Consider the following 144179-nt stretch of genomic DNA (forward strand, 5'->3'; position numbering starts at 1 on the left):
AAACCACTTTAAGTGTAGCAGTTGAACGTAAATAAATAAAAGTAAATAGTCCAGAGCTGCTATTGTTATTACTTTAGTTGAATTGGGATTGTGAAAGTGTTGTATACATGCCTTAAAAAAATCAGCTTTGAGATACAATTTGCATATAAGAAAATAATAATAAGTTCTGGAATCTTGCAAGCCTGCTACTCCCAGTGGAGATTCTATACCTTTATCAGGGAGTAGTGGATAGGGGCGGTGGTTGCACAACATTGTGAATTGAATTGTATAACTAAAAATGGTAAAAATGGTAAATTTTATGTTATCTTTATTTTGTCACAATTTTAAAGAAGAATAGTTTGCTTTTGTTTGTACCCATCCTGGGCAAATTGTGCCCCACTACCAGATGACTTGTTTGAAGTTTGATTGATGCTGTCATAATTTTATAGCCAGTCATAACAACTTCGGGGCCCTGTCAAGAGGGACCCATCATCACAGATCTCAAAGATTTAATGATCGCCTATTAGGAGCAGTGTTCTAGACAGTCAGCTGCTGACAGATAGAGGGCGCTTCCTGCAGATGATTCCTAGATAATCTGTAGAAGGCTGTGTGGTTCTGTTTTCCTCTTAGAATTTTCCCACAAGGCTCCCTTCCATGCAAGTGGGAAGTAAAGGCTTCCTTTAAGTGGCAGCTGGAAGACTGGGGTGTTCACTGTCTTACATCCTGGGTTGACACCCAGGGCATGGGGAGCCTTGACTCGGCACCAAGAGTTTCTGGCCCTTTGTCCTCTGTGACCCTGAAGGCCTTGTGACATTTGAGTGTCCCATCCCAGCAGCTGATCTCAGCGGCTTCTTTTTCCGTGCAGTGCCAGATGCGCTTTGGAGGGAGAAAGGAGATTGCCTCGGATTCCGACAGTAGCTAATATGTTGCTTCTAAAACCATTTAGTGTTAAGACCAAAAAGGTGGCCAGAGATGAACAGCTTCTATAACTGCCTCCTTAGCCAAGTGGTGCAGTGAGTAAATCTGGGTGATGTGCAGACCACCCATTAAGTGACTATTGTTGGAAGCATTTCCAGCTTCCCCTAATTCTCTGTCTAGTAATATAGTCTGAGGAAATTACTTGAAATATCTTTCTGCCTAAAGTTATTTTCAGGGTAATTTATAATGATGAATACTCAGAAATGTATATGCCCAACAATTGGGAGATGGTTAGAAAATGGAGTGCATCAGTAGGATGGAAAGTTATATAGCTATTAAATTGATGCCCATGTAGAATTTGTTTGAAGCAGGAAAATGCATCTGTAGTAAAAGTCCTAAAAATTGCTCTTGACCTTCATGACCCAGGAAAGGCCATCATAATTGCATAAGCTTATAATTTTGACTGGGAGGAGATGCAGATGTTCTGGCAAAGGTAGGAAACACACAGGCAGTTGCTGGGAATGCTTTTGTGAAGTCATTTGAGCTGATGTCATGCTGTGCGGCCCTGGAGAGGCTGGAGGAACATTCCTGGGCGGGGAGGGGAGGGGAGGGGAGGGGAGGAGAGGAGAGGGGGAACATCCTGGAGACTGACTATGTTCCCCACCCTCTTGCTGCACCCACTCCACAGGGCCAGTTCCCTTCTCTGTACTTTGAGGCCCTTGTTCTTTTGTGACACTTAACCAGTCATGAGCAAAGCCTGTAGCACTTCATTTTATTTTATTTTATTTTGGTATCATTAATCTACATGAAGAACATTATGTTTACTAGGCTCCCTGCTTCACCAAGTCCCCCCCGGCAAACCCCATTACAGTCACTGTCCATCAGCGTAGTAAGATGCTGCAGAATCCCTACTCATCTTCTCTGTGTTGTACAGCCCTCCCTGTGCCCGCCCCCGACTACACATGCTAATTGTAATGTCCCCTTCCTTTTTCCCCTCCCCTTATCCCTCACTTCCCAACCATCATCCCCAGTCCCTTTCCCTTTGGTAACTGTTAGTCCATTCTTGGGTTCTGTGATTCTGCTGCTGTTTTGTTCCTTCAGTTTTTCTTTGTTCTTATACTCCACGTATGAGTGAAATCATTTGGTACTTGAAATCATTTTGACTGGGAGGAGATGCAGATGTTCTGGCAAAGGTAGGAGACACACAGGCAGTTGCTGGGAATGCTTGTGAAGTCATTTGAGCTGATGTCTCTCTCCACCTGTCATATTTCACTGAGCATAATACCCTCTAGCTCCATCCATGTTGTTGCAAATGGTAGGATTTGTCTTCTTATGGCTGAATAATATTCCATTGTGTATATGTACCGCATCATCTTTATCCATTCATCTACTGATGGACACTTAGGTTGCTTCCATTTCTTGGCTATTGTGACTAGTGCTGCAATAAACATAGGGGTGCATCTGTCTTTTTCAAACTGTGCTGCTGCATTCTTAGGGTAAGTTCCTAGAAGTGGAATTCCTGGGTTGAATGGTATTTCTATTTTAAGCATTTTGAGGAACCTCCATACTGCTTTCCACAGTGGAGACCTGGGTATTTTATGCCCTATTTGATTAATTGGCTGACCACAGGCCTGACTTTCTTAGCGTTTGTTAGTGATTCATATCCAGCAGCTCCTGTGGCCCAGGGGATTTGTTAGGCCCTTTGTGTTCATTATTCTGTTTTTGATTCCTGAAATGACTATGAGTAGTGAATGAGAGTTCCCTCATTTTACAGATGAAGAGAAGGCTCAAGAAAAGGCAATAACTTCCTCAATGTTCCAGGGCTAATACGTGGCAGAGCTGGGATTTCTACTCAGGTCTCCATGGTTGTGATGCAGAATCTCTTACTCCTATTCATAATGGCATATTATTTCCAGAAAGATGGTTCCCTGAAAGATCTTTGTCTCCCAATTTGAATTAATGTGTAAATTATGCAGCAAATATCAAGTAAGTTATGATCACTCAGAGCAGAGGTCAGCAAACTATGTCCTGCTACCATTTTTCTAATGAAATTTTATTGGAACACAGCCACAAGCATTCATCTACTTAGTGTCTGTGCTGCTTCCAGGCAGAATTGTGACTGAGATGATCCGGTCCATAAAGTAAAAAATGATTACTTACTTCATTTTATTTACTCTTTGGCTCTTAATGAAAAAGATTGCCATCCCCTGTCTTAGCGAACAAAGGATAGGGGATCCCACTTAATCATAGTGTCCCACCATATTCAGTTGTCTGTTGTCTATGTGCTCCACTAGATGAGAAGCTTTGGGAATGCAGGGCACTGTGTCTGATTTTCTTCCTCTTGATGCCCAGCCCCTAGCATAGTAACTGGAAATAGTTAAGTTCTCCAATAAAAATATGTTCAGTGAATACATTTTGTTTGGAAGGAAGGGCATTATTCAATGTGCACAGGACTGTATTTCTTTTTTATTTATTTATTTTATTTTTTATTAAGGTATTATGGATACACATTCTTATGAAGGTATCACATGAAAAAACAATGTGGTTACTACATTTACCCATATTATCAAGTCCCCACCCATACCCCAGTGCAGTCACTGTCCATCAGTATAGTAAGATGCCACAGATTCACTATGTGCCTTCTCTGTGCTACACTGTTTTGCCCACGATCCCCCACACCATGTGTACTAAACATAATACCCCTCAATCCCCTTCTCCCTCTCTCCCCACCTGCCCTCCCACACTCCTCCCCTTTGGTAACCACTAGTTCATTCTTGGAGTCGAGTCTTTGAGTCTGCTGCCATTTTGTTCCTTCAGTTTTGCTTCATTGTTATACTCCACAAATAAGGGAAATCATTTGGCAGTTGTGTTTCTCCGCTTGGCTTATTTCACGGACCATAATATCCTCCAGCTCCATCCATGTTGTTGCAAATGGTAGGATTTGTTTCTTTCTTATGGCTGAATAGTATTCCATTGTGTATATGTACCACTTCTTCTTTATCCATTCATCTACTGATGGACACTTAGGTTGCTTCCATATCTTGGCTATTGTAAAAAGTGCTGCAGTGAACATAGGGGTACATATGTCTTTTTGAATCTGATAAGTTATATTCTTTGGGTAAATTCCAAGGAGAGGGATTCCCGGGTCAAATGGTATTTCTATTTTGAGTTTTTTGAGGAACCTCCATACTGCTTTCCACAATGGTTGAACTAGCTTACATTCCACCAGCAGTGAAGGAGGGTTCGCCTTTCTCCACATCCTCGCCAGCATTTGTTGTTTTTAGTAGTTTTTTTGATGCTGGCCATCCTTACTGGTGTGAGGTGATATCTCATTGTGGTTTTAATTTGCATTTCCCTGAGGATTAGTGATGTGGAGCATCTTTTCATGTGTCTGCTGGCCATCTGAATTTCTCCTTTGGAGAACTGTCTCTTCATATTCTCTGCCCATTTTTCAATCGGGTTATTTGCTTTTTGGGTGTTGAGGTGTGAGTTCTTTATTTATTTTGGATGTTAACCCCTTGTCAGATATGTCATTTACAAATATATTCTCCCATACTGTAGGATGCCTTTTTGTTCTGTTGATGATCACAGGACAGTATTTCCTGATTCCTGAGGTGTCTTATTACCAGCATTACTTGAGCATGCTACAGAGGAAGTGATTCATTCTTGAGGAAAAGTGCAAAGGTTAAATTTTTTTAATTGAAGTATCGCTAATATACAATCTTATGTTGATTTCAAATGCACAACACAGTGGTTCAGCCATTATCCATATTATTAAATCCTTACTTCCTCTAGTGCGGTTACATATCTAAATGTAGAAAGATGTTGCAGAAGCAAAGATTAATTTTAAAATTAATCAAAAATGAATTGAAAGTGGCTGAGAGCTCTGCCTAGGTTTGGCTTGGAATTGGTGCATTTTGTAGCCATTGGAAGCCCTAATAGTCTATATAGGTTGTAGTGTGGAAAAATGAGTCATTTTGCATTTGCTGGAGGGAGAAGGAAGACTAATAAAGCTACTGGCTGTCTTAGTCTCTCTGGGTGGCTATAGCAAAGTACCAGACTAAGAAGCTGGTTTCCACACCGGCTGTTTCATTTTGCATTCCTACCAGCAGTGCAGAAGAGCTCCAATTTCTCCACATCCTTGCCAACATGTGTTAATATTATTATTATTTTGGATAATAACCATTCAAATGGGTGTGAAGTGGTTTTGATCGATTCTTTCTTGCAGTTGCAGATTTCTCTCAAAAAGTAATTCAAGAGCGCCCCACCCAGGTCAGCTGGACTGTGCCCTCCCATCAGTGTCCCACCTGTAGTTCTGAGTCTGTCTTTCAGCAAACACACATGTCGCACTCACTACCTGTTTTGTTTCCTTGACTGTCTCTCTCTCTGTGGCCGAGGACTGCATCGATTCTCACGTGTCCTTGTAGCTTCACTATATTGAAAGATGCCTTGCCACCAAAAGTCTAAATTCAAAATGATGACTTGAGGACCCAGACTTCAGGAGGTGCTGCTGGTTTTCCCAGGAAGCCAAACCCCACCCTCTGCTGTCTGTACAGCTTCACAGTCAGTTGAAAGCAGGTGTTCTTAATGTATATACACCTCCAACTGAAATTAGAGAAACCAACCTCCACGATCCTCCGTGGGGCTTTTTGAAAACGGTTGATTGCATTTAACTCAAAGCAGAATTTATATTTGGTTCATTGAGTCACTTTGGGTACAACTTCATTTCTGTAGAAAGTTAATTTTGGAGGAAGCTGCATGTGACAGGAGCACCCTGGGCCCATCCTTTGGTTTGTGAGGGGAAGTCCACTTCCTCACCCATCTCTGTAGGGTTTCAGTTCCGCCTTTGTAGTTCTCTGTTGTATTCATGAACTTGCAAATCAGCTAGTTCTGGTTAGAGAGATCTTGGAAGGTATGTTTGTGGAAAGTGCAAAGAAAATGCTGGGTTCTGTCCAGGCTGGTGATATACATGTCTAACAGCTGGTAGGCCACTGCTTGCCTTGGGGAGGGAGCCAGCAGCCAGAGTGCCAGCCCCTTGGGCAGGCTGTTAAGCTGTGAGTCACTAGATTCTGGGGACATCTGCAGGGTTCTGGGGAGGGTTCTTGACAGCTGGAGTGGCTGTGGACTGGAGCCAGAGGCTTTTTATTAAGGAGCACAGAACTGTCCCTGCATGTTAGGGTCTGGATGCCTCTAACATGGATGAACCTTGAAAACGTTATGCTAAGTGAAAGCAGCCAGATATAAAAGGTCACTACTGTGTGATTCCCTTCATGAAGTGCCCAGAATAGATCCTAGAGACAGAAAGTAGACTAGAGGTTACTAGGGGCTTGGGGAGGGGAGAATGGGGGCGTTTTTGTTACATCTGGAGGTGGATGTGGTGACAGTTGCCCAACATTGGGAATGTACTTCGTGTACATTGTACTGTGTACACTTAAAAATGGTTAAAGTGGTAAATTTTTAAAACTTTAAAATTTTTTAAAATTTTGGTATCATTAATCTACAATTACATGAAGGACATTATGTTTACTAGGCTCCCCCCTTCACCAAGTCCCCCCCACATCCCCGTTCACAGTGACTGTCCATCTGTGTAGTAAGATGCTGTAAAATCACTACTTGTCTTCTCTGTGTTGTACAGCCCTCCCCGTGCCCCCCCCCACACTATACATGTTAATCATAAGGCCCTCTTTCTTTTTTTCCCACCCTTATCCCCCCCTTCCCACCCGTCCTCCCCAGTCCCTTTCCCTTTGGTAACTGTTAGTCCATTCTTGGGTTCTGTGCTTCTGCTGCTGTTTTGTTCTAAAGTGGTAAATTTTATTATGTGTATTTTACCACAATTTAAAATAGAGAAAAAAAAAAGTGTACATACTTTGTACAAGTCTTCGTGATGTATGGTTCATATTTACACCCGAGTTCTGTGTTCTTGTCCAGGAGGCAGTCTTGTTGCTGGTTGGGGGCTGGCACAGGTTCCAGCTACAGCGCCTATTGGAAACTGCTTTGCTAAGCCGTTCATGCCCTGTAGTCAGGCTCATCCAGATTGGAATGCAGCTGGGCTTTGGGAGTGACCGTGCCCACCCAGGTCTCAGGCTGGAATATGGAAGCATGTGGTTTTCTGTCTGCTCCTGGAATGGCTGGTACCATGTCGGGCTGATTCTGTTCATTTCCGACTTCAAGGCACTCCCCTTTTCTTCTTTGGCTTAGTAGAATCCTGCTTTTGCTTGGGGTTGTGGGATGCTCTTCTCGAGGTACTGGATCATGAGTGGTTAAACTAGTCTTGACATTCTTTCTCTGCTCCCTGTGGTTTTTCAGGATTACTTAGCCTTGTGGAGAAAAGGGGTGATAATGCTGGCTTTATCTTGTCCTCTTTCTTTCTGCTCCGACTGTGAATGTGATGCCAGAGTGGGTGATGGTCCTCTGAGACAGTGAGGTGCAGGTGAGTATTGGGGTTCTACCCATGACAGAGCATTTGAACTAGCTTTCTACTTCCAGACTAAGTAGATGAGAGGAATAAACCTTTGTTTTTTAGGAGTGTAGCTCCTTGTGTTTGGGTTTTCTGTTTCTTGTTGAGCAGAGCTTTTCTTGTTTATTTTTTGGGATGCATCTGCCTCTTCAGTGCATGCAGGCATTGCTCAGTGCCTGGCATGTTATCGGTCCTCTATAAATGCTTGTGAATGATTGAAAAATACACCCTATCTTCCTGCATTAGGGTTCTTCTGGTTGCAAGTGACAGCAAGCCATTTAGACTTCAGCAAAAAGGGGCACATGTTGACTCAAGTAAGAAAACTAGGGGTTGAGTTGGATCGAGGGGCTCAGCATCCCCCACATCTCTCTCAGCCCCCCTTCTGTCTGGGTTGGCATCTTTCCCAGGTAGGCTCACTCTACATGATTATGATTATTGGAGCTCCTATTTCTAAAATAGTGGTCAGAAAACTTCTTCCTTAAGGATCAGATAGGATTTTAGGCTTTGTGGGGTAGCATCTCCGTAGTAACTTCCCAGCTCTACCTTCTTAACAGAAAAGCAGCCAAAGACAGTATGTAAACAGATGGCTGTGACTGTGTTCCAAAAAAACTTTATTAACAAAACAGGTGGTGGGCCAAATGTGGCCCTCTGTTCATTGCTTGCTGACTTCCATTCTTGAAGGAGACAAGGCCTGTGTCCTAGTGGTTCAGGTAGAGGTTGCACGGAAGACCAAGTCGTCCTGGGCTGGGACTAGGATGAGGCCAGTGAGGTACTCACTTCAGCCTCAAAATTGATGGGAGCACCAAAAACTCAGCTTTCAAGATGAATAATATTTTCATGCAGTATTAAAAAAATCAAAATTAAAACATAAAAGTCATGATGCACAAAATATCAAACAAGGGCCAGGATGAGGGTGGGTATGAGGGAGGCCAGGCATGGCGCACACCCTGCTGTGGCCAGGTCATTGCCCAGCCTGAGTTGCCTGCCTGCCCATCCCCGTGGGAAGGAGAGATTGATAGTGCTGAAGGCAGTTTCCCAAGGAGCATGGTTCCCCTTTGGTTCCCGAAGACGGGCGGGATGCTGCTTGCCTACTGGGGTCCTTGGCACTAAGCACTTTCCATGTAAGCTCTATTTTCCTGTTTTTCCCTTTATACCAGACAGCATTTTACAGATGAGGAAAATGAAGGGCAAAATAAGTTACCCAAGGTCACACAATGCCGAAACTGATCTTTGAGCCCGAGTTTTTGTCCTCTTTGGCCTCCAATGTATGAATTCTTGCATTATTGACCTCGATTAAAGTTGAGCCTGTTAGGAACCTTACCAAAGGCCCTGTGCTGTCTATCGGTCGCCCTCTATTAACAAGTGACTCCCGGTAGCTCGCTTCAACACTCCCTTCCTGGATCTTGTTCTTGTTGGCAGATGCCTTTCAGGAGTCCAGAGAAGAAGAAGCCCTTGCCCACTTTTGGAATTAGCCTCTTGTTTCAAAGCAGTGAGAGATTGGTATGTATTTCCAAATTAAAGTATGGACACTGCAAGTGTTAAGTGGCAGGTGAGCTGCACTTTAAATTGGCCACATTAATTCTGGCAGTGGAAGCGGAGCCCCCCTGGGATCATCCTTATCATCGTCAGCATCGCTCTGGCAAGCTTTAGAAGGATTCTGTAGCAGTAGGCAACTTGCAAAATTGAAAGGTGAAAACACACCTCTAAGTGTTTCATGTGTGTTCAAGGTCAGAGGGAGGTCACTGCAGTCCTCAGGAAAGGCAGGATGCAGGTGGGAGTCACTTGATTTGGGTTGTGATGGAGTTACAAATGGATTTACACACTGGTTGATGTGTTTCAGAACAAGGTATTGAATAACCCAGGTCCCCTGCCCTGGTTTCTGAGAGAGGCTTCCAGTGGAACCAAGGCAGTAACACTCTTGTACGGTGTGTGCTGATCTTATGGGTTTGGGGAGGGGATTAGTGTGTCATTTGGGGACTGACAGAGATGGCAGTCCTGTGTAAACTGCCCTGTTGGTGCTGTTTCCAGTCCCTCTTGAGATGTTTATTTGAAATGATCCTAGAGGTTGGCTTGACCTGCAGGTGTGTATGCTCATATGCATATACATTTAGATGCTGTTAACAGAAATGGGAAAAGAGGAAATGACACAAATGCTCTCGTATAAGAAAGTAATTATTAAACACATGGTGGTTGGTCGTCATGGGCTGGGCCTTGTGCTCAGTATTTTACCTCCTGTTCTCCATGGACCTCCAAACCCAGGTGTTTCTTTACTTGGGGGCTTATTTTAAGGAGGAGGAATTGAAGCTTAGCATGGTTGAGTGACCTGCCCAGGGTCATTCCTTGCCTGACCTCCCCCACCTGTCATCCTGTCTGCTAGATGGGATGCTTGTTAGGGACGTGTCCTTCTTGTCCCTCCTTGGCAGCCCACACCCTTGCCCAGATCGTGGCTCCTAGGAAGAATGCAGTCTCTGCTGATATAACTGAACTGAAATATCAGCATGAGCTTTTGTTGAGCTGGTGTTTGGTTTGTGGAGATGTGTGTATTTGTATCCTTCTGGAAGGAAGACCAAAGATCTTTTCATATTTTCAGAGGGGTCTATGAGCCTGTTTAGCTCCTGGATTAGAGTCCCCATCTGGCCGCAGAGACTCAGCATATTCTCTCTTGGGGTAGTAAGCAGTTGTGAACATGATAATTTCAAAGGAAGCAGAGCCTTCCTTCCCTTGTGTGTGGGAGGGCAGCGTGAGGTAGCAGTTTGCAGTCAGCTGTCTCCAGCCTCTTCTGCTGGGCCACTTGCTGACTGTGCATCACTGCACGAGTCACTTCACTTGTCTAGGCCTCGGACTTTGCCTTTGAGATGGAGACAGCCTTGGGGGTTGTGAGAACTGGGGTCAGGTGTAAAGTGTTCAGTGCAATGGCTGGTATGTAGTTAATGCTCAATAAATAGTAGTGGCTGTTGCTTTTGGTGTTATTATTATGAAAAATAACATGAAAAATAGCATGAAAAAGTGTTGATGAGCCAATGTTAAGTAAAGAAAATTGATCACAAAATTAGATATGCACAAGAATTATGACTAAGAAATGTGTGTGAATCAACAGGTGGGATGTGAGAAGATAGAATGACTGTTCTGTGGATAAAGACAAACTTACTTAGCTTTCCCTAAAGCCTTAAGTCTCTTCCTATTCTCAGATCTATGGCAGTCTCTCCTGGGGAGCTAGGAATGAGAACAATTAGTTATATACAGATGTTCAAAGCAGTATATAGTGAAAACTGGCAATATATCATGTTCCCAGCAGTAGAGAAATAAATTATATTTAACTGGAAAACCATCAAAAATCATGTTTTCAAAGGTCTTTGAATATTACAGGAAAAATGTTTATGATCTAGATAAGAAATAAACCAGGATACAAAACTATATATATATGTATGTGTATATATATATATATATATATGTACATCACACACACACACTCACTATGATGGCATATGAAATTCTGATGACTGTCTAACAAACCACACGCTTCGAGGCCTAAAGCCACGTGAACTAATTTTCTCACAGTTAGGGAGGGCAGAAGTCCACAGTCAGTCACGCTAGGCTAAAGTTACGACAATGATGGCAGGGCTGCTTCTTTCTGGAAGCCCTAGAGCAGAATCTCTTCTTGCCTCCTCTGACTTCTGGTGGCTTCTGGGATTCCTTGGCTGTGGCCCCATCATCCCCCTCTTGGCCTCCTCGGCCGTGTTGCCTTGTCCTCTTATACCTCAGATCCCCCTCTGCCTCCCTCTTTTAAAGACTGGAGATTACAGTGGGTCCACAGTGACTACCCAGCATAACCTCCCTTTCTCAAGACCCTCAATTTAATCACCTCCACAAAGTCCCTTTTGCCATGTAAGTTAACATTGACAGGTTCCAGGGATTAGGATGTGATTATATTTGGGGGCCATGATTCAGCCTATTGCAGATGTCAGTTTTGTATAAAACAGAAAAGTACAGGAGAAAAGACTGGAAGGAATACTTGACAATGTATTTTCATTTTCTAGGGACAGTGGTCATCCCTAGATGGTAGATTGGGGGGTCATTGTTATGTTTGGCATACTCTCTGGTGTCTTCCTTTTCTGTGTTAAGGAAGTAACTCTTAAAATCCTCAAAACTAAAGAAAAAAAAAATCCTCAAAACTGCCCAGAGACCATTACCCCAGTGCGTTGTCCGTCTCTGTTGGTGAGCCACAGCCTGTCCACTGTCTCCGCAGAGCCGGTGTTCTGGTTCTACGTGAAGGAGGTCCTCAACAAGCACGAATTGCAGCGCTTCTGCTCCCTGCGCCACATCACCTCCGACGTGGGCCGTGGCTGGGCCTGGCTGTGCTGCGCCCTCAACAAACAATCGCTGGAGCGCTACCTGCACATGCTCCTGGCCGACCGCGGCAGGCTCAGGTACCCGATGTGGGGCTGGGAGGGCGTGTAGCCAAGGGGTTAGAGTCGTGCAACTTGCAGTCAGCCTGCCTAGGTTTGCATCCTAGTCCCTCCCTGTGGGGCAAGTGGGTTCCCCTTCAAGAGCCCCAGTCGTTCAGCTGTGCTATGAGGCATTTGCTGGGAGGGTAACTGGAACTGCCTGTAAAGGGTTCAGCATGGCTCCTGTGTGTAGCGAGCATGCTTGACGCTGTTACTGGTAAAGCCACAGGTGTGCAGAAGTTGGCTGTCTTAGGACACAGTGAGCTTTTAGTTTGGGCTTCTTTCAGATTCAGAGCTTCTTTCTCTTTAGATGTGGGGTATTTAGGACTCGGTTTCATATTTGGTCTTTCCATGTGTGCTGGGTTCTTTACAACTTCTGGATTTTTGAAGTTACTCCATCCCAAACTGACTGAAAAAAATATAGAAGTTTTATGTTGGGGAGAGAAGTCATTTGTCATTTCAGAAGAATGAATTCTATTATGTTTTCTTTTTTTCTTGCTCATAAACAAAAAGTTCACTCTGTCACTTAGTATAGGGCAGGCCACGCTGCCATAACAAACATCACGAAACTCCCAGTGGCTGAGATAGCCACATGCATTTCCTCTCCCTGCTGCAAGTCTGTCATGGCTGTGTAGGGGTTTCTCATCTCAGGGACCCAGGCTGACTGGAGGCTCAGTTTCTGTAAATGCTTTCACAATTGCCAAGGCAGGAATAGGGAATGTGGTTGAACAAAGCGCTGACTTTTTAAGCTTTTGCCTGCAGGGTTACTTCACTTTCACTCACATTTAATTGGCAGCAAGTCACATGGCCAAAGGCACGCTCAGCTTTGGGGAGTATGGCTGCCCCCAGCGATGTGGCTGAAGCACTGAATATGCATCAACCATAGTGCGGCCGGCCACATTCCCGTCAGAAATGCCTGACTATTCTCTTTTTTCCTGTATTCATGATGTTTATGATATCTCTGTCTTTGTCTCTGTCTCTGTTATTTTCCTTCTGAGAATGGTGGACAAGACATGTCATTTTGTGTCACCAGAGGGACAGTACTCGACCCTGTCCTGGTCCCTTGAGTAACTTCCGCATCAGCAGTGCCCAGATCCTCAACTTTGAAATTTCATATAATTAAGTAATCTGGTGCTTCATTAGTGCCATGGTGCATTCCTGTGATGTCATATGTTGCTGTGTGTTTCCTGCTCAAGTTTCCTCTTGTGTTTCTTCTGCTGCTTGTGGTCATCCAGGAATGATACCAGTCACTCATTAGGCATTCTGGAAGGGCACACTAAGGCTCTTACAAATACCCTCGAAGTTCTCCCGCGGATGTTGCCTGTGGCTCCTCGTCCAGTTGTGTGCCCAGATTGTGGGTCTGAAATGGGATGGATGGGGGCCAGGATGACTGGCACTGGCTGTACTTGTGTGCTGCTTGGGGTCTGAGGCGGGAGGCTGTGAATGTCTGTGTGTAAGCATTAACCAGCTTTAGTTATGGAGAACATTCTCACGTTTCTTAACAATAAATTTTCTTGAAGCTCTTCCCAGCAGATCATTTGCAAGTAGTTCAAAGTTGTACACTCACTCTCAAGGCAGCCTTTAACTATGAACAATTGAAGTGAATCCAGCTGTTAAGGATCACACTTGATCTTACCTGAATCACTAGCTACTTACCCAACTCAGTGTGGGAAAACCAGATTAATTGACATGCATGAAAACTGGCTCAGATTTTTAAAGAATTACAATTTTGGAAATCAGAGGTATGGTTGCAAAGTGTAGTTTGGGCTTCCACTGATATTCTGCTGGGTGACTATTGAAAGTGACGCATCTCTGTTCTCTTTTTGTTAGTTGTATTCAGTCACCAGAGCAGCTAACGTGTCCAGTTGCTGCTGAGTTGCAGGTCACTCATCCCTGACGGTGCTTTAGTGAAACTGAGCTTTCACTCCATTAACTTAGAGTTCTCGGGCCTGGCAGGGAAGGAAGTCAGGGGTTGAGGGTATTTGCTTGATATTACTTAGCAGGGGGTTGGAAAGAGAGCTGGGGAATTGCACTGGGAGACCTGCTTTGAGCCCCGGCTGTACCATTTATTGCCAGATGACCTTGGACAGACCCTGTAGGCCTCTCTGAGCACCCCCACCCACCTCACACATACACACTGCCATTTGGATTTGTGGGGTTCTTTTTAGCTTCACAGGCCTTGTGAGGGATGACTTGGACTTTTGGGTCTGCAGCCCAAGCAGATGTTACATACTGGTGCCCTGGCTGATGGAGCCATGGAACTCTAATTTCGTTCTGAAATTGTCTCTCCTTGTGTTAGCCCAGTGAGGGGTCTTTCCATCTCATGGAGACACTGCTTGAGTGCAAGTCACCCCTCTGTTTGTCCCCTTCTCCTTTGCTGCTTCAGAACTATCATGTTTACATCTCATGCCTATTTCAGCACTCTGAAGCTCGGGGGACCCTAGAGATCTCAGGGGACCAGTGAGGAAGTCGTAGGATATGTGTTCAACCCTTTGTTTATAAAGGAAGCTTCAGTCCAGCAGCCACCTCATATACCCACTCTGGGATGACCAGGCATGCATTTTCCAGGGAGCCATCTAATGGGATTGTCTGGCTAATGGATGCAGAGAACCACTATTCAGAGCTTTTTCCCTTTCTCTTTCAATTTGCAGCACTTTTTAGGAAGACTGGTCTTTTGTGATGGATGAAGAAAGATCTAGCATGCTTCCTACCATGGCAGCTGGTAAGCCTGGCCAAGGCAAGGGGTGATGGGCCCTGTGAGGCTTGGTGAGCAGAGGCTGCCTGGGAGTGAATTTATAACTCCAAGGGATGCTGTGGTTTTCCCCATCCCTGACCAACTTCATGAGTCACTTGCCACTGTCCTTCCTTTAGCGTACTGAGCATTGAGTCCATTTCTCTAGAATTGATAGTCTGGCAGGGAGAGCATGGGATCGAGGGGGTTTGGGCTGTGGCTTTGCAAGTGTAATATAAAGATCTGGGGAATTGGAGGTGGGAGACCTGCCTTTGAAGCCTGGCTCTATCCCTTACTGGCTGGTGCAGACCCATCACCTTTGTTACCTTTACTTTCCTCCTGTGCACGGGGAAGGTGGGGATCCGGTAGCATAGCAGTCCCTGTAATGGGGCCGTGTGATATGGAGTCATGTACGTAATTTGCCAATGTGGAGACCCTGGACTGATGTCAGCTGGTGAATTGTTAAATTGCCTTATCAAAGGATGAACCCGACACAAGTGGGTAACCTGCTTCTTTTTTCCAAATCCTTTGTTGCCTCCTCTTTTTTTGTTCTCCTGAAAGTTTTTGCCAAGTCCCAAACATTGAAAGTTATGTTAGTTTTGTCCACTGAAGAGGAAAAGTCAGGGGGTGACCATGATTCCTTCTGTGGGCTATGGGATACCAGTTCAAGTTTTTATGTAAAGTAATAATAATGATAGTAATAATGATATTGGCACACAGTTTTTGATTGCCTCTGAGCCGAGTGTTTTTTGTGGGTGATGATCCTTAATAGTTACCCTGTGAAAGAGATATCGTTGTCTCCATTTCACAGGTAAGGAAACGAAAGCTCAGGGAGGTTATGAATGGCTTGACCAAGGCCTCATAGCTAGTAAGTGGCAGTGCTGGGATTCACCCCAGGCAGTCTGACTCCCAAACTTACGACTTATCCTCCCCTTGGTTGACTTATTTGCATTTGTCTTCCTGACAGAAAGGGAGAGAATTTGGAAAGATTCAACATCTGTGGTGGCTGGTGTCTTCTGACCCCGATTTTGCAGGAGGTCTTTATTAACATTTAAGATCAGCGTGTACTGTACCAACTGCAGCTTGTTTATCGTGTTGGGGTCACAACTGGGTTTTCAACAGCAGACACTCCAGACTTTCCTCTTTTCCTGGCAGGTTTGAACTCTATACTCTTTGCGATTAACATTGACAACAAGGACTTAAATGGTCAGAGTAAGTTTGCTCCTACTGTCTCAGACCTCCTGAAAGAGTCAACGCAGAATGTGACCTCCTTGCTGAAGGAATCCACGCAAGGAGTGAGCAGCCTTTTTAGGGAGATCACGGCCTCCTCTGCAGTCTCTAGCCTCATCAGACCTGAGCAGGAGACCGACCCTCTGCCTGTTGTGTCCAAGCATGTGACTGCCGGTAAGTGAGAAGGGGTGTGTGAGGCAGAGCAGAGGGGGTTGGGTGAAAAGATGACAGACTGGGGCGAGGTGGGCACGACTCGCATCTGAAAGTGCCGAGGGGAATGAAATCTGATGCACCTGTCTGTCCAGGTCATGTTTGTGTTTATTCGTCTTGCCTTTAATTTGTTTGGAAGGGACCTGAGAGCCTTCCAGAAATGTGGTGATGATAAGGTAGGAGAGCAAACAGCTCAAATGAACAAAGTAAAGGTCGGGGTGGGGTAGTCACATGAAGCCAGGTGAGGCTGCTCTTCATTTATTCCCATCCATTCTTCTGTTGTTCATTTATTGCATGCTGAGTAAGACAATTACTAGCATTTAGCCTACAGTTTCCTTTGGGATGGGTGGGGGTAGACATTTAATGACAAATTATACAAATAATTTGTTATCCTTCTGGCAAATGGGATGGAAGCCAAACGTAGGGAGCTATGGGAAATGCATGCTGTTAAGGGATGACATTTCAATGGAGGCTACAGGGAAGGGAGCAGTTGAGCAGCTTTGACTCTAGGCCACCAGGAGGCAAGAGAAAGTTGATTCCACTAAGATTAATTTTGAGAGAAGTTTATAATACCCATGAGCCTTCGGAGACACCCAGAATGTTCTTGCAGCAAAATTGGAAATTTGGGGTTAAGTTCTTAGTCCTAGTATTCTCAAGTCCCTTGAGCAAGGCAGTAATCATGGTCATCTCTCTGGAATTATTGATGGTGAAAATGCAGAATCTCATGCAGTGTTTGGTATATACTGGCTTTATCTGTCTTGCCTTCTTCTCCAGCAGAGACCCCATGAGAACGACCTAAGACTGAGGACTGTTGTGGACTTTGCATGGCAGAAACCCTGAAACTTGTATACCCAAAGATGTGTTCTTTCCATCCATTCTGGGGACTCTGCTTTGTTTGGGAACATTGCCTCAGGGTGTGATACTTGGGGAGCATCACCACATCACACCTTGGTTTAGATGGAATGGAGTCTTTTGAATCAGCTCACAGTATCTCACACCCATATTTGATGATTAACATGGGTGAATAAACTGGCTCATCTAAGTTCTGGTTACCACAGCAATCTTGATTTCAGTTTTAGTTAGCCTTTGCTGTGTAACAAAGAGCTCCAGAAGGTAGTGGCTTAAAACAACTGCAATTCAATATTTTTTAATGAGTTGGCAGGATGGTTCTTCTGTTGGTTTCACTTGGCTCCCTTCTGGGGCTGCATTGAGCTGGTGGCCAAGCTGGAAGGTCTGTGATGGCCCCACTCAAGTCTCTGGAATTAGTGTTCACTGTTGGCTGGGGTGGCTGTATATGGCCTCTCATCCTCAATAAACTAGGCTAGCTTCCTTCCATGGTAGTTGCAGGGTAGCATTCCAAGAGGGCACAACACGTCTCGATGCCTAGGCTGTAGAACTGTCACGCTGCATTATGTCTGCCACGTTCTGTTGGTAAAAGCAGAACACTAAGCCAGCTCACATTCAAGGGGGTAGAGAAATAGACAGCATCTGTGAGGGAGGAGCAGGAAGGTCCCATTGTCAGGGGCATTGGGTAGAAATAGGAGGAATTGTAGCCATTGAACAATTGATTTCCACCCTCAAACTGGTTTTCTTGGTCTCATCTGCCAGCCATGAGAGTATTTTCAAAGTGAACAATGAAAATCATTTCTGTAATGGTAGCATCCTTTGAATCAAAGTTTTAGAAGTATTGCTTAGAAGGAACAATTTTAATGTATTTTATTTAAATCGTATTTGTGTAAATCAGAACATCCATTTTGTTCCACCTCAAAGATTACAAAAAAATATGAATTTACCTTAAATTAATTTTTTCAGTAGAATAACAGAGGACTTTCCACAATCTAGAGACAAAAATGGTTTGATCCTGTCTTTATCTTGCCTACTTTTTCTTATGTCTTATCCTTTCTTTTGCCAGATGCCAGATGTAAAAAGGAGCGGACGAAGAAAAAGAAGGTGACCAACATCTCATCTGATGACGAGGAAGATGAGCAGAACTCTGGGGAGGTTTTCAAAGATTCCTGGGGCAGGGGAGAGCTCGGAGGAGAACTCTGACCGCTCCTCGGTCAATGTCATGTCAGCCTTTGAAAGCCCCTTTGGGCCAAATTCCAACGGAAGTCAGAGCAGCAACTCATGGAAAATTGATTCTGTGTCTCTGAACGGGGAGTTTGGGTACCAGAAGCTCGATGTGAAAAGCGTCGATGACGAGGACGTGGACGAAAACGAGGACGATGTGTACAGGCACATGTCGGGCAGGAAGTGTGCGGGCCACTCGGAGTCCCCTGAGGAGTACGTTGCACTGGCACTTTTAGCAGAGGGGGTGGTACATTCATTAACTCATTGCTCTCTCTTTCTGCACTATTGGGTGAAATAAGGCCGCAAGTTTTTTTGTGCTTAGGGCACCATTCATTTTTCAGATCTCCATTTAGGAGGAAGGAGTGTGCACTTGCTCTTCTCCTGATCTGGGGAAGGGTAGTGTATTTGAAGGCACTTCCCCCAAAGTTGGTGTCAAGAAGCATGCCTTGAAATTCTTGCTTTATACATACATCGTTTGTTTCCGTTGTTTGGGTTTTCCTCACATCTCTAACTTTCCACTACCCAGGGGAGCTCAGGAGAAAGGCAGGGTTATACTAGAGAATAGTTGTGGGCTGGTAACTTCTCTGTTTATCTATAAGGGTGTGAACCGCGCTCATTCACTGTGCCTGCTGCTTTAGCACTGGGCATGCAGTAGGTTTATACCTGCGGGAGGGGCTGGATGCACAGGAAGGCACAAAGCAGGAAAGGATAGTTAAGAGCTTGGATCTTGGAATCAAGACAAGCTGGGTTCTCATTTACTTGCTACGTGGCTTAGGCTGGCCAAAGTGGGCTAAGTTACTCCACCTGCTGAGCTTCAGGCCTCATCAGAGACCTGGGAGGGAAACAGCACCTGCTTTGTGGAGTTGTCAAGTTGACGGGCTACTTCCTGTGTCTGGGGCCTTTGGCACTGGGCCTGGTATGTTGAGGAAGGTGACACAGGTCAGCTGCTGTTATGCTGCTCTTGTGAGATTTCCTGTGCTTGGTTTTATCTTCATGCCAGATAAGCTAGTTACCTCTTCATATAGGCTTTACAGTGAACAGTGCCACCCTAATCATGGCCGACTTCCAGAGTGTGAAGTGAAGATGCTGAGACCCCCTGGTCTCGTCAAGGGGGACAGCATGTCTCCAGCCCTCAGCTTTTCATCTTCATGTTTTAGTATGATTTTTTTTCCTTCTCATGAGACTATGCCTGCTTTTGTTTTTCATTTTTACTTATGTCCTCATTCACATGGATACCTACATTATTGATCATCCGTGATATGCCAGGCGTGGCAAGCTACTTGCTAACTTTATCGTAATTATTAGAGCTGCCCTGGGAGGTTAGTGGGAGTCACTTCCACTTGATGGATGAAAGGACAGGATTCTGTAGAGAGCTCAGATTGGTTAGAGCAATTCCAAAAGCTGGGATTAAGGGTAAATTATGTTGTGCTCCAAAGCTTATACTGTCAAATATTTTCCATGATTTTACATAATTGTGAATATCGATTAGTTGACATTCAGTCAGTTCAGTATGTCATGATTTCCTAAAGGTTCCCCCGTTGTTGAGTGTTTAAATTGTTGGCTTTTTTGTTTTGATTTTTGCTTTTTTATTTTCAGCCATTTGGAAATGAGTCGTTTCATGCACAAGTTTTTTTCCTACTCCTGAAGTGTTTGTTAGGGCAGTGTCCCAAAGCATTGCTTGAGCTCATGGGGTATGAATGTTTTATACCTGAGATCCAGGTCTTGTCACCTGCTGTGTTAGTCAGGTTCTCAGGGAAACAGATCCAGTAGGATATGTGTGTATGTCTGCACAGGTGCAGTACGTCCCCTTATACATGGTTTCAGTTACCCACAGTCATTGACAGTCCCGAAGAAGATGATCGTCTTCTTGACGTTTTTTCAGGTCAGTAGTAGCCTAACACTACGTCATAGTGCCTATGTCACTTCATTTCATCACATAGGCATCTTATTATCTCACATTATCATCAGAACAGTGAGTACAGTACAATAAGATGTTTTGAGAAAAGGAGAGACCACAGTCAAATTTTATTATACTACATTGTTATAACTTTGCTATTTTATTACTAAAATTAGTGATTTTTTTACCGTGCCTGATTTATAAATTAAACTTTGTCATAGCCATATATGTCTAGGAAAAAAATATGGCTTGGATAGTGTTCCATTCTCTGCTGTTTTAGGCATCCAGTGGGAATCTTGGAATGATCCCTCTGGAAAAGCATGGAACTGCTGTATACATGTATGTACCTGCCTCCCTCCCTCCCTACTTCTCTCTATCTAGAGATACTTATTTTAAGGAATTGGCTCATGTGATTGTTGAAGCTTGACAAATCAAAATCTGCAGGTTAGGCTGGCAGGCTGGAGCCTAGGGAGGAGTTGTAGTTTGAGTCCAAGAGCAGTCCGATGGCAGGGTTTCTTCTCCTCTGAGGGATCTCGGGCTTTTTCTATCGAGACCTTCAACTGCTTGGGTGAAGCCCACCCAAAATATGGAGGGTGATCTGCTTTACTCACAATCTACTGATTTAAAATGTTAATCCCATCTAAAAAATACCTTCACAGAAATATCTAGAATAACTTTTAATCAAATACCTGGGTACTGTGGCCTGGCCAACTTGACACATAAAATTAACCATCACTGTTACATTTTGCTCTTAATCTGGTGACAGCTATTAAACCTTAGGAACACTTCCATCTATAGCAGGCCCTCCAAAATAGACTGTAGAGATTGTTGGAGGTAAATTCTCTCCAACAAGTTTCATACCTTTGTGGTCTGAACCACAGATGATGCTTATCTGGAAATTGTTTAATCCCGCCTTTCAAATTTAAATGATAATCTTGCTGGATAAAGTAATCTTGGTTCCAGACCCTTCTGCTTCATTGCATTAAATGCATCATGCCACTCCTTTCTTGCCTGTAAGGTTTCTGCTGAGAAGTCTGATGTTAGCCTGTTGGGCTTTCCTTTGTATGTGATCTTATTTCTCTCTCTGGCTGCTTTTAATAGTCTGTCCTTATCCTTGATGTTTGCCATTTTAATTACTATGTGTCTTTGTGTTGTCTTCCTTGGGTCCCTTGTGTTGGGAGATCTGTGGATCCCCATGTCCTGAGAGACTATCTCCTTCCCCAGATTGGGGAAGTTTTCAGCAACTACCTCCTCAAAGACACTTTCTATCCCTTTCTCTCTTCTTCTTTTGGTACCCCTATCATGCAAATATTGGTCCATTTGTTTTGGTCACACAGTTCTCTCAATGTTCTTTCATTCTTAGAGATTCTTTTTTCTCTCTGTGCCTCAGATTTTTTGTATTCTCTTCTCTAGTTTCTTTTTCATTTATTGTCTCCTCCACCGTATCCAATCTGCTTTTAATACCTTTCATTGTGCTCTTCAAAGATTGGATATCCGACCAGAATTAATTCCTGAGTTCTTGAATATCTTTCCGTACCTCCATTAGCATGTTAACGTTTTTTATTTTGAACTCCCTTTCAGGAAGATTTATGAGGTCTGTGTTCTCTTTCTCAGGGGTTATATTAATTTTACTCTGAACCAGGTTCCTTTGGCGTTTCTTATTTGTATATGGCGCCCTCTAGTGTCCAGAAGCTCTACTCTCTGGAGCTGCTCAGCCCCTGAAGCCATGTCAGTGGTTGCAGGGGAGCGGTATTGGTGCCTGGAGGGAGGAAAGAGCTGTTTCCTTCTTCATGGCTGCTGTGCCTGTCCCCACTGCCTGAACCAGTGGGCCGACCACCCAGGTGTAAGTCTCTATGCTTTGCATTTGTAGTTGCTGTAGATAGAGCTTCCCTCTGGCTGGCCTAACGCCAGGGTAGGGTTTGCCGGTTTGCGACCCAGATGGGGCTGGCCGGGAGAAAGGCTCAGTAGGCTGCCTATCACAGAGGGCGTCCTTGGAGCTGTGTAGCCAGCCAGGGAGCTGGAGTACGTGGAAATTGTGAAAGCTCCCAGCCTTCTGGCCAGAGTGCACCTGGACAATTTTGTCTACCTGTCCTTTCTCCTGAGCAGTAAGCTCTGTGCAATCCTTGCCCCTTTAGCAGCCTTCCTCTTAGGGCTTCCTTGTTAGGAAGTCTCTCAGACTGCCCACCTTTCTTTGGTCCCAGAGCAGCTAGATATGGATCCCTGCTTTCCACAAGCGGCTGGAATCTCAGTCTCTCCAGGAATTCTGCCTGTCTTAGTTTTCCAATTCCCTAGTTACGAGAGTCTCATGAAAGCACCATGAAATGTAGGTTTGTGCTCCCAGCGCAGATCTCCGCAGCTAGGAATTCAGCAGTCCCAGGCCTTCCACTCCCTCCCTGCTCCGTTTCTCTTCCTCCGGCCGTGAGCTGGGGTTGGGGAGGGGCTCGGGTCCCGCCGGGCCTCAGCTTTGGTACGTCACCCTGTTCTGTGATGTCTGCTGTTTTCTCCAGGTGTGTGCATGCTGGCGCAGTCCTTTCCTGTTGCTTTGTCAGGATCAGTTGTATTAATTATGTTTTCGTATTATATGCGGTTTTAGGAGAAGCCTCTGTCTCACCTCTCACGCCGCCATCTTTAATCCTGACACTACACTTCTATTCCCGGCCCATGTCTCCTTCTGTTTTCAGCTCTGTCACGGCCTGGTTAGTTCCCAAGAGGCAACTTGTGGGAGGCCGGCAGATGCTCGTGGTGATCTGAGCCCTCAGGGGCTGTCCCCCCTGTCACACAGCTGTCTTCTTTCATCTTAGGCCACTGGATGGGCCCACCTGCCTCTCCGAGATACACACCTGGGCTCTGCTGCAGGTGCCCCATGGCGACATTGATGTCCTCTTTCCGGTCAGCGCAGTGGGCTCCTAGGCCCTGCAGGTGGGTGTTTCCTGCTTACTCTTTTCCTCCCATATGAGCTTTGGCTCCAAGAGCCTCAGGAGTGTCTGGGTTACCTGTGCAGGTAGGAGTGGGAGCAGGGAAGCTGGTTGAGATTAGAGATGACAGAGGATCTGGCTTCTCTTCCTGCTGAACCTGGGTGTTGTTAGATGCTCTTGTGAGTGAGTCACCCAGGAGGCCCAATCCTATTTTTTTTTCTCTCCAGTGATTTGTTGAACGTGGTCATTCATGTACAAGATGACCGCAAATGGTGACCATTGTTTTTCCTTCTTAGGAGAAGGGAGGTCACAGAACCCGTAGCTGTGACAGTCTTGGCACTCTCTGCAGCATAGGGCCTGGGGATCAGGGCTTAGCTTGCTTGAAACCTGCCTTTGGATGGGTAAGCATTTCTGTCCCATTCCATGGGATTGAGTATGCTTTGTGTGGTTCCTTACTGTTTTCTTTAGCTAGAGAAGGTCACAGGGGCAGCGAGGTTTGGGGTGGGGAGTGGTGGTGGGGATGTGGATGAGCCCAGCTCGCCCACAAGGGTGCGTGCGAGTGTAGCCTGTATGGTGAATGTCACTGTGGAGTGGGCCGTCGCACTGCACAGCACACTGTCACACAGCACCACCGGCTGAGTGAGGCCTTGGTGCTGACACCTCTTTATGTGGGCACCCTGCTCATCTTCCCAGGGCCAGTTTTAGGAAGCCGTCAGTGATGGGGGCCCACCAACTGCTCAGGAAGATGTTGACATTGTGAACCGGATGATGGACTATTGTTCTTGCTGCTGTGTGGGGAACAGAAACCCACTCAACCCAGCTCAAGCGGAGGGGCAGGGCGGGGACAAGGAGAGGCAGCAGTCTGCGGTGGGGGTCAGGTCAGACCCCCTCTGGCAGTTGCAGGAGCTGGGCTGGGAGACCTCTCAGAGCAGTGAGTATTCCTGGTGGAACCTGAGGCTGATGGGAAGGGTGGCTGAGTGGCGTTATCTAATAGGCTCGTCTCTTTTGGAAGGTGCAGTCGGTGGTGAGAGTGACAGCCAACACTCATCAAACCCTCGAAGTAGGTCTAAGGCTGTAAGGTGGCCCGCGTGCACGCACCCACCCTGACCACAGCCCATGGGGCAGTGGTGGTTATCACTGTGTCCCCTTCCTCCCAGATGTGTGGTCACTGTTCCCCAGGTTAATGTGGGAAGAGATGAGGCACAGTGCAACATGACAGGGTATCTTGTGGGCGCCCGTGGGCTTGGGAGCTGGGAACTTGGAGTGGAGGGGCTCCTCACCTGGCCAGGTCACTCTGAGACCCCACACTCCCTCACGAGGCTGCCTGTACTCGGCTGAGGTGCAGACCTTCGCCGCAGCCACGGCCTTCCATAGCAGCCAGCAGGTGCTGGGTTCCGGCTGACTCTCCCAGAGGCGCCATCTGGTGGGCCCTGCTCGGGTCTGCAGGCCCCTCCTTCCACTCAGGTGGCGGCCTTGGTGCAGACGGCCCAGGACGGGGATGGTTATCTCGTCCCTTCAGTGGCAGTGTGCAAGCCGCGGGATGTCTGAGAAGGGGGCGGGGCTGCAGACAGCACGTGGTCCTGAGGTGTGTTTAGGGCCCCTGACATTCCCAGAGTTTATTCACGGCTTCCAGCTGAATCACCTAGTGTCAACCCCCGACCGAGGGTGTTTTTTTGTTGGCCTGTTCTGTTTCAAGTGGCTCCTTCATTTCTTAACTGGGTTCTTCCAAACTAGTAGTCCCTGGAGGCTGCTGGCTGGCTGCTCCTGGGACATGGCTATTTGTGGTTCACATTGGGGTTAGCCTTACCGAACCCAGCACTGTCTCTCCCTCGCTGGGCTCTCCACTGTCACCAGGGAAAGTGGCCTCTGGCGGGCCTCCAGAGTCATCGCAGGAAGGCGCCCCCGGCAGATTCCCAGGGTCCCATCTGTCTGTCAGCCTCACACACCCAGAAGCCCTATCTTGTCACTGCTGATGGGACTCTCAGTCCCAGCTTATCTTGGTTGTGTGCACCAGAGGTGGTGTGTGTGAGCTGGTCTGCCAGCTTTTCAATTTGCTACAGTAACAAAGCTGCCAGGTGTTTTGGAAGCCTGTGTCAGCCTGAGGGGCAAACCCGCCTGGGTGGGAACATCAGATGGGAAGGCACCGTGTTCTAGGGCCACACGAAGACACTGGAATCCGAGTGAGGGGAATCCGTTACCTGACTGGAGTGCCGTGTTGGGTTGATTCCCTTCTGGCCTGGTGCTCTGTCTCCAGGGGAGGCACGTGTGCCAGGTGGCGCTGGGCTGGCCTGCCTGCCCTGGGCCCTGCCAGCACTCCGCTCCCAGACGCCTTTTGTTTCACTCCATTTCTGACCAGGGTCCCTTTGGCTGACGCCCTCCTGCTTGAGCAGCAGTAGCCTGTTCTCCCCCATCCTGGCCTGGGAGCCATTGGGTGTCTGTACTGATGACTTTGCACACAGAGGACTCGTCCCTTAGGAGGCGCTCCCATCATCTTGGAAGACGTTGGTGCCTCTACTACCACTATCTGTGTGGGTTTTTGGAGAAAGACCGAGAGAGGAGGATAAAGAGGGAGGGGAGCACCTGGTGGGGAAGGATGGGTGGCTTGGGTAGCTAGGTCTTGGCAGGGAGAACGCAGCAGAGAAGGGGTGTCTGAATCTTAGAGGAGGGGGCTCTGCAGTTTAGTGGTCTGTACTTCAGAGCTACATTTTTAGGGCTCGGGGGCCTCACAGAAGGGAGACCCCATTCCAGCATCACACGAGACCTGACAGGCAGGTTGGAGGAAGGGAAACATCAGTTCCTCTGTGCCTGCATTTACTCACAATGAAGCCACACATGTTTACTAGCATCGTTGTGAAGCTGCAAGGGAGGGCAGTCCCCCAAAGTTTCTCTCAGCTGAGAATAACAGGAGGAGGTGAACAAGCACCCGTTTCTACCTACTGCATGTGTGACTGTTCCTGCTTGCCTCTTGGTGGAGGGGCCTGTGCTTAGTGTTGGGTTAGTAAATGCACAGTCAGTTTCTGAAAGCTAGCTTTGGTTCGTCTGTGACCTTGACCCCCTTCTCCTCCAGGCGGGTCTATCATTCGGGGGCTTCTCCTCATCCTGTGGTGGGTCTCTGCAGATTCCCAGGGTCCCATCTGTCTGTCAGCTGGCTGAGGCCGAGGAGCCGCTGCTACAGTGCTGCTCTCATCTGAAGTGGCTGATTGCTCCCCCAGGGTAGTTTTACTGTTTGGACTCTTAGATGCTGTGGTGGTTGCAGGGCGTGCATTGTGTTCCTGCCCCACTGATGTGGCTCACGGGCCACTAGGGCGCACAGTTTACTCCATCCGTGGGCGATCTTGTTGTGCACTAGCACCATGCCAGCTCTGGGGACCCAAAGGCGAATCCCTCCTGGAGTTTTGCATGGGGAAGAACCATCAATAGTTCTCTCTGCTTCAACCCTGTAGCTACCCTGTCCCTTCTTCTTTTAGCAAACAGAGTGGTTTTTTAAGAACTTGAATCAGAGTGCATCATTACCCTTCGTAAACTGTTCCACCCCACTTGGGATAAAACCCGGAACCCTCACTGTGGCCACCCCTGCTCCCGACCACCCCGCAGCCTCACCTCTTCTCATTTCCCTTTGCTTGGTGTCTCCGGCCACACTAGCCTGCATGCAGCTTCTGGAACCGAGTCTGCAGCCCCCTGTCCTGCATCTTCCCCCTCTGCCCATCCTTCAGGTCGTGGCCCAAGGGTCGCTGTCTTACAGAGGCTTCTCTGGCTCCTGGCAGGCAGGCCAGGCCTTGTTGGTCATAAACCTTGTGTATTTCCAGTTTTCCACTGCTCTGACCTTAGTTTGTAATTGTATATTTGTATAATTACTTGCTAATGCCTTTCCCCACTGCTAGTCTTGGAGGTCCATGAAGACAGGACCATGTCTGTTTTGATTCCAGTGTGACCCCGATCCTGGCCAGTGTCAGGCCCACAGTGGTGGCTCAGGAAGCGTTTGCTGGGTGGGTGAGTGGGTGAGGGGACTGATGCAGTAGGTGGGGGTGGGGACATGCAGTGAGTGGACATCTGGCAGATGGAAAAGAGATGTCCAGTTGGAGACACACTGTGGACAAATGAGTGGAGGTGGGAACTCCAGGGACATGTCGATAGAAAAGCACATATCTCAGATCAGCTGAATGAGACTATGGGCTCAGCTCTGCCATGGGGCAGAGCGGGGTTCAAATCCTCACATATTGGCACTGTGGTCTTGGACAAGTCACTTAAACGCATGAGGGCCTACTGCCCATCTGTTAGTTTAAGATAACAGTCGCACCCACCTCAGAGGGGGCCCTGAGGATGAGTGAGGTGGTCTGTCTTTGCGACTGCTCTGTGGCCCCAGTGCCTCAGGCCTGCTTCAGCTTCCTGGGCCATGGTTGTGCATTATCAAGGGAGGCCCACTTGGGCCAAGTGGGTGTAGTGTCTGTGGTGCTGGAGGGTGGTGGCCTCTATGCAGCCATGGGTTTCCGTTGTGTGTGTTGCGTCCCCGTCTTTGCTTCAGGAAGCAGAATCAGGCAGCCTTGTGTGAGTTAGATTAGAGAGGGTGAGACGGAACTGGGGGCACCTCTGCAGCAGACCCCGAGAAGGTACTGAGCCTTCAACTAGGGCAGCCGTGGAAACGGCTTGGGAGCCAGGGTGGGAGATAATTGGGTGGAACTGGGAGGTTATGGATACCACGTAGCTCTGTGATGGCCAGCGGGGTGGTGTGGGCACTCTTCTGACGTCGCAGCTCGGGAGTGGTTACAGGAATGGTTTTGTAGGTGAGGGTCAGTTGGGAGGCCCCAGAGGGTACCCCAGGGGAGCTTTCTACCAGACAGAGATGTGGGAGTAGGACTGAGGCTGAGGCCCTCGGCTGCGGTGAGGGCTTGAGAGGCGTCAGCCGCACAGAGGCTAGCACTGGAGCCAAGCCCTGGGTTTGCCAAGGTGCAGAGGCCATGGGGCTGTGCCTCGGGGGCCTTCGTACTGGAATCAGAGAAAAAGAGGGTGGAGCGGGAGCGAAGAGTATGTTAGGAGGCCAGGAGAGGAGCTCCAGGAGGAGGGCTTGCTTGGCCTGTCGTCTGCCACCCCGGGGAGAGTCCTTTGGAACTATTTAAAAGAGGCAGGAGTGAGTGGATGGAATAGCTTAATGGAGGCAGCCGGGCAGAAGAAAAGGTGAGAAACCTTTCTTCCTAGGGTTCCCTCAGTTCAGCCTTGTAGGAGCTGGGGAGCCTTGGGCAGGACGAAACCAGGTGTTAAACGGGAGGGTGGGGGAGGCCGTGAGGGCTGAGGGCCGCGAGGCGCGTCTTTCGGCTCTGCGTCCCCTGTCCGCGGTGCAGGCCTCGTTCTGTACTGGGCATCGGCGAGCCAGAAGCTTCTCCAGTGAGCCTGTGTCCCGGGGGACACTGGCCTTCATGTCACCGTCCAGACCAAGGGGCATGAAGTTGCACTTTTTCCTGGAAAGAGATGTGAACAGCAGCTAATACATTTGTGGAAGTCTTCAGTGCCTTTTGCCTGTTGTTTCTGGAGATTATTTATGGCCTCACTTATCTTTTCTCACTTATGAATCCTTTCTCAGTTAATGGCACGTAATGCAGGGCAAGTGGCTTTTAGAAAGCAGCAGACCCTCAGTTTGGACGTGAGCCTACTGTCAGCGGCTAGACCATGCCTGCCCCGTTGTGCCCATATCAAGCCACTACAGCAGTAGTTTGTCTAACAGCTGACTTACTATTTCCTGACTCTCAGGTTTGTGCTAAATATGAACTTCATGCAGGAATTCAGGTGGATCGAGATAAAAAAAAAGGTTAAGTGGGGTTATGGGCCCTCCTCTCAGTGACTGATGCCAAATCTGAGATTATGGTTGAAAAAATGCAACAGGCAGCAGATTAAAACCCAGTGTGCAGATGTAGAAACATTTGTAAATCAGTTGCTTTAGCCGATAAGCCAATGTCTGTACTGTGTCTTTGTCTCATGGAGAAAAATGAGATGAAAACAGAAACTTGACTTTTTCTCTGCGATTCCTCTCTGTGCAGAGATGCCCCCCTCGGAAGCCTGGAGAACGGGACAGAGCCGGAGGACCACATTCTCCCAGAGACAGACTCTCGGTGTATGTTAGTATTCAGAAACCAAGTTGCCAGAAACCAAGAATTGAATTGTCCTATTCACAGTTCTGCGTTTTATTCTCTCTTAAGGCTAGGGGGGCACCTGCTGAGATTAAAAGTCAAGGCTTTCCTTCACGTTCGTGTTTGGGGTAGTCTTATATCACATAATGTACAAAGTTGCCAAGGATCTCAGAGCTTGAGAAACAGTGTTGGTCACACTTGACTTACCTACCACTTTACTTTTTACACTTTTGGGCCATCTCTGGGTATCTCCTTTATAATTATTTGCTTGATTTTAATATGTGATAATATTGAACAATTTTAATATTGTGCACTATGTAAGCCGCTTAGATACCATATATTTGTGAAGTGCTTAGTCTGGCATACAGCAGCAAACACTCTGTGGGTTGTTTCTTTTTTCAAATAAAAGTATCTCAAAGGGAAACCAAGTTGCCCCAAGTCATTGTGTATTAGGTGGCAGGGCTGAGACGGACACTCAGGTCTCCCTGATGCCACCACGATCCCTGTTGCTCTTATAAATTTCTCCTCCTTTCTCTTTATGGTTTTAATTTGGTGTCCCAGGGATATGTCACGTTTGCATTTTTAATGAGCCCTAGGGTGGGAGTCACTGCTTACCTTACAGTCCTTTTTGCTGTTTACTTTTGAACATTTGGAAAATGCAACAGTAAATGAAAAAATATTATTCTCAAGCCCCAAGCTCCATTGACGGTCTGGCCCTTTTCTTCCTAGTTGTGTGTGTGTGTAGGAACCATAATATGACCCTACTATTTTCATGAAAGATGTTAAGTATTATTTTTCCATGTTGGAATTTCTTTGTAAACATACAGTCAATCTTCATTGTTTGCAAGTCACCATGAAGACCGAATCATCACTCTTAGGAGAAATACAGGGTTAGTCCCTGTGAACATCTGGTCACATTTTGGTCAACTGATTAACGCCTAACTTTGTTTTTGTCCATTCCTGTTTAAAGACATCTTATTTAACACGTTTTGTTGATTCACTGACATTGAACTCATGGCCCACAGCACTATAACTTAGGCTTTGAGTAAAGGTTACCTAACATACACATTTTCCACATAATGAATATCACAGTCTTCTTGTGCTTAGGAACAGCAGACAGCACCTGACACTATGCTGGGGGGCCATGTCCAAGAGCAGAATCACTAACAGAAAGCACAAGGATGGCACTAAGTAGCCCACCCAAAGGACACGTTCGTTCCCCGTGTGATCGTTAAAGGAGGCAGAACTCATCTTGTTTGATGTCAGGTGGGAGCATGAGCTTCGGTGACTCAGGTTTTTTGCCACCCAGCATATGTTCATGAACGACCAGGGAAGTGCCGTGAGACTTGATCTTGGGTTACAAATAAACCTTATTGAGTAGGTGAATATGCAAATATGGTATCTGCAAATAATGAGGACTGACTGTAACTTCAAAGGGCGGCCTCTGTTCCGTGTAGCAGTGCACCTGAGTAAACTTAGCACCTGCAACTTTTTGAATGGTGAGGTTGTATTTTAAGTTGCTGAGTGTAACTTCCTTCTGCCTGCCTTTTCCCAGTGTGGAAGCCAGTCCTCCAGACCAAGGAAGCCCTCTGAGCAGCCTGTTAACTTCTTCCTCGGTGCCAGAGTCGATGACAATTAGTAAGTACTTGCTGAGCCATCTCTGCCAACACCGGGGTGACTCTTGGGCCTGCACATCATGCCGGTGCCTTTGCGCTTGCTCCCACATGACTGTGAACTTTCCAGAGAGAGGTCGTGTGTGTGCACATCTGGTCATGACCTTGAAGTGTGGTGCTTGGTTGTAAGCTTCCTGAGCTGTGGTTAATGTGTGGTGCTTGGGCCCATGCCTGCACTAAAGGACACACTGCAGAGGTGGAGTGGCCTTGAGATAGACGGGGAGCTTGTGTGGTTCAAGGTTTTGGGGTTTGCCTCCTGTAAGGCTGTTGGCTACAGAATAACTGTTCTATGTGGGTTTCCTTAGTAGCTCTGGAGGAACCATTTTTCTAAGTCAGGGTTTGTTTCTCAAAGATGACTGAAGGTTGCTAAGGATCAGGTTCAAGCTGTTTGCAACCTCACCACTCAGGAAAAGTATTAGAGATATGGCAATTAAGATCAGGTTTGAGTGACTTTATATAAGCAAGAATAAACCTACTGTGGCCTAACGAGATAGAAACTCATCTCTCTGTTCAGAGGTAGACAGGCTGGGGCTGGTACGTGGCTCTGTGATCCTCAGAGACCAGGACTCCTCCTCCCTTGCCTCTTAGTCCAAAGTGGCTATTTCAGCTGCAGCCATCCCATTCTCATCCTAGGTATCAGGAAGGGGGAGGGGGAAAGAGGAGAGACTTCCTCCATTTCCGTAGGTAGGATTCAGGGATCTGAATTTGCATGGAGAAAGAAATTATAACTTTTTTCTCTAGCCTCTGACTGAACTTTAGCATTATCTTCAATTATAAAAGTAACAGCAAACCCTAGAAACCATAGTGGTGTTAGCAGGGGGCCTGTCACTGACGGAAGTCACAGGCACCTGTCACAGACATGAAAAGAATCTCAGAGTCATTTCTGCTCGAAGATAGAGTGGCTTTTTAATGTGATGATAAAGAATCCCATATATTACTACATCACTTTTGTTTTTTTCATTTTGATAATTCTGTTTCAGTATAATCAATTTCCTTTGTAATCTCCTATGTTTTATTTTCTGTGTTTTAAAATACTTTTCCAAGAAGGGGCCCCTGGGCTTCACCAGGCTGCAGAATGGATCCATGGCATAGAAGAGGTGAATTTGGGGACTGCCCTCAGTCCCCAACGCTGTAAGGACCCTTCCTAGAGGGTGCACACAGCATCCAACTTATGTGGCCAATACCAGTCCTGCGGCCTCCCCTGACTGCTAAGGAGGCAGTGTACCCCCACAACCCCTTAAAAATTGGGGTTTTCATTGCTAAGGAAGGAAGAGTAGAGTTTGGGAGACAACCAGTGTCCTGTGATTCAAGGATGAATGAGGAAACGAGTGGGCACTGTGAGGCTGGCAGGGTGGGAATGACGGGCCTCGCTTTGTACAGCGGGAGTGTGTGGCCCAGCACGGTGCTTCCCAGCTGTGAATCCAGCTGTGCGGATATTTATAGGTCACCCGCTTTGGGGGACTCATGGGCTCAGAGAACCCTGAGGGTGCTGGTTTTCAAATTTCAGTTATCTATCACTGTACTATTACTATAATTTTAAAAAATGGTGCACTTAAAAAAATCTGAATTCCTTTATTTAGAAAGGGAACTTTATATGGCTACTGTAAATGGACAGCTACTTTTAGTGGACATAAATAGCAGGTAACTGTGCGATAAAGACAATGGAAAGGAAACAGTGTTTTTCAGTCGGCCTGGATGTTGCCGCCCATCACAGCTTCTGACTGAGACCTGCTCCCATTGTTAGAGAAGAGAGAGAGGGCAAGGGAGAAGCCTTGGGAGGGCTGAGGGTGTTCTGGCGCTAAACTCCCAGTGTTTCCTGGGGGGAAACAGGATTGGAGAGGCGTTGAGGAACGAGGTCCCGAGTCCCTGCTGGACGCCTTGCCCCTTGGCCTCTGCCGAGCCTTCTCTCTGTGCGGGCCACACCTTCATGCAGGGTGATGAGATTTGCTCTTAGGTGTATTGACCCTTAAGAACACCGGTGCAAATTTTGTCTTATTTACATTTATTTGATGAAGAACAATGACCCCGAGCCTGTGGCCATGAATACCATGCTTTGCAGGCCCCTCCTGTGTCCACGGGCGCCCTTGTGTGGTTTGGGTATCTTCGTTTCCCCCTCTGGCAGGTAGCTGGCATTGTGCGTCCATGCGGGTTTCCTGTGCCCCAGGATGGGGTCCCCATCTCAGGTAAACCTGGTTTGCTTTGTCAGCTGCCGTGGGGGTCTGCAGGGATCATGGCCCGGCCGTGTCCCTCCACTGTTTCCTGACACTGGGGAAGGTGCTGGCTCTGCTTGGGCATTTTCACTAAGGACATCCCTCTGAACAGCCTCGAGTGATGCTCATGGCAGAGATTTGCACTGGTTTTCTTGGCTGTACTCATGCACTTTCCCAGAAAATGTAAATCCAGTTTTATGACTTGGTGTCTTTGGCAAGCAGGGGTGTATCCAGAGTTTATGCCTGGAACCTCTGAGGAAATGGGTCACTATGTGCACGTGGTGACCCTGGCTGCTTTGCAGTAACGTGGTTTGTTGGGGGTGGTTGTGTGCAGGGTGGGGGTGGCTGTAAATTTCAGGGAGACTTTGGGACAGCACTGTGGTCCACCCTGTTTGTGTTCTAGGTGAGAGATCAGGATTCGTAGACGCTTTGAATGGAGGGTAGTTTTGACTTGTGCCTCCCCTCATCCTGTACCATCTCCTGCATCATCACAGAAAAATGAGAAGAGCAAGTCTGTCTGGGTATCCAGGGTGCATTCGTTTGCTGGGACCATGGAACAAAATACCACAGACTGGGTTACTTAAGCAACAGACACTTAGTTCTCACCATTGTGGGGGCTGGAAGTTCAAGGTCAAGGTGCTGGCAGGGCTGGTTTCTGATGAGGCCTCCCTCCTGGGCTGCAGACGATCTTTCTCTCTGCTCACACATCCCTGTTCTTAAATGGGCACCAGTCCTATTGGATTAGCGCCCCACCCTTAGGACCTCCTTTAACCTCAGTTACCTCCTTAAAGGCCCTGTCTTCAAATGTAGTCATATTGGGGGTCAGGGCTTCAACATGAACTTGGAGGACACACACACTTCAGTTCATAACATGGGGCATCTCAGGCATGGCGTCCCAACGCCTACCCAGCTTCTGATTGAGAATTGCGTCTCAGCACGTGAAGCACACCAAGGGAGATGCTGTACCCTCAGAAACCCTGGAGGAGTCCAACAAGAGACTCCCGAGTCTGTGCTCCCCAGGGCTCCCTGACGGCTTCCTGGCTCATTTCACACCTGGTACAGGAGGCTGCCCTGGCACTGTAGTCGAGCTAGAGCGGTGCACTAAATCCCTGGTGTTTGGGGTAACTGACAAGTCCTCTGGCAAGCAGCTTTCCCCTCTGGGAGAGTCTGTGACATGGCAAAGGGATTTGTCCTGGCCTTTTGGGCATATGTGCTTGTCCTTATCTAGTGCCCAAGAGAAGGTGGTGCAGCCAGACCCATGTTACTGCCCTCTCTTTCCACAAGGCCCTTTGGTGCTAGAGAAAACACAAAGCCTGTGATGAAAAATGGATTTGTTTAGTGAAGTAGTAAAGACAGTTTCCAGCAGCCCAAACACCCATACTTCTGTCTCTGCAGGTAGGTTTGTAATTTGTGTTTGGGTGTGCAGAGCTGTCTGTGGCCGTCACTGCATCATGCCTGTTGCTTTGGGGGGCAGTCTGCTCGCCCAGCCTGGAGGGCACGCTTGGAAACCGTTCCAGCTGGTGGCCTCAAGCCTCTGTGGGCCTGTTTCCTGCTCTGAGCATGCGGATGTGATGAACCCCATCTCGTATGGTGGGTGTGGAGATGAACTGTGAGGCGCTTGGCAAAGTATTCAGATCAGAGTGAAGAGTCGATACATAGTAGCTATTATCAACGTGCCTATTTGTGTTCTGCTCCTGTAACTGTATTTCGTAGTCATCCTTTTCTTCATCTCCCAGGCCTCCTGTGGAATGACGGTGTACTCTCCCATCGCTCGGGTTATTATAATTTACTAGATTTTTTTTCTTTCTGTAGAGAGTGAGGGGGGCACCAGAAAGGTTTTTTGTTATCTTGTTTTATGTTCCTGCAGTGAGTTTCTTCATTCTTTGTGAGCAACAAATGAGAAGTGCTGGGCCTGCCGGGAGCGCATTCTGAGAATATTGGCCACGATTACTGTTTACAGTTCCTTTGTGGTAACATTCCTCATTGTGGAGCTGGGGGCCGAGGTTGGGCCCGTCCCTACGGGCTTGTTGGGAGCAGCCATTTTGGTGCTGAGTCGGTGTGTGCCAGGAGTCTGACCCCTACAGCTTCTTTGCATGCCACAGCATTAACGAATGCATTTTCCTATGTTAAGAGCTGGAAGATGGCCCTTGTGGCCGGGTGGCTGTGCCCTCCCGGGAGGTTGTGGGCCCGCTCCATGCTGTTTGATGTGCCCCTGTCCCGGCCTGTGAGGTGCTTGCCCATAGCCTCTGCTTTCTGGGCTCTTTTGCCCTCTCTTGGGTGATCTGCCTGATGTGCAGAGGAAATGCGCACAGGTGGGATGGGACCAGTGCAGTGGCTCTTTGCTGCTCCTGGGGCTGTGTGGCTTGGGGAGGAGGCCCAAAGGGGTGCTGACAGCACCCTCATCTTCATGGGGGTCCCCCGGACTCTCTTGTCTGCCCTTTCATTTCCTTGGTCGTGAGAGCTGCTGGAAAAGAGTTCTCCACTTCGTGCGCCCCTCTGTTCTGCCACCTACAATCCTAGGGGCGGCTGAGTCTTCTGTCCCCACTGAGCTCACCCGGCCAGGTGGGGTGGGGGCCTCTGCCTTTTTCAGCTCTTCTCTGTGGGCTCTTACCACTAGTTCCTGACAAGCCCTGAAATGAAACTTCTGGAACTCAACTGGTGTATTTAGAAACAGCAGGTCTGAGGAGGTAGCACTGGATTTATTGCTGGGGAGAAACCCCCCATCTCACCTCCATCCTTTTTCTGTAGTCAGTGTGTTTACATTATCACTACAGTTTTGGCAATAACAATGGGTAAAAATATAACCAAGGAAAAGTAACAATTTGCTTTGCAGAGCTTACTATATGCCAAGTATTATGCCTAAGCTTTTAAATTTACATTTTTTCTATTTAATCCCCCAGTAACTTTTGAAGTACAGGTAATATTATTCTCCTTTTTGGTTTAAGAAAACAGAGGTTTAGTGGGGTTAGGTAATTGTCTAAGGTCTCTCAGAGAGGATATCATTCAATAAATATTTATTGAGCACCTACTATGTGCCTGTATGGTGCCTAGGTAGAGTAAGTGGCGAGGCTGGTGATGGACCTGGGTTTTCTGACTCCAAAGCCTTCACAATTCCTCGTGCTTCTAGATTAGCAGGGCATGCAGCGTTGTGCTAATAATGGTCGGCATCCAGGTTTGAGAGCCTTAAACTTATTACTATCTTTTTAATAAAGCGAGCAGTTCCTGAGTGAGGATACTGGGTGTTCAGGATGAGCATTCCAAACTTGTTTAATTATTTTCTGGGGCACTTTTGGTCTGACAGCTATGGTCTGGGTGTGTGTGTCCCCTCCCAAAATTCATATGTTGAATTCCTAATGCCGATGTGGTGGCATTAGCAGGTGGGGCTTCGGGAGGTGCTTAGCCTTGAGGCTACAAGTCCTTCTCAGACTGGCTTGGAATCAGTACAGAATAGCTGTCCACCTTGTCATCATTTGCTCTTTAAGCTGGTTTACTCCAAACACCAAGTTTTATAATGAATACAGTTTCATTTTCTAGTTTCATTTAACTATTGGAATTCTTTGAAACTGAATTTGTGGCAACAATGTTTCCACAAAGTTTTGGATTAAGTAGTCCTTTGGGTCCCAGTGTGGGGTCCAAGAGGGTCCAGATGGGAGTTGGGCTGCAAGAGAACTGATGTGGGCCTTTGTGGTGGGGGCCGACCCAGGCCCAGAGCTGTGAGGCCTTTTGGAATAGCCAGTGTGTCTGCCTTCGGCCGGGACTCTTCCCATCCGTGTAATCACCAAGCTTTAATGTCAAGCAAAGTAACTAAGGTTGAAGACCGGTAGACAAGTGTGGTTCATGGGGATGGCATAAGAGGGGCTCCTGGTGGTCAGCAATAATTATGACAGTGATTAGTACTCATTAAATGGTAAGGCAACAGGCACCGTGCTCGATGCCTCCCTGGAGTCCTCCCTGCTTTGCATTGACCTGCAAGGTGCAGGCACCACTGGCCCATTGCACAGATGGGAAAATCACTGAGTGCAGTGCTCAAGGCCATGCAGCCAAACTCCTGGGGCTGTGGCCCCATGTCCACCTCTGGCCTCTCTCCTCTTTTTCCTGGTGTTGATGTGGTTGGGAAGAAGGGGGTTTGCCTTTTACAGGCTCGCCTGGCAACTTGACTCTGGCCTCCCTGCTGCTGAGATGTGACTTTGGGGGAGGAGCTGTTGGGTACCGGTGGCGCAGGGCCCACCTCTCCTTGCTGCTGTGAACATGGCCTGTCTGGCTCTACTTTGCTTGCCTCTTGAGGCCGTGTGATTGGGAAGGGTGGGCGCCAGCTACGGGTCTGCTGTGGACGTCGTAGGCTGCAGGGCGTTGGCTCAGCCTCCTCAGCAGACTTAATAGTGTCACCTTTCAGTTCAGCCAGGAAGGTCGAGCTCGGAAGAGGCAGGAGCGTGTCTTGCAAGCCAGGAACGTGCGGGCAGAAGAGCCATAGCAGGGCATTGGTGGCAGGGTTTGCGGTCGCCGATCAGGGAAAGTGTTTGGTGAGTGTTTACATGTTGCCAGGGGGTGATGCCACGTTGTGGGGTACCACGTTGTGAGGCCCACAGTGTGCTTGGAGGACATGGGTGCTGCCCTGTGCTATTTGATAGTCACGGACGCTATCCCACATGTCTTACCCTAGAAAGGACTTCGGTGGTCAGCCTCTGTAGCCCCCTCATTTGTACGGGACGCTGCTCTCAGAACTGCAGGAACTGTGGCTGTGTGGTGCATGGTCACCCATGAGAGAGCAGCAGAGAGAGGGGTGGCATTTACAGTTCTCTGGGGAGTTCTTTTCTGTTCTTTTTTAAAAAAAAATAAACACTCGATTGAGGTTTGGTTGACATACAAAAAGCTGCACTTATTTAATGTGTGTGACCTGATGGGTTTGGAGCTAAGTACCCCCATGAAGCTGTCACCACAGTCCATACTGAACACACCCATCACCTCTAAAATTTCCTCCCAAACTATTTATTGATGGGTGCTTTATAAGAACATGTAACATTCGGTCTACACTTGCAGCAAATTTTGGGGGAGTGCTTTTCTTGATGAAGAAAAAAGTACACTTTCATTCTTTTTATTCTCTTCTCCCCCATTCTTTCTTTCACTATTTGCCAGATCCTTTCTACTACTCAAAACTCTTGGTGCCCCGTGCTTACCTTGTGAGACACTGTGCTGACCCTGGCCTGTACACTGGTGACCCAGAAGCCAGAACCCTGCCTGAGGAGTTGCCAGGCCAGTGGAGAGGACCCAGCAGGGGTGTCAGCAGGCACATGGACCTGCCCCTGGAAGTCTCAGCAAGTGCCAGGCAGGGCGAAGCATGTGTTTGGGGGCCTGGTTTAAGGTGGTTGTCAGGAGGCCTCAGGTGACATCCCGCGTTGAGGCCTGTGGGATGAGGGGACAGGGTGGTTTGGTGGCTGTGGCAGTGTGGCTGGGTGGAGGGGAGAGGGGACAGCCAGGCAGGAGGATGGTGGAGCAGGCAGTCCATTTGGATTTTATCCTAAGAGTGGTGGGAAGCCCGCAGAGGGTCTTAAGCAGGAGGGATGTGACTTACCTGCATCGTCTTGCAAGGACAGGGTGGGCTTCTCAGTCCCCCTGCCCTGATGGCCATTCCTCATGTCAGAGGTTCTCAAAGTCCCCCCTGTGCCCCTGAGGGTGGGGACGTCTGAGCTGACGTGGCATCCACACCCTCAGGCTGCCAACAGTGTCCAGCTGGTGCCCTGAGCACAGTGCACTGTCCCCGTGATTCAGTGACGTGCTGAGTGCCACCGGCCCCAGCAGAGCGAGGGAGGCCTCACGGGGGCGGCCTGGAGCCACCGTCCTGGGCTCCGGCCCCGGCTCCAGTACTTCCTTGCTGGGCTTCTCTCGTTCTTTTTCATTCCCCTCCCCCCCCAGACTCTCTGGGGCTGGGTCCTCAGGGCTGTTCTGAGGGCTGAATGTACCAGCAGGTGAAGGTACAAGATACGGTACCGAGCCAGGCATCACAGCGGGTGCGTAGGGGCTTCCATGGTGGTGAGCATTAGCATTGCCACGCTTGGTTCCTGGTCAGGTCGATGCCGGGGAGGCTGAGGGCCAGGCCGAGGACAGTGAGAGAATCCACGCAGAGGTGCAGTGTCCTCATGTGTTTGGGTGTCAGGCGGTGGCGTCACTCTGAAGCCACCTCTCTCTGATGTCATTTCTGGAGACCCTCTTTGTGGTTGCGTTCTGAGCCCATTCAGTAGCTCCAGGGGCTCAAGCTCTACCCCCTAGTCCTGGTTATTTCCAGGTGATCACCGCCAGTCTTCAGGTATAACATCCATCCTTAAAGTTCGTACCTATTTCTAGAGCAATTCTGGATTTTCCTTCAAGGCGTGCCTGGAGAAGATGAATAATGTGGGTATCTCCTCCTTTATTTTGCTTCTGTGAACCGGCTTTATCTATATTGCCATTTAATCCTCCCACCATCCTTGCAGAATGGGACTCTTGGCCCTTAGAGTTGACAGAACTGTTCCAGAGAGGCTGTGGAAGGCCAAGGGCTCGGACGTGCTGGGCCAGGCCGTCCTCCCCTTCCCCCTCCCCATGGTCCTTGGAGACCCCCAGCATCTGGGATGCCCCACCGTCAGCTGGAAGCACTCAGGTCTGTTGAATGCCCACCTTTGGAGGACTTCCTTCCGACGGCCCATTGAAAGGGCCTGCCCCTCACGCTCGTCATGTCACCCGCCGGGACCTCTCACATCCGTGGACTTCAGGGCTCTGAAGCCCCCACCGCCGGGATAGACTGCGTTTACCTTCTGTACCTGCCCTGGGCTGTAAGCACCTTGAGGACAGGCACTCTTCCTGCCTGCTCACCGCCGCATCCCGGTGCCTGAACTCCCGCCTGCCACAGACTCGTTTCTCAAGAAACCCTAGTTGAAGGAATGAAGGAATGAAAGTGAACTAACGGTTATTCTAGTTCTGACAAATGTGAGAAATTAAAAAAGTGTTCTGGGGGGGTAGGAGAAAAGGGAGGGCTGTACAACACAGAGAAGGCAAGTAGTGATTCTACAACATTTTGCTATGCTGATGGACAGTGACTGTAAAGGGGTTTATAGGGGAGACCTGGTACAGGGGAGAGCCTAGTAAACATAATATTCGTCATGTAAGTGTAGATTAGTGATAGCAAAAAAAAAAAAAAAAAAAAAAAAAGGGCAGTTCCTGTGTGGTAACCTCCAACGAGTTCTACACAAGGGTATAAAGGGCATATAAAAGTGTAGGCAAAGGGTCTGTTTGTGTTTATACAGAGGATCAAAGCCTAATTGGGCTACCCCGAAAATGAACTAAGATACGATATGAAAAAGAACTTCCAACATCTGCACTCTCTGGAAGACTCATGCCAGAAGATGATCATCAAAAACCCCAACAAAGATCCACGCACTGCTACAGCTGTAGATGCACTCATCCCACCAGTTCCTGGACTTGCCATGGGAATGAGGAAGGAGATATCTAAGCTGGCCTGTGCATACAGTAAAACAACAAAATTGGACTGGATCTATACTGTTGGAACTCAACCAAGAATTTGGAGAAGTGCAAATTGTAGCGCTCCAAAGTCTTACAACTACAAACTATTTATTGTTAAAAGAACATATGGCATGTGAACAGTCCCCAGGAATGGGTTGTTTTAATTTGTCTGATTTCTCTCAGACTATTCAAGTTCAGTTGGACAATATCCACCATATCATAGATAAGTTTTCACAAATGCCTAAGGTGCCTAACTGGTTTTCTTGGTTTCACTGCAGATGGCTAGTAATTACAGATATGCTTTGGTTATGTAACTATACTCCTATTATGTTAATGTGTGTGTGCAATTTAAGTAGTAGCTTAAAACCTATACATGCTGAAGTTACTCTACAAGAAGATATATCAAAGAAATAATCAATCTTCCCATGTTTTCTTCCGCCTGCTACTTCTATAGCTTTTCTTCTTCCTTCCTAATTACAACCCTTAAATAGAATTCGTGCCTCATATCAAATTTACCGAGTATCATAATTCTTCCAAGTGGTAAAGATACCTCAAGACAAATGCTGGGCATAGAAGCCACAGGGCATAAATATGCAAAGAAGTAAAAAGCTAACTTTTTCAAACAATAAGGCTTCTCTCTCACTTACCAACTTCACATTTCCCTGTATGGCCCCGGAAGATGACTGGTTAGCCAGAGACGGGTAAGATTCCTCAAGGGAGGAACAACCTAAGACAGGCACAGTCGCAGGGGGGCCATCAGGTGAGAAATTGGGGATCAACAGAGGTGAGGCTTAGAACCTCACCCCCCCGTTCTGAGAGAAATCTTCTGCATACGTGGATGTTTTATTGCCCTGGTCTAGCTTGGATTAACACATAGTCTACAGGCACACACCTGATCATCTACATGTGCTCTCTTACAACACTAAACTATGTTTTCTACCTTTATCTTGTATCTACCTACCACTTCAGCATTTTATTAAAAATAATAATAATAAAGAGAGAAATGTGGTATCCACATATAAATCAAGTATAAAAATCAAATGAGTATTCATATTTGAACTGACTGTTTATAGTTCATAATGCATGAGCAAAACCGAAAGTTTCTGTGATGACTGCCCTTGTACTGTTCACCATGTAACTTAGTCACTATGTAAGAATTTGTTCTCTATGTAAGAACTTGTTCGTTATGCTTCAGAAGATTGGAGACTGACGAAAATTAGGCTTGGGGTGGATTAATGATTGTGCATTGAGCATTGACTCCCCTATACAGAATTTTATTGTCGTTAACAACCATTTGATCAATAAATATGAGAGATGCCCTCACAAAAAAAAAAAAAAAAAAAAAAAAAAAAGGGACAGACTTCCAATGGTAAAATAAATTAGTAACCGGGATGTAATGTATAGCATAAGGAATATAGTCAAGATATTGTAACAGCTTGGTAGGGTGATAGCTGGAACCTAGAATTATGTATATAAATGTTCTACCACTGTGTTGTACACTTGAAACTCATGTAATGTAATACTGTGTGTCAACTACCCTTCAATAAAAAATAATTATTAATAAAAAAAAAAAAAAAAGTGTTCTGTAGAGCCACACTGAAAGCGGGTTCCCAAGGGTGGGCACACAACTGTTAATGAGCATTGCCTCTCTGGCTTGGCCCACAGCTTAAGCCTGGTGCCAGGAGTGGCACGGCGAGTGCGTGGACCCTCACTCTCCCCACCCATCATGGAGGGGGCAGCTGAGGGTGGTAGACGGGGCACTGGATGGGGCATCAGGAAAATTGGTTCTGATTTGTGGATAAAATGAATGTTCCTGTAGCCAGGATTCTCACCTGGCCCTGGTTGGCCAGCTCACTGCACACGTGTGGGCAATACATTACTATTGGCCCTATATAAAGAGTTCTGCCCAGTGGTCTGGGCGACACGGTGGCACAGCTGCAGGAGAGCAGAGGCTGGAGTGGTGACAGTGCCGAGGACAGAGGCCCAGAGGACGGCTGTGTGGGAGACTGTGAGGGCAGAGAGGCCCAGAGGCAGAGACTGGCTTGCTGCATGCAGACTTGCACTGAGTGGGCGAGATTTTAGTGATTGACCTGCTGCCGTGGAAATAAAGTTGAGTATAACCCTTTCACCTCAAGAATGCTCTAGTGTCATTTCTTTGGTCACAGTGAATCCATAGTGAACTTGCCTGGGCTGAAACCCATTGGCAAGACATGATTCCAGCTCTGATGGAGGTGGTCCTCTGACGTCTGTGTGCCTCAGTTTCCCCAACTGAAAAGCAAGGAGGCTGTCCTCAAGGGTTTGTTGTGCTTCGAGAAAGGAGTCATGATACTCACTTTGTTTGGCAACCATTAAAGAGCTAAGTTGTCTGGTGAGCATTTTGCAATATATGTAAATGTCGAACCACTATGCTGTACACATAAAGTACTGTATATCAAATGTCCTTCAGTTAAAAATACATTAATGAAAAGAGCCAAGTTGGGGAAGTCTGGGTGTTTCTAGTATCTTGCCTGGTTGATCTCATTAGTGTTCTGTCAAAGGCAGGTGTCTTCGTTTCCCCCTTGCTGACTGGCTCTTTGCAAATGTGTGGGCTGTGGAGTTGACCCTGAATGACCTTTGGCTAGGTGAGCTAGCAGCCATAAGCATCCTGACCATGATATTTGGCCCACAACTTTTTCTACCTTAGGCCAGGTGTTGGCCTATGTAGGAAGCGTGGCTGGTTGGAAAGAGGCAGGATGGCATTTGTGTGAACGCCCAGACTCCTGTGGGCTGCCGGGAAAAGATGCTGTCTTACAGAGTTTGTAAAGGTGAATCAACTTCCTTTGTGAAAAGCAAGTGTCACCTTCAGGTTTGATAGTGGCCAGCAGCCCTTTACTGTCACCACCAAGTTTCTCTCATCAGTGCTGCTAGGAGATTAGAAGTATAAATCCTGTCTGTACTTTATGCATCCTTTATTTCTTGAGTACCCTGGTGTGGATGGCCACGCATGGATTGAGTTGAGAGGGCAGCCTTTTGGGGTGGAAAGAACACTGGGGTTTGGCCCGTGACCTTGGGCAAGTGCCTTACCTTCTCTGAACTCAGCTTCCCAGTCCATGAAATGAGGTGAAATGTTACCTGCCTGCAGGATTCTCATGGTGTAACTGAAGGGCTTAGCACAGAGCCTAGGTGAATTGTGCCTGAGCTTTACTAGAGGCTCATAGACTCACAGCTTCAGAAGCCTCTTGCAATTCTGTGCAAAATTGTATTTGTGCTCATATGTGGATTCCTGGCTCTGCTGTCTGCTTTGCTCGTGAATTCCCCTCTGGACCCCCATTTCCTTATTTCTAAGAAGAGGCAATAACAGCCACCATTGAGAGGCCTGATCAGTAAGGGGTGGTGGGGTGGGGGCTTATGTTTCCCTTCCATTCCCCCTTTGCAACCTTCTCTGGATCCTAAATATTAACTTTAAAAATCACTGTTGAAGTTTTTGTTTTGTATATTAATGCCTTTATATGGGAAAAACTCAAGAGATACTGTTGAGACACAGTGAAGAGTTTCCCTTTCTCATCTCAGCCACTAGCTTCTCCCCCACAGGACTCCACCCTTTGGCGTTCACCCTCTGGAATAGCACAGCTTCCAGACTGAATAGGGGGCTGGACAAGCAGAGCACCTGCACTTGGACCCGGCCGCGCCCACACCCTCTGACAGGTCCGTCAGGTTGCATTTCAGCCACGCTAAGCCACTCCTGGTCTCTGTATACACCGGTTTCACCGTGCTGTCCCTGCCAGCCCTTCTGCCTAGAATGTCCTTCCCTCTCCCCCACCTGCCTGGGTAGCACTTAATCACCCTAGATGTCACCTCTTCCAGACAGAGACACAGATGAAAACGGTAGTGTTGTTACCCATAACGCTGACTGGAAAACAGAGCTTTAAATCCGTGGGCCAGCAGGCTTACAACAATAATGTCTCTGAGTTCGGTAGTCACGGGGACCCCACAGGGCCAGTTCCTGAGCGTAATCATGGCCCTGAGAGAGAACCCTCGGGGAGCAGTACAAGCCTGCTCAGTTCCCGCTGGTCTCCCAGGTGGGGCGGTCACCCTTCCCTCCTGGGAGCAGCGAGTGAGGGGCAGAGGGTGTGGGGTGAGGAATCAGGGCGGGTGCAACCTGTTCCACGTGGAAATGGGAAGTTGGGGCCTTGGTGGTCTCCCTCCAGCATAGACCACCTCACTTGGAAAAGGACATTTAAATTTCAGGCTGTTTTTACATCTGTGACCATGGGTAGGTGACTTTGAGGCTCTGTTTTCTCTTCTATAAAATGGATTAATAATCCCTTCATGAAAGATTTGCTGGGGAAAATTGATGTAACAAAGCGTGTGAAGAATGGCCCCTGACCCTGGTGCCTAGCAGGGTTAATCTGTGACCCTTCCCATTGCCAGCTGTCCATGTTTTCATGCCACCCTTCTCCCTGATCTTTCTCAAAACCATATCTCCTCCTTTTCTCCCTGCAGCCTGGAATCCGGAAGCATGGTGTTGAATGGGATGTGTATCTCGTGGGCTCGTTGGGCTCAGTTAAGGAAGGGCCAGTGGGTTAGTGCCTCCCGTGTGGGGTTGTGGGAGGCATAGGCTGAGTAGGGGGTTGAGAATGCGCTGGCCTCGGCATCTTCTGACATCTTCCCCTCCCCACACTTGCACCCTGTCCCGCTGAGTTTTCTGAATTACTTAGCTGAGAATTCAGAACTTTGTGGACAGGAGGAGGCCCCGGGAACAGGAGCGGATGCGGCCTGTCTGTGGCAGCTTTCCCTTGCCTCTGGGTTCCTTCTGCAGCATCCTGCTGGCCTGGGCTCCCAGCGCAGCGCGAGTCCACCAGCCTTGAGAAGAAAGCCCGTTCTGATGGTGCCACTGTGTCCTGCTCCCGGGCTCACACTACCCTGCTGCGCACCTGTGACCCGGAGCGCTCTCCAGCCAGCTGGGCTTTCCTGGGGGAGGAAGCAGCGTGCCACGTGAGCCTGTGTCTCCAGGGTGCTGGCATGCCTGGGCCCTGCATTTGCTCCCCATGAACAGATGCCCTCATGCCTGGTTTGTCTGATCCAGGCTTTGAGCTGAGGACCCTGGACACACATGATCTCTCTGGGGTGCACGATGCCCAGTGACCGCCAGTGTGAACAGTCGATCTCCTCGGAGTGAATGGAAATGCAAATGCCATGTGCTGTGCTTGCCAGGCATGTGCTGAGCCCGTCATGGTTCTTCCCCTCATCTGATCTCCACGACAGCTCCATGAGGTGGACCTGTGAAGCTGAGGCTCAGTGATTAAGGGGCATGCGTGTCACACACAGAGTGCTGGACAGGAACGTGTGGGACCTCATGGCCTGGTTCCTAAGCCTGGTGCTCTGTTGATGCTGGCTGTTCATTATTCATTCAGGCATTCATTCACCAAATACTGAGGACCTACAGTGCCAGGCACTGTGGTGGGCTCTGGGCAGGGTGTCTCAGCCTCAGCACCACAACCTTTGGGCTGGCTTATTCTCTGTTGGGGGCTGTCCTGTGTACCGTAGGACGTTTAGCAGCACCCCTGGCCTCCGCCCACTAGATGCCGGAAGCCCACTCCACCCCAGTTTTGACAACCAGAAACATCTCCAGCCATTGCCATGTGTTCCGTGGGGGGCAAAATCTCCTTTGTGTGAACACCACTGCTCTGGGGATGTAGCAGGAAACACAGAGCTCTGTCCTCTGAAGTAGAATGACGTGGAACGAGAGCACAGATGGACAGTGGCAGAGGGGCTGCTGCACCTGCTGTCTGCAGAGGCCCATCTGACGAGGGGACTTTGGGTGGAAGCCTGAAGCAGTGTGGAAGGGAGCCATGAGGGTGTTAGAAGAGGAGTGTTCTCAGCAGAGGGGACAGCCAGCACCAAGGCCTTGGGGTTGGAGGGTGCTGGGTGTGGCTTAAGCAGGAGAGGTCAGGGGTGGGGCAGGTGGGAGTGGCTTTAGCTTTTACTCCCAGTGAGAAGGGAAAGAAGCGGAGACTTTGGGCAGACTAGTGACACAATCTGATCTTCCAAGTCTTAGAAGGGCCACTCTGGCTACCAGGTGGGGAGATGACTGGCGGACAAGGAGAGCAGCTGGTAGATGCCTGTCCCAGTCCAGGCAGCAGGTGCAGCCGCTTGGTGGAGGCGCTGGGGTGCTGCTGAAGGGGTTGACCTGGGCTATTTTGAAATTAAACGATGAGTGCAGGACGTGCCAAGGTAAACAGACCTGGCCCCAGCCCGCCTCTTCTCTCGGCCAGCACTGTTCCTCCCGGGACGGAGAGCAGACTTCTGAATCTTTAAGCTGCTACTTCAGCAGCTCTGTGCTCTTCTTAAACCACCATTTCTTGAATCAGCACTTTTTAAATTAAGATATCATTGAAACACAGTCTTATGAAGGTTTCACATGAGCAATGTTATGGTTGCTACATTTCCCCTGTATTATCAGTTCCCCACCACATACCCCATTACAGTCTCTGTGCATCAGCATAGTAAGATCCTACAGAGTCACTGCTCGTCTTCTTTGTGCTATACCGCCTGCCCCGTGCCCCTCCTACGTTATGTGTGCTCATCGTAATGCCCCTTAATCCCCTACTCCCCACTCCCCAACCGTTTTCCCTTTGATAACTGTTAGTCCATTCTTGGGTTCTTGGGTTCTGTGAGTCTGCTGCTGTTTTGTTCCTTCAGTTTTTCCTTTGTACTTATACTCCACAGATGAGTGAAATCATTTGGTACTTGTCTTTCTCTGCCTGGCTTATTTCACTGAGCATAATACCCTCTAGCTCCATCCATGTTGTTGCAAATGGTAGGATTTGTTTTCTTCTTATGGCTGAATAATATTCCATTGTGTATATGTGCCCCCTCTTTTCTATCCATTCATCTACTGACGGACACTTAGGTTGCTTCCATGTCTTGGCTATTGTGAATAGTGCTGCGATAAACATAGGGGTGCATCTGTCTTTTTGAAACTGGGCTGCTGCATTCTTAGGGCAAATTCCTAGAAGTGGAATTCCTGGGTCAAATGGTATTTCTATTTTTAGTTTTTGAGGAACCCCCATACTGCTTTCCACAATGGTTGAACTAGTTTGCATTCCCACCAGCAGGTAGGAGGGTTCCCCTTTCTCTGCGTCCTCGCCAGCATGTGTTGTTGCTTGCCTTTTGGATGTTGGTCATCCTAACTGGTGTGAGGTGGTATCTCACTGTGGTTTTAATTTGCATTTCCCTGATGACTAGCGATGTGGAGCATCTTTTCATGTGCCTTTGGGCCACCTGAATTTCTTCTTTGGAGAAGTGTCTGTTCAGATCCTCCGCCCATTTTCTAATTGGGTTATTTGCTTTTTGGGTGTTGAGGTGTGTGAGCTCTTTATATATTTTGAATGTTAACCCCTTAGGATCACACTTTTTAATAATTATCAATTAGCTTCCTGCCCGAATGGGCAGGGCCTGTGTTTCCTGACTGGAGCACTGTGCTAGGCTGAAGGAACCCTGTTTTGTTCTTCCTCAAGGCTCTCTGCTATTCATTCTCATTTCAACCCAGATGTCCTAAAAAGCTGTTTGCCACCTTTGGCTTTTTCAGAACCTGTAGTTTCCTTCTGATGGTGTTCTTCCCTCTAATAATCACCGTTTATTGACCCCTAATTAATTTAAATCATTTTATATGGGCAACTTTAGATAATTACAGCTATCCCTTCGCAATAATGAGAAAGGGAAGTGTCTTCTTAATGTGTCCTTGTTTCCCTTTATCATCTCCATTGTGTTCTTATAGTCATTAATTTATTCATTCATTCCTAGAGGCCTGTGTGATTAGGGCCCTTCTAAAATTCACTGATAAAAAGATGAACTATACTGGAAACAAATGGCCTCTTCTCACTTCAGTTTCCTGGAATTAGAAACCTCCATCGAAGGCTCTCATTCCCAATGAGGCAGTAGAGAACCCAAGTTTATTTTCTTGAAACTGTGGCTACTCCTTGTCCCAGACCATCTGACAGTGAAATAAATGCCTTGTTTGAAAATCAAGATGTAGTTTGATGCTTGTGCACACTTAGATGCCAGGACATTCCTTTGAAGGGAAACCAGACACAGAGATCACCCCCACTGGAGTTCTCTGAGGCCAGTGCCTTTTAAAATGCCCTTGCCATCCATGGTCTGGTGGCCTGGCTTCAACCAGAATTGCTCCAGGATGAGCTTTGGGTTGGCGCCATCATTTTCATGCACTGTGGTGGCACACAAAATAGTTGGTGCACCAATCACTGAAGACTGGAAGTCTTTATTTTTCTAGGCAAATCCATTTAAAAATAGTTGGTGACCCCTGTCTTTATTGCTGTCTGTTGTACTTAGGGCATTCTTTGCCTTCTAGAGATAGGTCCAACAGACAGATTGGGGAAATGAACTGGAAAGAATGCCAAAGACTTGCCTTCTGCTGCTGTATCTGGGGGTCTGCTGGGAATATCAGCTTGATCCGACTCTCCACATTGTGTCAAGCTGGTACTGAGCTTGGACTTACTCGGATTTGATCACTGCTTCTTTTTGCTAGTCTCCGGCTCATCAGTGCAGGAAGGAGATGGAGGCTGACTTTGGGAGTTTCTGGTAAGCCAGCCTCAAACCTCTGAGTGTGAGATGACACAAAAAGCAGACTTCTTCATAGGTTGAGCCACAGTTAACTTAAATATGAAGCCGAACTATACTAAGAATCTGATTTGAAAAGAGAATTATAAAAAAATGCCATGTATCTTTAATGATGTTCAACCCTTTATTCTAAATTAGAATTTTTCATCTTCTGAGTAGCACTGATGACTTGAAGCAGCAGATGTCTTTTTTTCAGTAGTATGCTGGTGTGGAAACCTGAGAAAATGGGGACAATGCAGCCCTCTCTTCCCAAAAGCCTCCAGATCCAGCAGTATGGTGCTCTCACATGGATAAGCCACCGTACCTCAAATGGAGAAGTCTTTCTGGAGAGAGGAGTTGTGCAGAGTTCTCTTCACACAGATACTAAGTTCAGGTGATTGAGAAGCCAGGACCCAGGGACCCCAACCACATCTAATAGAGAGCCCAGCCGTGGGTGTGCTGTTTGGTCTAGCGCGGGAGGGGATAAAGGATGATTGCTCCTGGAGGAGCCCCTCCCTCGTCCGTCCTCACTAAGCTGGCTCCTCTGGAGGGGTGGGCCTGCATCTCCATCTAAATTACACTGGGGACAAGGGAGAGGCAGAAGACAGTCACAGCTTCACACGAGTAGCTGTGCCCAGGGTTCCAAGCAGTTTGGCTTCTGTAAATTTCATTTGCTCATCCCCGGCTTGTGTGGGCTGAGGCTTGGGCTGAAAATCCACCTTGCTAATGTGCTGGTTGCCTTGTTAAAAATGAATACGGCAGAGGATCCGGCAGGAAGTCGCTGGGAGGGCTGTAACAGAGACCTGGGGTAATGGCGGTTCACATGGGATGGAACTGGGACCCGGCCCCCGATACTGCCCTTGCTCCTGGCCATCAAGTGCATTTTCTGCCTGGGGGGAGGCCTGGTCCCTCCCCTTAAAGGCATGACCCAGACTCCCTCCATGGCTTCCCCCTCACCTCAGGGCAGCTGGAGTTAGTCATCTGGCTGTGGTCATGGGGCCAGCTACACGAAGAAGAGGAAAACGGGCCTGTGGCGCAGATGGCACCTACGACAGGTGGAAGACAACGCTGTCAGTCTGACCATTGCACTTTTATGTGGGCACTTTTTTGAAGAACTATTTTTGGAAAGAACTTAAGCCCCACAAGAGGTTGTAAGAAACAGAATTTCGATGTACCCTTCTTCCGGCTCTCCCCAGTAATAACACCTTCTAGAACAGAGCACAAAACCAGGGAACAACACTGCCACAGAGCTGATCTGGATTTCACCAGTTTTATGTAAACTGGCATAGTTCCTAAAATAAGTAGTTTGGTCTGTGCTGGGGGATCTTACCTAATTTTGGGAGGTCAGCTACTCACCTGTCAAGCCTTTGGCAAGGCATTTTTCCTCTAAGGAAGCATTTCTTGTCACCTCCTGCCCTGACTTTTGGTGGCATCTACTCTCTCTGCTGATCTCCATCACAACGCCCCCTGCTCCTGCCACTTGCTTGTCACGCCCCGTGGTGTCTGCCCTCTTTGTGGGCAGGGGGCTGGGATCAGGGGTGGTGACTCCTCTCTGTCCTCATCTGTGAGCGGGTCCTCTCAGCATCTGGCCTAGGGCCCGGCACCTTGGAGTGATTAGTCATTGTTGCTAGAGTGAACGCAGAGGCGTCAAGGTGAGGAGCTGGTGTCGGCGTGCAGATTGCCCACTGTGGGCTGGGCTCTGCAGGAAGCTGTTCTTTTGACCATCTTAAGAATGAAGAAATGGCAGCCCAGATTGATTAAAGAGTTTTTTACAGTGGTGGAATTAGGTACTGATGAGGCTATGAAATGAATTCTGTCTTAGTTCTTAAGGCCAAGGATTGATTGACAGCCCTGGAATGAGATAATAGCAATGTATTAGGAATTGCTAGAAAAATACAGGAAAAAAGGGAAAGGTCACTGTTGAACCATAGAGATCTTGTTGATGTACTGATCTCTGTTTGCCATTCCAAAGAGGATAATTACACCACTCCAGCTGAGATGGGGGACGGTTTGGCATTGGAAGGCCAGGGTCTTCTAGGACAATCCTGATGGCACAAGACGCACTCTTGGTGACAGCGAAAGTTGATTCTCACCTGACGCTCAGAGAAGCACTGATGGGAGTGAGGAAGGGGTCAGGGTGAGGCTGGGGGAGAATGTCACCTGGCTCTTGGGGCTGGGATCCAGATGTCCCTTTGGAGGGCCAGTCCTGCTGCCCTCTAAAGTGAAGTGCCAGGCCCAGTCACGGGAGACTTGGTCAGTGACTTCCATGAGAAAGGACGACTGGGCTGGATTTGACCACGCAGGCCAAGGCGGACAGGTGCCCCGGAAGCGTCTGGACCCTAATTGTGCCTCTGCCCCTTAACCCTTGGGTCTTGGAAGTATTGTGTTGTCCCTTCTTTTAGGAAAGGGATAAGAGGTATCCAGGCTTGTCTGCTGTGTCACAGTGCTGACATGAGCACTGAGTTTATAGCCTGTAGTTCACTGAATTCCCCTGGCAAGCCTGTGAGTTGGGCGATCATATCGCTGTGCCCAGCACAGCTGGGGGCCAGGGAGGTTCACATCGTCCGAGGTACACAGCTGATGATCCCTGGTGTGAGGATTTGCCCAGGCTCAACCCAAAGCCTTGGCTCCGTCCACTGCGCCAGGCTGCCTCTCCCCTACAGCGGCCCCACCGCTGCACGGTCCTCGTGGCCTAGGTGCAGCCGCCCGGGCATGCGCTCATTGCTGCTACCACCTGGAGCCCGGGGAGGGCACGGGGAGCCCGGGGATAGAGTGACCGAGGGGAGGCTGCCGGTTCTCCAGCGGAAAAGCCCAGTACCACCGACTCTAGATAGTTCCTGTGAGTAAGGCATGAACATTCTTGCAGGGCCAAAAGTTAACCTGTTTAGCTCCCTTTCAAAACAGGACCGACCTCACCTGCCCTCTTTCCCCACAGGGCAAAGTGAATGTGAACTTTGCCCGTGCTTTGAAAACAATGCGGGGGCTGCCCTTCAGCAAGCAGGGTGGGGTGGGCACTGGTGCTGAGCGGGGTGGGAAGTTTCCCAGACTGCAACAGGGCTTGTGTTCTTGCTTAGGGACTCCCCCTCCGCCCCCCACTTTCCTGAAGCAGGACAGAGGTGGAAGCTTCATTTTACTTCTGCTCAGCCATTCCCAGCCCTCACCGGTGGGCCTCAGGCTCGAGTCCTCCCTGTTTAATATCTCCTGCAGCGCAGCATGGTGCCTGTGTATTAGCCTGATTAAAGACTAATTTTCTAGCTCTCAAGGTGGAGCACGGCTCAGATTGTCTTCTGTCCCTGTGAGTGGGTTTTATACAGATGCCTCAGGCCGTAGACTATGCAGAAGCAAGCTTTCAACGTGGTTCCCCTGCGGGCCTGCTGAGCCCAGGTGTGAGTTCAGGAGAGTGCCTCGAGGGAGCAGGTGTGAGGGGCTGGGCTGCTTAATGCCCCTGGTCTCCAGAGGGCTGAGCAGCGGGACTCCCCAACCAGTGTGCAGCCCCAGGCTGATTGCCACTACTGGAAACGAGGCCCTAGTACCCGAGGCCACCCTCTCTACTGTGGGTCACTGTCTTGCCAATGGGTTTCAGCCCCAGGTAAGTTCGCTATGGATTCAATGTGATCAAAGAAAATGACAGCAAAACGTTCTTGGGGTGAAAGGGTTATACCCAACTTTATTTCCAGGTGGCAGGTCAGTCACTAAAATCCCATTCACTCAGAGGGAGTCTGTAGGCAGCAAGCCAGTCTCTGCCTCTGGGCCCCTTTGTCCGCACAGCTATTCTCTGGGCTTCTCTGCACAGCCGTCTCACACAGCCGTCCTCTGGCCTCTCTGCTCAGTCGTCCCACACAGCCATGTTCTGGGCTCTGTCCTCGGCGCTGCCACCACTCCAGCCTCTGCTCTGCTCTCCTGCAGCCTTGCAGCCCTGCCACTGTGTTGCACCCAGAGCACTGGGCGGAGCTCTTTTTATAGAGTCAACAGCCATGTAGTGCCCACAGGTGTGCAGTGAGCTAGTCAAGCAGGGCCAGGTGAGAATCCTGGCCACAGGAACTCTCCTTTTATCCACAGTCACTTCCATCCGCCAGCCCTGTGAAGGGTCTGCTGCTCTGGCCCCCTGAGGACAGGCTGGTGGCTTGTATTTTCCGTAAGGGCCCCAAGGTTTTAATAAAGTGGAACGTGCACACGGCCTCCTAGAGAGGAGCTGCACCCTCGTTCTCATCCACGGGACAGCGGCATGAGGCAGGTGGGACGTGTGTACAGCTGTGTGCTCCCTCCCTCCTCTAGACCCTGCAGGAGCCCTTTTCTGCACTTGGAGCAAAATCCAAATTCCTGCCTGGCCTACAGATCCTGTCTGATGAGCCCCCTTTTTCTTTCTTCCCTGCTCCAGTGCCTGTCACTTCCCAGCCACAGTGGCCTTCAGGCAGGTCCTCAGACTTGCCACGTTCTTTCTTGCCCTCAGGACCTGAATCAGGCTCTTCCTTCTGCCTGGAATCCCCTCCCTGCCTCCCTGAATCACCTTTCAGTTTTCACCGTAACTTTCTTGTCTGGCCACTCCTTCCTCACAGAATTCTGCCCGCCCTTTCTTTTGCTTCCCAGCATCCCTCCCAGTTTGAGACAATTTTCCTGCCCTTGTTTAGTATCTGTCTCCCGGACTGGCCTGAGGCTCTGTGAGAGGGACCTCTGGGTCCCCACTGGCTCGGGCCACGTGAGGTGCTCAGCAGGTGCTCGGGAATAGTTGGTGATCGAATGTCCGTGGGAGGCACTGGCACTGCCCAGGGCAGGCGCAGTGGGAGGACTTGGAGCCGCCCTTCTTGGAGCAGGTGGGTGTGCGCTTGTTAGTGGAGGGGCAGGTCCCGGAGACCAGCGTGCTCATGACTGTGAGCGTGCACTCAGGTCTCTCCCATGCTCCCTTCATTGATTTTAGGAACAACCTGGGGCAGAAAGGACTGTGGACCGCCATGAGGAAGGAGCCCAGATTTAGGCTGCCTGTGGGCACTCCCTGTGGGACCTTGGACCTGCCCCAGGGCCTGTGCATTCCGCAGCACCACCTGCCCCTCGAGGTGCAGCACAGCTGCGAATAGTCAGCACTTACCTCGCATCTGCTGGGCACTCACAACACCTGGTCCTCCCGGCGTCAGCGCCCAGTCAGCCTCCATCTCACACTTTCCTTTTTCCTTCGAGTTTCTTGGGCAGTTTCGAGACTTCCTTCTAGGAAGTAATTGATGAGGCCCAGCATTTGTAATTGTCAGCACAAAAACACCCAGACTGCAGGTTCGTGTGCAAAGGGAGGCTTCCTGCCTGGCTGGGGGGGTTTTTGAGCCCGGAGGAATCAGGTGACGGAGGGCCTCAGTCCTCACGCTCTCTCCCTGCTGGCCTCCAGGGTCAAGGCCCCAGGCCCCAACCATCTGAGAGCAGGATGGCCTTCTTCTGTGGCTTTTTACGTTTGGGGAACAGGGGTTCAGCATGAAAGAAGGGAGGGGTTCTCTTGGGCTGTGTGTTAAGTGCAAAATCCCTCTGAGTCAGGCGGTGGCCGTTTCTGCCAGGAAGGAGGTTTTCCTCCCTCACCTCTGCTCCTTGGGAAGGCGAAGGGGCTTAGCTGAAAGGAACTTAGTGGCCACAAGAGGACCTGCGGTCTCCTTAAGATTCCTTTGGAAGGCTGGACCTGGGGTGATTCTGCCCCAGGGCGGGGGGCAGGAACCAGGAGGTGGGAGGGGTGGGCCTTCCAGGCCCTGCTGAGGTTGGTGCTTCCCCTTCATCTCAGTCCCAGAACAGCTTTAGGAGGTGAATATGGCTCTCCCCATTCTACGGGTGAGGAAAATGTCCAGAGAGGTCAAGTCGCTTGCCTGAGGTAACTCACAGAGACGCGTGTTTCACACCGAAGCCCCTCTGACCCCAGCTGGAGTTCTTCTGGCTGTGCTCTGCACAACAGAGAAATCAGTGACTACTGCGGACCTACTGGGTGTGAGAGACAGAAATGACAGGCTCACCCCTGCTCCCGTCCTGTCAGTCACATCCGACTGGAGTCTTCATCTCACTTGGTCCCCAGGCCAACCTGGGGTGCAGGTAGTGTGATTCCCCGTGTAACAGACAGCGGCTCAAAGGGGTCCGGGGACCCACTTCTGAGTGGGATTTGGGCCCGGTGTGGGGTGATCCCAGGGAGGGCTTCAGAGGCAAAGAGGGCCCAGGTCATTGTTCCGTTCCAGGTGGGCCAGAGGGTGCTGGGTGGAGGGGCTCAGGGATGCTTTCAGCCGCACGTAACTGAAGCCCGGCAGCTTAGCCAGGCATCGCGTTCTGCCTGCACCGGGCGGTAGCCGGCAGTCTGGAGGCGGTTGTGGCGCGGTTCCGCAGCTCTGCCCCCATTCCCGCTAACTTCCGTCCAGAGTCTGTCACCTGCTGTTTGCAGGACGGTTGCTGCTGTTCCGGGGGCCATTCCCATCTTCACACAGGAAGGGGGGGGGAAGGAGCAGCAGCTGCTGTTGCTTCCCTTTATCAGGAAAAGAGCCTCCCCACAGGTCCACTGGCAGACTCCCCTTACGACCCGGTGGTCCAGGCGGAGTCACCCAGTCCCCTGCAGCTGCGAGGGAGGCTTTCAGGCCCTGGGCTGGGCCGGACACCGGAGGGAAATCCAGAGGTGGCGGGCGCACTCCCGCTCACCCAGGACTTACCGCTTAGGGGCGGTTGTAAAAGCTGAAGGTCCCCAGGCCTCCCGCCCCAGGAGGAGACCAGGCTTCGTCTGGTAGCATCCAGAAGGCCCGTGGGAGAGGCTGTCTAAGCTGGGCTCTAAAGGTGGAAGAGTGTTAAATCTGTGACTGTTAAAGGCCGCTAACTGTTCAGCTTGTGATTCCGTTCTTCCTCGAAGACGGCCGGTCCTGAATATCCCCCTGTTAGCTTAGGACTCTCTGTTACCTGCACAGGGCAGCTCGACATTTAACTCCTGCCTCCCTGCCCGCCCTGGGGGAGGCCCGTGTGTGCTGCCTGGTGTTGGAGGTCACCTCCTGAGTCATCAGGGCCCTGGGAGGAGTCCTCATGGCCGTTGGCAGCAGTGGTGGGAAACACAGTGCTCGTTAGGGTCAGCGCAGTGGGCTCGGTGCCAGGAGAGCCATATGACTTCCATTGTTTCTTGGCTGCTCGGGTCTGGGCATCTCTCGATTTGTCACTCCTCCCCTCTAGGCCTCGCTTGCTTGTGTTACATGACTTGGGGGCATCATTCCGCTTCCCTTCCAGCTGTCTGACTGAGGAGGTGGCTTGAGGTATGATTGCTTAGCAAACACTAGCATCACATATTCCATTTATAGAGCAACTCACTGCCTCTCTCTGTTGAATTGCATCTGTGATTTCAGAGGTGGGTGGCAGGTGCCAGCATACCCATTTCAGAGGTGGGGAAGCTCAGGAGGACTCAGGGTAAGTGGTGCCCACGGCTGCACAGGGGGTAAATAGCCTGGCTGGGACTAGGACCAGGAGTCTTCCTTGGCGTCATGGAGCTGGTGTTCTGTGTCACAGACATCAGGATCGAGCCGTGGAGCAGGGCCGCCTAGAGCTGGTGTGAGAGCAGCCTCTGCCCTCTCAGTGCTTCTAATTAATTGCAGGTTTGGGGTGTGGTTCTGTCTGGGAATCGCTCATACATACGAGATCACAGCCCGAGGGTGGGAGGAAGCTGGCATCCGATGTCCGAATTACTTACGGGCACTTCACATGCAGTTAATCATCCTTGCTGTCATTTAACCCCAGCACTGTGCTGGGCACGAGGCCATTGTAGCAGACGCTGGTGCTGTGGCCGTCACAGCCTTGGCAGCCCTGGGCTTTGGACATATTCCATTTATAGAGCAGGGTCATGTGTCTGCTGGTTGCATTGGTTAATGCCAAGTAGTAGTAGCCAGCCGACAGGAGCAGGCGATGGGCATGCCTGGTGTTCCCCTGCCTGTGGAACCAGGAACTGGAACGTTCAGCTGCTCTTCCTGATGAACTGCAGCATCCCAGAGCCAGAAGGATTCCAGAGGATCAGCTGTCTAACCTCCTCATCTCATAGACCCAAACTGGGTGTGAAGTGCCTAAAGCCCCTTGCCAGTTAGTGGCTGAACCAGCTGTGGACCCACATCCTCATCTGTGACTTGTGCTCACATCACACAACTTTGCTTTTATCGTTTCCTCGTCCTGCATCTCCCAGCCTGCTGGTCACATTGTCTCCAGGGCCAACTCAATGCAGGTTCCAAGTTGCAGCATATGAAGTGACTCATTTGTTCTCAGGTGACAGAAGCCAGCTGGAGCCAGCTTCAGTAAAGTAGGGAATGTCCTGCTCTCACAGCCCCAGCGTCCAGGGCCCTGTTGCATTTAGGCGGCCCTGGGTCCCCAGGGTCAGCTGTCTCCAGGTCTCCCTCCTCCGGGCTCTGCTAGGGGAGGAGGGACAGGGTGAAGCTGGGTGAAGCCCGTGACTTCTGGCCAAGCTGGGCAGCACCTGCTGAGACTTTGTCTCTCCAGTGAGAGTCTAGAGAATGTTGATTTTGGGGGTAAAATACTAAGCCAGCACGCAGCCCTGAGAGCCCACTGAGGGGCTGGGGAGCCAGATCACCTGGTAGTTAGGGTTGTGGGTCCTGGTGTCAAATGGCCTGCATTCTGATCTGTGTCTCGGTGTTTCTTTATTTACAAATTGGGTTTGAGTGTAGCTCCTGCTTCATGTGATTGTTTGGAGACAATTTATGCACAATTTCACCTGCTAGCAGCTGTTATTAGCTAAGTCATTTAACTTCTTGTTTTTTTCCACCTGTATAATCGGGGATGACATCACCAGTTCTGTGAAATAACTCATTGGTTCCTTTAACACAGCCAAGCCCACACTTAGCCTTCAAGGTTGGCAGTGGATGGAAAATAGCCACATGCAGGGGAACAGCTAGAACCTGAGGCCCTCTCGTCGGCCTTCCCCTTTAGGCCTGCTCGCTGCCACACTGAAACCCCATGCCTCCTCTGGGGGTGCTGGGCCCCCTTTAATGCTCTTAGCCCTGCTGCGGACTCTGTTTCACAGGAATATGTCTGAGACCAGGCTGGAGTGGTTAACAGGGCTTGTCTGCGTGTTGGGGTACGTGATCAGTCACCTTTCCCAGGAGGAGGAAACACCTGAAAACTTCCCCAGAGAAACCGCTGTGATCCTTGGGACAGAGGCCTCCGCCGTCTCGCTCTGCAGCCTCACTGGGGGAACGCAGGCTCCAGGCACAGCAGGACCCTAGTTGCCTTGCTGTGTGACCCAGAGCAGATTATTTAACTTCTCTGAGCCTTAGATTGCTCATCTGATAAACAGGAATGGCGACAGCATGTACCTCGGGGGCTGTTGGGAGAGCCGACTGCGTTGAAGTCTGTGAGGTGCCCCGGGGCAGTGCCCGCCTGCAGTAGGAGTCTATGATGTTCGCTGTGCCCAGGGCTGCTGTGCTGCATCTTCAGCCTGGGGTCTCCCGCAGCCCTGCCGGGGCCTTTCCACATCAGCTGATGTGCTTCCCACAAAAACATGGTTACTTGGGTCCCCCCGGAGATTCTGGGTTAGCTAGGCTGTGGTGCGGTCTGAGCTTTGGTTTCTTGGTTGTTAGTTTTTTTTTAATAGCTGCCTATGTGGTGCTAATGTGTAGCACTGCCTGGGTGAGACGTTACCCTGCTGTCTTCCATCATCTGCCCTGTCCCCGCATGGCGGAAGCCACCTTCCCCCACTGTGTGGCTCCCTAAGCTCCCTCACCACTTCGGCTCTAGCAGGGAGGAGTCACTTCTGGTTTATTTCTACCTATCTGTGAAACTGTGGGCTCAGATGATTCTGGCACTGGGGTCTTTGACCTTGTGGGGGAGGAGCAGTGCCACCGGTGTCATTTCCTCTTGCTGGGAATCCTGTCCTGCCGTAGGGATGGGGTTCTCCTTCACAGCCCCAGGGAGGAAGGTGGTTCGTCAGTTTACACAGGGTCATGGATCTGTGTGGCTTCAGGAGCCAGGCCAGTAGATCCACAGACAGGGGTGTGGGCAGAAGAATAGGACATGCTGTGTCCAAAGAGGCTCAGGGGAGTTTTGCTGGTCCCTGCTGCACAGCACAGGCTGTGTGTGTGTGTGTGTGTGTGTGTGTGCGTGTGCATGTGTGCATTGGGGGGGGTTCTGAGTAACCAAATGGACTCGTGCTGTAACAGCGTCAGGGTGGTGGCCCAGGTTACTCACCAACGCCCGGGTGAATACTGCTGTGGAATGTACTATCTCTATGAGTGCCTGCTAAGTTAGCTGTTTTGCAATGAAGAGCAGGTAGGCCCTGCTTTCTGGGGCTTCACATTTATCTGACACTATCCGGGTAACACTTGTTTTCCACTTGTCCCTTAACCCAGACCCTTCACTGGGATTCCTGTGCTGAGGAGGGAGGCGTGGTTTTGTAGACTGGTCAGGTTTTAGGTCATGGTAATGATAATTAGGAATTTGTCCCCTGGGCCTTTCTTTGTAAAACAGTTCAGCATATAACTAGCTCTTCCCTGCACACTGCTAGAGAAGAGGCCAGCTTCGCATATGATGGCTAAGCAAGCCAGTCTGTGCCCTGTGACAGCATCTGGGGTGAGCAGCTGTCTTCTACCCTTCCTCTCAACCCCCTGCCTCATTCTCCAAAATTTGTTTTTCAACTATGTAATTTGTTGTTAAAATATTTGAGGTGAATATGGCAAAAGGAAGAATTGACTGTGCTTGGGGGGTGAAGACAGATATCTACCAAACACATTTCACTCTTTCATGAGATGCAGGGATTTTAAACAACTGTGTCACTTCACTGTGGAAAAGAACTTGGCAGTTCTGTGAAGAGTGAAATAGTATCACCACATGACCCCACAATTCCACTCCTAGGTGTTTACCCAGAAGAACTGAGAACAGGGACTCCAACAAGCACATGAATGCAAATGTTCATGGCAGCGCTATTCACAGAAGGTGGAGACAGCCTCAGTGTCCACCAGTGAGTGGATGGATGGATGAACACACGTGGTCTAGCCACACGTGCAATAGCATCAGCCATGGAAAGGAATTAAAAGAGCTGAGACAAGCCATGCTTTGGAAGAACCTTGAAAACACTATGCTAGGTGCAAGAAGCCAGACCCAAAAGGTCACATAGTGTAGGAGTCAGTTTATGTGGCATATCTGGAATAGGAAATGCCACGGAGACAGGACCAGATTAGTGGCTGCTGGGGAGGGGAGCTGGGGGAGACCCTGCCTCACAGGTGTGCGGTTTGCACCGGGCTGGCAGAGAGCCCGGAACAGGGCAGAGGTGCTGGCCGCACAACACTGAATGTACTAAATGCCACTGAACTCGCTTTAAAGTGGGTAATTTTATGTTATGTGAATTCCTCAAGGTATTGATTAAAAAGAAAACAACTATGCCACTCCCTCCAACCCCTTCCCTCTTCTTACTGGCCAGATAAGTCACTTGGTTCTATTTCTTCTCCTTGAAGCAACCTTTAAAACTGTTTCTGTGTTTGGTCCTTGTGGCTACATCCTTAAATCTAAGTGATGTGCTGGGACCTCCTTTTCTTTTTAGAGATAAATGGAGTGACTGCTTCTTGACTCCTTGATAAGAAAAAAATATATGTGGAAAAGCCTGAAATTGAAAGAGACCATTAGGAAATGTATGTAATTATCGAGTCACTGTACTGTACATCTGAAACCAATATAATACTGTGTATCAACTATATTCTGATAAATGAGTGAAAAAAATAGGCCCCCCCACCCCTCTATACTCCTAATGTGACAATTTCCTGTGTACGCAGGTGCTGTCTCAGAGGCTTTTCTGGGTGGGGCAAGGCAGGGGTGCTCCGGCCTTCTCTGGTCCCTGAGTCTGTCACTTGGAGGTTCCTGGGAGCTGCCCTGGGGGCCTAGCTGCTGCTGGTCTCTCCACCTCCCGAGGTCTCTGCCCTGCAGCCCTTCCATCTCCACACTTCTGTCATTCTCTGATCTAGAACAGAGGGTTGATTTTTTAAAACAGAGGCTTTTCTTATCCTGACATTTCCAAACTAACCTGTGGTCAGGAGCTCAAACTTTAGGGCAGGGGGTCTCACAGTGCTGGCCCACCCTGTGATCCACTGGGTCTGCTTGGTCAGAACCTTTGTGAAGTCAGATTTGTATAGGAAAGGTGTGCGCTGGCTTCTCTCGACGCATCGGACACGTTGATGGCAGTCCGCATGCATCCCTGCATGGGACAGTGGACTGGACGCAGGGTCTGCTGCCTCGGCAGCGCATGCCCTCCCCACTTCCAGCTGTCCCCGGGTCCCTCTGGGAAGTTCCTTGTGTTCACTGTCATTACTTGTGAGGCTCTGTCTGCATTTGCCTTTGGGACACCTGCCTTAAGGTTTGCACTATAAGTTACTGTAAACAAACACTGTGTGTGTGTGTGTGTGTGTGTAAGAGAGAGAGCGAGAGAGAGAGCACGCAAGCATATATGTGTGTTTGCGCACACAAGAATGAGCAAAGAACCTAAAAACTACATGTATGGAAGTCTGAAAGATCTAGAATTTTATTGAGATATTGCCAAGTATTTTTCTTCTGTCCCTTGTGATTTTCTTATATTTCTCACTCTGTTGCCATGGGTTCCTCAAGCCTTTTTTTTTTCTAGATTATGTAGAAATAGTAGTTTCAAAGCTTGGTGGATGATGGGAGGGCAGGATTTAATCAGATTCCTGATTTTCTAGAGGATGAGGACAGACAAAGGTCAGGACAGGCCGTACACTGGGAGTTGGTGTGAGTCCTGAGGGAGTGGGCACCCTGGGTTGGTGGGAGCACAGGTCAGGGACAGGCTTCCAGGGGAGCCAGACCGATTGTGGGTCCTTGCCCTGCTGTGTGTCCTGGGGCATGTCACCACCAGTCTCTGGGCCTTTGCTTTCTTATCCATATGATGTCTAGTAAACCTTGCTTCTCAAGGATGTGGCAGTTAATGAGATGGCGTATTTAAAGTGCTTCTCACCCTCACCTTGCTGGGCAGACGGAAAACAGTGCACGGTAGCTACTGACCATCTGAGCCCTGGGAACATATCTTGGGCATTTTTTTCCCTCCCATCATAACAGATTTCAGAGTAGGAACCCTGGGTGGGCAGGGGAAAGGGAGAGGCAGGAGAGACAGCACAGGAAGCTGGAATGGGCCTAAGACTGATTTTTAAAAGTTATGTTTTAGAGCTCAGTATAGTTTATCCTTTCTCTTGGAGATAAAAGAAAAGGGAGTGGGTAGGTAGAAAAAGATATAAAAGGCAGTATGGTAAGTTTGAAAAATGATGGTGTAGGTTAAGTATATATCCACAGAAGGACATTTTTTATTCCTGGGCATGTGCCCTCATAAGTGCTCTCTTTATATATAACCGAGGACGGGCCCCAGGGGAGTGTTTGTAAGGCTCTCTGAGGTCTTTGGGAAAAGACACTATATAAAGCTAAAGAATTAGTACACAGCTCTATGCATATGTGTGTGAGAGAGTGAGTGTGTGTGTGTATGCTTCTGCATGCACGAGCCATCCAGATGTAGCTGTCTAGTTACCACGGTTTTCCCTTTTTTATTTTGAAAAGGGAGTTGAAGATCAATTGATCTCAAGATAGTTCCCCCCACTGATGGCCTTTGATGGCTGACATGGGAGGTCTCTCCCCCACCCTCCAGGCACTGCCTCAGGACTTTATATCGTAACCTCATCCACCCATAATCACCCATAATCAGAGTGGAGTGTCAGCTGTAGTGGGGTCCGTGTTTCTGTTTGAGTTCCTGGGTGACGGGCTTGGTCCCTGCCCTGCTGATGTATTTGAAACCTGGATTCCTACGCTGAGGAGGGAGGCGTGGTTTTGTGGACTGGTCAGGTTTTAGGTCTTGGTAATGAGAAGTAAGAATTTCTCCCCTCTTTTCCATGTGTATCCATCCCCGAGAGAACTGGAAAAAGCTCAGTTTGCGTCTGAATCCCTGTCACTAGGGCAGGAAATTACAGCTGTGCATTTGGTGGTTAACTTCTCTGGTGAGGCCTTGAACTTGTTATTAAACACCGTTGACATTTCTGCCTGGCCCATCCCACGCTCAGTTGCTGGAGATGAGGGGCAGGTCTTAGCAGTGGGCGTCAGTTGGTTATTCACTTGTTTATTACTTTGCCTATTCATCTGGCCCTTGACTCATTCTAAACGTCTCTCAGGCTCGCCCTGGCCAGGGGCTGTGCTGGACCCTGGAGCCCCGGTAGCTTGGTGGGGGCACCAAGAAAGGACAGAGTTCTGGTGTGGAGGTGCATACCTGTGTGGCGCGGGCTTGGGAAAGGGGGCCCGATGAGCTCTCCTGGGTGTGTTTGCTGGGGCGACTCAGGACCTGCTCAGGTGGAGGACTCAAGAGCAGAGTTTTGTAGGGGCTCACAGGGGCTTGGGTGCTTGCTGGAGCTGGGCAAGATCTGGGGTGGCCATTCCTACATGCCTGCCTTGTTCCTGTGGCTGCACTCTCTCAGCAAGTCATCCTCAGTGAACCGTCTTGGCTACCTTTGCACAGCAGGAGACCCAGTCAGCCAGTGGCATGTTCACTGAACCAATAGGATTCTTTTCTGAGTGGGGTTCCTCTGTGGCTTTGCCCTAGTGTCAGGCTGCAGGGCCCTGTGGCAGCTTGTGCTTGACTTTTCAGATGCCAGCCACTTCGTGGATCTCAGTACTTTCTCTGCACCACGTGGGCTTATCCGGAGGGATTTTCCTCACTCTTCTCTTTGGTGGGCTGCCGCTCTGTGCCTGCATCTCATTCGCCCTTGGCCAGTCCTCTGCACCTGGTGACCAGAAGCTGCAAACTGTCCTCAGCTTGGCTTCCAGCAGATAGATTTGCTGGAGCAACTTAGAACCATCTGCTCTCAGGCTGGATGCATCAGCTCCATCCTCCTCATCTCCACTCAGCCTGTGGCCCACCCCCGCTTCTGGAAGACTGTATGATTCTCAGTTCGAGTCAACCAGACACACTACATCTCACCAGGTGCCACGGGGTATAGGGGGACCGGGAGGCCTGTGGAGGCATCGTCTGTGAAGAGGGGCATGGATAAGACAGGCGGTCCTCCTGGCTTGCACGTTCGCCACAGCCAGTGGGTGAGGGAGTCACAGAAGAGGTGATTTCTGAGCTGGAACTTGAAGGAGGCCCAGAGTCAGGGAAGCACCCAGGACTTCCAGGCCCTCAGAGCACCTGTGACAAGGCACAGAGGCTAAAGAGCAGGAGAGTGGGTTTGATGTGGTGGGAGACAAAGCAGAGAGGTGCGGAGGGGCCAGTGAAGTGCTGTGGTGCACGCGGCCTTTGGGCATCTGCTGGGGAGAGGCGGAGGTGAGCCCTGGGTGGAGGTGCGGCCGCCTCTGGGAAACCGGTGAGGGTGGAGGAAGAAGGTCCAGAGCAGGAGGCTGAGTGGGGACAGCAGGAGGACCAGAAGCAAAGCTGAGGAGACCTTTGGCGCTGTGGGGAGGGGTCCACAGTGTGGAAGCCGCAGCCGCTTGAATGCCCTTTCCCATATGTTAAAGGCAGTGTGCAGTCTCTTACTGGGGGCTACCAGCATCCCCCACAGAAGGGCATGAGTGTCTGGCAGGCTATGCACCTAACCACAGAGCCACCTCCAGCCCTGGGGTGGAGAAGGCTGTCAGTCAGAGGTAGACGGAAGAGTTGCTCTGTGTCCTAAGGTAGGGCTCAGCACACCTTTTCTGTAAAGGGCTGGATGGTAACTGCGGTAGGCCTTGCAGGCCCCTTGGTCTCTGTCAAACAGCTCAGCTCTGCCGCTGTAGTGAGAGTGGCATATACAGTACGAACATGGATGAGAGTGGCTGTGTTCCAGTAAAACCTTTGCCAACCCCTGTCCTATGATGTCGGCAATATTAGTCCCATTTTTCCAGCTGAGGTATCTGAGAGGCAAAGAGATTGTCATTTGCCCAGGTCCCAGAGCTGAGACAAGGGGGGTCTGGGATTCAATTAGAAAACTGGTGTTCTTTCCACTCTGGTTGTTTACTGCCCTAAAGACCTTAAAGTTTCCACAATGGGTCAGTTTTTTGTTAGACTGGTCCTTGATATGCAGAAATTAATAAAAATCAAAAAACGAAAATTATTATTTCTTTAATGGACTTGTTCTGCAAGGTAGCATAAAGGTTTACTTACATATTTATATAGTTTTTATTTATACATTGTCCATTTAAATAACTCCATTTGAAATTTATTTTGATACATAGCAGAAACAGTGATATAAGTTTTGTTTCTTACTCCCCAAATCGTTCCTTCCTAGCAACACTTATGGACGAATCCATCCTTTTCACAGTGATGCCGTTAAAGTTAACATTCTCCTGTGTACCTGACGGAGGTGCTGTTCGGTTATCTGAAGCCAGGCCAGTATTTCCAGTTGGATGGTCCTTTGCCTTTTTGAGCCTCAGGAGAGGGAGACCCAGTGAAACTCTGAGGGCTGCAGTGCAGAAATGCTGCTCTGCTGTCACTTGAAATGTGTGCTGTGGCAGGTAATAAAGAATAAGGAAACCACAATGATGGAGACTGAAGAAACAATGGGATGCGTGGTGCTGGGGAGAAGAGACAAAATTGCAGGTTAGGGAGCACCTCTGCCCGTGCGTGTCACTGGCACTTGGAGAAATGCGGTATTTACGTGATAGATGAAAATCAACCCCGACATTACCTCCTGGCTCTTCTGCCCAAGGAAAGTCAGCAAAGTGAATGCGTATAAATTTAAAGCCTGCCAAAAGAGTGATTTTTATATTTATTTATTTATTTTTGTGTGGGGTACTGACTCTTGGGCCATTTCTTTTTTGACCATTACCACAAACATTCTGCGATGGCAGCATGGGACCTGGGGTATAGCCTGATGGCCTTCTTTCTGTGATGGCTTTTTTAGGATTCCTAGTGTCAGTACTCTACCTGTGTTTGCGTCCTCGGTTGCTTTGATGTGGATGCAGTTATAGGGGCGCAGTCCATGAGGGTGGAGGTGCTCCGCGTCAGGGCCAGGTGGCAGGAAAGGCTGGATCAAGGGCGTGGGTCAGGTCCGCATTGGCCATCCCACTGTTGCTCCTGGGGGACTTCTGTGCAGTGTGATTTGGGCCCCTTCAGGTCAGGCTACCATGGCTGTTTTTGTCAGAAGGGCATTCGTATGTTTTCTGGAACTTTCTGGGAAACACTTCTTCCTTTAAGTTTTCTTTTTCCTCTGAAACCTACAATTTTCAGCTGCAAAGTCTGAGTGGCAGGGTTGGAATCCCCACATGCCATGCCTAAAAGCCCAGAACCCAGACACTTGCTCAGTCTCCTTCAAGTGACTCTTCGCCGTCTGGGACTGACTTCTCACGTTGCCCGTGGTGATCTTGTTTGACACTTCAGAAAATTCTGTTATCTAGTCTGACGCTCTAGGACATAGACCACTTTTCAAAATTCCTTTTTATTTCCCACGGTCGAGGCACACAGGAGCTCACCTCCTAACTCCTGAAAATGTGGTCCGTTGAACCAACCTGTACTTAGGTAGTCACTGTTACCTTGTCCCTGTCTGTCTGTCCCCCACCGCTGAAGGGAAAGGTTCTCATTATTGTGATCGGTAACCTGTGTTGAATGCTTTCTATGTGCGGGGCATTGTTCTAAGCACCTCATTTACATTTTACTGTATTGAATGCTTACAACACTTGTATGAGGTAGCGACTGTTAAGATAAGGAAGTTGGTGCTCAGAGAGGGTGGGTATCTGCCTCAGAGCTACCCAGCTGCTGAGTCAGGATCTGAACCCAGGTCCTGACTCCAGAGATTGTGCTCTAAAATCCAGGACCCTGAGTCATTTCCCTGCCTTTGTTGCCATGTGTACACCAGGCTGGGAACTTGATCCTTTCAACCATCCTGCAGGGAACGTGGCAGTATCCCCATTTTGTATTTTGCAAAGGTGGAAGCATGCTTGAGGTTAGTAAGTGGCTTAGCTGGGGTTAGGACTCTGATGAGCCAAGGAGCCTATTGACAGCAGCTTTCTATGGATCCTGCTCCTGTCACTGGAATGGAAACTACTGGAACCCCCACGTGACCACCTTCTTGCCCCTCACAGCTCCCCACTAAAAAGCACTTTATTTCTTTCTAGCTCTTGGTCCTGCCCAGGACTATTTCCACGCTTTTCAGCCTAAGAGAGGGTCTGGACGGTGACTTGGGGCCCTTCAGGCCTTGTCCCAGTGTGGTTTCTTGCTTTGTATTATTGAGCGCCCTCATCAGGTGGTTGTAAGAATTGAACAAGGCTTGTCTTGTGCTGACAGGTTGCACATAGAAAGTGTTCACTATGCGGTGGCTGTTACGTTTGCTGTTAGTTTGGTAGTATTGTAGTTAAGTAGGAATAGCCTTTCTGGGTCTTTCATTTTGCATGACTGAGTCTTGACTGAGCACCCAGTGTGTGGCAGCTCTAGGGACCCAAGATGACTCCCTGTGCACCTTTACAGAGTTGTGAGTTAATTGCAGGAGACAGGCAGTACATTATTGCATGCTCTGCAGCTTGCTGAGGGGTAGGGAAATCAGGGAGGGCTTCTAGGTGAGGTGCCTTTTCATCTGGGTCTGAGTAGATGACTTTGGTTTAATCACATTGGTAGTAGGGTGGTGAACATGAGAAAAGATGGGTTCTGGGCAGGAAATACATGCAGCAATTGTGGGTAGGCCAAAATAACGCAGTTAAAGTCTCTCAGGAGACCCTGCAGGAAATCTTTGGGTCAGAGGCTGCTGGACCAGGCCGACTGCTGTCTCTGTAGTTGAGTCCAGGAGAGGGATTGGTAACAGCAGGAGGGTGCATGAAATAAACATCTCAGCCTAAGGATTATGTTCAGGGGTGGTGAACTGCTCCCTCCAGGAGAGGCTCAGAGCCAAGGGACTGAAGGCCCCTGAGCATGGCGCTCCTGTCCCGAGCATCCCAGGGCACCCTGTGCCAACACTCTGGCAGTGGGGGTGTCTGTGCTGTGCACGGGGACTCTGCTGAGCTCTCCGGCTAGATCTGGTGCAAGCAGCTCATTAGTGTAGATGAGACATGCGCGTGATGTGCCATCACTGAGCAGAAGGCTGGCCAAGTTGGGGTAATTTCTTTGATTAAGAGGAGATTTCACCAGGGGTTGGGGGCAGGGAGGAGGGAATAGGCAGAGCAAAGAGGATTTTTAGGGCAGCAAAACTACTCTATGATATAGTAATGGTGGATTCATGTCATTATACAATTTTCCAAACTTACATGATGAGTAACACAGAAAGTGAACCCTGATGTTAACTTGGGGGGTTGGGTTGGGTCAGCACGGGTTCATCAGTTCTAACAAATGTCCCTTCTGCAGGATGCTGGTAATGGGGATGCTGTGCCTGTGGAGGGGGTGCAGGGGGTGTATGGAAAGTCTTTGTACCTTCTGATTTTGCTGTGCACCTAAAACTGCTCTGAAAAATAGTCTTTAATTAAGAAAAAAAGATCACCTCTCTTAGAGCCTCATACTGCGATTATGAACATCCCTTTCCCCCATAAGAAGTTCTGGCCAGTTGAGAACTCCGTGGGGAAGAAAGCCTTGTAAGGAAATTCAGAACTCAAACAGGCCTTGGAGTAAAGGCACAGTTTCCCAAGTTTTTGGCCACATTTCCCAGCCTGTAGCCTCACCACCTGCACTGGGTTTCTTGAAGATAAGAACCAAAGAGATATTATCCTGTCTTCAATAATAGATGAAACCTTGACTTTTTTTTTTCTTTTTTATGGCAGTGGTATCATGGGAATCAATTACTGGCTTTTTTTGGGTTTTGTTTTTTAACAGCCTTATCAATGTTTTCAGTTAAAAAAAAATTTAACTGGAGCATCACGATGAATTCTTCTAAATCGTTAATGCATCCAGCTGCGGTCCGTAAGAAGCAGTGCTTTGACATAGCGCTGTCCCATCTGGTCTCTTCTCTGATGACAGTGCCCCAGAGAGTGGGAAACCGGGTGCTGTTTGCCCCTTGTGCACCAAAGACAGGCTCACAGACCTTGAGACGCTGGTCTGAGGCCTTGGTTCCCGGGTCCCTAGCTCCCTGGTCAAGTTCAGAATGTATTCATGCAGACTGTGTTTCGCTGTAGGCAGATGTGAATGTGTGTTGCCCCCCATTAAGAAATCCTCCATTAAAGACATTGCTTCCTTAGGTAGGTCGGGAGCTTGGCTGTCTGCCTGGGAAGGTACCTTGTGCCCAGTAGGTGCTCAGTAGACATTTACTGAGTAATGAATGCGTGAGCTCTGGGCCGTAGTAACTGCGGGCAGAGTGTGGCCCGGGTAGGCAGCGCACTGCGGCTTTATCTGTTTTGCCTGCCCGTTTGTCTCTTTAGGCCCCCTGCGTGGGCCTGACCCTCCTTTCCCTCTTCTCGGTCCTGACTTCCCCCTGCTTGCTCTCAGCTTTATTAGTCTCTTTTCTGGAAATGCTTTTTCTGCCTTTTTAAAGAAAAAGTTTTCTTGTTATGAAAACTTCCAAACATTGAGAAGAGTTGAAAAGATGACATGTGTGGCTCTGGTCTTCCCACACGTGCTGGGAACTGAGCCCCTGCAGTTCTATGCGGCCTTGTTACCCGGACCCGTGTTCAGCGGGCTCCAGCGCCTTGGTTCTGGACATGGCACACATCTGACACGGGTGTTCTCCCCGGCCCTCCTGCCTCCTGTTGGTGCTGTGTGTCTTTACAGCGGCGTCACCTTGGAGCTAGAGGCCGTGTTATTGATGCCGGCCTGACCTTTAAAGTGTGCGGTTGTACGGCTTACTTAATAACCCTCTCCAGGTTTGTTCATCTGTAGAATGGATTCGTGTCACTGAGGCATTGATAAAATAGAGGTTCTTATATGCATGTAAGTGGTAGCCATTATCATTGTTTTCTAGGATTGGATGCAGTGTTTGGAATTAGACAGACTTGGATTCAAATTCCAGCTCTGTCTTCCATTTAATCTCTTGGAGCCTGTCTGCAAGCCTGTGAAAGGGACTGGAAGATACTTTCCCATAGAGTTGTGTGGCTCCAGTGAGACAATGTACGTGAAGTACTTAGCTGGGAGGTGCTGGAATTATTAAGTCCTCAAGATGCAGAGCTTCCAGAGGGTAGGGCTACATGCTGAGACTTACTGCCCAGCTCCTCCACCTCCTGGACTCTGGGCAAATCCACCTGCTGGATTTTGCCCTCGGGGTTGCCTGCAGGCCTAATCGTTTCCCTTGGCTTTCCTCCTGTGACCTTGCTTGCTCCTCTCTCAGGGCCTTTGCACGTGCTATGTGGAGCATTTTCCCCTTCACAGCAGGACGGCTCTCTCCTTCTTGGTTGGTCAGGCCTCTGCTCACCTGTCCTCCTCAGGCCTTCCCAGAGCACCCCATGCAAAATGGCCCTGCTCCCCCTCAATCTCTTGCCTCCACTCGCTGTCCTCTCCTCTTGGCACATCTCACCACCCCGGAGTATGGCCTGCTTGCTCATCTTCCCTCCAGGAGAGGAGGCTGTGTGCAGGCAGAGGCTCGCATTGCCCACAGTGCCAGCACAGTGTGTGTAGCTGGGCAGTGGTGGATGGAAAACACATCCTCTCTTTGAATGCAGCTGCTGAGTAACATCTGTGGAATATGACTGTTGCTGTATTTCTCTTTTTGTCTAAGATGTGGGGGTGGAGGAGAGTTTATACTCAGCTGTTTAAACCCATGTAAAAACTTTATCAGCAGAGAGCTAAGACATTAGTGAAGAAAATATCTGATAATTACTTAATGTTATCTTGGACAGAACATAAAAAGACTTGTCAAAAACCTTTTGCCTGACCTCTTTTAGTGGTGGTCTATTTGTTTTAAAACTCAGAAAGGATCGGTCCATCTTTTAGGGCTTGTGGCTGAGACTTAGCTGTCCAAAATTCATTCTCCCTTTCTCTCTCTTTCTTTCCCAGCATAAAGCTTTTCTGTAGTTAATAGTCCCCTTTGCAGCTAGGTAAGGCCCTGTGACAGAGCTTCAGGCCACCGAAGTGATGGATGTGTTTCCAGGCCTGGCACATGAACTACCCTAAGTCACTCCTCTGGGCTTTCTTTCCTTTATGGCTGTCTGGGATCACAAGCCTCACGCTGAAACTGGAAATTATATCCATTGGAGATGGCAGAGCCTCCAAAAGGCTGGGTCCTCAAACAGTTTTACAGAGCAGTTCTCCTACCCCACCTGAGCAGGAAATATCTACCTTGTACTCTTAAAGAGAAAGAAAGATATTTCTTGATCCTCAAACTATTGAATTTTGGGGGTTTGTTACTGTAGTATAATTGTGCTAACATAGGGACTGTTAAAAAGAAGAGACTCTTCCATGATTATGGAATGGAATCAAAATGTTTGTGAGGCCAGAGAGTTCTCTCAGAGGAAGGGATGATCAAGTTGTTACTATTGCTACTGATAGAATAGTTCTGGAATATTTCTGTGTTAACACATAGGCCTGGATGGCCATACAAGATTCACAGCAATCAGAGATCTAATCCCCTGATAATGAGGACAAAGGACATGAAAAGGCTCAGATGAAGCAGAGAGCATGGACACAAGGCCCTTTCCATGTTGGATGTGCCCTTCTGGCCCAGAACAGATGAGGTCCCTAAGTGTGCTTTGCTGGCTTTTCATACTATCAGGAGTGAAATAATTATGAAACACCTTCATTTTATCCCCAGAGAACTACATAGCTTAAATGACATTGCTCAGGGAGCTGTGCCTCCTAGATCCTGGGTCTTATTCGCTATAGGTAATCCTTAGCTAAAGATATCAGGGAAATTTATGAAATGTCAGGACATTTCAGAAATAAAGTCTCTTCTTCCTAGTATATGGTAACAGCCTACTAACCCACAGGTCCCCCTAGTAAGGAATTTAAACGTATAGGGTCACCTGCTTCTCTCTTTTTCCGCTAGTGGTATTTCCTCAGGTGAATGGACCCCAGTACACTGTTTTAGCTGCTTTCTTATAATTTTGTAACTACTAGAAGAGAAACAGATCAATTATACATTACGTATATTGCCAAAGACTGCTTGGCTAAGGCCGAAAGGAAGAGAGGCTCATTTGGGCTTTTTAGCAGCTTTGTGTTTATTAAGCTGTGCATTTTGTGCTAAAGAAACTGAGGCTTGGAGATAGTTTAGAGCCTACTGATTAACACAGCTAGTGAGGGGCCCGGTGGGACCCCTGGACTAGGACCTAGGTGTTGTGACTCTGTGTTCAAAATCCGTTTCTCCAACTCAAGTTACCTCCCCAGTGAGTGGAGGTTCTTTGCCCATATTCTGATTACGCTTCTCTGACATCCATCTGCTTCTGCTGAGAGAGTGTTTGTGACAAAAGGTGGTATAATGACTAGTAAAACAAACACAGAAAAGTTACTTTAACCTTTCCTCAAATTCTCAGTCTTCCATTTCAGTGTGGTAGTCCTAATAATTGGCATTGGTGGGGGAATAACGGGAAGACCAAAGACAGGAGAATTCTTTGAAGAGTTAAAAAAAATTACAGTAGAAGGAAGTAAGCAATTTATTTTATTCAGTTCACTCTTAAGAACTGCTTCCCAGACTTACCATCTTATTAAACAAACTGATGTCCATCAGAGCAGAAAACTGAACAATGAATGAAAGGAACAGAGTCTGTTTCCTGAGCTGCCAACTTTAACAATCAAAAACAATAGGTGTGTGTGTGTGTGTCTAAGTCAATATTTAAAACTTGTGAAATGCAACAGGAACTCCAATAATCAAGATACATTCCACAAGGATTAAAAATATATGTAGTCCTAGGTTAAGGTAGAATAAAAATGAATGGAATTATTTTCAAATTTTCCACCCTGAAAATTTTAAGATAATGATGTTTTACTCTATTAACTAGAGTGAATCATCATTTTGTATATCCCTAATAACTAGCATAATGCCTGGCTCGTATCAGACTTCCAAGCAATGTTTGTACTACTGGAATTTTCTAACCACTCTTGGTGTATCCGTGTGGGTTTTCTCTCACATGAGCAGGTACAAGCCAGCCAGCAGGCTCCTGCGACCATTCACAAAGGAAGGGAAGGCACAGTGGTTTAACAGACTTCAAAATCACTTTCTTAGCTGAAAGTTTGTTCACTTTTCCCTTAACAGCCTGAATATAAATGAACTCCTTGTATATATGGAAATACTATCTTACATGCTTTTTAAACCTTATCTATATGCCAGTTGACTAGCCTAATGGTTATGCCTCTACTATATGGAGTTCTAGCTCCAATACAAGTTTTACATTATTTTCAATACACTACATATGAAAACAATTTAACAGTAAAATTAAAAGTTGTAAGTTTATTGTGTTGGAAATTACAAAAATATACAAATGAGAATTAAATTTATCCATATGCTGACAGTTTCAAGCTGTGAGTGTGTAACTGCTAATGTTTTGATGTTTCCTTCTGTAGATTTTCTATGCATATGTATATCTTTTTGCCATTAAAGTTCATACAATATATTCAGTTTCAAACTTAGCCTTTCTGTTTCTGTATCTGCCCAGTTTGGATCCTTTGACTAAACGGACCCTGGCAATTAAGCTTTATTACTATGGGGCCCAGAAAAGTAATACCTCAATTATTACACAAAAGAGATGAGCAGGAAGGCTTTGCATTTCAGTTATTTGTTATTGCTACACAGCTTAGTTTACTGTGTGTGAGGTATTATTCCAAGCACTTAGATGCATTAATTAACTTAATCCTTACATTAACCCTATAAGGTAGGAATTGTTTTCACCCCTGTTTTGTACAGGCAGGAAAGGGCACAGATTAGTTAAGTATCTTCCTAAAGTTCACACAGCTAGTAAGTAAAAGGGCTGGGGTTGGATCTGAGCTGTCTGAATCCAGAATTCATGTTCTTAACTGCTAACTCCAACTGCATCTCAGAGTCCTGACTCTTTTTTAGGATAGGGTTCTGAGGAAGAGAGTAAATAGCTGTGGGGATGCCTCATGAACTTGGCACTACAAAGCTATAGGCCTTAGCACGACAAAGCTTTGGGGCCTTAAATGAGGGTCATCTATGGTCTAGTTCAAAATGGGGGATGTAGAGCTGCTGGCAGAGTGGCTTTTCCTCAAAGGATTATGGCCAGGGAGCTCAGCAAGAGAGACTTGGACAGAACTGTGGAGAGCTGTCATGGCGTCATGGGCCAGCAAGGCTGGGGTAGAGCATTCTGCTCAGCACACCTGTCAGGCTGGGAGGACAAACTGCAGTGATGGCAGCTGCAGACTGGTAGACACTGGGTCTCTTACCAGCCTGGGAGAGGAAGGCTGGACCACCCCTCTGTTGTGCTGCATAAGTTGTTATGGTTCTGGGATGATGGGTAAGGGGCTTGATATGACGGGAAGAGAAGGAGTCTCAAGTGTATGATAATAAACCATTTGTCAATATGTTTAACGGGGCTCAAGTCAATTCTAATATAACTTCAGTTCTAAATAAATACAGTGGTGGGGATAAAAAGATCTACTACACTTACATAACCACTGCCATATCATTCAATAGTTTTTTGACATAAATGAAGTAATAGATATGTTTGCAATTTCACACTTTAGAGCAAGCTTTTTTTTTTCTTTTGGAATCATTAATATACAATTACATGACCACCATGGTGGTTACTAGAATCCCCCCATTATCAAGTCACCCCACATGCCCCATTACAGTCACTGTCCATCAGCGTAGTGAGATGCTATAGAGTCACTGCTTGTTTTCTCTGTGCTATACTGCCCTCCCCGTGCCCACCCCCCCTACATCATGTATGCTGATCCTAATGCCCCTTATTCCCCTTCTCCCTCCCTTCCCACCACCACCCCTCTCCCAGTCCCTTTCCCTTGGCAACTGTTTGTCCATTCTTGGGTTCTGTGAGTCTGCTGCGGTTTTGTTCCTTTCATTTTTGCTTTGTTCTTATGTTCCACAGTTGAGTGAAATCATATGGTACTTGTCTTTCTCCTCCTGGCTTATTTCACTGAGCATAATACCCTCTAGCTCCATCCATGTTGTTGCAAATGGTAGGATTTGTTTTCTTCTTATGGCTGAGTAGTATTCCATTGTGCATATGTACCACATCTTCTTTATCCATTCATCTGATGGACACTTAAGTTGCTTCCATTTCTTGGCTGTTGTAAATAGTGCTGCGATAAACATAGGGGTGCATCTGTCTTTTTGAAACTGGGCTCCTGCATTCTTAGGGTAAATCCCTAGGAGTGGAATTCCTGGGTCAAATGGTATTTCTATTTTGAGTTTTTTGAGTAAACTCCATATTGCTTTCCACAATGGTTGAACTAGTTTATATTCCCACCAGCAGTACAGGAGGGGTCCCCTTTCTTTGCATCCTCACCAGCATTTGTGGTTCCTATTCTTTTCTATGTTGGCCATTCTAACTGGTGTGAGCCGCTCATTGTGATTTTAATTTGCATTTTCCTGATGATTAGTGATGTGGAGCATCTTTTCATGTGTCTGTTGGCCATCTGAATTTCTTCTTCGAGAACTGTCTGTTCATATCCTGTGGCCATTTTTTAATAGGGTTATTTGTTTTTTGGGTGTTGGGGCGTGTGAGTTCTTTACATATTTTGGATGTTAACGTCTTGTTGGATATGTCATTTACAAATATATTCTCCCATAATGTAGGATGCCTTTTGTTTTGCTGATGGTGTCCTTTGCTGTACAGAAGCTTTTTAGCATGCTATAGTCCCATTTTTTCATTTTTCATTTTGTTTCCCTTGCCCAAGGAGATGCATTCAGGAAAAAGTTGCTCATGTTTATATTCAAGAAAATTTTGCCTATGTTTTCTTCTAAGAGTTTTATGGTTTCATGACTTACATTCAGGTCTTTGATCCATTTGAGTTTACTTTTGTGTATGGGGTTAGACAATAATCCAGTTTCATTCTCTTGCATATACCTGTCCAGTTTTGCCAACACCAGCTGTTGAACAGGCTGTCATTTCCCCATTGTATATCCATGGCTCCTTTATCATATATTAATTGACCACATATGGTTGGGTAAATATCTGGGCTCTCTAGACTTTTCCACTGGTCTGTTGTTCTGCTCTTGTGCCAGTACCAATTTGTCTTGATTACTGTGGCTTTGTAGTAGAGCTTGAAGTTGGGGTGCATAATCCTCCCAGCTTTATTCTTCCTTTTCAGGATTGCTTTGGCTATTCGTGGTCTTTTGTGGTTCCATATGAATTTTGGAACTATTTGCTCTAGTTCATTGAAGAATGCTGTTAGTATTTTGATAGGGATTATGTTGAATCTGTAAATTGCTTTGGGCGGAATGGCCATTTTGACAGTATTAATTCTTCCTATACATGAGCATGGGATGTGTTTCCACTTATTGGTATCTTCTTTAATTTCTCTCATGAGTGTCTTGTAGTTTTCAGAGTATAGGTCTTTCACTTCCTTGGTTAGGTTTATTCCTAAGTATTTTGTTGTTTTTGATGCAATTGTAAATGGAATTGTTTTCCTTATTTCTTTTTCTGCTAGTTCATCATTAGTGTATAGATTTCTGTGTATTAATTTTGTATCCCACAACTTTGCTGAATTCAGATATTAGATCTAGTAGTTTTGGAGTGGATTCTTTAGGGTTTTTTTATGTACAATATCATGTCATCTGTAAATAGAGGAACAAGAATTTTTTAAATGATAAATAATTCCTCATTATGTTGAACAACCAGCAACCTCAGATAACATACCATAATCTGCTCGATTCAATCTATGTGACACTCAGGAATAGGCAGCATTAGTTTATATTGATGAAGTAAGAATGGGGTTACTTCTGTGGGTAACTGATTCAGCAGGGAGACAGGAGAGCCTTCTTGGCAGGCTGTTGAAAATGTATCACGATTTGGGTGGTGTCCACAGGGGTATATGCATATGCAAAAATATATCAAGCTGTACACTTAAGATTTATGCTCTTAACTGTTGGAGTATTATTTCCAACAAATAAAAAGATGAATAATCAAGTGGAGCTCAAATATTCAGGACCACTTTGCTTCCATCTTAGAGGAGTTTCTTCCACCAAACGGCTTGATAGCCTATATCAAGGGACACAACCTATGATCCAAGGGATAAATCCAGCCTACTGCCTGTAATTATAAATAAAATTTTATTGAAAACAACCATGCTCATTCATTTATATATTGCAGATACTGCTTTCATGGTATAATGGCAGAGTTGAGCAATATGAGAGAAACTGTATGGTCCACAAAGCCTGAGATATTCAGTATCTGGTCTTTCACAGGAAAAATCTGCTGTTTCTTTGCCTAGATAACATTTAGGTTCCCTCCCAATACTGAGATTTTGACCGTATGATTCTCGAGTCCAGGACATTTTCTTCTGGAAGCATCTCTAGAACTAATGCTAATCTCAAGATTTATTACACGTAAATAGAAAGTAAGTGGACTGTAGCATTTTTTGTCTTGATCGTGAATCTCCACCTTATACTTCTATTTTTTAAAAAAGAAACAGGATGAGAAAAGATATGTAAATGTTTTGAATATAAACATGTCTAAAACAGTTAAATGAATTTGACTGGAACTTGGTCCATGCCTCATAGGAGCAACGGGTGTCCCTCTTTGTATGCGGAGGATGACAGTGACATCCACAACAGAGGGATATGGAACCAGAATTTTATTCCTGTCTGTTTTTAGGATATGAAGGTAAAAAGAAACAAAATTGGCAGAGAACCACCCTGACAAATCTTCCAGCTCCACCTCTGCAATGCCTCAAGTCTGCTTAATATTTCTTACCTTGAGGCTGTGGACACCTGCTGCTTGATTTAAGGCATTTGGAAAGGGAGCAGCTTGCTCTGGGTGAAACTGCTGCAGAATAAAAAGCTTCAAGAGGCAGCTTTTCTTTGCTTTAGTTGTATGTTTCACCCCTTCAGTGTTTCTCCACTTTTTGATAGCTTCCTAGGGTTTCACAGCTTCTATTCTTAGCCTGTGATATTAATGATGCCGATAGTCAGGCCCAGAGACTGCTGTTTTAAGAAGTTTTTACTGATATAATCTTAATATAACTCTTTTGAGTCTCTTGGGCTTTTTGTTTTGTTTGGCTCTCTTTTACCTTTGTCCTGTAGAAGCTGCAATTTGCCATTTCTTGCTGCTACTCACATTTCCTTCCCTGCTGATACTTTGAATTAAGGCCGCTATTAAGTTACCATTCTATTTCTCTGCGACCACCCTGTCTCCAAACGCTGTAGGGAGAGCCTTTCTGGCAACCTGCTGTTCACAAATCAGGAACTACAGCCAAAGCCAAACAATTCCTTTGTTGTAAGCATTCAGACATACTGAGCGCTGCCCATGTACTGAGAATACATAACAGAAGGTTCCTACCCTCCACAAGCTTACAATATTGAAGATGTGTAAGCTCTTAGGGAAAATAGAGTAGTTAAAATTAGTGAACAGAGTGATATTAACAGTCTCTAAAAGAGAGTCCAAAAATGCCCAACCAAGAGCATCATCTGAAAAATTAAATCTTCAGCTTTAAAGCCATGACCTTAATCTTCCAGTTGCTCTCTGGAAACACTCTACAACTGCTGGAAGTTCTTTATAGAGTTCACAGAGAGAGCCTGATAATTTGTCATTCAGCTATATTTCTCTTGGCCTTTGGCAAGACTGGATCTGGTGTGCCACAGCTCTCCGGCGAGGGTGCTGCACCTCTGAGCTCGGAAGAGGGGTCCTGCAGGGCTGGGAGCCAGACTTCTGATGCCAGTCTACGGTGCCGACATCAGTGTGGCTGGCGCAGTGAGTGCTGGCGGAACCAAAAGTGGGGTTCACTTGCTGCTATGGGAAGGAACTGCCTCTGCAGGGGGAGGATGTGTTGCTGAGCTGATGTTCCCAGGATACTAAGGCAGGAAAGAATCCCAGGGGAAGCATACAGGGAACACACGGAAAGGAGAATGTCTCCTTTTCTGTCTCCACTTCCCAGTCTTCCTCTGCCACCCTGTGGGGAGGGATTGCCACTCCAGCGTGAAGCCTTGCTGACGCGATGCCCACAGGAACCATAGCAGTTGGAAGCCCAACAGCAACCAGCAGAGAACAGGAAAGAGCAAGCCTCTTCCTCCTCCTCCAACTTAGCAGGCTCCTCTGGCTCCCCTCGTTGTCAAAGCTTGACGGGCAACCGTTTGTATACAACAAAAGTGGTTTGCAGAGCCCTATTGCAAAGAGGAGGAGAAAGTAGGTTTGGAGCTGAGAGACAGTAACTTAACAAATAGTGTAATTATTTTCCCCACAAGGCTCTGTTCTGCTTTCCCTGACTGTATTGAAATGATGATGGGTATTGAGAAGTGCACAGGCTTTCTCAACTGTGCTTGGACCATTAGACTATCCAGGAATGAAGAAGAGAAAGGGAAAGGAAAAGAAAGGTTTTGAGGACAGCGCTGTAGATAATGCGCTAGGCATGACTTCACTTTCAACTTGAGACACTGTCATTGGTTGGTAAACATGTTCTCAGTATGTGGGAATGGGAGACAATGAAAAAAAAGTGAGTAGAAAAAGGGGCAATCATTTCACAGTGAGGCTGTCCCCACCTCCCACACATCATACAGTTGCTCTATACTGTTTATCCTGTTCCTCACATCCTCTGTAGTGCCCTGGGTAGAGCATGATATATAAAATGTGTAGAATAAACTGGGCACTTTCAAATAAAAGCAACGGCGAGCCTATGCTTACAATTCTCCATGCATGGAAGCCTCAGTGTGGTTTCTGTTTGCTTTACTGGCTGCATGCTAGGCAGTTGGCTGGCATCTGGCACGTCCGTTGGTGAAGCACACAAGCGGCTCTACTTCCTTATTTATCACAGGCAGTATTTATAATGGCAAGACTGTGTGTCCAGAATTCAAGCTAAGAAAATAGGGGGTAAAAATCATGAGCTGAGTGCTTCAACCTTAGACTTTATTGAGAACCGAAGGTAATGATTTCACAGGCAAGCATTTTTTGCTACAGGTAATAACAAAGAGTGTTTGTGTGCTGTCTGAGAGGTGAACATGGAGAAGGTGTAACCAACCCAATGGAACAGACTTATTTTTAAACTCTGTGAAATACATCATCTCAAACATTTAAAGGAAAATAATGGACTTTAGAAAAATAGAAGGAATAAATAACCAAGTTACAGTTATAGAACACCAGATCTATTTATCAGCATTGAGGAATGGGTTGTTTTAATTATGTTTAATTAAACTCCTTTAATTATGATTTCCAGAAAAAATAATTGCATATTTTTTGACAGCATTATATGCTTTGAAATATGGATGATAAAAACTGATTCCTAAATATACTTTTGTTAAAAATTTTCCCTTTTATTTCAACCAGCAGTTTGTTCAGATTGTTTTATTTTTCACATCCTTGCAATGAAATTGGCCATATTATATATCTTTAAGAACTTCAAAGAACTTCAAGAAAGATACAGCTAAGTGTGAATCTTCCTCTGGCACTTATGAGTGAGGTATTTTGGATAAAACATATAAATAGACCCAAAGTTTAGTTTCTTTTCTAAATGGGGAATTAAAATTAGCTTAGGGTGATTAACTACTTCAACACTCTGACTTGCCCCTATGAACCACCAAAATATTAGCTATTGTTACTACTAGCAGCATTATCACAAAATTATGTTTATCATTATTAGTATTACAATTAGCCATATAAGCATTGTCATAGTTATTTTGCTAACTACATACATTGTTTTTCTAGCCTAATTTACACTTGCAGACTCCAAAGCATCACTTGGTTTCCTTGCCCATGTGTCTTGCCTGCAGGAGCAGCAAGCTGGAGAAAATAAAACTCCATGAAGGGGAGTGAGCACAAGGCTGTTCCACAGCTGTTCCAAAAGACGCCGGCACGTCAGTGGGCAACATTCTGCATCCAGTTTAGACTTACCCACTGGGGTGGTGGCTCACTATGGGCAAACTGAGTTTGCATGTCTGATGTGACATCTTGGTGATCAGGAAGGCATTTCAGATCCACCTGGCATCACCTAGCAGCACCAATACCAATGAAACAACCACTTGCCTTCCTATATACCATCAATTACATGGGGAATCAGTTAAAAATAATACTTGATCTGTAAGCCTACTGAGGAACGCTTTGTAATCTGTCATTAGATCAATACTCAAGAATGTGAACGTTCAGCACTGCAGTTAAGTGAAAGATTCCTAGTTTAGTCCTATTAGCTGCCCAGGATACTGCTAGAGCTTATGGGATTTCTGCAAATGATTTGAACAGGCTTTTGCTCTCTCTGAATAATAACACACTCGGGACATATATAGGACAAGTAGAATTTGGAGACACATATGGCAATGCTACAAGGTGGAAGTAATTTAGAAAAATTTCCTTAGGTTTTGGCTAATTTACTTAAACTAATTCGTAATCTCTTTCCTGAAATGTCAAATAGCTGTGACATGTTGAAATGAAATGCTTGGTTTTAGCCACTTGGAAGTGAAGTTCCATGACTCCAGCATCTGCTCCTGTGCCAAGACTGTGACTAATGCCTGCTGTTAGTGTTTCTGGGAAAGGGTGGCACTCTTGGGGCATCTTTTCTTAGTAATTAAAGAATGTCTTTAAAGTCACTGTCCATGGAGGGGAATATTCCTTCCAAGTCTTCTTCTCTACTCAGAGCAAACATCTAGTTTATAATCATTACACAGCATAGACGACAATTATTCTATAGTCCCAGCACTTGCACCTAATACAGAAAATAATCACTCAAGAAGCGAAGGGTCAGATGCTTTTGTTTTTATGTTTAAGAAATATTCTGCAGGTTCATGAACTGCTCAATTGTAATGGTAACTGATGTAAAAATGTAAGCTCACTCAAGACGCTCTGACAACAGCTTGAACTTACACATTTCTTTTCATCCTTAATGACCTTTTTAAAATTCAGGTACGACGGACAGACCTTAGGATGCCTCTACCAGCCCAGCCATGTTGAGCAACATCACATGGCAAGGACTGCCGGTAACTTTCAGAAGTTGAGGGTTAGCATCTGACCGAGCGTCAGCAAACACCGACGCTCTTAGTTCAACCATAAGGAACGGAAGGCCGCCCCTTCCATAGTCTCCACGTGGGAACACAGCCCTGGCTGATACTTGGCAGTCATAGAAACCGTAAGGCAGGGAAGCCACGTTCAATCCACAGAAACAGGTATGTGTTGTTTTAAGCCACTAAGTCTGTGATAATATTACATAACAAAAAAAATTAATACAAGGTGACGATAATCAAAGCCTGATTTACTTCTCCAGTTTCTTAATTAACCTCTTTGACTATAAAGTTGGTCTTACTGGAATTCATTCGCTACTCTGAAGTCACTTTCTAAAATACAAACCTGATTATGCTTTGCTTGAATCTCTCCAGTGTCTCTCTGCATTTTCTGAAGACCCTTCATCATCTGTTTTCTATGTCACTCTCCCGCCTTGTTCTGCCTGCTTTGCCACCACCTCACATAAGGCTTTACTCCATGGAAGACTTCCGTCTTTGCATATCCTGCACATATCCCTCCTTTGCCTTTCAATTCTCAATTTAGGCATGGCTTCCTAAAATTAGGTCATAAGCTTCTATGTGCTACTGTAAAATTATAAAAAAAACTACGTAACTCTGATATTGAATTTATCAAAGTGTATTAAAATTGCCTATTGACTTATGTATCTCTCCTGTTGACTACTTCTGGGGAGAAAAATCACAATATGTTTATCACAAATCACCACTTACATACAGCACTAATGGCTAGCATATAGTTTGTAGTCAGTAGATATCTCATGAATGAAGGTTGTACATGTTTCCAACCTAAAAAGAATGTTGTTCAAATCTCCACTGAACTGATTTGTATTGCATCCCCCGTTTTATAGTCATAACTATTGTCTCTCTCTTTTTTTTATTTGATTAATCTAAAATCAGTAATTTTGAAATTTGCCAGATTTGAAGACCCATCATGGATATTTCTTTAAAATGCAAATGTTTCTTCCTCTTTGATACCCATTGTGTGAAGCTGTATAGGGGAAGAACTACAAATCTATTATTTTAGCCAATACTCTTTGCAACTGTTTTGATTTAACAAGTTTAGAACACAGGTTTTAAATGATTACATAGTATTGACTATTGCACACCTGAGTCCTACCTGTGGGTTTTAGTTTGCATGTAAAGCCAATTAAATCAAGCCACATGAATTGCCTACCGTAACTAGAATTGTCCAGAACTGAGCCCCAGTGACGTGTCTCTGGCTCACCAGTTGCTTTTCTGTTTTCCCACTGCTCAGTTCCCAGAACCCTTTTGTATACTCACCATGTTGACTCCCTCTAGGACCCACCACATCACCATTTTTGAGGTGGCCATTGCTTGATATTGACACATTTTTTCTCCCCTCTTATTTGCTACTAAATTACCCCAAAATTAAACCTTAACCCAATGAAGCTCCTTACTTCCTAGAATGCAGTTTTCTAATTTACTTCATACTCAGGTGTTCCTCAGTCACAAAACAGCAATTCCTGAAAGAATGTTGATATTGTAACTGTGTAAAAACACTTATCACATTTTAAGCAAATGCAAGATTTTTTCTTTTTTTCTTTCAATTATCATTTTTTCTCATGGGGCTTACATGCATAAGTAAAATCAAGACACAGCTAAATAGTTCCCATGGTTTTATAGAGCCTAGCAGTAAGATTTTGGGGAGATAGAAAATGGGTGGGCGGCAGGGAGCTACACACCCATTATGGATCTCCAGTCTTCAGGCAGTTCCAGATCCCAGTTCCATTCACTACTGACTGGACCACTGTGGGCAAGTGACTTAACTGCTCTGCACTTTGATTCCCTCATCTGTAGAAATGGGGACAATAATAGGGTTTTGTGAAGAATGTAGGTTTCAATATAAATAAATTGCTTAGGGAAGTATCTGGCACACAGTAGTGTTAATATTGAATTAAAAATATAGGTGGAATGATGTTAAATCAACTTTGTGAACAATTTTAAATCAGCTCACAATGGCTTAAAAATACAGAAAAACAATTGAGAACATATCATTAACTTGTAACTGGGAATGCAAAGGTGGAGTTGGGTCAGCATCAATCAGTTGTTGAGAAATCACCTTCCTTCTTTTCCTCTTTTCTCTTAGATTTATCCCTTTTGTTACAAGGATGGCTCCAACCACAACTGAAAGATGGCTATCAGCAAAAAAAGGGGACTTTTCTTCATACTCACTTAAGTGGAGGACAAAGAATGGTATCCTATCTCTCTTATTTAAGGAAAAAAATAGAATTTTCTCAGAAAAGTTTGGCATTCCAGCCCTGCAGCAGCCCATTCCAGGAGAATCACTGATAGGAGGGATGGTGTTTTCTTTAAACAATCCAATTCTGCCCTTGATTTGAAGTCAATTATAAAAACTAATTAGGGGAGAGGTAAGTCAACTACAGTGTTCACTACACTTCATTTTTCAATTTTAAATGAAGAAGATGGATTAAATGATTGGTAAAATCCTATCTATGTCCACTATTCTATCAGATCAGACATTCTTAACCATTTACGACACCTCAGAATAATTAAGAAAAAGGCTACATGTAATTAGTAAGACACCAAAGAGTTGTGTATAGTTGTACATGTGTAACATATATTTGTGCTTTTGGTAGCACATTATGTAACAGTAACTACTGAAAACTTTGAAGTAGTAGTAAGAGTAAACAATAGTTTAAGATCTCTATTGTGATCTCAGACATTGCTAATTTTTGCCTACATTAATAATTGCAGAAAATTATAAATTTCAGTTAGCATTTAGTGGAAATAAAGACTAACAACCTCCTACTATCCATGGACCTCTTGGTACTTCATGGACCCCAAAGTGAGAACCCCTGTCATAGAGCATTCTTTTAGGCTATCAAGAAAAAGTCCTATCATGGAGGTTCAGTTGTAAATCTCTTAACAGCATTTACCACAATTTTCCCATGATGTAATGATAGCAGTATGTGGTACAGTTTCATAACTAGAGTGTGAGCCCCTTAAAAGAGAGAGCCATATCATCTACTTTTTGACTTATTTACAGCATTATTCTTAAAACTGCTTCTGTAGTAAAATCACTTTGGGAGATTTAAAAAACTCAGATGTTCCTCACCTACCTCTGAATCAGAATATCTGCAAAGGGACCTAGGAATCTGTGTTTATGAAAGCTTCCAGGATTATTCTGATGCACTTAGCTTTCACCAAGTTAATGATTCACATTAGGGAAGCAGTGTCATTTAACACGTGGCATAATGCTTTGCACAAATTACATCTTCAGTAAATGGGTTAGGGATTTGAATGAGGGAAACTAGGCCATATAAAAGGAATTCACATTTAGAAACACTACTAAAAAACCCTCTCATTCAAATGTGATATCCACATATAAATCAAGTATAAAAATCAAATGAGTATTCATATTTGAACTGACTGTTTATAGTTCATAATGCATGAGCAAAACCAAAGGTTTCTGTGATGGCTGCCCTTGTACTGTTCACCATGTAAGAACTTATTCACTATGTAAGAATTTGTTCTCCATGTAAGAACTTGTTTGTTATGCCTCAGAAGATTGGAGACTGATGAAAATTAGACTTGGGGCAGATTAAAGATTGTGCATTGAGCATTGACTCCCCTATACAGAATTTTATTGTTGTTAACAACCATGTGATCAATAAATATGAGAGATGCCCTCACAAACAAACAAACAAACAAACAAAAAAAAAAGTACACACTTCCAATGGTAAAATAATAAGTTACCGGGATGTAATGAATATAGTCAAGATATTGTAACAGCTTGGTATGGTGATAGCTGGTACCTAGAATTGTCATGTATATAAATGTTGAATCACTATGTTGTACACCTGAAACTAATGTAATGTAATACTGTGTGTCAACTACCCTTCAATAAAAAATAATTATATACAAAAAAAAAACCCTCTCATTTAAATATGACATAAAAATGTCCTCAATAAACAGTTTCATTTCTAAGTTATTTTTAATAACAAAATTATATTTGAAGGCACAGTCCGTGGCTCTTATATAAGAATTTTGGAGGGGATTCTCAAGATGGTGGCATGAATAGGGTGGTGGAAATCTCCTCCCAAAATCATATACATTTTGAAAATACAGCAAATACAACTATTCCTAAAAGAGAGACCAGAAAATATAATACAACATCCAGGTTACATCTATATCTGCAAGAACTCAGCATCTCACGAAAAGGGTAAGATACAAAGCCGTGACCCAGTGGGACCCGAGCACTCCCCCCACCCCAGCTCACCGGTGGAAGGAAAAGAATCAGAGTGGGGAGGGAGTGGAAGCACAGGACTGCTAAATAACCAGCCCTAGTAATCTGCACCGGGATCACAGAAGACACATTGCATGGTGTACTGGATATTAGAGAGACAGAAAAGCAAAATCCAAGACTGAGACTATGAGTGGGTACCCACAGCCGGCTCCCCTGGGACAAAATAAAAGTGGGCACATTAAAGGTCTTAAAGGGCCAAGGGCTTAACAGGTGGACAAAATTGTCCTGGAACACTGAGCCCAGCAGACTGGGAATTTTAAGAAACTTCAGGTGCCCTAACTCCCGGGTGGCAATGCAGGTCCAAAGCCCCTCACAGTGATAAGAAGCCTGCTGTTCATTACCGTCTGCCAACACTGCAAGCAAACCAGCTGATCTGCCATTGCTGCGGACCAGCTGGGGAGCAGCCCTGCCCACAGCAACCACAAAGATTCGTCTCCCAGTGTGCAGCTAACTGGGCCAGACCCAGAGACTGCCTCCTAAGTGCAGGTGCCCAGTACAGTCAGAGGAAGCTGGCGCAAAGTCTGGAAGGCATGAAGGGGCGCCATTCTCACAGGAGAACACACGCCTCTTGTCTGTGACCCCTGCCAGTGCCCTAGGCTATCCCGAGGGCCTCCCTGCCCATGGCAGATCAAGGGATTAATGCAGGGACTGCTCTCTGTATGCGGTTAACCAGCACAGATAGCGGAGAAGGGCAAGGCAACCAGCAAGCAGGAAGGGACTGTGTTCTCCCAGCTGACATACCCGCCACTCACCAGCGATCACTTCTATCACCATGAAAAGGCAGAATAACCTGGTCCAGTCCAACATCACTCAAATGCCAGAGAGAGGGCCTGCTTAGACAGATTTAACCAATCTTGCTGAAAAAGAATTCAAAATAGAAGTCATAACCAAACTGATGGAGCTGCAGAGAAATATGGAAGAGCTACAGGATGAAGTCTGGAGGGAAATAAAAGAAATGAAACAAGCAATGGAAGGAGTTAAGAGCAGACTGGATGAGGTGCAAGGGACTGTTAATGGATAGAAATCAGAGAACAAGAATAAGGAGAAGCTGAGGCAGAGAGACAAAAGGATATCTAGGGATGAAAGAATATTAAGAGAACTGTGTGACCAATCCAAATGGAACAATATTCACAAAATAAGGGTACCAGAAGAAGAAAAAGAGAGAAAATGGTATAGAAAGTGGTTTTGAAGAAATAATTACTGAAAAATTCCCTAAGCTGGGGAAGGAAATACTCTCTCAGACAATGGAAGCCCACAGATCTCCCAACACAAGGGACCCAAGGAGGACAACACCAACACCAAGACGTATAATAATTAAAATGGCAAAGATCAAAGAAAAGGACAGAGTATTAAAGGCAGCCAGAGAGAGAAAAAGACCACCTACAAAGGAAAACCCATCAGGCCATCAGACTTCTCAAGAGAAACCTTACAGGCCAGAAAGGCATGGCATGATATATTTAATGTAATGAAACAGAAGGACCTTCAACCAAGAATACTGTATCTAGCAAGATTATCATTTAAATTTGAACATTATTTCCAGATAAGCAAAAGCTGAGGGAATTTACCTCTGATAAACCACCTCTACAGGGTATTTTAAAGGGACTGCTCTAGATGGACATACTCCTAAGGAGAAATAGATGTTACCAGAGAAAATAAAATCACAGCAAAGAAAGCAGACCAACCAAATACTAAAAGCAAAAAATAAAATCAGCTATCCACAAAAGCAGTCAAGGGAAACACAAAAGAGTATGGAATAAAACACCTAACATATAAAGAGTGGAGGAGGAAGAATAAGAAGGGAGAGAAATAAAGAATCATCAGACTGTGTTTATAATAGCATAATAAGTGAGTTAAAATTAGACAGATAGTAAAGAAGATACCCTTGAAACTTTGGTAACCATGAATCCAAAACCTGCAGTGGCAATAAGCACATATTTATCAATAATCACCATAAATGTAAATTGTCTGAATGCACAAATCAAAATGCACAGAATAAGAGAATGGATGAAAAGGCAAGATCCATCTATACGCTGCTTACAAGAGACTCATCTCAAACCCAAAGACATACATAGACAAAGTGAAGGGATGGAAAAAGATATTTCATGCAAACAATAGGGAGAAAAAAGCAGGTGTTGCAGTACTTGTATCAGACAAAATAGACTTTAAAACACAGAAAGTAACAAGAGACAAAGAAGGACATAATGATAAAGGGGGCAGTCCAACAAGATGATACAACCATTATAAATATATATGCACCCAGCACAGGAGCACCTACATATTTGAAACAAATACTAACAGAATAAAAGGAGGAAATAGAATGCAATACATTCATTTGAGGAGATTTCAATACATCATTCACTCCAAAGGACAGATCCACCAGACAGAAAATAAGTAAGGACACAGAGGCACTGAACAACACACTAAAACAGAAGGACCTAATAGACATCTACAGGACTCTACATGCAAAAGCAGCAGGATACACATTCTTCTCAACTGCACAAGGAACATTTTCCAGAATAGACCACATACTATGCCACAAAAAGAGCCTCAGTAAATTAAAAAAGATTGGAATTGTACCAAACAACTTCTCTGATCACAAAAGTATAAAACTAGAAACAGATTGTACAAAGAAAAAAAAAGGCTCATAAACACATGGAGGCTTAACAACATGCTCCTAAATAATCAATGGATCAATGACCAAATTAAAACAGAGATCAAGCAATATATGGAGACAAATGAAAATAACAGCCCAATGCCCCCACATCTGTGGGATGCAGTGAAGTGAAGGCTCTTCTACAAGGGAAGTACATAGCAATCCAGACCTATTTAAAAAAAGAAGAACAATCTGAAATGAATAGTCTAAAGTCACAATTACTGAAACTGGAAGAAGAACAAATGAGGCCCAAAGTCAGCAGAAGGAGGGACATAATAAAGATGAGGGAAGAAATTAATAGAATTGAAAAGAATAAAACAATAGAAAAAAATCAATGAAATCAAGAGCTGGTTCTTTGAGAAAATAAATAAAATAGATAAATGTCTAGCCAGACTTATTAAGAGAAAAAGAGAATCTACACACATGAACAGAATCAGAAATGAGAAAAGGAAAAATCACGAGGGACACCATAGAAATACAAAGAATTATAAGAGAATACTATGAAAATCTATATGCTAACAAACTGGATAACCTAGAAGAAATGGATTACTTTCTAGAAAAATAAAACCTTCCAAGACAGACCAAGGAAGAAACAGAAAATCTAAACAGACCAATTACCAGCAAAGAAATTTAATTGGTAATCAAAAAATTACCCAAGAACAAAATTCCCGACCCAGATGGATTCACCACTGAATTTTATCAGACATTTAGAGAAGACATACTACCCATTCTCCTTAAAGTAGAAGAGGAGTGAATACTTTCAAACTCATTCTATGAAGCCTGCATCACTCTAATATGAAAACTGGGCAAAGATCCACAAAAAAAGAAAATTACAGACCAATATAACTGATGAACATAGATGCAAAAATACTCAACAAAATATTAGCAAACCAAATTCAAAAATACATCAAGAGGATCATACCCCATGATCAAGTGGGATTAATCTGAGGGATGCAATGAAAGAACAACATTTGAAAATCCATCAATGACATGTACCACATCAACAAACAGGACAAAAACCACATGATCATCTCCATAGATGCTGAAAAAGCATTTGACAAAAGTCAACATCCATTCATGATAAAAAGTCTCAACAAAATGGCTATAGAGGGCAAGTACCTCAACATAATGACATATATGACAAACACACAGCCAGTATCACACTTAACAGCAAGAAACTGAAAGCTTTTTATCTAAAATGGGGAACAAGGCAGGAGTGCCCACTCTCCCCACTTTTATTCAACTAGTACTGGAGGTCCTAGTCATGGCAATCAGACAAAACAAAGAAATAAAAGGCACCCAGATTGGTAAGGAAGAAGTCGAACTGTCAGTATTTGCATATGACATGATATTGTACATAAAAATCCATAAAGAATCCACTCCAAAACTACTAGATCTAATATCTGAATTCAGCAAAGTTGCAGGATACAAAATTAATCCGCAAAAATCTGTTGCATTTCTATACACTAATGATGAACTAGCAGAAAAACAATTCCATTCACACTTGCATAAAAAAGAATAAAATACCTAGGAATAAACCTAACCAAGGAAGTGAAAGACCTATACCCTGAAAACTACAAGAAACTCCTAAGAGAAATTAATGAGGACACTAACAAAGGGAAATTCATCCCATGCTCTTGGCTACGAAGAATTAATATTGTCAAAATGGCCATCCTGCCTAAAGCAATCTACAGATTCAGTGCAATCCCTATCAAAATACCAACACCACTCTTCAACGAACTGGAACAAATGGTTCTAAAATTCATATGGAACCACAAAAGATCCTGAATATCCAAAGTAAACCTGAGAAGGAGGAATAAAGCAGGGGGTATCTCGCTTCCCAACTTCAAGCTCTACCACAAAACCATAGTAATCAAGACAATTTGGTACTGGCACAAGAACAGACCCACAGACCAGTGGAACAAAACAGAGAGTCCAGATATTAACCAAAACATATACGGTCAATTAATATATGACAAAGGAGCTATGGATATACAATGGGGAAATGACAGCCTCTTTTTTTCTTCTAAACTGTTTTTAATAGTTTTATTTTATTTTTATATATTTTTATTTTGATATCATTAATGTACAATTACTTGAACATTGTTACTAGACTCCCCCTATTATCAAGTCCCCCCCACATACCCCATTACAGTCACTGTCCATCCACATAGTAAGATACTATAGAATCATTACTTGTCTTCTCTGTATATACTGCCTTCCCCATGTCCCCACCCCCCTACATTATGTGTGCTAATTGTATTTCCCCATTTTCCCCCTTATCCCTCCCTTCTCACCCATCCTCTCCAATTCCTTTCTTGGGTTCTGTGAATCTGCTGCTGTTTTGTTTCTTCATTTTTTTCTTTGTTCTTATACTCCACAGATGAGTGAAATCATTTTGTACTTGTCTTCCTCTGCCTGGCTTATTTCACTGAGCATAATACCCCCTAGCTCCATCCATGTTGTTGCAAATGGTAGGATTTGTTTTCTTATGGCTGAATAATATTCCATTGTGTATATGTACCACATCTTTATCCATTCATCTACTGATGGACACTTAGGTTGCTTACAATTCTTGGCTATTGTAAATAGTGCTGCGATAAACATAGGAGTGCAACTGTCTTTTTCAAACTGGGCTGCTGCATTCATAGGGTAAATTCCTAAGAGTGGAATTCCTGGGTCAAATGGTATTTCTACTTTGAGTTTTTTGAGGAAGTTCCATACTGCTTTCTGCAGTGGTTGAACGAGTTTACATTCCCACAAGCAGTGTAGGAGGATTCCCCTTTCTCCGTATCCTCTCCAACATTTGTTGTTGCTTGTCTTTTGGATGTTGGCCATTCTAACTGATGTGAGGTGATATCTCACTGCGGCTTTAATTTGCATTTCCCTGATGATTAGTGATGTGGAGCATCTTTTCATGTGTCTGTTGGCCATCTGAATTTCTTCTTTGGAGAAGTGTCTGTTCAGATACTGTGCCCATTTTTTAAATTGGATTATTTGCTTCTTGTTTGTTGAGGTGTGTAAACTCTTTATATACTTTGGATGTCAACCCTTTATCGGATCTGTCATTTATTAACATATTCTCCCATACTGTGGGATGTCTTTTGTTCTACCGATGGTATCCTTTGCTGTACAGAAGCTTTTTAGTTTGATATAGTCCCACTTGTTCATTTTTGCTTGTATTTCCCTTGCCCAGGGAGATATGTTCATGAAGAAGTTGCTCATGTTTATGTCCAAGAGATTTTTGCCTATATTTTTTTCTAAGAGTTCTATGGTTTCCTGACTTACATTCAGGTGTTTGATCCATTTTGAATTTACTTTTGTGTAGGGGGTGAGACAATAATCCAGTTTCATTCTCTTACATGTAGCTGTCCAGTTTTGCTGACACCAGCTGTTGAAGAGGCTGTCATTTCCCCACTGTATATCCATGGCTCCTTTATCATATATTAATTGACCATATATGCTTCAGTTTATATCTGGACTCTCTATTCTGTTCCACTGGTCAATGGGTCTGTTCTTGTGCTAGTACCAAATTGTCTTGATTACTTTGGCTTTGTGGTAGAGCTTGAAGTTGGGAAGCGAGATATCCCCTGCTTTATTCTTCCTTCTCAGGATTGCTTTGGCTATTGAAGGTCTTTGGTGGTTTCATATGAATTTTAGAAGTATTTGCTCTAGTTCATTGAAGAATGCTGTAGGTATTTCGATAAGGATTGCATTGAATTTATAGATTGTGTTAGGCAGGATGGCCATTTTGACAATATTAAATCTTCATAGCCAAGAGCATGGGATGAATTTCCATTTATTAGTGTCCTCTTTAATTTTTTTAAGAGTGTCCCATAGTTTTCAAGGTATAGGTCTTTCACTCCCTTGGTTAGGTTTATTCCTCGGTATTTTATTTTTTTTGATGCAACTGTGAGTGGAATTGTTTTCCTGATTTCACTTTCTGCTAGTTTATTATTAGTGTGTATAGGAATGCAACAGATTTCTGTGTATTAATTTTGTATACTGCAACTTTGCTGAATTCAGATATTAGATCTAGTAGTTTTGGAGTGGATTCTTTATGGTTTTTTATGTACAATATCATGTCATCTGCAAGCAGGGAGAGTTTGACTTCTTCCTTGCCAATCTGGATGCCTTTTATTTCTTGGTGTTGTCTGATTGCCACGGCTAGGACCTCCAGTACTTTGTTGAATAAAAGTGGGGAGAGTGGGCATCCTTGTCTTTTTCCCGATCTTTAAAGGAAAAGCTGTCAGCTTCTAGCTGTTAAGTATAATGTTGCCTGTGGTTTTGTCATATATGGCCTTTATTATGTTGAGCTACTTGCCCTGTATATTCATTTTGTTGAGAGTTTTTTATCATGAATGGATGTTGAATTTTGTCGAATGCTTCTTCAGCATCTCTGGAGACGGTCGTGTTTTTGTCCTTTTTGTTGATATAGTGGATGATGTTGATAGATTTTCGAGTGTTGTACCATCCTTGCATCCCTGGGATGAATCCCACTGGATCATGATGGATGATCTTTTTGAAGTATTTTTGAATTCGGTTTACTAATATTTTCTTGAGTATTTTTGCATCTATGTTCATCAGGGATATTGGACTGTAATTTTCTTTTTTTGTGGTGTCTTTGCCTTGTTTTGGTATTAGAATGATGTTGGCCTTGTAGAATGAGTTTGGGAGTATTCCCTCCTCTTCTACTTTTTGGAAAACTTTAAGGAGGATGGGTATTATGTCTTCAGTAAATGTTTGATAAAATTTAGCAGTGAAGCCATCTGGCCCTGGAGTTTTGTTCTTGGGTAGTTTTTTGATTACTACTTCAATTTCTTTGCTGGTATTTGGTCTATTCGGATTTTCTGTTTTTTCCTGGGTCAGCTTTGAAAGGTTGTATTTTTCTAGAAAGTTGTCCATTTCTTCTATGTTATCCAGTTTTTTACCATATAATTGTTCATAGTATTCTCCAATAATTCCTTGTATTTCTGTGGTGTCCTTGGTGACTTTTCCTTTCTCATTTCTGATTCTGTTTATGTGTGCAGACTTTTGTTTTCTTAATTAGTCTGGCTTGGAGTTTATCTATTTTGTTTATTTTCTCAAAGAACCAGCTCCTGCTTTCATTGATTCTATTGTTTTATTCCTCTGAATTTTATTTATTTCTGCTTTAATCTTTATGTCCCTCCTTCTACTGACATTGGGCCTCATTTGTTCTTCGTCTTCTAGTTTCATTAATTGTGAGTTTAGACTGTTCATTTAGGATTGTTCTTCTTTCCTGAGGTATGCCTGTGTTGCAATATACTTCCCTCTTAGCACGGCCTTGGCTGCATCCCACAGATTTTGTGTTGTTGAATTATTCTTGTCATTTGTCTCCATATATTGCTTGATCTCTATTTTTCTTTGGTCATTAATCCATTGATTATTTAGGAGCATGTTATTAAGCCTCCATATGTTTGTGGGCTTGTTTTCTTTGTGTAAATTATTTCTAGTTTCATACCTTTGTGATCTGAGAAGCTGGTGGTACAATTTCAATCTTTTTGAATTTACTGAGGCTCTTTCTGTGGCCTTGTATATGAATATTCTTGAAAATTCTTGAAAATGTTCCATGTGCACTTGAGAAGAATGTGTATCCTGTTGCTTTTGGGTGTAGAGTTCTGTAGATGTCCATTAGGTCTATCTGTTCTAATGTGTTGTTCAGGGCCTCTGTCTATTTACTTGTTTTCTGTCTGGTTGATCTGTCCTTTGGAGTGAGTGGTGTGTTGACGTCTCCTAAAATGAATGCATTGCATTCTATTTCCCCCTTTAATTCTGTTAATATATGTTTCACATACATAGGTGCTCCTGTGTTCAGTGCATAGATATTTATAATGGTTTTATCCTCTTGTTGGACTGCTCCCTTTATCATTATGTAATGTCCTTCTTTGTCTCTTGTGACTTTCTTTGTTTTGAAGTCTATTTTGTCTGATACAAGTACTGCAACTCCTGCTTTTTTCTCCCTGTTAGTTGCATGAAATATCTTTTTCCATCCCTTTACTTTCAGTCTGTGTATGTCTTTGGGTTTGAACTGAGTCTCTTGTAGGCAGCATATAGATGGGTCTTGTCTTTTATCCATTCAGTGATTCTATGTCTTTTGATTGGTGCATTCAAACCATTTATATTTAGGGTGGTTATCGACAGGAATGTACTTATTGCCATTGCAGGCTTTAGATTCGTGGTTACTGAAGGTTCAAGGGTAATTCCCTTACTATCTAACAGTCTAATTTAACTCACTTCGTGTGCTATTACAAACACAACCTAAAGGTTCTCTCTTTTTTTTCCTCCTTTTTCTTCCTCCTCCATTCTTTGTATGTTGTGAATCATATTCTGTGCTCTTCGTTACATCTATTTAGCCTTAGGAATACTTCCATCTATAGGAGTCCCTCCAAAATGCACTGTAGAGGTGGTTTGTGGGAGGTAAATTCTCTTAACTTTTTCATATCTGAAAATTGTTTAATCCCTCCTTCAAATTTAAATGATAACCTTGCCAGGTATAGTATTCTTGGTTCAAGGCCCATGTGCTTCATTGTATTAAATATATCATGCAACTCCCTTCTGGCCTGTAAGGTTTCTGTTGAGAAGTCTGATGATAGCCTGATGGGTTTTCCTTTGAGGAGTATATTCCTTAAGATATATATAAAACTGTATATTCTTGGTCCAATCACAAAGTAAGCCATAAAATGACACATACACTAGATATTGAACTTTGTGAATTTCAGTTATATTATTAATTACATGAAAAATATATGAACATTTCATTTAAATTAACACTTTGATAACTGGAAAATTAATTGTAAGATGAAAGTCTGTTTCAAATGAATGATTCCATTAGAACATTTAATAATCTCCTTGTCAGTGAAATGAATTCCACTGTTAAAAATCTTCTGAATAATTAAACTCTTTTAATGGTTACAAAGTTAGATATTTTCTACTATTTTCCCAGATGGAGGTATTAAATATTGTAGTTTTAAATGTATGAATTTCTAACCCTGATAGAGAAAGGATTTTCCTGAATCCAGAGCCAGCTTTGTTAATAAAGGTTATCAAATTATAGATATATTATCTTTGGTAATAATATAGTTAGTTTTCAGAGATGTGTTAATATTCGGACTAAAGTAATAAATCATTAGTATAGTACACAGCTAAATCTTTTCATATTTTAAAGTATTCATATTTCTTAACTATGTTGGGGAGAGTTTTTTTTTAAAGCTATATAATCTCTTTTCGTGGAAGAAGCAGCAACTGAAGAACTGTAGAAAAATACTTCTCTGCAAACAGTCCTATTGAGGTCAGTAACAATCCTAATAATATCACCCGATCTAGATGTGCATTCACTAATAATTATACAACAACTAGCTCTGTCTCCATGCTATGAATCAGAACTAGTCTAGTTCCATTTAGTCAGTTCAGTCTGAGTAATTGTGACATGTTAGAGCTTTAATATGCCACGATATTTAATGAGAAACTATTTTTTACTTATCAGATATTAACTGGTGTCTATTATGTTCCCAATATCAGGGATACAGCTACAAACAAGACCTAGAGCTTTCAGAAGCTTACCATCTATGAGAAAATAAATGAAATCTCTATGCAGAAACTTTTGTTTTTCTGAGTTTTTATTGTGTATGTTAAATGGGTGCTATGGACTGAATGTCCCCCCCACTCTCCAAATTCACATATTGAAACCTAACCCCCAGTGTCATGGTATTTAGAGTCAGAGCCTCTGGGAGGCGATTAGGTCATGAGGGTGGAGTCCTCATTAATGGGATCAGTGCTCTTGTGAAAGAGTCCCCAGAGCTCCCTCACCCATTTGCCACGTGAGGACTCGGCCACCTGTAAACCGGTGGGTTCGCACCAGACTCTGAATCTGTAGGTGCCTTGCTCTGGACCTCTCAGCCCCAAAATCTGTGAGAAGTAAGTATCTGCAGTCTGTCAGTCACCCAGTCTGTCATATTCTGTTGTAGCAATTCAACTGGACAGTATCTTAGAACGAACATATCCCTGGACATATGTAAATACCTGGCCACGTCAAGGTATTTTGCATTCCTTGCCTCTATTGGATCTGACAGGTTAATCATTTTGCCCTTGTGTCAAATATTTCTTTTACAAAGTCCCACTACTACTTAATTCCTGCCCCATTTTGCCAATCCCAGGTACTGACAGTAATAGTACAGACAGATTCTGTATACCCTTCACCCTGTTTCCCCTGATGTTACCATTTTATATGAGCATGTTTCATTTGTCAAAATTAAGTTGGTGACAATTGGTACATCACTATTAACTAAACTTCTGATTTTTTTAGGATTTCACCATTTTTTCCACTCATGTCCTTTTCCTGTTCCAGGATTCAAGCCAGGACACTACATTACATAGAGTGGTACATCAATTTTGTGATTATCTTAATTTTAAATTGTATGTTTTGACTAGAGAAAACATGACTGTGCTATTTTTCCTTCCTTCTATTAATTTCCTGTTTCCAACTCAGTTCATTAAAATTACTGTTATTTTTAAAAGATTCTTTACCTCTGCCTACTCAATACATTTACAGTTCTGCTGAGTCTCAAGAGGTAGGTTTAAATGCAAAGTTAGAAAGAAAACCTTAGGAATGGATAATACAATCAACTCTTCTGAAGTTCACAAAACAATTGAACATCCTCAGACCCAGTAGAAGAAATTAGCTTTTCTGTAAAATTCCAGAAAGCTGTTTTATACTTCAAACTTAAAAGTAAATTGATCTGATTTCTGCTTAATGTACAACTTCGTAGTCTTCACAGAGATTGAGTTTTTGTTTGTAGAAAGTCAGATTGAAATAACTTAAGAACTACATAAGATCACAGTTAGAGGGAGGTCATAGTAAAAAAGTTCACCAACAGCACCAGAAACTATTACACTGGACTATGGCATTTCTTTAGTCTTTTGACATCTGTGATCACAATAAAGATTTGCAAAATGTTGAGTGGCACTGTCTCTGTTATTTTCCCAAATCTGCTTGTGTGTCACATAGTTTTCATAGCTCACAGATAAGTTTCTCTTTGATTTTACTTTAACTATGAAGATTTATTCATGATCTATAAAGAATGTCTAGGAAATAATGAATTTCACTTTTCTCAGGATTAACATTTTATATTGTTTTGTTTTACACTTAACTTTCGTTCATTTATGACTGTTTTTAAAAAATAAGGATATTATTGCATATGGTTAAAAAAATTAAATTTTACAATGGAGTTTATAAGAAAAACAAAAGGTACCCCACCTCTTTCCAGGCCTATATCTGAGGTCAACTCTTTTATTTTGGTGTAACCTATTTTTTTTTTTTTTTTTGGTGGCTATATTTGAATATCAAATCACTGTATATACTATTTTACTAGCAACTTACTAACTTCTTTCTGGAACAAAATGGAACTTTAATCAGATATCTGTCTCCTTTATTCCAACCTGGTCTCTGCTATCTTCTCAGGTTTTGATAGTCATTATTTTCCCTTTTCCCAGAAGTCACTTTTGCAATTGAATACTATATTGAATACCCCAATTCTTCTTCGACTGGCTCTAGACATTGCTTTTTTCTTTTCCTATTATGCATAATAAGGTTATTATAGCCCTATTTCTTCCCCCACTTCTTTTTCAAGTATTTAGTAAGGCTTCTTTTACATTGTTGAGGTTAATAGCATCACATTTTATAATTGTCTTTTACAATTTATATACAGATCAACTTAAAAATATAAAAACCAGTATGTAGCATTCACTTTATCCATAAGGTGAATCTTCCTCCTTCCTTCTTGATCGCTGCTAAGGGATCCTTTCTCAGGGGATGGTAAGACTGCGATTCCATCTTCTTTGGTCCAAAGTAATGATCCCTGTTTCACTCAAAGGTGAATGTGCTTAGAATTAATATTTCACTACTTACACTCCATCAATTCATTTATTCACTTACTTAGCACGTAAAAATTGAAGTCCTACTGTGTGGTAGGTACAGTTGAATGCACAGTAGTGAATGTAACAAATACAAATCTCTTGTCTCTGTGAATGGAGAGGAAGTATAAGCAGATGGTGTTGATTATGTTTATTACTTAAAACAGGGTAGTTAAAAAAGACCTCATTGAATAAGGGTTATTTGGGTAAGGGAAGGAGTGGTGAGTTTGTGGACAGGACATGCCTATGGACAAACTTCTATTCTGAGTGTGCAGGAAACTGAGACTTCTGTGAGTTTTAAGTGGCCTTTGTTGTATACAAAACACCCCAGACTCAATGACTGACAACCACCACCACCCTGTAGTGCTTCTCATACTCTTACGAGTATGGCCTGGGCTCATTCAAGTGGATTCATTCAGTTGTCAGTTTAGCTGGGATGGACGGTCTGAGGTTTTGAGGCTCAGCTGGCAGGGCTGGGGAGTCGGGAAAGGAAGCCTAACCCTTTGCTTCCTGGGGTCGTCCGTGCTGGGCTTCTTTACCTCACGACAGAAACAGTCTGAGGGGATGGAGACAGGAGTTCCAAGAACTTGCACAGTGACTTTTGCCACATTCTATTGGCCAAAATAAGGCAAGAGGAGCAGTCCAGGTTCAAGGGATGGGAAAAGAGACTACTCAGTGAAAGGAGTTGCAAAATATTATAGTCATTTTTTTCAATGTACTAAAAATCGGTTGCTTCCCAAATAATAACCCAATGAAGGATCTGTGCTGGGTGTTAACACTCATGAGAGTTCCCCCACTTTACCTTCACACATGTAGTTCTGTAGATTTCAAAATAATAAATTAATTATTGTACAATTTAAACTATTTCTGATTGATTCTATGCATGAGGGTATAGATGGGAGGGGAATTTGCCCAGTTGTTAAATAAGAAGATCTCCAGTTAATGTCTCTTTCTGTACCTTTACCTTTTCTTTATCTTCTGTACCTGTCCACCGTGGACTAATGTCTGCCCATAATTACACCACAAGAATAGTCTACCTCATTGACTGCAGCCCAGTTATTTGAATATTTTATAATGCTGCCTTGTCCCCTTTCATTTATCAGAATACTTCCATCTGATTTACATCTTCTAGAAATGTGTTGAAATTTCTTGATGATGACCTTTCTCCCAGTTCGCTGGTTAAGTTATTCATTTCCACTCTTTCCTGTTTTCTACTCTACCTCAAAAGGCTTAAAAACTGGGAACTGCTCTGCTAGAATAGCTTGGTTCAAGATTGTTTTTGCCAGTTAAGGATGTTCTTCTGATAAGATGCACTCATGGAAGATTTGGACAGAAAAAGAGAAGCAGGAGCCATTCTTCTCCTTGCGGTTATATTAAGCTCTAGCCGGTGTGCGCTCCTGCAGCAGCTGCTGGACTTATGTGCCACTGCTAGTCACTGGCCTGGGGGATGCGGGCAACGGCATCTCTTGTGAACTTTCTTGACTGACTGTAAACTTCCTTGATTGCAGTTTGCTGCTGTGTGATCTAAAGAACTAGGAGCTATTTATTCCTGTTGTTAGAGCCCTTCTGATTATTATTCCTCGCTAACTTCTATTTTTCTGTATTAATTCCTATTATGCTTGAAACACCTAGAGTTATGCTTATGTTCCTGATGGATTCTTGGAGTTATTTAAATATTCCTTTATTGTGATTTTAATTCAGTCTGGAGGAAAGGAAGCATATGTGTGTACTCAGTCTGTTGTCTTGAGTTGGAAACCATTTACATTTCATTATCATCTGTTTTGCTCCATTGTTTGGGTTTCTAGCCTATATACTTCCCCCCCCAAAAATCAGGACACATTAAATTAAAAGGTATGAAAAGAGAATTTCTTAATTTTTAAGAATAACCTAATTCTGATACCTCATGAATATTCTGATAGCAGCTTTCCTAGTAGAACATTGTTTCTTCCTATGTAATGTACAGGTTTTTGTGTAAGTTTGGTTAGACTGTAGTCCCAGTTATTCAATTATATATTGATCTACGTGTTGCTGTGAAGGCATTTTTGTAGATGTGATAAGAGTCTATAACCAGTGGACTTTAACTAAAGGAGATTATCCGCAATAATCTGGGTGGTCTTGAAAAACAGTTGAAAGACCGTAAGAGCAGAAATGAAGTCCCCCAGAAGAAGAAATTCCACCTGCAAACAATTAATTAGGTGAAGCCATTGCCTGAGGGTTTCCAGCCCACCCTTCCTGATGGACTGTTCCCCCCACATCTGGTCATGCCTAGGCAGCCCCTGGACCCCACAGTTGTGAACCAAGTCCTTGCATTAAGTCTAGCTATCTAGGTTCTCCTTCCTTAATGGCACCCCAACTGTTACAATTCTAAGGCCAAAGTGGAAAGTCACTATTTCTCCATACAGAAACCATGTAGGGAGATTTTGTTAAGTTTTAGTCTTTTTTTTTTTTGCCCAGTTTTCTCTAGATATTTCATGGTTTTATTTGTATTCTTAAATCTTTGATCTATTTAGAGTTTAATCTGTACTATAGTGTGAGATACAGATCCAATTTATCTCTTTTAGGATGACTACTCAGTTGCCTGACAAAAATAATTAGTATCTTAAATCCCTATGTACATTTGGGGTTATTTCTGGACTTTCTATTGCCATGCTATTTTAAGTTTTGAGGCTTTATATTTTAATACCCAGTAGGACTGTTCTCACCTTTTACTCTCCTCTTTTCAGACTTTCTATTCTCGCTTCTATTTTTTTCTATATAAACTTTAAGTTGTAGAGTGTCATAGTACTGATGCTGTTACTGGGATCATATTACATTTATAAACTTAAGGAAGAATTGTCATTATGAAGTCAGGTGTTTCTATTTACAAATATGGGAAAACTTAGTTTTGTTTAAATCTACTTTTGTGGACTTTTTCTCACATAGGGCTTATGTAATTTTTGTTAAGTTTATTTCTAGGTATTTTATCATCTTACTATTATTCTACTGGCAATCTTTGCCTCCTTTAAAGCTTTGCTTCCTAATGGTTATTTGATATATAACAGAAGCAATTGCTTTCTGAATACCCAGGTACTAAACTACATTCTCTTATTTTTGTTGAACTTTTATAGTGAATTCTTTTTGGTTTCCAAGTACACAATAATTTCAGCTGCAAGTAGTTATATTTTCATCTTTTCCTATTTTTAATTTTTTAATATCTTTAATTTTCTTCCTTTATCTCTATGCATTGACCAATAGCTTAAGTAGAATATTACCTTATACTGCTGTCTACTTTTATTGTCAGTTTTGGTAAGTGATATTTTGCCAGAAAGTTATCAACTTATTTCAGATTTTTATATTTACTAATAACAAGTAGTATAGTCACTTGTGATTTAAATAATTTCTTCTGCATTTTGTTTAAAATTTTAAAAATCTTTATTTTCACTTGCACAGCATAATATGTAAAGGATTTAAAATTAGCATCTACATTTGAAGTGCTAACATTTAAAAATAAATGCTTGGGTAAAAATGAGTTATTTTTTTAATGTATATTATAGGAAAGACACTTTCAAGAACTAAAATCTATTATTGTTTATGTTGTTAAGACAGTTGCCTCAATTTTGCTTGGTTTCTGTATTTTCTAACAATTATGAAACCTTCACCTTAAAAAGAAAAGCAGAGAAAAAAACTTCATTCAAACATTGAAACTACTGATATGTGAGGAATATAATATCTCTTTCATTATCATTGTAGAAAGTAGACATAGTAGTCTAATCAAATATCAATTTGGATCGTGTTTAGCAGGTTTAGGAGTAGAGAAATATTGATTAGCCATCCACATTTTAATCAATTAACTTAGATGGTGAGAGAGAAAACTATGCTAGTAGAGTTTACTGCTGACAAAAAGCTAGCTGAGATAACTGATATGATAGGTATTAAAATGAACATTCAAAATGATCTCAATTGAAATAGATGAAGGTGGTCAAATAGGGCAATTTCCAGTTCTTCTACGTCCTGGGGATGTAATGTATAGCACCAAGACTGTAGCTGTATTGTGTATTTGAAAGTTTTTGAGAGTAGATCTTAAAAGTGCCCATCAGAAGAAAAAAACAAAAACATTTGTAACTATGTGAAGTGATGGATGTTAACTAACCTTATTGTGGAAATCATTCATGTTGCAGTATATACATATTGTAAATCATTAGGTTGTGTACCTAAAACTGATACAGTTATATATCAATTATATCTCAATAAAAAGGGAAAAATGATCTCAATAGTTTAGAATACAAAAGTCCTAGAATACAAAGCTGAGACAACAAAGATGCAATTTAATAGGAGGGAAGTAAATACCGGTATTTTGGTATAGATATGATCTGTCACTATATAGAATGAGCCTTAGCTTCAGCAAGGGGACTGCATGTTTTAATCCACTATAACCTGAATTTGAAACAATAATATTTTGTGTTGGTATATGCTACTTAAGAATTAGCGTCTTCTATTGTATTGAACATATAGATCAATTTGAGACTATTTCCAATTAACATTAGTAAACCTTCTAATCCATGAAAACAGAAGGTTTTTCCATTTATTTAGGTCTTGTTTAATTTCTTTTGATAATGTCTTGTATTTTTTGTGATCAAGTCTTGTACCTCTTTTGTTAAATTTATTCCTAAACATTTTGTTCATTTTGATGCTTTCACAAATGGAATTGTTTTATGTGAATTTTTGAATTTTTCATTACTGGTGCATTGAAATAAAGTTAATTTTTCAATATTGAAAAAAAAAAGAATTAGCCTCCTCTTAGTTTAGACCAATAGAAATGCAAGGAACATATCATAAGAGGTACATATCTGACTATTCTCTGTGCTGCACAGACTCTTTTAGGATTTTTGCAGTCAGTTTTGAGTCATGTTTAAGAGAGAGGCTTGCAACTGGAATTTGCCAAATAGACAACCATTTGGCTTTTGAGGCTGGTGAGGTCTAGAAACTGTATCACAAGAGACAGTATTGGATGCATCTGAAAATTTGACTGTGGAAGACTTAAGGTAATTGCCCTAAGTAGTCTTATGAATCTGTTTGTCCAAGGCCCCTTCCTCTGTGCCTGCCCCATACTCTGTAAATTCACTCACTCTTTTGACTAATAATTGTATGAATTGCTTGTGATATGCCAGGAGCTGTTCTACACTCTGGGGCACGAAGTAGTGAAAAGAACAGATAAGATCCCTGCTTTTACTGAACTGACTCTGTGGGAGTCACGGACATTAAACAAATATAAACTTAAGTGATAAATGCCAGGAGAAAATAAAATAGGTCATGGTAATAAAAAGTAACTAAAGAGGGGGTGCTTTCTTATATCTTAGTTTTGAAAGGCTTATCAGAGGAGGGGACATTTTACAGGAAATGAATTATAGGAAGAAATTAACCAAGAACTAGGGTCGGCATCTTCCTTGCAGAGGTATTAATAGGGGCATATGTCTTCTGTTGTAGGGATGGGCTTGGCTTGTGGCAGAGGCAAGGGATAGACTGGTAGGAGATTAAATTGGAAACATAAGCAGGGATATTTCCTGTGGGAGGTTTAGTCTGTGGTCATGAGTTTGAATTTTATTAGAAATGCTTGTGAGGTTTATGGATGGTTTAAACTGGGGAATTCCATGATCAGATTGGTAAGCTGTGAGGCTGCTCTGAAGTATACTGATTGTAGGGGGAAGAAAGAAGAAAGGAAACACTTACAAAGCACTTTAGTTTTAGTATTTTTCGTATCATGTAAATATTATTTGCTTATACATATTCATTTTCTTCTAAAGTATAGCTTCCTCAATAGCAAGAATCGTATCTTGTTTATTTTTGTGTCACTAGCACCAGAAAAAAAATGGAATCCAAGAGATACTTAATAAATTCTTTCTTGAAGATTTTAATTTTATTCTGTCTGATATCTTAAATGGACAAAATAATATTTGCAAGCTGATGATGTCTATCTGCCACAAGGATGGAAGCAAAGCTAGCTGGTTTGTAACAATGACATAATGCAGAGAGAATGTAGAGAAAACAGGGACTGAGGCATTTCTTTGCCCCCTATGGTACTCCATCACCTTGTGCAGCTTATTCCTGATTATATTCTGACTTTGAGTGTCAAGAGGCAATACCTGAATATTTATAACAAGCTAGTTTCCAACTTTTTGTGTGTTGTCAATTGGTGTTGATTACTGTTACTTTCAAAGAAAAGAATCCTAGGATTAGATTGTTAAGTCAAGTTCCTTAACTTCTTTACGTTTCAGTTTCATATTTCCTTATAGCAGGCTTGATAAAATTGTAACACCTGATGATAATACACATTCAGATAATGCAATTAGCATTGGGTTCTTCCCTGACTAGCTTCTATTCATTATACTATGTGCAGAGGGTAGCCATGATGAGATGTGGATGGGAACAAAAGTCTAAGTGACAGGCTAGCCTATTCCAGGAAGAGGGGAGAAGGTGAGTGAGTCTCCAAGTCCCTAGAATTTTTCTCAGCCCTATCATTCCATATCTCTTTGGCCAAATGGGCATGGAAAGATTCCTGGAACTGCCTATGACCTAGGAGTCTAAGCCATCATTGTCAGACATGGAGCTCTTGAAGCCAGAGTTAACAAATGTCACAAGGTGATATAGGCACAGTTGAGGTTCAGATGGCTGCAACTTGCATCTCACCTCTTCCTCTCACCCCTCACCCATGTCTTGTACAGGGTCAACCTAGTCATTTAATTGTACTTGCAATAACATTACTTCTTGTATTGTGTAGCTGAAATTTTTATACATCACATTTCACTATGGTGAGGTTTTGCTATAACATCCACCAGTAAATAAATCATTAAGAGAATTATGAGACTGCACGGGTACAGTCTTGGTGTAGGTTATTGTGCACACCCAATAATTGTGAAGCTGATTATCAATCATCATAATCCTCAAAGTTATGGTTATTATAACTGGAGGATGAGCATATAAAGGAGTTGAAACTCAAATGACTAATTCTAACATTTCTCATATGGTGTAGTTGAATAGAGCTAATACAAACGGCTGAAGTGCTAATCTGTAAATCTCACTTGTGTAAGTTATTTCTTCCTCTATGCAGACTAATTGTGAGTTGGATGCATATTTAATTTCAAAAGAACTGGCAGTGAGTTTGCTCTGTTGACATTTTTGTTCATACATATGTTTTATCTGTGGCTAGGGATGGTATTTTTACCTCCCTGTCATCATACTGATCTCTTTTGTAAGAGTAAACATTTCAAAATATGAACATTTGGGATTTAGTTTATTCATTTTACAGCACTCATCTAACTTGCATTCATTCCCCTTGATATATAAAGTCTGTACATTCTATGCTACTTAGGATTTGTAAAGCAATTATTAAGAGTCTTTGATATTTATAAAGGATCTGAAGCTTTCAGAGTGATTAATTATTGATTACCCAAATGAATCAACCTATCAGGCCACAATAAATATTTAATATTTTCTTGGAATGAAGTAATGCATTTTATGAAGTTTTTTTTGTTATATCATTCTTCTGTGTGTTTAAATTTCTTTTATGCTGCATTGTAATGAAATGCAATCTGCTTTTAGTAAATAGGCTTATTTTGATCCTTATATCATGTTTGTTATTTTAAATAAATCAAGCATATAATACAGTTAATAACCATACATTTCTCATTCATATGTAAATGGTTTTAAATTTATCTCTGTTTTGGATTTTTGAGGGCCTGATATTCTGTATAAACAAGCAAAACATTTCTTTTTTACACAGAAACAGGTTTGGATGTTTTCACTGTTCTGAGTAGGTATGCCAAGCAGTACAAAGTCAATTCTCAAAAATTAATTGGTTCAGATTAATATATATAAAGAGTTTGTCAAATCCAAACTACAGAGTATTGTTACCTGTCTCCATGGAATTAGAGGTCTCAAATTACTATTCCTTCATGGAAAATACTGATCTGCTCAACTACGAAAGCCTTTACAACAGCAACTGCATTCAAACAATGAAATATTTCCTATATACTCTTTGTATAAACATGTTCAAGAATCTTTGAAGAATACAGTCCTGTTAGTGGCATAAACCATTCATTCATTTATTCACTCAACAGTTAAACAGTGTGTAAATACTCCGTGCCCTATGGTACATTTGAAGATGTGCCATTGAGAAGGACAGACATGGTTTCTACCTCTCAGGGCGTGGAGTATGAGATTAATGCAAGGCCAGACCTCAGATAGCACACAGTGAATATACCACATCCTGTGTTTATCTGTGTGCTTGTTGGGAGGGGGATAAGTAGGAATTTGCAAACTCCAGAAGTTGGGGAAAAATAACTGAAACAGAAGGAAGAATATATGAAAGTGCTCAGTTTTATAAAAGGCCGTTAATAACAGAGAAGAATGAAGGGGAATGAGAAATAAGTTAAAGAGACTTAATAAACAGTGTAGGTGTTTTAAACAAACATGAATAAATGAAAGAAAGGTTAAGGTGTGAGCAAATGGAGGAATAAGAAATATGGGAAAGATGAAAAGAATTAAAAAATGAGTGGGAAGACAACTCAGAAACACACAATCCTGAAAATGAGAATACTCTTTATTTAATGTTTAAAAGGTAAGTCTGATAATGAAAGACAGGACCTGGATAATGTGTTTTTATGGGTGCTGCTGAATATTACCTTAAACACACTTTTATTGCAATATAGGTTTGGGAAAAATTGGACAGGATTATTCATCACAGGACTTTGGAACCTGTAGTATTCTGATGTACTCTGGGATTCTTGTAGAAAGCAGTACACTAGGTCACGCTCCCCCACATTTCTTGACCATAATGTTTTCTTTTTTTTCTTCTTGCTAGTATTTCCAGGGATTAAGCTTCTGAGGACCACAGTAGGAAATATTATATTAACAGAGATATATAAAAAAATGGAGGGGAGATAGGGAATAAAAAACAACCTTGTTTTTTCTGAATTTGACACTGATTCTCCTGGGCAAACCCCTTTCTGTCTCAGTCACCTCTTTTCATACCCAGGATTCAGTCTGCTCTAATTTATTTTATTTTTCAAGCATAAATCCCATAATGGCCTATATGTATGTATGTATGTTTGTGTATATAGATATATGTGTATGTGTACATATATATGCATGAGCATATATGTATATGTATCATATATATCTATCTTTGGTTCTCATTAAAAATCAGTTTTCTAGGTTCAAAGCGTAGATCAAACACACTAACCAAAGGTATTCAGCAACTCTGACAGCAGTTAAGAGTAGTATATGCCACAAAAAGTAGTAGTGGAGACCCATCATTTAAAGTGAAAATGAAAAAAAAATCATAATAGGAAACTAATAATGTAGAAAATGCTATAGAAATATTCTCCTAGTCTTCAAACATTATACAGCACAGAAACCCTTAAGGGATCAATAACCACGGTGTTTATGTAGGCCATATGGAAATATTTCCTCTGCAGTGTGCCTGCACTGCTATTTAAATGGAGAATAAATGTTATGTTAGCAATATTTTTATGTAGCCTAGAATTTTTATTAAAAAAAGTTTTTTTCTCCATTGCATCTGGATGGTAAATAAAAGATAAAATTCAGCTAGAGAAGAAGTTATATATATAATCTTATACAATAGTCTGATTTAAAATGAAACTTTAACAATTTCATTCTTGAAAGAATTAGCAGGTTTTTTTCAAAAATAGTAAGTTGAATTGTAGGTAATTATGTGCTCTAACAACAATAAGATAAAAGCTGTTATGGGCTGTTATTCTATGCCGTTAAGGCAACGCTGGACATAACAATGCACCTTACACAATAAAGTGATAATTCAAATAAGAAAATTTAGTAACTTTGGAATTTCTGAAGTTATTTCTGGATTCTATCCAGGGAATTTTGATAATGCACCTATTGCTTTTCACAATTTTTCTAACAAATGAGAGTAAAGATAAAGATCATCTTAACATTAACTTTTTATATTATAAAGCACTGCATATTATAAAGCATATGTCTCAATCATAGGGAAGCTGGAAAACAAAATTATAGAAAGAATATTAAAATTGCACATACCTAATCATCCAATGTTAACCACTCTTAACATATACCATCTCTATTTATGTACATCTATGTATATGCACATCTCTATTTATGATGCATTATACATACATATAACTTTACTTTTCAGCATAGGACCACACTTTATAGATTCCAAGCTATATATTGCCATTTTTAACTCCCACTGCATGCTGGGAGGATTCTCATGTTTACTCAAGGACACGTCCTAGTCTACTACTGGTATCCACAGCTTGCTTCCTTTCCTGAGCTCAGCAGCCCTTTCATGTTATCTGTGACTATTGCTTCTCTTAGATGTTGTTACTGCACACCACACTGTATTCTCACAACAAACCCTACTCCCTCCCCCTAGCAGAGCCGATTTCTCTGGAACATGATCATAATGCATGAACATCCTTCCGTACTCTGGGCAGGTGAGAGGAGACATTTCTCTAAGCCCCTAAAGTTATGTTTCCCCTGATGTACTAGAGCCAACAGTTTAGTAAGGTTTAGTAGGGTTTGGCTCCAACGTTAAGCAGATTTGTTTTTTTTTTTTTAGAAAAAAAAAAAAACTTTTTAGTGGTCTACTTATGGCTTCAACTTCTTCCCTCCATGAAATAAAGGGGAGGGCAGGAGCTCCATATAACCGACAATCATCACTGTGTATTGAGAATGGCCTCTCTTCTCACAGCACTAGAACTTTGTGGCCGGCCCAGACTTCAGAATGACTCCCGGTGGAGTAGTCTACGCTTGTCAGTTCTGTACCTCCAGGGACTAGTGTCATGTTGGACACATGATAAGCCTTGAAAATGTATTTTGCTTGTTTGTGTGTAAGTGTGTGTGCATGCGTGTAAGGGAGGAATAGCATTTGTATATATATATGTGTGTATGTTATTGGTGATGATAGTTGGGTATTTTTCCCCAAGTAAATGTTTATTAGATTGTCAAAAAATGCAGAGAGAAATATATATTTTGTTTTAGTATGAAGAAGCATTCACTCATGCTGGATGTAGCACTAAATTTTTCCCTAGGTAATTCTTATATATGTTACCACTAAGGCATACCATAGAGAGAAACCAGTTCCCATTGGTTACTGGACAAATGCAAACCTATGCCATGATAAGAAACATTATGTAATAAGAATGCAGAGTTTCTGCTCAGAGTGAATCATCATTAGGAAAATCCCAAGAGGCTTTCAGTGACGTTGCCTCATGCATCCTCTGAGACTTTCGGAGAAGGGAAATTTATTGAGACCTTAGAAAAGGGGTAATTTATTTCCTCAAAGATAGAAAAACTGTTCTTAGGAGAACTCCCAGACTCAATGAAGTTTCTGGTACTTTTCAATGTACTTGCATCTTTTTTTTTGTCCATTAAGTCACATTTCACAGAGATCTTGGAAATTATTTAAATGACTTTGGAATATACCCCTGGATCTTAACTTATTAAATAGTCCTGTCAGGTTCCACCAGATAATTATCTGTAGTCCCTGCCCAGTGTTGGAAAGTTCTAGAACTTTCAGCCTTTTTGGGCAGTACAAATGAAGTATTGCCTATCTTCATTCCTAGAGCCTCGCCTACCAGGGATTCCCAATATATGTCAAAGCTAGTTGCCAATTGCTTAAAAAAAAAAAATTCAAGCAAGCTTCCCTAAACAGCTGATTGGTCAATTTACTATATACCATATTTTGGAATTTCCTAAAAGTCATTCTGGGAGTGTATATGAAGATTTTCATGTTAGCCTTGATAATATTAAGTAAAAGATACAATTCCCATTTACAAATTACATAGTTTTATACTAATATATGTTAAATTTCTTCTAAGTTGTCAAATATTAATATTTCTGAGTTAGATATCACCAAAAAGTGTTTCAGTTTATTTCTCATGTTGCTGCAAAAGTTAAATAACAGTAGAAAATAAAAAATGTAATACTACGTTTTTTCCAAAACATTCTTTAGAAAAGCTTTTGATCAATGAAGTCTTGATTAGTGAATTGATACTGAACAAGGATGCAATACTTTCATTTAGGCCATTCGATTTTTCATTGGCCAACCCAGAATCTTTAGACATCCTTCTGACTTTTCATCATCTTTTCCAAAGGACACCTGACTTTTGACTCCTCTAAAAATCCTTAAATTTTCTGCAGGTCAACCTAAAACTAAGCTTTTTGAGGTCAGTCTTGTCTGTCAGTGTTAGTGCTGTTTTATAAACATCAATAAATATATTAACACATGTTGTCTAATTCTAATAAATAGAACACCAATGGAGAACTCTTAACCCCAAGGAACAACTGAATACAGGAAAGTCAAAAAAAGGAAGCAGCAGCCTTGCTGTGATTCTGAGTTCATGAATAAATAGGCATTAGAGAATCCTCTACTTGTATGCACATTAGCAGGATCCCGGAGAGGGAATGTTTGTAGGACCCCGGCTGCAAATGCAGTACAACACACATTTCTGTTCAGCCTGTTTTTGGGGCCACCAATCTGACGGTTGCCAAGCAAAGTTCTCAGGACACAAAAGGAGACAAATACCAGGCAATAGCTGTTCCCAGGAGATAAAGGATTGACAACACATGATTACTAGAAAACAAATTCGAGAGTCACAATTCAAACATCTAATTGTTAACAGATGTTTTTTGCCTGCCAATCTGAATTTGGACAGGAAGAGCAACGTGAAATTGTACCTTCCTCTCTGGATCAGGTACCACAGAGAAATCTAGGAGAGCTGACTTTGGTAAGAATTCTTAGCCTGTGCCGACTTCTGCCAGTTTTCCCAGGATGCTGGCTGTAGGCTCCGGAGCAGGTGCAGTGTCCCAGCGAGTCCCTGCGTCTTACGTCCTTTCCCAAAGTCATTTAAATAATTTCCAAAATCTCTATGTAATGTGATTTTTTGGACAGAAAAAGATGCAGATACTTGGCTGAGATCCCTCTTTCTCTAGGACACCTTGGATATTGATACGCCCATCCAGGTTAAAAGTTCTCCACTGCAGCTCTTACCGGTGAAATGTGTTGTTTCTTGACTTCTTGTCTTCTTGAAGGAAATAATTCAGTCAAGAGACCAGAAAGCAAGAAAATGCGGTGAGGCAAAAAATACGCTCTCCAGACCGTAGAGACGCTTGTGGGGTAAACTGAACAAACCCGGCTATTAGGGTTAGATTGGTCTTTATTTTTTCTTAAGAGGCAGGAAGTCCTGCCCTGCGTCTTACGTCCTTTGACCGACAGGTTGATTGACAGCTCTGGGTTGTATCAACTTTTTCTCAGCGCGCAGGCACCTCAGCTGGAAGTACCCAAGCGAAGCCCACAGGTGGGCCAGAGCCGCAGTGCTAATGTTAGTCTAATGAGGTGGGGATGCTAGGTCTTCAGACCCTGCGCGTGCCCTGTAGTCACGGGAGCCCCCGAGCCAGGTCAGGTGTCCTTGACCTGGAACTGGGACCTACGGAGGGCTTAGCGGCTGGCCAGGGGGTCGTCTTCCTCGGTGACGGCCTGGCCCCCTTCTGCCTCTGTCTGCCTAGCCGCCTCCTAACACGGCCACTCGAATTCAAGATCATCTTTGATAAGGTTAACCTGCTACTGCCGCCTTGCAACAGAATTTTAACCACCTGAGGCCTCTCACTGCACCCAGTTCAGCTTAAGTCGGACCCAGAATGAGCCCAGACGAGGTCTGGTTTCCAACCCAGCCCAGCCGGGACGCGGTCGGGTCTGTACGTCGGACCCAGGACGCCTCTGTCCGTTTCCCATCCAGTCTGGAAACAGCCTTGCCCGAATGAACCCTGACCTGCCTACCGAAATCCCGACTGCAGAAGCTGCGGAGGATCCCGGAGGGCCCTGGGCTCGCCTGCCGGCGGCGAGGGAGGAAGCCGTCCGCGAGCGCGGGAAACCGCGAGTCCCGCGCCCACCAGGTACTCCGTCCGCTGGCTCGTGGCTCCCGCGGGTCGTCGGGGCACCTCTGAAGTCTCCCTGCCCCACGGTTACTATGAAAACATAAACTGAGGCATGTTAAAATTTTTGAGAGTTTATTTGAGCGACAGTGGTTTTGAGTCGGGCAGCATCTAATCCAACTGCAAGGCGCCTAGACGAGCTGTACTTTCAGAGACTTTCAGAGGCTTAAGGCAGAGAATCAAGGAGTTAGAATAAGCAGAAAACGGTGGGATGAGGGGGAGCTGGTTATTGTAAGGTTACGTTCCTTTAGGGAACGGCAGGGGTCTGGCAGGCAGATTACTTAACTAGCACTGCTCAGGTGATTCCTAATTGGTTTAAGATTGCAGTTCTGGAAGAACCGAAACTGTAATAAAGTTTCTGTTTGGTGATATGGGGTTTAGAATAAAGAACTCCGTTTTGGGCCTGTTGTCTTGTTTTTAAAACCGTTATGGCTTACATTTAATGTCATGCTGAAACCATCTGCCTCCTTTCAATTGTACAATTGTGATTTTTTTCCCTACAGTTCTGACCTTAATTGTTTTTCTTTTCAAATGTATTTTTTGGTAAGAATACAAAAAATTTGATCCAGCTGTATACTATTTTTCCAAGTGACTGGTTGATTCTCTCAGCATCCTTTATTGATTTCTCTATCTTTCCCCCATCTATTTGGAAATATATTATTTCCCAAATTTCCTATTTAACGGGTTCATCTGTGAACACTATTGTTTCATTGATCTATTTGTCTAGTATACTGTTTTTCAAATTGTGCTTTTTTTCATCAGAGAAGATGTCTGTTTAGCCAACATGATTGGAAATAGTGTTTTCTGTTAATCAAAAAAACCGGTTAAAGCAGAGAATCATAAAAAAAAAGACCACAATAGCCTAAATGTTTTAATATAAAACTTAGAAATGCAATTTGCCAGTCTCTTGAATTAGATCTCAGGCATTTTCTATGACTATGGTTCTGTTAATTTTTGTATCATCAATATTGGGGCAGTTTGGGCAAGATCTTGAAAGAAAGACATAAGCAATCTGAGAATCCTTTTTATTATTTGTGACCTAATCTGTTAAGAGTTTTCTTATCCACACTAGTTCAAAAGATTTTATTGTAGTTTTCTAAAACATTTAACTTAATTTTCATAGCAACAACCTTTTTCTTTAAGAACACATTTCATGGGTTTACATAATATTAAATTAGGTAATTATTTGCTGTAAATAGGCATAAACAATTCTGAGTTTTTAGTTTTAGTTCTGAGAAAGAATAATTGACTCAACCGTGAAAACAGATTTCGTGAATGTAATAGAGTGTTGCCCACTGGCTGTGTTTTCAGTATTTAGAGGGCATCAGGTGATACATTTCAGAGTGAAAAGTGAATTCCCTAAACTGGGAGATTAGTTAGGGGACGGATATTTGTACTTGTGTTACAATCATCTGGGAATCTTATAAAAAATGCATATCTCCATGCTCTAGTCCTGACCTAGAAAATCAGAATTTTCAGTGTTTTACCCATTGGGAAATTTCAGAATTAATATGCATCCTAGGTGATTTTTCTGCATGATTTGAGAGCTGTGGGTGTATTACTTCACTCATAACAAGCTACTCTAATTTATGCAACTCTAATATATTTTAATATTCTGTAACACTCCAATTTTCTTCACTAGTTCTTCCTGTTTATTTTAACAGATCAAAGTTAAAATTTTGCTTTCAACTTATTTCAGGTCACATTGATTCAGTAGATTAGAGAGAATTGGCATCATAATGGTGTGCAATTTTGGTTTTCCCAGACACATTATGTATATCCATTTATTCCAGGCTTTTTAATGTGACTCTGTGGGGCTTTAAAGTTTTCTTTGTATAAGCCCTATGTAATTCTTGCTGAGTTTCTTCCTCAATGTTTTATCTTCTTTTGCTATTCCTACTGAAAATAAGAACTATTTATCCATCAAATTTTCAAACTTACTTGGTTTATATATGATAAAAGCTGTTTGTTACTCTTATATTTTGATTTTGTAGTCAGTCTCTTGATTCACTTTTTTTCATTGTTCACATAGTTTGTTTTATTTTCATTTCTCTGGTGTTTTCTAAACATAAGTCGCATCTACTGCAAACAATAACTATTTTGCCTTTTCCTTCTTTCTGTTTTTATTTCTTGTTTCTCTTTCCAAGTGCACAGACTTTCTGAATGGCACTCTGCTATTCTGAAATGTGGAACTGCATCCCCATTGTTTATTCCTCCTGTCCCTGGCCCATGTCCACAAGTCTTACCAGTCTAAGTAAATGATGCTGGGACTTTAAGAGCTGCACCATTTATTTGACTAATTCTTCCCCAGTGTGTGTGGAAGTTACATCCTCCCCCCATTTGCTCCAAAATGCTCAGTGTTTGGGAAATATTTTTTTTTTAGCTTGTGTTTTAAATTTGTAGCTGCTTTTCTTATTTAATTGAAAATGCTCTGTTTTTATTTTTGTTTTTTGTTGAGTTTCACATAAAGTGTTATAATTACATCTGGCTAATTATCATAGGAAGTCTTTTCCATCAGCTTTTTAAAGACCTGAAAATATGTTATTTAGATTTTAATTTCTTTTTTCTTTTTACATAAATGTAAGCTTGGTGGAACATTCTAATTCTAAATCTTAGGGAGAATTTTCATCTGTTATTGCTAAAAATAAAGATGGTGATAGTTTTATTTCAAGAATACATTATAGATGAGATTCAAGATGGCAGCGTGAGAGGTGAGATGGAGAATTTCTCCCAAGACCACAAATAGTATGAAAATATAGTTAATTGCTACAACTAACCCTAAAACATCAACAAGAAAGAAGGCTGAACCAGACTGCATGCAGACCTCATGAACAGAGCAGACCTCACGAACACAGGGTAACGTACGAATGCCTTAATCCAGCGGAACCCAGGCCCTTCCCTAACCCCAGCTCACTGGCGGGAGGAAGAGAAACGGATCAGGGGAGGGGGTGGAAGCCTGGGACTGCGGAACACCCAGCCCTGGAGGTCGACTTTGGGAGCAGAAACCTACCCTGTGTGATGCTCTGGACGTTGGGTGGCTCAGACAGGTGGAGGTCTTGAGAGACTGAGATTCCGGCCGTTTGTGGAGGATGGGGATCCACACCGGCTGCTCTGGGACAAAGGAAAGGCAGGCCATTTGAGAGGCTTCCTAGCAGCGAGAGGGCTGCTGGAGGAGTGGGGTTTGCATGGAGCTTGCTGTGCAGGGGAGGGGAGAGCTGGACAAGGTTGTCTGAGCATGCTCTGCCCAGCTGGTAAGGACTTCGAGGAGCTTCAGGGGCCCCATCCCCCTGGCTTCCTACTCAGCTCCGAGGCCCCCCATTGTGACACACAGTCTGCTGCGCCTTCCTCCTAGCCTGCCGGCACCAGTTTGCATACTGGCAATCACTGCACTGGCATCAGTCCAGCCACAGGGAGGCCCCGCCTACAACAGCTATAGACACAAAGCATAGAGGCTTACAGCTGTGTGCTCGGCCCACTGGCTCTGACACGAGACAGGCACCGCAGACGGGAATCAGGAAACAGATCTCTCCTCCCCCCAGGCACCAGCTCCGCTTCCCTACGACCCACAGCCACACTGTAGGGACTGAGCAGCTCCTGAGACTGGAGCTTCTGGGCACTAGTGGGCACCACACAGAAATATGAAATGTCAAAAGAACATGGTTCACACCAAAACCTCACAAAGCCCAGAAAAAGGGCCTAATGATACTGAACTCACCAATCTGCCTGAAAGAGAGTTCAAAATAAAATCATAAACATGCTTATGGAGGTACAGAAAAATGTTCAAGAACTCAGGAATGAATTTAAGGTGGGGATTCAATCATTAAGAAATTCCACATCTGAAATGAAACATAAAATGGATTTAAAAGCAGATTAGATGTAGTAGAAGAGACAGTAAATGGAATAGAAATTAGAGAAGAGGAATACAAAGAAGCTGAGGCACAAAGAGAAAAAAAAATTTCTAAGAATGAAAAAATATTGACAGAACTGTGTGACCAATCCAAATGGAACGATATTTGTATTATAGGAGTACCAGAAGAAGAAGAAGAGAGAAAAAGGGATAGAAAGTGTCATTGATGAAAACTTCCCCAATCTGGGGAAGGAGATAGTCTCTCAGGCCATGGAGATCCACAGATCTCCCAACACAAGGGACCCAAGGAAGACAACACCAAGACACATAGTAATTAAAATGGAAAAGATCAAGGATAAGGACAGACTGTTAAAAGCAGCCAGAGACAGAAATATGATTACATACAAAGGAAAGCCCATCAGGCTAACATCAGACTTCTCAGCAGAAACCTTACAAGCCAGAAGGGAGTGGCATGAAGTATTTAAAGCTATGAAGCAGAAGGGGCTTGAACCAAGAATACTATACCCGGCAAGGTTATCATTTAAATTTGAAGGAGGGATTAAACAATTTTCAGATAAGAAAAAGTTGAGAGAATTTACCTCCCACAAACCACCTCTACAGTGCATTTCGGAGGGACTCCTATAGATGCAAGTATTCCTAAGGCTAAGTAGATGTCACCCAAGGGATAGACAAAGAGCACAGAATATGATTAATAACATACGAAGAATGTAGGGGGAAGAAAAAGGAGGAAATAAAACAAAAGAAGAACCTTTAGATTGTGTTTGTAATAGCACATGAAGTGAGTTAAATTAGACTCTTAGATAGTAGGGGAATTACCCTTGAACCTTTGGTAACCAAGAATCTAAAGCCTGCAATGGCAATAAGTACATACCTGTCGATAACCACCCTAAATGTAAATGGTCTGAATGCACCAATCAAAAGACATAGAGTCACTGAATGGATTAAAAAACAAGACCCATCTATATGCTGCCTACAAGAGACTCACTTCAAACCCAAAGACATATACAGACTGCATGAAAAGGGATGGAGAAAGATATTTCATGCAACTAACAGGGAGAAAAAAGCAGGAGTTGCAGTACTTGTATCAGACAAAATAGACTTCAAAACAAAGAAAGTCACAAGAGACAAAGAAGGACAGTACATAATGATCAAAGGGTCAGTCCAACAAGAGGATATAGCTATTGTAAATATCTATGCAACCAACACAGGATCACCTACATATGTGAAACAAATATTAACAGAATTAAAGGGGGAAATAGAATGCAATGCATTCATTTTAGGAGATTTCAACACACCACTCACTCCAAAGTACCGATCAACCAGACAGAAAATAAGTAAAGAGACACAGGCACTGAACAACATACTAGAACAGATGGACCTAACGGATGTCTACAGAACACTCCATCCAAAAGAAACGATGCATTCTTCTAAAGGGCACATGGAACATTTTCAAGAATAGATCATAGACTAGGCCACAAAAAGAACCTCAGTAAATTCAAAAAGATTGAAATTGTACCAACCAGCTTCTCAGATCATAAAGGTATGAAACTAGAAATAAATTACACGAGGTAAATGAGAAAGCCCACAAACACATGGAGGGTTAATAACATGCTCCTGAATAATCAATGGATCAATGACCAAATAAAAACAGGCATCAAGCCATATATGGAGACAAATGACAAAAATAATTCAACAACACAAAATTGGTGGGATGCAGCCAAGGCCTTGCTAAGAGGGAAATATATTGCAATACAGGCGTACCTCAGGAACAAAGAACAATCCCAAATGAACAGTCTGAACTCAAAATTACTGAAATTAGAAAGGGAAGAACAAAGGCAGCCCAAAGTCAGTAGAAGGAGGGACATAATAAAGACTTAAGCACAAACAAATAAAATTGAGAAGAACAAAACAATAGAAAGAATCAATGAAAGCAGGAACTGGTTCTTCGACAAAATAAAAAAAATAGATAAACCACTAGCCAGACTAATCAAGAAAAAAAGAGAGTCTACACACATAAACAGAATCTGAAATGAGAAAGGAAAAATCACCACGGATACCACAGAAATACAAAGAATTATGAGAGAATACTATGAAAAATTATATGGTAACAAATTGGATAACCTAGAAGAAATGAACAACTTTCTAGAAAAATACAACCTTCCAAAGCTGACCCAGGAAGAAACAGAAAATCTGAACAGACCAATTACCAGCAAAGAAATTGAACTGGTAATCAAAAAACTATGTAAGAACAAAACCCCTGGACCAGATGGTTTCACTGCTGAATTTCATCAAACATTTAGTGAAGACCTAATACCCATCCTCCTTAAAGTTTTCCAAAAAGTAGAAGAGGAGGGAATACTCCCAAACTCATTCTATGAGGGCAGCATCACTCTAATACCAAAACAAGGCAAAGACACCACAAAAAAAGTAAATTACAGACCAGTATCCCTGCTGAATGTAGATGCAATAATACTCAAGAAAATATTAGCAAACTGAGTTCAAAAATACATCAAAAAGAACATCCATCATGATCAAGTGGGATTCATCCCAGGGATGCAAGGATGGTAAAACATTTGAAAATCCATCAACATCATGCACTACATTAACAAAAAGAAGGACAAAAATGACATGATCATCTCCATAGATGCTGAAAAAGCATTTGACAAAATTCAACATCCATTCATGATAAAAACTCTCAACAAAATGGGTATAGAGGGCAAGTACCTCAACATAATAAAGGCCATACATGACAAACCCACAGCTAACTTCATACTAAACAGCGAGACGCTGACAGCATTTCTTTCCAGATCAGGAACAAGACAAGGATGTCCACTTCCCCCACTTTTATTCAACATAATTCTGGATGTCCTAGCCACGGCAGTCAGACAACATAAAGAAATAAAAGGCATCCAGATTGGCAAGAAAGAAGTCAAGCTGTCCCTGTTTGCAGATGACATGACAGTGTGCATAAAAAACCCTAAAGAATCCACTCCAAAATTACTAGATCTAATATCTGAATTCAGCAGAGTTGCAGGATACAAAATTAATACACAGAAATCTGTTGCATTCCTATACATTAACGATGAACTAGCAGAAAGAGAAATCAGGAAAACAGTTCCATTCACAATTGCATCAAAAAGAATAAAATACCTAGGAATAAACCTAACCAAGGAAGTAAAAGACCTATACACTGAAAACTACAAGACACTCTTAAAAGAAATTAAAGAGGACACTGAGAAATGGAAGTTCATCCCATGCTCTTGGCTACAAAGAATTAATATTGTCAAAATGGCCATCCTGCCTAAAGCAATCTACAGATTCAATGTAATCCCTATCAAAATACCTACAGCATTCTTCAATGAACTATAGCAAATAGTTTTAAAATTCAAATGGAACCACAAAAGACCCCGAGTAGCCAAAGCAATCCTGAGAAGGAAGAATAAAGCAGGGGGAATTATACTCCCTGACTTCAAGCTCTACTACAAAGCCACAGTAATCAAGACAATTTGATACTGGCACAAGAACAGATCCATAGACCAGTGGAACAGAATAGAGAGTCCTGATATAAACCCAAGCATATATGGTCAATTAATATATGATAAAAGAGCCATGGATATACAATGGGGAAATGATAGCCTCTTCAACAGCTGGTGTCAGCAAAACTGGACAGCTACATGTAAGAGAATGAAACTGGATTATTGTCTCACCCCCTACACAAAAGTAAACTCAAAATGGATCAAAGACCTGAATGAAAGTCATGAAACCATAATACTCTTAGGAAAAAATATAGGCAAAAATCTATTGGAAATAAACATGAGCAACTTCGTCATGAATATATATCTCCCTGTGCAAGGGAAACAAAAGCAAAAATGAGCAAGTGGGACTATATCAAACTGAAAAGCTTCTGGACAACAAAGGATACCATCAGTAGAACAGAAAACATCATACAGTATGGGAGAATATATTCATAAATGACAGATCCGGTAAAGAGTTAACACTCAAAATATATAAAGAGCTCACACACCTCAACAAACAAGAAGCAAATAATTCAATAAAAAAATGGGCATAGGATCTGAACAGACACTTCTGCAGAGAAGAAATTCAGATGGCCAACAGACATATGAAACATTCTCCACATCACTAATCGTCATCAGGGAAATGCAAATTAAAACCACAATGAGCTATCACCTCACAGCAGTTAGGATGGCCAACATCCAAAAGACAAACAACAACAAATGTTGGTGAGTGTGTGGAGAAAGAGGAACCCTCGTACACTGCTGGTGGGAATGTAAACTAGTTCAGCCACTGTGGAAAGCAGTATGGAGTTCCTCAGAAAACTCAAAATAGAAATACCATTTGACCCAGGAATTTCACTCTTAGGAATTTACCCTAAGAATGCAGTAGCCCAGTTTTAAAAAGACATATGCACCCCTATGTTTATCGCAGCACTATTTAGAATAGCCAAGAAATGGAGGCAACCTAAGTGTCCATCAGAAGATGAATGGATAAAGAAGATGTGGTACATATACACAATGGAATATTATTCAGCCACAAGAAGAAAACAAATCCTACCATTTGCAACAACATGGATGGAGCTAGAGGGTATTATGCTCAGTGAAATAAGCCAGGCGGAGAAAGACAATTATCAAATGATTTCACTCATTTGTGGAGTATAAGAACAAAGCAAAAACTGAAGGAACAAAACAGCAGCAGATTCACAGAACCCAAAAATGTACTAAGAGTTACCAAAGGAAAAGAGACTTGGGAGGATGGGTGGGAAGGGAGGGATATGGGGGAAAACGGGACTTTACCATTAGCACACATAATGTAGTTGGATGGAGAGATGGGGAAGGCAGCAAATACAGAGAAGACAAGTAATGATTCTATAGCATCTTACTATGCTGATGGACAGTGACTGTAATGGAGTATGGGTGGGGAGGACTTGATAATAGGGGAGTCTAGTAACCATAATGTTCACGTAATTATACATTAATGATATCAAAAAAAAAGAATGCATTATAGAAAATATGTAAAATTCTTATTGTCGGCAATGTGATGTGAATTGGGGAGAGTGTGATTTGTTTATCTTTTCAGGTCAGAGTTGAATAAAGTGTGAAGTGTATCTTTATACTTGCTCTATTACATTTGTGTCACCTTCTGTGTATTCAGGAAAATAGAATAGTAAACATTCCTAAGTTAGTGACAGAATAAATATATGGCCAGCTCATTGTCAAGTAATAATAGAACTTAATTACCCATTTCCTAAAATCATTCCATTTTCTGCTTACATCCGTGTATCACAAAGCTAAATATTTTTCCCATCTTTGAAAAGAAATCAAACATTCACATCAGACATTCAAAACTTGAGAACCTACACCGAGAGAATCACGTCAACTACAAGAAGAAAAAATTCTCTGACAAGATTTCACCCACATAATTCAATGATCAAGACAAGCTGTGATCAATAATACCAAATATCCCAGATTGTTTCTTCTCCATTGTTATGTTTCTGAAAAGTGCTGGATAGTTCAGAATGCATAACCAGCAAAGCAGATTTGATGGTCTTGATGAAGAAACAAGAGATGGATGTACTAATATCTCCAGGGCATTAATACCTCAATATAATCATACAAATACTGGCATTACCATGGATATCTGTACATATTTAATTAGCAGACACTGGGTAGGTGATTAATACGGATATCCTGTGATGATTATTCACTTAAGAAATACTGGAGATGTGTAGTGAGAAAAATGTACTAATCTTTTACAAACTCAAACAGTCTGAAATACACTGCCTTTGTAAACTATGTATTGTCAATGCTAAAATTACAAAATATCCTTCTCCTAAGATAAACTTATATCACCGCCTTTAAAAGATATTAAACTACACCAATATAAATTATTTGTAGTAGTTCTATAAATTGAGAAAAGCAGGAAAAATATATAAAAATATATAGTATCTTAAAAAATATGTTAAGGCACATCAAAATTTCGGTCACCAAGGTATTGGTTTCACATGAAGTCTTAATTTGTCTCTCTTCTGCGTGCATAGAAAAGTACATAAATGAGGAATTTTCATTCACAACTCCTCTTCTGCCAAATTCCAAATGAAATGAAACCAAATCCAGCATATTATAAAATTTGACTCGAAGGAAACCTCAGACTCTGAAGCCATTAAGCACACATTTCCTAAATGAAAAGTAAGTTGTCTGCAAGCTGCCTTGACAGGGTCTGCAGTCTCATCGTATAAAACAGCAGGTCAGCAGACTGTCAGAGAGCTCCTGGGATAAACAGAAACCAAGTCAAACTTCCCCCTTCCTGTCTTTCCATTACAGCTTCATCTTGACTGAAGGAAAATGCTTCCCTGCTCTAAAACAGATCCCCAGGTATCCCCATATCCCCGTACAGCATGTGGATAGTGCCTTTTGAGTTAGAAATGGTTTTCAAAACCAGGAAGTAATGCCTTTACTGTATGCAAAAGACATTAATGATTCGTTTTGGAATTTAAAATTAACTACTTTTATTAGATATGTCAACTCCTAGTAATTAAAACTAAAACTTCAGGAAATATTTTAGACTGATTATAGTTGTTAAGAGCAAAGAAACTGGAATTCGACAATTGGGTTTGAATTCTATTTATACATGTACTATCTCTAACTTTAGACAATACTTGATTTGTTTGTGCCTCAGTTTCCTTATCTTTAATGGGAATAGTGATCATTTTTAACCTCATAGAAAAGTCTTAAATGTTGAATTAATTAATATGTATTTTAGAATAATAATTCATGCCATGTAATATATTTTATATGTGCTAGCTTTAATGTAATAGTTATTATAGATATATAAATCTCTAGATATTTTCTGTAATCTATAACCTCTGCCACTATATAGACATCTGAGTACCATTAGCCATACTCTGTCATTATCATATTCTATAAATCTTTCTGGAATTCTAGACCTTTGATAAACAGTTGCATGTATCCAGAGCGAGATGAGGTAGGATGCTGAGTGAGCAAAAATGGTGCTCTAGCTTCTTATTTTTTATGCTGTTAATTTTGTTTTTATTAAGGTATCATTGATATACAATCTTATGAAGGTTTCCCATTAGCAACACTGTGGGTATTACATTTCCACCTATTATCAAGTACTCCCTCCACACCCCATTGCAGTCACTGTCCATCAGCAGAGTTAGATGTTACAGTGTCAGTACTTGACTACTCTGTGCTATCCTGCTTTCCCCATGCCACACCCCCACATTATGTGTGCTAATTATAATGCCCCTTAGTACCCATCTACCTTCTTCCTCACACAGCCTCCCCATATCCTTCCCTTTGGTAACCAGTTATCCCTTCTTGGAGTCTGTGAGTCTGCTGCTCTTTTGTTCCTTCAGGTTGCTTTGTTCTTATACTCCACAAATGAGTGAAGTCATTTGTCACTTGTCCTTCTCCACCTGGCTGATTTCAATGAGCATAATACTCTCTAGCTCCACCAATGTTGTTGCAAATGGTAGGATTTGTTTTCTTATGGCTGAATAATATTCTATTGTGTATATGTACCACATCTTTATCCATTCATCTGCTGTTGGACACTTAGATTGTTTCCATGTATTGGCTATTGCAAATAGTGCTGCGATAAACATAGGGTTACATATGTCTTTTTGAATATGGGATTTTGTTTTCTTTGGGTAAATTCCTAGAAGTGGAACTCCTGGATCAAATGGCATTTCTATTTTTAGTTTTTTGAGGAACCTCCATATTGCTTTCCACAATGGTTGAATTAGCTTACATTCACCCCAGCAATGTAGGAGGGTTCCCCTTTCTCCGCATCCTCACCAGCATTACTTGTTCCTTGTCTTTTGGATGATGACCATCCTAACTGGTGTGAGGTGATACCTCATTGTGGTTTTATTTTGTATTTCCCTGGTAATTAGGGATGTGGAACACGTTTTTATGTGCCTGTTGGCCATCTGAATTTCTTCTTTGGAGAAGTGTCTGTTCAGATCCTCTGCTATTTTTAATTGCAGTTATTTGCTTTTTGGGTGTTGAGGCATGTGAGTTCTTTATATATTTTGGATATTAAACCTCTTATTGGATTTGTTGTTTACTAATATATTCACCCATACTGTAGGATGCCTTTTTCTGCTGATGGTGTCCTTTGCTGTACAGAAGCTTTTTAGTTTGATCTAGTCCCATTTATTCATTTTTGCTTTTGTTTCCCTTGCTCGAGGAGATGTGTTCAGGAAAAAATTGTTCATGTTTATATTCAAGAGATTTTTGCCCATGTTTTCTTTTAAGAATTTTATGATTTCATGACTTTCATTCAGGTCTTTGATCCATTTTGAATTTACTTTTGTGTATGGAGTTAGACAGTAATCCAGTTTCATTCTCTTACATGTAGCTGTACAGTTTTGCCAACACCAGCTGTTGAAGAGGCTGTCATTTTCCCACTGTATATCCATGGCCCCTTTATCATGTATTAATTGACCATTTATGGTTGGGTCTATATCAGGGCTCTCTAGTCCATTCCATTGGTCTATGGGTCTGTTCTTGTGCCAGTACCAAATTGTCTTGATTACTGTGGCTTTGTAGTAGAGTTTGAAGTTGGGGAGCATAATGCCCCCAGCTTTATTCTTCCTTCTCAGAATTGCTTTGGATATTCGAGGTCTTTTGTGGTTCTATATGACTTTTAGAATGATTTTCTCTAGTTCTTTGAAGAATGCTGTTGGTATTTTGATAGGAATTGTATTGAATATATAGATTGCTTTAGGCAGGATTGCCATTTTGACAATATTAATTATTCCTATCCATGAGCATGGGATGGGTTTCCATTTATTGTTATCTTTAATTTCTCTTAAGAGTGTCTTACAGTTTTAAGGGTATAGGTCTTTCACTTCCTTGGTTAGGTTTATTCCTAGGTATTTTATTATTTTTGATGCAACTGTGAATGGAATTGTTTTCCTGATTTCTCTCTCTGCTAGTTCATTGTTAGTGTATAGGAATGCCACAGATTTCTGTGTATTAATTTTGTATCCTGCAACTTTGCTGAATTCAGATATTAGATCTAGTAGTTTTGAAGTGGAATTTTGTCAAATGTTTTTTCAGCATCTATGGAGATGATCATGTGGTTTTTGTTCTTCTTTTTGTTGATGTGGTGGATGATGTTCATGGATTTTCTAATGTACCATCCTTGCATCCCTGGAATAAATCTAACTTGCTCATGATGGTTGATCTTTTTTATGTATTTTTGAATTTGGCTTGCTAATGTTTGGTTGAGTATTTTTGCATCTATGTTCATCAGGGATATTGGTCTGTAACTTTCTTTTTTTGTGGTGTCTTTGCCTTTTTTTGGTATTAGAATGATGTTGGCCTAGTAGAATGAGTTTGGGCATATTCCCTCCTCTTCTACTTTTTGGAAAACTTTAAGGAGGATGTGTATTAGGTCTTCACTAAATGTTTGATAAAATTCAGTGGTGAAGTCATCTTTGCCAGGTGTTTTGTTCTTAGGTAGTTTTTGGATTACCAGTTCAATTTCGTTGTTGGTAATTGGTCTGTTCAGATTTTCTGTTTCTTCCTTGGTCAGCCTTGGAAGGTTGTAATTTTCTAGAAAGTTGTCCTTTTCTTCTTGATTATCCAGTTTGTTAGCTAAATTTTTTCATAATATTCTCTAATAATTCTTCATATTTCTGTAGTGTCCATAGCAATTTTTCTTTCTCATTTATGATATTGTTTATGTGTGAAGACTCTTTTTTTCTTGAAAAGTCTGGCTCAGGGTTTATCTATTTTGTTTATTATCTCAAAGAACCAGCTCTTGCTTTAATTGATTCTATAGTTTTATTATTTTTGGTTTTATTTATTTCTGCTCTAATCTTTATTATGTCCCTCCTTCTACTCACTTTGGGCCTCATTTGTTCTTCTTTTTCCAGTTTCATTAATTGTGAGTTTAGACTACTCACTCGTATGGCATTGTTCTTCTTTCCTGAGGCAGGCCTGTATTGCAAGATACTTTCCTCTTAGCACGGCCTTGGCTGTGTCCCACAGATTTTGTGGTGTTGAATTACTGTTGTCATTTGTGTCCATATATTGCTTGATTTCTGTTTTTATTTGGTCATTGTTCCATTGGTTATTTAGGAGCATGTTATGAATCCTCCAGGTGTTTGTGGGATTTTTCATTTTCTTTGTGTAATTTATTTCTAGTTGCATACCTTTGTGGTCTGAGAAACTGATTGGTACAATGTCAGTCTTTTTTAACTTACTGAGGCTCTTTTTGTGACCTAGTATATGATGTATTCTTGACAATATTCCTTGTGCACTTGAGAAGAATGTGCATTCTGCTGCTTTTGGGTGCAGAGTTCTGTAGATGTCTGTTAGGTCCATCTGTTCTAATGTGTTGTTCAGTGCCTCTGTGTCCTTACTTATTTTCTGTGTGGTTGATCTGTCCTTCAGAGTGAGTGGCATGTTGAAGTCTCCTAGAATGAATGCATTACACACTATGTCCCCTTTAAATTTATGTAGTATTTGTTTCACATATATAGGTGCTCCTGTGTTGGGAGCGTAGATTTTTATAATGGTTACTTCTTCTCGTTGCATTGACCCCTTTATCATTATGTAATGTCCTTCTTTGTCTCTTGTAACTTTCTTTGTTTTGAAGTCTATTTTGTCTGATATGACTACTGCAACTCCTGCTTTTTTCTCTCTATTAGTTGCTTGAAATATCTTTTTCCATCCCTTCACTTTTAGCCTGTGTATGTCTTTGGGTTTAAAATGAGTCTCTTGTAGGCAGCATATAGATGGGTCTTGTTTTTTTTATCCATTCAGTGCTCTGTGTCTTTTGGTGGGTGCATTCAGTCCATTTACATTTAGGGTGATTATTGATAGGCATGTACTTATTGCCATTGCAGACTTTAGATTTCTGGTTAACAAAGGTTCAAGATGAACTTTCTTACTATCTAAGAGTCTAACTTAACTCACTTAATATGCTATTACAAACACAATCTAATGGTTCTTTTCTTTTTCTTCTCCTTTTTCTTCTTCCTCCATTCTTTCTGTATTAGATATCATATTCTGTGCTCTTTGTCTATCCCTTGATTGACTTTGGGGATAGTTAATTTAGTTTTGCATTTGCATAGTAATTTGCTGTTCTACTTTCTTTACAGTGGTTTTATTACCTCTCGTGACAGCTATTAAACTTTAGGAACACTTCCGTTTATAGCACTCCCTCTAAAATAGACTGTAAAGATGGTACATCTGAGGTAAATTCTCTCAGCTTTTGCTTATCTGGAAATTGTTTAATCCCTCCTTCAAATTTCAATGATAATCTTGTTGGATAAAGTAATCTTGGTTCCAGGCCCTTCTGCTTCATTGCATTAAATACATCATGCCACTCCCTTCTGGCCTGGAAGGTTTCTGCTGAGAAGTCTGAGGTTGGCCTGATGGGCTTTCCTTTGTATGTTATCTTATTTCTCTCTCTGGCTCCTTTTAAAAGTCTGTCTTTATCCTTGATCTTTGCCATTTTAATTATTATATGTCTTGATGTTATCTTCCTTGGTTCCCTTGTGTTGGGAGATCTGTGCAGCTCCATGACTTGAGAGATTATCTCCTTCCCCTGACTGTGGAAATTCTCAGCAACTACCTCCTCAAAGACACTTTCTATCCCTTTCTCTCTCTCTTCTTCTTCTGGTATCCCTATAATGCGAATAATGTTCTATTTGGATTGTTCACACAGTTCTCTCAATATTCTTTCATTTTTAGAGATCCTTTTTTCTCTCAATACCTCAGCTCCTTTGTATTCCTCTTCTCTGGTTTCTATTTCATTTATCGTCTCCTCCACTGTCTCCAATCTACTTTTAATACCCTCCATTGTGCTCTTCAATGATTGGATATCTTACCAGAATTCATTCCCGAGTTCTTGAATATCTTTCTGTACCTCCATTAGCATGTTAATGATTTTCGTTTTGAACTACCTTTCAGGAATATTCATGATGTCCATGTCATCTTTCTCAGGGTTTATATTAATTTTACTGTGAACCAGGTTCCTTTGGCTTTTCATATTTGTATATGGCGCCCTCTTGTGTCCTGAAGCTCTTCTCTCTTGAGCTGCTCAGCCCCTGAAGCAATGTTGGTGGTCACAGGGGAGCGGTATGGGTGTCTGGGGGGAGGAAAGAGCTATTTCCTGCTTCCCGGCCTCTATGCCTGTCTCCACTGTGTGAACCAGTGGGCTAAGCACACAGGTATAAGCTTTTGTCCCAGAGCAGCTGAATATAGATCCCTGCTTTCCACAAGCAGCTGAAATCTCAGGCTCTCCAGAAATTCTGCCTGTCTTGGCTTTCCAACCCTGTAATCACGAGAGTATCATGAAAGCACCATGAAATGTAGGTTTGTGCTCCCAGAGCAGATCTTTGGAGTTAGGTATTTAGCAGTCCCAGGCCTCCACTTCCTCCCTGCTATGTTTCTCTTCCTCCTGCTGGTGAGCTGGGGTGGAGGAAGGGCTTGGATCCCCCTGGGTCACAGCTTTGGTACATTACCCTGTTCCGTGAAGACTGCTCTTTTCTCCAGGTGTATGCAGTGTGGCACAGTCCTCTTTCCTGTTGCTCTCTCAGGATTAATTATATTAATTTCATTTTCATTTTATATGTGGTTTTAGGAGGAAGCCTCTCTCTCACCTCTCACATTGCCATCTTCAATCCTCACTGTACTTTCTTTATACTGTGGTTTTATTTTCTCTGGTGACAGCTATTTAGCCTTAGGAGCACTTCCATCTAGAGCAGTCCCTTTAAAATATACTGCATTAATGATTTGTGGAAGGTAAATATCCTCAACTTTTACTTAGCTGGAAATTGTTTAATCCCTCCTTCAAATTTAAAGATAATAATATTGCCGCATTGAGTTTTCTTGGTTCTAGGCCCTTTTGTTTCATTGCATTAAACATATCATGCCATTCCTTTCTGACCTGTAAGTTGGAGTTAGGTGTTCAGCATTCCCGGCCTCCACTTCCCCCCTGCTCTGTTTCTCTTCCTCCTGTTGGTGAGCTGGTTTCTGTTGAGAAATCTGATGATAGACCGATGGGTTTTCCTTCGTATGTGATCTTTTTTTTTTAATCTCTCTGGGTGCTTTTAATAGTCTCTCTTTATCCTTTATCTTTGCTACTTTAATTATTATGTCTTGGTGTTGTCTTCCTTGGGTCCCTTGTTTGGGAGATTTGTGTACTTCCATGGCCTATGAGACTCTTTTCTTCCCCAGTTTGGGGACGTTTTCCACAATTATTTCCTCAAAGCACTTCCTGTCCCTCTATATCTCTCTATTCTTCTTCTGGTACCCCTAGAATGTGAATATTGTTTTCTTTTGATTGGTCACACAGTTCTCTTAATATTCCTTCATTCCTAGAGATCTTTTTTTCTCTCTGGGCCGCAGCTTCTTTGTATTCCTGTTATCTAATTTTATTTCATTTAGTGTCTTCTCTCCCTCATCTAATCTGCTTTTAAATCCCTTCCTTGTATGGTTCATTTCAGATACTGTATTTTTCAAAGTTTCTTGAAGTCTTCCCTGAGGTCTTGAGTATTTTTCTGTAGTTCCATGCGCATGTTGGTGATTTTTATTTTGAAATCTTTATGAAGGACACTGTGGATCTCAGTTTCACTTAGCCCTCTTTCTGGTGTTTGAGGTATTTTGGTTTATATAAGATTCTTTTGCCGTTTCATATATCTAATGATTACTATGGAATTATAACTTTGTGTAGGCAGCGCCATCTACTGCCCAGAAGCTGTACTGTCTGGAGCTGCCCAGCCCCTGTAGTGGTGGGGGTTGCATGCACCTGGCACCAGCACCTACCAGGAGGAAAGAGCTCTTTTCCTGCTTCCTAGCTGCAGTGCCTGCCTCCACTGCCAGGGCCAGTGGGCTGAGCACACATGGAGGAGTATGTTTGCTATGCCCTTTTAGTTACTGTAGGTGGGCCATCCTCCATCTTGCCTGTTGTAATGGCAAGGAAGCAGGTTTGTGAGCACGTGCTGTCTGGTAGGAAAGAGTGGCAGTGGCAGGCTGCTTATTACAGTGCGGGGCCTTGGTTCTGTGTTGCCAGCCAGGGGGATGGAGCACATGAAGCTCCTGAAAGTTCCCAACCTGCTGGGCTGAGTGTTCAGGGACGTTTTTGTCCACCTGTCCTTTCTCCTGAGCAGCAGGCTCTGTATAATCCTTGCCCCTTTGGCAGCCCTCTCGCTGTTATGAAGTCTCTCAGGCTGTCTTCCTTTCTTTTGTCCTGGAGCAGCCAGTTGTGGGTACCTGTTCTCCACAAGCGGCTGTGATCTCAGTCTCCCCAAGTATTCCACCTGTCCTTGTTTTCCAACCCCTCTATTCTCCAGAGCAACATGTAATGTGGGTTCATGCTCTCGGAGCATATCTCTAGATGTGGGTGTTTAGCCGTCCTGGGCTTCTACTCCCTCCCTGTTCCATTTCTCTTCCTTCTGACTGTGAGGTTCAGTGGGGGGAGGGCTCGGTTTCTGCTGGATTGTGGCTTTGCTGCTTTACCCCTTTTCATGAAGTCTTCTCTTTTCCCCAGATGTATGCCATCTCTTTCAGTCTTTTTTCCTGTCACTCTTTCAGGATGAGTTGTATTTTCTGTATTTTCATGTTATGTGTGGTTTTTGGGGGAGGTTTCTTCCTCATTTCTCACACCAACATCTTGTTTCAGTGTTGTCCTAGCTTTTCAAAACTTTAAAAAAGAAATCAAAGTCTGCGTGTCTGTTACTTAATACTATTCATAAGCAAAACTGGAAGTCAGCAGATTGCTTTAATATTTCTTCTGTTTTGTTACCCCTTCCTATATCCCTGCAACCAAGGTTCAAGAGGTCTCTTGTACTTGTAGACCCTGTTATGGTGGGTTCAGCATCTTTATACAGTGGTCTGTGCTGAGCATCTTTCCCTTGTTCTTCAGTTCATTTGATACCATTCCATTCCCAGTGAAACAGACTGAAGTTCTGTGTCTCATAATCTTGTCCTCTGTTTGGCAATGTAATTATAATGTGTTCATCAAAAATGAATCCCAACTGGAAAATTAGCTAGCTAATGTCACCATTTCCAAATATTGCCTCAACCTCTCTCTCTGGCATTGGTTGTGTCTTATGTATATGAAACACATATTAGCTCATTTAAAGAACACTCATTTTACATCAATTTTCAGGCCCATCATAGTTCTTATGTAAAAGGTAATACTTCATTGTATACCTTTGGAATAAAGACCTCAGTTTAGTTTAGATGTTGCTTGGTATATTTTATTAATTCCTGAACCTGGAAGTTTATTGTCTGGATATTGCCTATTCTCATATACTTAAAATGAAGTTTTAATTGGATCAGTATTTCCCAACTCATGATTTGGTGATTCTTGAGAAGACTAATGATAAAGAGGATACCAGGCCAAATTAAATTGAGAAATGCTACTTACTCCACAGTACTCTTAATGACTCATCAGACACAAGTCATATTAAAGGTTAGGAAAATTTTTATGAAAAAGAAGCATATTTAACTTTATTTTGATCTAACAGTTTCTTTGTGTTTTGCATAGCATCCACTGACATTATAGAAGTATTTCTTTGAATACGTTGAAAAACCTGTTTTAGATGAGAAGTAGTAGAGCATAGCCACATGATTTAAATGATTATATTTATAGAAGAACTTGACACAAATAAAAAATGTGCATGAAACTAGAGTTATACTTATCCCATCAATTGTTTAAAAATATTTGAACTGTTTGTCAAACTTTCCCTCTTGTAATTTGCACACTTCATTCTATAAACAGGCAGATCTTGATTTTCAAAACTGATAAATGAGAGTGAATTAAGGTCTACAGACTAAGAATGGCAAATGGCTCATGGCCATTGCCTCTATGTAGCTAACTGCATGGAGTGATAAAATTAGGTTGTCTTATTCCATGGACTGTACAGTAGCTCTTACTGTGCTGGGAATTAGGCTAAATTAAGTCTAGATCACAAAAAGCTTTATATGCTGTTAGCAAAATTGTAGTTATTAATCCTTTCTCTAATGAGAAGTCAGAATAATTAAAACTGAAATGGACTAATGTATCTCTAACTCTTAGTGCAATTGGTGAACACAGAAGCAGGAAGTCTATAATGACTATTATTTTTATAGCAGCTTTGCAAAATATACATCACATTGGGGAAAAAATGGGATTCTATTAAATGCTTTTGCTTCCCGTTAGAAGTTGGAAGGATGTTGATTTACCATCTTTTTATGCAGGGCCTCAATTGCTTAGTCTGAGTTGGGTGGAAACCCATTGTCTCCACACACCAGTACCTACTGGGAAACTCCTCAGGCTTCCTCATTCGCCCCCCAGGATGTTTAACGACACCACGTGCTTCAATGCAAACATACAGTCAGAGCAAGTAAACATGCTTCTGCCCTTTTCTGAATAAGTATTTGTCAGGTTTTACATGTCTTTTAATGTCAGAAGTGCCAGGTAGGATTGTGCCTCTAATGTCTTCATCTTTAATTTGCTTGTTTTCTATAACTCCTATCTGTCTTACTATTAGCCTAAAGACCAATGTGTAGCAAATTAGTCTGCTGTTAAGATTCATCCCAGATCCTCCAGAGCTGAACCTGTATTTTCCTTTCTTACTCTTGAACACATTCACAGCACATAGGGGGAACTAAAGAATAGAAACTTATTGGTCTAGGAGCTTTTTATTAACCCTTATTTTCTCACTTTCTTTTTTCTTTCTACTACTTTTATTTTAAAAATGTGCATTGGAATACTGAAGGCTTGGAAAAATCGTGAGATTAACAAGGGGACAATATGGGTGTGGAAGGCATGTATGAACACAAAAGACAAGGATTAGTAAGAAATTTCCTCAGTTATAAATATGCTTCCAGGAGTTTTTCCAGGAAATGAAAAAGATCTGATTGAACCTGGAAGTTAAAAAAAAAAAAAGCAGTGAGTTAGGAAAAACAGAAGAAAATCCTTGTCTGAAAATTGTGGGGAAAAATATCCAGATATTAAAATAGACATAAATGGATGCAAGAATGAAGTGAATCCAAAGAGTATAGAATGGATGGAGTGATGATGAATACTGATGGGGAAGGTTGAAATATACTCAGATTTTTTAGACATAAAAATCCAGACAAGGTATTTGCAAGTTGGTTGTCTTAGAGTTTGAGGAATGCAAATAGCTAAAATACAAACAGCTGAAGTTTAAGATACTTGAGATGAAGATGTCCACATGTAAGATACAATGAAAATAATAGTAACCAAGGACTAGAAATTCATATAAACATGCTGTTACACCTTGAAATAACCAATTAACACCTAAACTTATTTCTTCTAAGCTAAAGTTGGGTTAATGATAAAATATTTTCTTCTCTTTACAAAGCACTGTGCCTTTAAAAGCCCTTATATAAAGTGAAGTCATTTCTTTAAGCTTCCAAGCAGTACTGAGGGGTAGGAAGAGTTGTAGGAGTATGTAGACTTGCCCAAGTAATATGATGGGTAAATTGAGTGACAGACCTTCAGTGACAAATGAAACTAATCCAACTAAATTAAGATCATAATGGAAAGAGATATTTAGGAGAAAATGCCAAAGGAGCACTTGGAATTAAAGGGCTGAAGAAATGGGCCAAGAAATCAGTAATGGAATACCTTTGAGCCAGTGCACACCAGATGGGAATCATAATGCATGTTATAGTTACAGGTATTTTCTCGAGGAAGAACCAGATCCCTAGACTTCTGAATCAGTTATTTTCCTGAATACTGTTACATCTGTCATATCATGTTACAAGGAATGAAAAATGATGATTGTGACTGCCGGCTTCCTATAGGTATTGAAAGCTACCTAAATCAGAATTTCTAAGCATTTCTTCAAAAACCATGCAGGTCAATGAAAAGAGCAAATCAAATTACCCAAAATTGATATCTATGGCATAATTAGAACACTAAGACTATTACAAATTTCAAATTATGGGTAGATAGTGAAAAAACATACAAATTCAGCAGATTCATTCTCAGAACACATGACTTTAGGGAGTCAGTCAGCATCTGAGCAGAAAAGTGGATAGGAACCTAATAGTGATAAACAATGATAAATTCACACACAGTAGGAGAGAGTCAACACCCTGCCTAGAGCAATACTGAGAACAGGGTGGAGACCTTGGTCAAAGCTCTGGCTACTGAGGGATGAAAAAGAAAAGATGTGGGAAGTGCACAGAACCAGTGGTGAATGTATTGGGAAAGCACCTTTTTTGGGGAGAGAGGGGGACTTGGAGTAGGGAGCACTCCTAGGAGTCTTGGTGAAAGGAAAGGGCACAAGCAGTGGAAGTTAAAAATCCTACAGAAATAAGAAAACTTACAAAAAACAGAAAAAGATATGGATCATTCAGACCCCCAGTACCTGCCATAAAAATGGCACTGTTAATTAAAGGAACTGCAGTTCTCTATAATAATGGGGGAGGATGAGCTTGAACTAAAAATTCTAAAAACTGCCAACATTGGTCCAGATAAACCTGTTACTTTTGTATAGGAAAACATCAGATGAACAGAACTGAACAGAATACAAAACTGCATCCAACATCCATACTATAAAAATAAATAAAAAATGATGTATTAGTCAGCTGTCGCTGCTATAACAAAATCCCATAGGCTGGTGGCTTAAACAATAAATTTGTTCCTCACAGTTCTGGAGGCTGTAAGTCTGAGATTGGGGTGCCAGTATGGTTGTGTTCTGGTGGGGTTCTTCCTGGCTTGCAGACAGCCACCTTGCTGTGTGCCTACATGGCCTTTTCTTGGTTTATGTTTCTGGAAAATGAGAGAGATTTCTCTCTCTCTTTCTCTTATAAGGCCACAGCCCTATTGAATTAGGGCACCAGTCCTATCTCATTTATCCTTAACACTAAAATCCCTATCTCTAAATATAGTTACACTGGGGATCAGGGCATTAACATATGAATTTTCGGGGACCACAATTTTGTCCTCAGTAAGTGGAAATTTTTTTTAGCCAATGAATAGTATTTCTTCAAAACCAACAGTGAAGCAGGAGTCAGAAACACAACACTCCCTCCAATGAGATATGAACAAACACTTTACATTAGAAATACAAAATCTTGGACTAGAAATAGACATAAAAACAGGAATACATGAGATGAGAATCAGATTCAGGAAAGAAGTGGAAGAAAAAGGCAAAATGATCTCAGGAATAATAATAAAAGAGAAATCATCCCAGGATAATATGGAAAGCTCAAGGAAAAATTGACTGAACATTTTAGAAGGCTTAATGAGGAGTTAAATGAAAATAGCCAGAATGATAATAAAAAAACAAAGAATTAAAAAGATCAGAAAGACATATAGAGCATAGACAAAGAAGAATGAACATATACATAATTAGGACACCTGAAAAAGAGAAGAAAACAATGAAACAGACCTAATATTTAACACTAAAATCAAGGAGAATTTTCTGGAAATAGAAGACTTGACTTTAACATTAAAAAGGCCTACTACACACCTGGAATAATGAAGATACAATGGTCACCTCTGAGACATATTCTAATTAATCTATTATACTTTAAAGATATCCTGCTGGTCTCCAAACAAAAAACAAAAGGTCACTTTTGAAGGAAAGAAAAGAAAGTTAGCACCAAACCACTTGAGGCAAGATTTAAAACAATAGTGTTAAAACATTTTTTTTTTTAGATAATTATTTTTTATTGAAGGGTAGTTGACATACAGTATTACATTAGTTTCAGGTGTACAACACAATGATTCAACATTTATATACATGATAATTCTAGGTACCAGCTATCACCATACCAAGTTGTTACAATATTTTGACTATATTCCTTATGCTATACATTACATCCCGGTTACTTATTTATTTTACAATTGGAAGTGTGTATATATATATATATTTTTGTGAGGGCATCTCTCATATTTATTGATCAAATGGTTGTTAACAACAATAAAATTCAGTATAGGGGTGTCAATGCTCAATGTACAGTCATTAATCCACCCCAAGCCTAATTATCATCAGTCTCCAATCTTCTGGAGCATAATGAACAAGTTCTTACATGGAGAACAAATTCTTACATAGTGAATAAGTTACATGGTGAACATTACAAGGGCAGTCATCACAGAAGCTTTCGATTTTGCTTATGCATTATGAACTATAAACAGTTCAAATATGAATACTCATTTGATTTTTATACTTGATTTATATGTGGATACCACATTTCTCTCTTTATTATTATTATTTTTAATAAAATGCTGAAGTGGTAGGTAGATACAAGATAAAGGTAGAAAACATAGTTTTAGTGTTGTAAGAGAGCAAATATAGATGATCAGGTGAGTGCCTGTAGACTATGTGTTAATCCAAGCTAGACAAGGGCCATAAAACATCCACGTATGCAGAAGATTTCTCTCAGAACAGGGGGGTGGAGGCTCTAAGCCTCACCTCTGTTGATCCCCCTTTTTCTCACCTGATGGCCCCCCTGTGACTGTGCCTGTCTTTGGTTGTTCCTCCCTTGAGGAATCTTACCCGTCTCTGGCTAACCAGTCATCTTCTGGGGCCATACAGGGAAATGTTAAGTTGGTAAGTGAGAGAGAAGCCTTATTGTTTGAAAAGGTTAGCTTTTTACTTCTTTGCATATTTATGCCCTGTGGCTTCTATGCCCAGGATTTGTCTTGAGGTGTCTTTACCACTTGGAAGAATTATGATACTCGGTAAATTCGATATGAGGCACAAATTCTAATTAAGGGTTGTAGTTAGGAAGGAAGAAGAAAAGCTATAGAAGTAGCAGGCGGAAGAAAACATGGGAAGATTGATTATTTCCTTGACATATCTTGTAGAGTAACTTCAACATGTATAGGTTTTAAACTACCAATTAAATTGCGCACACACATTAACATAATAGGAGTACAGTTACGTAACCAAAGCATACCTGTAATTACCAGCCATCTCCAGTGAAACCAAGAAAACCAGTCAGGCACCTTAGGCATTTGTGAAAACTTATCTATGATATGGTGGATATTGTCCAACTGAACTTGAACAGTCTGAGAGAAATCAGACAAATTAAAACAGTCCATTCCTGGGGACTGTTCACATCCTATATGTTCTTTTAACAGTAAATAGTCTGTAGTTGTAAGATTTTGGAGAGCTACAATTTGCAATTCTCCTAATTCTTGGTTGAGTTCCAACAATATAAATCCAGTCAAATTTGTTGTTTTACTGTATGCACAGGCCAGCTTAGATATCTCCTTCTTCATTCCCATGGCAAGTCCAGGAACTGGTGGGATGAGTGCATCTACACCTGTAGCAGTGCGTGGATCTTTGTTGGGGATTTTTGATGATCATCTTCTGGCATGAGTCTTCCAGAGAGTGCTGATGTTGGAAGTTCTTTTCCATATTGTATCTTAGTTCATTTTCAGGGTAGCCCAATTAGGCTTTGATCCTCTGTATAAACACAAACAGACCCTTTGCCTACACTTTTATATGCCCTTTATATCATTGTGTAGAACTCATTGGAGGTTACCACACAGGAACTGCTTTTTTTTTAATCATTAATATACACTTACATGATGAATATTTTGTTTACTAGGCTCTCCCCTATACCAGGTCCCCCCTATATACTCCTTTACAGTCACTGTCCATCAGCGTAGCAAAATGTTGTAGAATCACTACTTGTCTTCTCTGTGTTGTACAGCCCTCCCCTTTCTCCCACCCCATATGAATGCTAATCTTAATACCCCCCTTTTTCTCCTCCCCCTTATCCCTCCCTACCCACCCATCCTCCCCAGTCCCTTTCCCTTTGGTACCTGTTAGTCCATTCTTGAGCTCTATGATTCTGCTGCTGTTTTGTTCCTTCAGTTTTTCCTTTGTTCTTATACTCCACAGATGAGTGAAATCATTTGGTGTTCCTCTTTCTCCGCTTGGCTTGTTTCACTGAGCATAATACCCTCCAGCTCCATCCATGTTGCTGCAAATGGTTGGATTTGCCCTTTTCTTATGGCTGAGTAGTATTCCATTGTGTATATGTACCACATCTTCTTTATCCATTCATCTACCGATGGACATTTAGGTTGCTTCCAATTCTTGGCTATTGTAAATAGTGCTGTGATAAACATAGGGGTGCATTGTTCTTTCTCATACTTGATTGCTGCATTCTTAGGGTAAATTCCTAGGAGTGCAATTCCTGGGTCAAATGGTAACTCTGTTTTGAGCATTTTGATGTACCTCCATACTGCTTTCCACAATGGTTGAACTAATTTACATTACCACCAGCAGTGTTGGAGGGTTCCCCTTTCTCCACAGCCTCGCCAACATTTGTTGTTGTTTGTCTTTTGGATGGCAGCCGTCCTTACTGGTGTGAGGTGATACCTCATTGTAGTTTTAATTTGCATTTCTCTGATAATTCGCGATGTGGAGCATCTTTTCATGTGTCTGTTGGCCATCTGTATTTCTTTTTTGGAAAACCGTCTGTTCAGTTCCTCTGCCCATTTTTTAATTGGGTGATTTGTTTTTTGTTTGTTGAGGTGTGTGAGCTCTTTATGTATTCTGGATGTCAAATTTATCAGATGTGTCATTTTCAAATATATTCTCCCATACTGTAGGATTCCTTTTTGTTCTATTGATGGTGTCTTTTGCTGTACAGAAGCTTTTCAGTTTAATATAGTCTCACTTGTTCATTTTTGCTGTTGTTTTCCTTGCCCGGGGAGATATGTTCAAGAAGAGGTCACTCATGTTTATGTCTAAGAGGCTTTTGCCTATGTTTTCTTCCAAGAGTTTAATGGTTTCATGACTTACATTCAGGTCTTTGATCCATTTTGAGTTTACTTTTGTATATGGGGTTAGACAATGGTCCAGTTTCATTCTCCTACATGTAGCTGTCCAGTTTTGCCAGCACCATCTGTTGAAGAGACTGTCATTTCACCATTGTATGTCCATGGCTCCTTTATCAAATATTAATTGACCATATATGTCTGGGTTAATGTCTGGATTCTCTAGTCTGTTCCATTGGTCTGTGGCTCTGCTCTTGTGCCAGTATCAAATTCTCTTGATTACTATGGCTTTATAGTAGAGCTTGAAGTTGGGGAGTGAGATCCCCCCTACTTTATTCTTCTTTCTCAGGATTGCTTTGGCTATTCGGGGTCTTTGGTGTTTCCATATGAATTTTTGAATTATTTGTTCCAGTTCATTGAAGAATGTTGCTGGTAGTTTCATAGGGATTGCATCAAATCTGTATATTGCTTTGGGCAGGATGGCCATTTTGACGATATTAATTCTTCCTAGCCATGAGCATGGGATGAGTTTCCATCTGTTAGTGTCCCCTTTAATTTCTCTTAAGAGTGACTTGTAGTTTTCAGAGTATAAGTCTTTCACTTCTTTGGTTAGGTTTATTCCTAGGTATTTTATTTTTTTTGATGCAATTGTGAATGGAGTTGTTTTCCTGATTTCTCTTTCTGTTGGTTCATTGTTAGTATATAGGAAAGCCACAGATTTCTGTGTGTTGATTTTGTATCCTAAAACATTTTTAAGGCACTCAAGAAAATTAAGGGTTTTATATGGAGCTGTTATTCAGCTTGTGTAGGAGTCACCTTAAACATGCAGCACCTCTGGCACTCTGTGCTCATGAGCCCTTCCTGAGGAATCTAGAGCAGGATGGTTTCATCTAGCCAAGGCTGACTCTGGAAACTTAGTTCAAAGAATGATGTGGAATATTGAATATATTGATTTGCAGATCCACGACTAAAATAAAGGTGGGGACAAGAATGGAAGAGGAATATATGAAGTAAAGAATGTAACAAAAATGGGAGAAGAGCGAAATAAAGTAAAATATTGAGTAACCTCATTGACTGAGCCATGAATAATAGGGGGTATCAAGAGATTTTATTACACTCTATGAACGAAAATATTGAAACCTAAGTAAGTAAATAAAGTAATGAGAGCATTTAAAAAATATAAGTATTAAGATAACCACTAGGAGTAAAAATATGTACCTTCCTATACATCAAAGGAAATATAGAAGAACAGCAAAACTGACCTCTGAATAGAGACAAAAAGCATAATAAAGTAACTTAATATGCAATAGATATAATATTATGGAATTTTTAATAATATAAATGGTCTTAATTTATGTATTAAAAGAAAAAGATTTTCCAATTAGCTGATTTTGAAATCCAGCTGTATCCTGATATAAGCAATGTCTGAAACGAGGGACTGAGAATAATTACAATAAAAAGGTGAAGTTTTATGAGGTAAATGCAAACAAAGAGAGGACAAGGTTTTGATCCTGATATTGGAAAGGTAGATATCAGGTCAAAGACTACAAAATAATGACAAAGAAGGGCACTTAATGTTAAAATCCTTTAACATTAGTGTAATTTACTTAAATGTAAATATAAATTCACAGTGAAACTGGAACAGTAGTGAATGTATAGCAAGTAATATAGTATTTGACAATTGTAAATAATGTGGCAATAAACATAGGGGGGCATATATCTTTTTAAATCAGGGATTTTGTTTTCTTCAGGTAAATTCCTTGAAGTACAATTACTAGGTCACAAAGCATTTCTATTTTTAGTTTTTCTGAAACCTCTATTCTGCTTTCCATAGTGGCTGCACTAATTTACATTCCCACCAACAGTGTAAGAGGTTTCCCCTTTCTCCACATCTTTGCCAACACTTGTTATTTCTTGTCTTCTGGATAGTGGCTATTCTCACTGGTGTAAGGTAGTATTTCAACATTTGATGTTAAAACAGATGTGGAATCATTTGTAGGATAAATTATTAAGTTAAGAAAATGGTGTAAAATAGTTAATAGAGCATATTGTCTTTTTAATACAACAAGGGGAAAAAAGTGTGTGTGTGTGTATACATGCTTATTTTAAAAAGTGCCATTCTGAGCACAGAAAGGAGAAAAAGCTATGGTGAACATGTGGGAACTGATTGAAAAGTTTAACAGAAATGCAAATTATTAGATATAATTTTTATATATTATATATAATTACATATTTTATATGTAATACATATTTCATATATTTTGACCTCGCTTTTGAAATGTTAATGATTTTGAACAACTGAAATAAGGATAAAAGAAAAAAATTTAAATTAATTATGGCAGAAACTGTATCAAACTGATGAATAGCCATAAGGAAAGGAGTTTTTCAAAGAACTTTTGGGCATAGTTCTCTGAACACACTTAGTGGGTTATAGACTTAGGGTAAAAAATGCAGAAAAATTGCTATACTTCATTTAATAGCTTTGTTGCTGATAGTGATATAGGCTTAATAGTACTGAAATTATTTTATGTGTCTTGAAGGATTAAATAAATGAGTAAGCATATTGGTGTTGGGAATCAGGGTTCTCATTATAGCAAAAAGGGTAGATGAAATGCACAGGAAAAGGAAAACCTAGTGGGCTGTAAGTATACGTGTATTTCCTGCCTCTGTCTATGGAACTGGGACAGAATCAGTGTGAAGTCACTGGCAATGAGAACATCTAGTCCTCAGATCTTGGTTACTAAATAATATTCTACGTTAAAAGAATTCTAGCATAGTAAGTGAGTTAAGTTACATGGTTAGACAGGAAAGAAGCTTCCCTAGAACCTGTGGTAACCACGAATTCAATGCTTGCAATGGCAATAAGTACATATGTATTGATGACCACCCTAAATGTAAATGGGCTGAATGCACCAATCAAAATACACAGAGTAATAGAATGGATAAAAAAGCAAGACCCATATTTATGCTGCCTAGAAACACATTTCAAAACCAAAGACATAAATGGACTGTAAGTGAAGGGATGGAAAAAGATATTTGATGCAAGCAATAGGGAGAAAAAAGCAGGTGTTGCAATACTTGTATCACACAAAATAAACTTCAAAACAAAGAAAGGAACAAGAGACAGAGAAGGACATTACATAATGATAAAGGGGTCAGTAAAACAAGAGGATATAACCATTATAAATATCTATGCACCCAATACAGGAGCACCTACATACGTGAAACAAATACTAACAGAATAAAAGGAGAAAATAGAATGCAATGCATTGATTTTAGGAGACTTCAACACACCATTCACTCCAAAGGACAGATCCACCAGACAGAAAATAAGCAAGGACACAGAGGCACTGAACAACACACTAGAACAGATGGACCTATCAGACATGTACAGAACTCTACACACAGAAGCAGCAGGATCCACATTCTTCTCAAGTGTAACATTTATCAGAATAGACTACATACTAGGCCACAAAAAGAACCTCAGTAAAATCAAACAGATTGTAATTCTACCAACCAACTTCTCAGATCACAAAGGTGTTAAACTAGAAATAAATTACGCAATGAAAATGAAAAGGACCACTAACACATGGAGGCTTAACATCATGCTCCTAAACAAGCAGTGGATCAATGACCAAATTGAAACAGAGATAAGAAATGTATGGAGACAAATGAAAGCAACAGCACAATGCCCCAATGTCTGTGGGATGCAGCAAAGGCAGTTCTAAGAGGAAAGTATATAGCAAAACATGCCTATTTAAAGAAGGAGGAACAATCCCAAATGAATATTCTAAATTCACATTTATTGAAACTGGAAAAAGAAGAACAAATGAGGCCCAAAGTCAGCAGAAGGAGGGACATAATAAAGATCAGAGAAGAAATAAATGAAATTGAGAAGAATAAAACAACAGAAAAAATGAATGAAACCAAGAGCTGGTTCTTTGAGAAAATAAACAAAATAGATAAACCCCTAGCCGGAATTATTAAGCAAAAAAGAGAATCCACACACATCAACTGAATCAGCAATGAGAAAGGAAAAATGATGACAGACGCCACAGAAGAAAAAGGAATTATTAGAGAATACTATGAAAATCTATATGATAACAAGCTGGATAACCTAGAAGAAATGAACAACTTTCTAGAAAAATACAACCTTCCAAGACTAACCAAGGAAGAAACAGAAAATCTAAATAGACTAATTACCAGCAATGAAATTGAATCAGTAATCAAAAAACTACCCAAGAATAAAATCCCCAAACCAGATGGATTCACCACGGAATTTTATCAGACATTTAGAGAAGACATAATACACATTTTCCTTAAAGTTTTCCAAAAAAATAGAAGAAGAGTTAGTACTTTCAGACTCATTCTATGAAGGCAGCATCACTGTAATACCAAAACCAGGCAAAAAAGAAGAAGACTACAGACCAATATCCCTGATGAACATAGATTCAAAAATACTCAGCAAAATGCTAGAAACCGAATTAAAAAATACATCAAGAGAATCATACACTATGATCAAGTGGGATTCATCCCAGAGATTCAAGTATGGTACAACATTAGAAAATCCATCAACATCATCCACCACATCAACAAAAAGAAGGACAAAAACCACATGATCATGACCATAGATGATGAAAAAGTATTCAACAAAATTCAACATCCATTCCTTATAAAAACTGTCAACCAAATGGGTATAGAGGGCAAGTACCTCAACATAATAAGGGCCATATATGACAAACTCATAGCCAACATCATACTTAACAGCAAGAAGGTGAAAGCTTTTCCTCTAAGATCAGGAGTAAGACAAGGGTGCCCACTTTTCCCACTTTTATTCAACATAGTTCTGGAGGTCCTAGTCATGGCAATCA

At 43.1% G+C, this 144179-nt stretch overlaps 2 long non-coding RNA genes and 1 pseudogene across 2 annotated transcripts in view; all 3 read left to right on the forward strand.

Moving 5' to 3' along the window:
• The window catches only part of LOC130685058 (uncharacterized), a 25109-nt gene extending 23790 nt beyond the window's left edge, over positions 1-1319 (forward strand). Inside the window, exon 3 of the long non-coding RNA XR_008999493.1 lies at positions 845-1319. This is a non-coding gene — a long non-coding RNA (uncharacterized LOC130685058). The remainder of the gene's footprint in view (positions 1-844) is intronic.
• Positions 1320-8568: 7249 nt separating this feature from the next.
• Positions 8569-84311, forward strand: LOC130679397 (putative protein SNX29P2; annotated as a pseudogene).
• A 27773-nt stretch (positions 84312-112084) lies between these two features.
• Positions 112085-133822, forward strand: LOC130685064 (uncharacterized). Its single transcript, XR_008999499.1, has 3 exons — positions 112085-112397; positions 112539-112637; positions 132789-133822. It is a non-coding gene; the product is annotated as an uncharacterized LOC130685064 (long non-coding RNA).
• Positions 133823-144179: the final 10357 nt, after the last annotated feature.

The sequence above is a fragment of the Manis pentadactyla genome, chromosome 10 (assembly GCF_030020395.1).
Source record: "Manis pentadactyla isolate mManPen7 chromosome 10, mManPen7.hap1, whole genome shotgun sequence".
In the NCBI taxonomy this organism is placed as follows: domain Eukaryota; kingdom Metazoa; phylum Chordata; class Mammalia; order Pholidota; family Manidae; genus Manis; species Manis pentadactyla.